Below are 125,351 nucleotides of genomic sequence, written 5' to 3' on the forward strand. Positions count from 1 at the left end.
ATCAGGAATGGGCGGGTTGTTTTACGAGGAAAGGTTGGGGAGGTTAGATTTGTATCCATGAGAGTTTAGAAGAATAAGATGAGAACTTGGGGCGAATGGGATTAAAGGTTATGGGGAGAAAGCAGGATTAGGCTATTGAGTTGGATGATCAGCCATGATCGTAATGACTGGCGGAGCAGGCTCGAAGGACCAATTGGCCTCCTCCTGCTCCTATCTTCTATGTTTCTATGTTAACTTGATCAAAACCTTTAAGAACTGGAGCGGTATTGATGTGGAGAGGATGTTCCCTTACATGGGAGAATCTAGAACAAGGGGTCACTGTTTAAAAATCGGATTTGCCCATTTAAGACAGAGATTTTTTCTCTGAGGGCCGGGAGTCTCTGGAACTGTCTTGCTCAAAAGGCAGTGGAGGCAGAGTCTCCGAATATTTTTAAGGCAGAGCTAGATAGATTCTTGATTAACAAGGGAGGTGAAAGGTTATGAGGGGCAGGCAGGAACGTGGGGTTGGGGTAACAATCAGATCAGCCGTGATTTTATTGAATGATGGAGCAGGCTCGAGGAGCCGAGAGGCCCACTCTTCCTGAATCATGTGTTCATCTGAATGTCGGGTCAATGAGAATTGAATCGAATTTATGAAAGTGTAACTTTATGTTCCTAATCATCACAGAGTGTTTCAGAATCGAGAAATCTGGGACCATGCTCGTAAGACAGTATCAATGAGAAAAATAATTCAGTGACTGTCGGATGAAAACACAAACTCTTAAAATGAATTGGTAAGATACCTACTGGGCTTGATGTGTTGGTGAATAGCTCAGCTGTGTCTATGAAGCAATAAGTTATCTGCTCACTAGATGGAGCCAACACAGCATATAAACTTTGCTGCACGATGTAGCAGGAATAAAGTCATTGGATTAGAACACAAATAATTAATCAGGCCTTGGGCTCTCACAAGCTGTTAATTAATTTTTAATTCAGGATTTGATGTTGCCTCTTTATACTAAACACAAGAACTTGTTTTTCAAGTGAATGATTTGTATGCTGATGACATCACCATCAGTCTACTCCTTCACTGTTGCTAAATTATTGGGTTGCTTCTTCAATATTCTGTTCTGGATGAAGAGAAATTTACCCCCAGCGATTATTGGGGAGATTGAAGCCATTGTGTTTGGTCCCTGCTCCAAACTATGTTCCCTGACTACTGACCCCATCACTCCCTGGTAACAAGGTCAAAATCCTGGAATTCAGCACTGTGGGTGCACCTTTCTCATTCTTGCTTTCAGACCCCTCCTTGGCCTTGCCCCTCCCTATCTCTGTACTCTTGACCAATCCCACAACCCTCCGAGATATCTGCCCTCTTCCAACTCTGAACTCTTTTAAAAATTAATTTCTGTTATGTGGGTGTGGCTGGCTAGAGCAACATTTATTGCCCAGTGGAGAGTTTCCCCTGATTCCATTGACTCCAGTTTTGCTCGGGTTTATTGATGCCACACTCAATTAAAAGCTGCTTTGATGTCAAGGGCAATCACTCTCACCTCCAGCATTCAGCTCTTTTGTCTATGTTTGTAATGAGGTCAGGAGCTGAGTGACCCTGGTGGAACCCAAGTTGAGCGTCACTGAGGAGGTTATTGCTGAGTAAGTGCTGCTTGATAGTGCTTTTGATGACACCTTCCATCACTTTATTGATGATCAAGAATAGACTAATGGGTTGGTAATTGGCCAGGTTCGATTTGTCCTACTTTTTGTGTATAGGACATCCCTGGGCAATTTTCCACATTGCCAGCTAGATGTCGTCATTGTATCTGTACTGGAAGAGCTTGGCTAGGAGCGCAGCATGTTCTGGAGCACAAGTCTTCAGTATTATTGTGGAATATTGTCAGGACCCATAACCATTGCAATATCCAGTGCCTTCAGCCATTTCTTGATTTTACATGAAGTAAATTGAATTGGCTCAAGACTGTGATGCTGGGGACTTCCGGAGGAGGCCGAGATGGGATATCCTCTTGGCATTTTTGGCTGAAGGTTGTTGTAAATATTTCAGCACCGTGCTGGCCTTCCCATCATTGAGGACGGGGATATTTGTGGAGCCTCCTCCTCCAGTGAGTTGTTTAATTGTCCACCACCATTCACAACTGGATGTGGCAGGACTGCAGATGCATTGGTTGTGGAATCACTTTGCTCTGTCAATCACATGCTGTTTCCACTGTTTGGCAAGTAAGTAGTCCTGGGTTGTAGCTTCAGCAGGTTGACGCTACATTTTTAGGTGTGCCAGGTGCTGTACCTGGCATGCCTTCCTGAACTCTTCATTGAACCAGGGTTGACCCCCTGCCTTGGTGCTAATGGTAGAGTGGGGGATATGCTGGGGAATATGAGGTTCCAGATTGTGGTCGAGTACAATTCTGCTGCTGCTGTGGCCCATAGCACCTCGTGGATGCCCAATCATGAGTTGCTAGGTCTGTTGGAAATCTATCCCATTCAGTACTGTGGAGGTGCCACACAACACGACGGAGAGTATCCTCAACGTGAAGAGTTTTGAATTCCCAGTTAGAATTGCTCCACTGCTGGTGGCCTTGCCTTGGCCCCAAGCTCTGGAAATTCATCTACAACTCTCTCCTTCTGAACCTTTCCTCCATTAAATGACTGTCAAAAACTTACGGGCAGCACGGTAGCACAGTGGTTAGCACTGCTGCTTCACAGCTCCAGGGACCTGGGTTCGATTCCCGGCTTGGGACACTGTCTGTGTGGAGTTTGCACATTCTCCTCGTGTCTGCGTGGGTTTCCTCCGGGTGCTCCGGTTTCCTCCCACAGTCCAAAGATGTGCAGGTTAGGTTGATTGGCCATGCTAAATTGCCCCTTAGTGTCCTGGGATGCGTAGATTAGAGGGATTAGCGGGTAAAATATGTAGGGATGTGGGGGTAGGGCCTGGGTGGGATTATGGTCGGTGCAGACTCGAATGGCCTCTTTCTGCATTGTAGGGTTTCTATGATTTACCCTTTTTGACCAAGCTTTTGGGCATCTGGCCTAATGTCTCCTTATGTAGCTCAATGTCATACTTGATTTTATAATGTTCTTGTGAATCATCTTTAGATGTTTCTTTACGTTAGAGGCATTGCAAATATAAGTTGCTGCTGAAATGTCTTATAGTCATTTACCAGCCCTCTCTACTCTACACTCCATTTACGTCACCTTCACTCCTCCATGCACCAACTGGGTCAAGTTCCATTATTGGGACCTCAGCACTTAAACCAGACTGGCACTCCCAGTGAGCCACTGAGGGAATGGGGCAACACGGTGGCAGTGGTTAGCATTGCTGCCTCACAGAGCAAGGGACCTGTGTTAGATTCCCGGCTTGGGTGACTGTGTGGAGTTTGCACATTTTCCCTGCATCTACGTGGGTTTCCTCCGGGTGCTCAGGTTTCCTCCTACAGTCCAAAGATGTGCAGGTTAGGTTGATTGCCTACGCTAAATTGACCCAAGTGTCAGGGGGATTAGCAGGATAAATGTGTAGGATTACGGGAATAGGGCCTGGGTGGGATTGTGGTTGGTGCAAACTCAATGGGCCAAATGGCCTCCTTCTGCACTGTAGGGATTATATGGATTCGGTGAATGGTGCATTGGTGCATTGCCAGCATTCAGAAACCTGAGGTCCTGTCCCCTCTGTCGGATGAATGTGAAAGATCCCACAGCCAGTGTCAAAGACACACAGGGGCGTTCTGCTCAGTCCTTGATCAATACTTATCCCTCAATCAACATCACAAAACAACATTAAATGCTGAAGGAGAGGGGGGGCAATCAAGCGGGGGCTGCTTTTCCTGGATGGTGTCGAGCATCTTCGGTGTTCTCAGAGCTTCACTCATCCAGGCAAGTAGAGAGTATTCCAGCATGCTCCCCTCCATCTTAATGGCTCAAATCAGGAGTGTGACGGAATACTCTCCAATTGCCTGGATGGGTACAGCTCCAACAACACTAAGCAGCTTGACACCATCCAGGACAAAGCAGCCTGTTTGATTGGCACCCTCTCCACCCACTTTCACTATTCACTTCCTCCACCACTGATGCATAGTGTACCATGCATTTCGCCAAAGCTCCTTTTGACAGCGTCTTCCAAATCTGCGATCACAACCACTTGGAAGGATGTGGGCAGCAAATGCATGGGAACAACACCAACTGCAAGTCACACACCATCCTGACTTGGGATGTCGCTGGGTCAAAATCCTGGAACTTCCTTCCGAACAGCACCATGGATGTTCCTATAACACATGGACTGCAGCAGTTTGAGAATGCAGCTCACCGTCACCTTCCTGAGGACAATAAGGGATGGGCAACAAATGTTGGCCGGGCCAATGACACACTCATGCTGTGAATGAATTTTTTAAAAAACAGGCAGAGATGATGACTTTGGGTCAGACAAATGTCTCCTAATAGTTTTAATTCATTTAAAAGTTGCGGATATTTACAAGTTTTTTATACAGAGGGTGGTGGGTGCCTTGAACTCGCTGCCGGGGAAGGTAGTGGAAGCAGATACGATAGTGAGTTTTAAGGGGTATCTGGACAAATTCATGAATACGATAGGAATAGAGGGATATGGTCCCCGGAAGGGTAGGGGGTTTTAGTTCAGTCGGGCAGCATGGTCGGTGCAGGCTTGGAGGGCCGAAGGGCCTGTTCCTGTGCTGTAATTTTCTTTGTTCTTATTAACTATATCAGAAACTGAACATAAGAAATGGGAGCAAGAATAGACAATTTGGCCATTCGAGTCTGCTCCCCGTTCAATAAGATCATGGTTGATCTGATTGTGACCTTAACTCTATTGTTTTCCTTGTCCCTTTGAGCCCTCAACTCCCTTTTCCATCAAAAATATGTCTAACTTGAAGATTCATTGATCCACTGTTCTCTGGGGGAAGAGAATAATGCAACCATCTCTGGTAAAAAAGAATAAAGTCCATGGGGGGAAGCCGGTGAACCTGAGACGGTTGACGAGTCTTCGGGGGGGGGGGGCGAGATTTGGGGTGGTGATGGGCCTTCAGGTGGTGAGGTGCTGCTGAATCTATGAGATGGGGGATGGGACAAGGCCCACACAACGCGGCCCGGTTCTTGCTGCCACCTGACGGATCCACAGCCTTGGAGATAGAACCCTATAGAATCTCTACTGTTCAGAAGGAGGCTATTCGGCCCATCGAGTCTGCACCGACTCTCCAACAGAGCATCCTACCCAGGCCCATCCTAACCCCATAACTCCACACATTTTCCATGGCCAATCTACCCAACCCACACATCTTTGGACTGTGGGAGGAAACCGGAGTACCCGGAGGAAACCCAAGCAGACACGGGGAGAATGTGTAAACTTCGCACAAACAGTCACCCGAAGTCGGAATCGAACCTGGGTCTGTGGCGTTGTGAGGTAGCAGTCCTAACCACTCGCAGGACATCTCTGGATCCGTAAACCGGGAGGGCAGCCCCAGGCACAAGCGGCAAACCTTCCATTTGAAAAATAAGACGTTCCACTGAAACACCAGAAATCCAGGACGAAATGTGGCTCAGGCAGGCCTAACATGGGAAAAATTGGGCAGCATAGTGACACAGTGGTCAGCACTGCTGCCTCACAGTGCCAGAGACCCAGGTTCAATTCCCGGCTTGAGAGACTGTCTGTGCAAATTCTGCATGTTCTCCCCCTGTCTGGGTGGGTTTCCTCCAGTTGCTCCGATTTCCTTCCACACTCCAAAGATGCGCTGGTTAGGTGGAATAGCCATGGTAAATGCATGAGGTTACAGGGATAGGATGGGAGGGCCTGGGTAAGATGCTCTTTTGGAGAGTTGGTGCAGATTTGATGGGCTGAAGGGCTTCCTTCTGCACTTTAAGGATCCTATCAGTTAATGACAGGGCTGCATGGTTACTCTGGTGTGGAGTTGCCAGCGTTGGACTGGGGTAGGCACAGTAAGTCGTCTCACAACCTGGTGTTGTGAGACCACTTACTGTGGTTACTCTGGAACAGAATTCCAAAGATTAACCACCCTTAGAGAATACATTTCTCCTCATCTCCATGTTAAATGGAGGAATCGCTTATTTTCAAACTGTGCCCCATTATTCTAGATAGCTCCAGGAGGGGAAATGAAGAGCAGTGTCTCGATAGGATTGCTTAATATGTTACTGAGAGAAGGAAGGAAAGTCTCTTATTGGCCAGCATGTTGATTTCCATCCTTGATAAGCACAGAGAAAGAAAGAATTTCTTTTTTTGATTTGTGTTACAATTAAAACTGACTCTTTCTCTTAACACATTTCCTTCATTGGCAGCATGGTGGCACTGTGGTTAGCACTGCTGCCTCACAGTGCCAGGGACCTGGGTTTGATTCCTTGCTTGGGTCATTGTCTGTGCAGAGTTTGCACATTCTCCCCGTGTCTGCATGGGTTTCCTCCGGGTGCTCCGGTTTCCTCTGAAAGACGTGCTGGTTAGGGTGCATTGGCCGTGCTAAATTCTCCCTCAGTGTACCCGAACAGGTGCCGGAGTGTGACGACTGGGGGATTTTCACAGTAACTTCATTGCAGTGTTAATGTAAGCCCACTTATGGCACTAATAAATAAATTAAAAAATAAATTCTGCACTTTAAGGATGCTATGGATTAATGAATGGTTACTCTGGAACAGAATTCCAAAGATTAACTACCCCTGAGCAATACATTCCTCCTCATTTCCACATTCAATGGGGTATTTCCTATCTGTGCCCCATATAGTTCCGAATAGCCCCAGGAGTGTCCTCTTAGCCTGTCTGGGCTGCCTCCGCCTCACCCAAGATGGCGGCCGGCCGGTGCCGCGGACGCGCGATGTGAGGTCGCCCCGCCCATGGGTGGCGTCACTTCCGGCGGCGGTGCACGCGCCGCTCTGTCCGTCCGGCACTTCCGGCCGCGGGACGTCACTGCCGGTTTGCGATGGCGCAGCTCGGCCTGCTCCGCCTGAAGGCGCCGAACAAGGAGCCGCGGGAGCGGGAGCCCGGAGCCGGGCCCGGACCCAGCGCCACCGCCAAGCGCCGCAAGACCCAGCACCACAGCCTCACCCTCCGGCCTCCCGCCGCACCGGGACCCCCCGCGCTCCGCTACCCGGCCCCCGCCGCCCCCCTCCACTCGGTGCGGCCGCCGCCGCCGCCCTCCTCAGCGCCGGGCCCCGGCTCCGGGCCTCCCCCTGGTCCCGCCGCCGCCCCTCCCCCCTCCAGCACCGCACTCCCCAAGACCAAGAGTCCCAAAGAGAAGCACCTGCACCGGGACAAGGAGAAGAAGCACCGGCCGCGGAAAGAGAACAGCGACTGTCGCCCGCTGCCGAAAGGTGAGGGGGGAGGAGGGGGGTGTGTCCAACCCCAGTGTGTTGGGGAGGGGGGGTGTGTCCAACCCCAGTGTGTTGGGGAGGGGGGGTGTGTCCCACCCCAGTGTGTTGGGGAAGGGGGGGGTGTGTCCAACCCCAGTGTGTTGGGGAGGGGGGGTGTGTCCAACCCCAGTGTGTTGGGGAAGGGGGGGGTGTGTCCAACCCCAGTGTGTTGGGGAAGGGGGGGGTGTGTCCAACCCCAGTGTGTTGGGGAGGGGGGGTGTGTGTCCAACCCCAGTGTGTTGGGGAAGGGGGGGGGGTGTGTCCAACCCCAGTGTGTTGGGGAAGGGGGGGATGTGTCCAACCCCAGTGTGTTGGGGAGGGGGGGGGGTGTGTCCAACCCCAGTGTGTTGGGGAGGGGGGGGGGGTGTGTCCAACCCCAGTGTGTTGGGGAAGGGGGGGGTGTGTCCAACCCCAGTGTGTTGGGGAGGGGGGGGGGTGTGTCCAACCCCAGTGTGTTGGGGAAGGGGGGGGGGTGTGTCCAACCCCAGTGTGTTGGGGAGGGGGGGGGGTGTGTCCGACCCCAGTGTGTTGGGGAGGGGGGGGTGTGTCCGACCCCAGTGTGTTGGGGAGGGGGGGGGTGTGTCCAACCCCAGTGTGTTGGGGAAGGGGGGGGGTGTGTCCAACCCCAGTGTGTTGGGGAAGGGGGGGGGTGTGTCCAACCCCAGTGTGCTGGGGAAGGGGGGGTGTGTCCAGCCCCAGTGTGTTGGGGAAGGGGGGGTGTGTCCAACCCCAGTGTGCTGGGGAAGGGGGGGTGTGTCCAACCCCAGTGTGTTGGGGAAGGGGGGGTGTGTCCAACCCCAGTGTGCTGGGGAAGGGGGGGTGTGTCCAGCCCCAGTGTGCTGGGGAAGGGGGGGGGGGGGGGGGGGTGTGTGTCCAACCCCAGTGTGTTGGGGAACAGGGGGGGGTGTGTCCAACCCCAGTGTGTTGGGGAAGGGGGGGTGTGTCCAACCCCAGTGTGTTGGGGAAGGGGGGGGTGTGTCCAGCCCCAGTGTGTTGGGGAAGGGGGGGGTGTGTCCAGCCCCAGTGTGTTGGGGAAGGGGGGGGTGTCCAACCCCAGTGCGTTGGGGAGGGGGGGGTGTGTCCAGCCCCAGTGTGTTGGGGGAGGGGGGGTGTGTCCAACGCCAGTGTGTTGGGGAAGGGGGGGTGTGTCCAACCCCAGTGTGTTGGGGAAGCGGGGGTGTGTCCAACCCCAGTGTGTTGTGGAAGGGGGGGTGTGTCCAGCCCCAGTGTGTTGGGGAAGGGGGGGTGTGTCCAACCCCAGTGTGCTGGGGAAGGGGGGGGGTGTGTCCAGCCCCAGTGTGCTGGGGAAGGGGGGGGTGTGTCCAGCCCCAGTGTGTTGGGGAAAGGGGGTGTGTGTCCAGCCCCAGTGTGTTGGGGAACGGGGGTGTGTGTCCAGCCCCAGTGTGTTGGGGAACGGGGGTGTGTGTCCAGCCCCAGTGTGTTGGGGAAGGGGGGGTGTGTCCAACCCCAGTGTGTTGGGGAAGGGGGGGGGTGTGTCCAGCCCCAGTGTGTTGGGGAAGGGGGGTGTGTCCAGCCCCAGTGTGCTGGGGAAGGGGGGGTATGTCCAGCCCCAGTGTGCTGGGGAAGGGGGGGGTGTGTCCAGCCCCAGTGTGTTGGGGAAGGGGGGGTGTGTCCAGCCCCAGTGTGTTGGGGAACGGGGGGGGGGGGGGGGGTGTCCGACCCCAGTGTGTTGGGGAGGGGGGGTGTGTCCAACCACAGTGCGTTGGGGAAGGGGGGGTGTGTCCAGCCCCAGTGTGTTGGGGAAGGGGGGGTGTGTCCAGCCCCAGTGTGCTGGGGAAGGGGGGGGTGTGTCCAGCCCCAGTGTGCTGGGGAAGGGGGGGGTGTGTCCAGCCCCAGTGTGTTGGGGAAGGGGGGGTGTGTCCAGCCCCAGTGTGTTGGGGAACGGGGGGGGGGGGTGTCCGACCCCAGTGTGTTGGGGAGGGGGGGTGTGTCCAACCACAGTGCGTTGGGGAAGGGGGGGTGTGTCCAGCCCCAGTGTGTTGGGGAACGGGGTGTGTGTCCAGCCCCAGTGTGTTGGGGAACGGGGGGGGTGTGTCCAACCCCAGTGTGTTGGGGAACGGGGGGGATGTGTCCAACCCCAGTGTGCTGGGGAAGGGGGGGTGTGTCCAGCTCCAGTGTGTTGGGGAACGGGGGGGTGTGTGTCCAGCCCCAGTGTGTTGGGGAACGGGGGGGGCGGGTGTTTCCAGCCCCAGTGTGTTGGGGAACGGGGGGGGGTGTGTCCAGCCCCAGTGTGTTGGGGAACGGGGGGGGTGTGTCCAACCCCAGTGTGCTGGGGAAGGGGGGGTGTGTCCAGCCCCAGTGTGTTGGGGAACGGGGGGGGCGGGTGTTTCCAGCCCCAGTGTGTTGGGGAACGGGGGGGGGGTGTGTCCAGCCCCAGTGTGTTGTGGAAGGGGGGGGGGTGTGTCCAACCCCAGTGTGTTGGGGAGGGGGGGGGTGTGTGTCCAGCCCCAGTGTGTTGGGGAGGGGGGGGGGGATGTGTCCAACCCCAGTGTGCTGGGGAAGGGGGGGTGTGTGTCCAACCCCAGTGTGTTGGGGAAGGGGGGGGGGTGTGTCCAACCCCAGTGTGTTGGGGAAGGGGGGGATGTGTCCAACCCCAGTGTGTTGGGGAGGGGGGGGGGTGTGTCCAACCCCAGTGTGTTGGGGAGGGGGGGGGGGTGTGTCCAACCCCAGTGTGTTGGGGAAGGGGGGGGTGTGTCCAACCCCAGTGTGTTGGGGAGGGGGGGGGGTGTGTCCAACCCCAGTGTGTTGGGGAAGGGGGGGGGGTGTGTCCAACCCCAGTGTGTTGGGGAGGGGGGGGGGTGTGTCCGACCCCAGTGTGTTGGGGAGGGGGGGGTGTGTCCGACCCCAGTGTGTTGGGGAGGGGGGGGTGTGTCCAACCCCAGTGTGTTGGGGAAGGGGGGGGGTGTGTCCAACCCCAGTGTGTTGGGGAAGGGGGGGGGTGTGTCCAACCCCAGTGTGCTGGGGAAGGGGGGGTGTGTCCAGCCCCAGTGTGTTGGGGAAGGGGGGGTGTGTCCAACCCCAGTGTGCTGGGGAAGGGGGGGTGTGTCCAACCCCAGTGTGTTGGGGAAGGGGGGGTGTGTCCAACCCCAGTGTGCTGGGGAAGGGGGGGTGTGTCCAGCCCCAGTGTGCTGGGGAAGGGGGGGGGGGGGGGGGGGTGTGTGTCCAACCCCAGTGTGTTGGGGAACAGGGGGGGGTGTGTCCAACCCCAGTGTGTTGGGGAAGGGGGGGTGTGTCCAACCCCAGTGTGTTGGGGAAGGGGGGGGTGTGTCCAGCCCCAGTGTGTTGGGGAAGGGGGGGGTGTGTCCAGCCCCAGTGTGTTGGGGAAGGGGGGGGTGTCCAACCCCAGTGCGTTGGGGAGGGGGGGGTGTGTCCAGCCCCAGTGTGTTGGGGGAGGGGGGGTGTGTCCAACGCCAGTGTGTTGGGGAAGGGGGGGTGTGTCCAACCCCAGTGTGTTGGGGAAGCGGGGGTGTGTCCAACCCCAGTGTGTTGTGGAAGGGGGGGTGTGTCCAGCCCCAGTGTGTTGGGGAAGGGGGGGTGTGTCCAACCCCAGTGTGCTGGGGAAGGGGGGGGGTGTGTCCAGCCCCAGTGTGCTGGGGAAGGGGGGGGTGTGTCCAGCCCCAGTGTGTTGGGGAAAGGGGGTGTGTGTCCAGCCCCAGTGTGTTGGGGAACGGGGGTGTGTGTCCAGCCCCAGTGTGTTGGGGAACGGGGGTGTGTGTCCAGCCCCAGTGTGTTGGGGAAGGGGGGGTGTGTCCAACCCCAGTGTGTTGGGGAAGGGGGGGGGTGTGTCCAGCCCCAGTGTGTTGGGGAAGGGGGGTGTGTCCAGCCCCAGTGTGCTGGGGAAGGGGGGGTATGTCCAGCCCCAGTGTGCTGGGGAAGGGGGGGGTGTGTCCAGCCCCAGTGTGTTGGGGAAGGGGGGGTGTGTCCAGCCCCAGTGTGTTGGGGAACGGGGGGGGGGGGGGGGGGTGTCCGACCCCAGTGTGTTGGGGAGGGGGGGTGTGTCCAACCACAGTGCGTTGGGGAAGGGGGGGTGTGTCCAGCCCCAGTGTGTTGGGGAAGGGGGGGTGTGTCCAGCCCCAGTGTGCTGGGGAAGGGGGGGGTGTGTCCAGCCCCAGTGTGCTGGGGAAGGGGGGGGTGTGTCCAGCCCCAGTGTGTTGGGGAAGGGGGGGTGTGTCCAGCCCCAGTGTGTTGGGGAACGGGGGGGGGGGGTGTCCGACCCCAGTGTGTTGGGGAGGGGGGGTGTGTCCAACCACAGTGCGTTGGGGAAGGGGGGGTGTGTCCAGCCCCAGTGTGTTGGGGAACGGGGTGTGTGTCCAGCCCCAGTGTGTTGGGGAACGGGGGGGGTGTGTCCAACCCCAGTGTGTTGGGGAACGGGGGGGATGTGTCCAACCCCAGTGTGCTGGGGAAGGGGGGGTGTGTCCAGCTCCAGTGTGTTGGGGAACGGGGGGGTGTGTGTCCAGCCCCAGTGTGTTGGGGAACGGGGGGGGCGGGTGTTTCCAGCCCCAGTGTGTTGGGGAACGGGGGGGGGTGTGTCCAGCCCCAGTGTGTTGGGGAACGGGGGGGGTGTGTCCAACCCCAGTGTGCTGGGGAAGGGGGGGTGTGTCCAGCCCCAGTGTGTTGGGGAACGGGGGGGGCGGGTGTTTCCAGCCCCAGTGTGTTGGGGAACGGGGGGGGGGTGTGTCCAGCCCCAGTGTGTTGTGGAAGGGGGGGGGGTGTGTCCAACCCCAGTGTGTTGGGGAGGGGGGGGGTGTGTGTCCAGCCCCAGTGTGTTGGGGAGGGGGGGGGGGATGTGTCCAACCCCAGTGTGCTGGGGAAGGGGGGGTGTGTGTCCAACCCCAGTGTGTTGGGGAGGGGGGGGGATGTGTCCAACCCCAGTGTGCTGGGGAAGGGGGGGGGTGTGTCCAACCCCAGTGTGTTGGGGAGGGGGGGGGGTGTGTCCAACCCCAGTGTGTTGGGGAGGGGGGGGGGGGGGTGTGTCCAACCCCAGTGTGTTGGGGAGGGGGGGGTGTGTCCAACCCCAGTGTGTTGGGGAGGGGGGGGGTGTGTCCAACCCCAGTGTGTTGGGGAGGGGGGGGGTGTGTCCAACCCCAGTGTGTTGGGGAGGGGGGGGGTGTGTGTCCAGCCCCAGTGTGTTGTGGAAGGGGGGTGTGTGTCCAACCCCAGTGTGTTGGGGAGGGGGGGGGATGTGTCCAACCCCAGTGTGCTGGGGAAGGGGGGGGGGGGTGTCCAACCCCAGTGTGCTGGGGAAGGGGGGGGGGGGGTGTCCAACCCCAGTGTGTTGGGGAGGGGGGGGGGATGTGTCCAACCCCAGTGTGCTGGGGAAGGGGGGGGGGTGTGTCCAACCCCAGTGTGTTGGGGAGGGGGGGGGGTGTGTCCAACCCCAGTGTGTTGGGGAGGGGGGGGGTGTGTCCAACCCCAGTGTGTTGGGGAGGGGGGGGGGGGGTGTGTCCAACCCCAGTGTGTTGGGGAGGGGGGGGGTGTGTGTCCAGCCCCAGTGTGTTGTGGAAGGGGGGGGTGTGTCCAACCCCAGTGTGTTGGGGAGGGGGGGGGGATGTGTCCAACCCCAGTGTGCTGGGGAAGGGGGGGGGTGTGTCCAACCCCAGTGTGTTGGGGAGGGGGGGGGGTGTGTCCAACCCCAGTGTGTTGGGGAGGGGGGTGGGGTGTGTCCAACCCCAGTGTGTTGGGGAGGGGGGGGGTGTGTGTCCAGCCCCAGTGTGTTGTGGAAGGGGGGGGTGTGTCCAACCCCAGTGTGTTGGGGAGGGGGGGGGGATGTGTCCAACCCCAGTGTGCTGGGGAAGGGGGGGGGTCTGTCCAACCCCAGTGTGTTGGGGAGGGGGGGGGGGGGGGATGTGTCCAACCCCAGTGTGTTGGGGAGGGGGGGGTGTGTCCAACCCCAGTGTGTTGGGGAGGGGGGGGGGTGTGTCCAACCCCAGTGTGTTGGGGAGGGGGGCGGGTGTCCAGCCCCAGTGTGTTGGGGAAGGGGGGGTGTGTCCAACCCCAGTGTGCTGGGGAAGGGGGTGGTGTGTCCGACCCCAGTGTGTTGTGGAAGGGGGGGTGTGTCCAACCCCAGTGTGCTGGGGAAGGGGGTCTTGTGTCCGACCCCAGTGTGTTGGGGAAGGGGGGGTGTGTCCAACCCCAGTGTGCTGGGGAGGGGGGGGATGTGTCCGACCCCAGTGTGTTGTGGAAGGGGGGGTGTGTCCAACCCCAGTGTGCTGGGGAAGGGGGGGGGTGTGTCCGACCCCAGTGTGTTGGGGAAGGGGGGGTATGTCTGACCCCAGTGTGTTGGGGAGGGGGGGATGTGTCCAACCCCAGTGTGTTGGGGAGGGGGGTGTGTCCATCCCCAGTGTGTTGGGGAAGGGGGGGTGTGTCCAGCCCCAGTGTGTTGGTGAGGGGGGGGGGGGGCGTGTCAGCCCCAGTGTGTTGGGGAGAGGGGGGTGTGTCCAGCCCCAGTGTGTTTGGGAAAGGGGGGGGGCGGGGGGAGGGTGTGTCCAGCCCCAGTGTGTTGGGGATTGGGGGGGAGGGTGTGTCCAGCCCCAGTGTGTTGGGGAGAAGGGGATGGGTGTGTCCAGCCCCAGTGTGATGAGGGGGGGGGGGCGGTGTCCAGCCCCAGTGTGATGAGGGGGGGGGGAGGGTGTGTCCAACCTCAGTGTGTTGGTGAGAGGGGTGGGGGGAGGTGTTTCCAGCCCCAATGTGTTGGGGAGGGTGTGTCTTGTCCCAATTTGTTTGGGGGAGGGTCGGTGTCCAGCCCCAGTGTGATGGGGCGAGGGTGGGGTATATCCAGCCCGGGAGCTTTGCGGGAGGGGAGTGTGTCCATCTCCAGAGCTTTGGGGGAGGGGTGTGTCTAATCTCAGAGCTTTCGGGTGGTGGGGGGGGGGGGGCGGGGGGCGATGGTGCGGGGATTCCAGTCCCAGAGCTTTGGGTGATGGGTTTGAATGCATGTTCTTGTGATCTAGAGGAGTGAATGCAGACACTAAAGGATCAAATCATGAATTTTGGGAAATTTCAGAAACTGAAACCCAAGATTGAACTTTGAGAAGTTTTAGTCCTAAACCAAGATTCTCAGAGTTGAAAGTTAGCCAATTGCTTTGTTTGCTGTGGGATCTTGTTGTGTAAAGTTGGCTGTCGTATTTGACTATTTAGCAGTGACTAAACATGTGAGACAATTCATTGGATGTTCAGCATTTTGAGATGTGGAAAGTAAATGAGTTGTTTCCTTCCCCTGTTACATCCATTGTATCAGGGCCTTGTCCTGTTTGGACTCAGTTTGTGTAGGTAGGAACTGTTGGTGATTCTGTTGCTTCATATCCAAAGAGGGCTTAACAGTTATGACTTTCAGTTTGTTGAAAAATAAAATCTGTCATTGTGTACAGTAAAATCCTGTGTATAGTGTGATTAATTATCTCACCTGAGTGGACTAAGAAATGTTTGATTGTATGTTTCGTTGAATGGGTTTATACCTGAAAACCATTTTGGTTGACTTTGTTTAAGGTTGGAGTTGGATTGTTGAATAGCGATTGTGGGTTGAAGATTTTTTGTATTCAGGTTAGGGCAGTGTTTGGATTAACTAAAATTTGGGAGATTGGTGGAGACACTAAAATCTATTTATTAATAATGACACTCTGGGATATTTACTATCTGATTTTGTTTGTTTTTCATTCTTTCTTCCATGGAATGGGAGTGTCGTTGGGTGAGGCCAACACTAGTTGCTCATCCCGAATTCTCCGAGAGAAGGTGGGGGCCGCCTTGAACCACTGCTGTCCTTGTGGTGCTGGGACTCGCACAGTGCTGTTAGGAAGGAAGTTCCAGGATTTTGACCCAGTGACAGGAAAGGAATGGTAATAGAGCTCCAAGTCAGGACGGCAGGTGACTCAGGGGGCAACTTTGCAGGTTGTGGTATTCCTTGCATCTACTGTTCTTGTCCTTCCAGGTGGTAGAGGTCACGAGTTTGGAAGGTGCTGTCAAAGGAACCTTGGTGAGTTCCTGCAAATACATCTTGTAGATGGTACACACTGCTGTCGCTGATTGCTGGTGGAGAAAGTGATGTTTGTGGATGTGGTGCCAATCCATCAGCGGCTTTGTCCTGGATGGTGTCAAGCATCTCGAGTGTTATTGGAGATGCACTCATCCAGACAAGGGGAGAGTATTCTATGGTGGAGAGGCTTTGAGAAGTCAGGAGGTGAATTACTCAGCTTGGAATTCTCTTGGAATTCCCAGCCTCTGACCTGCTGTTGTAGCCACAGTATTTCTGTGTCTGGTGCAGTTCAGTTTCTGGTCATTGGTCACCCCCTTGTAAAAGTGATGTGAAAACATTTTTCCTCACCCAGAGGGTGGTTGGAGACTGTAATGTACCTCCTGAGAGATATTCAAAAGGAAATTGAATTGCTATCTGAAAAGAGAGAATATGCAAGGTTACAGGGTTAAGGCAGGAGAGTGCGACTTGGTAGACTGCTCTTTCAAAGTGCCATTGCAGATTTAATGGGCCGAATGGCTCCTGGTCATATTTCTCACTGCCCCTCCACTGCCTCTTGAAGTTCTGTTAGCTTCAACTTTTTGCTTGACTGGATGTCGAGCAAATATGTGGCATCTCACCACAACCTTCAGACATCTCCAAGTGCTTAAACTATGACTTCCAAAAGTTGCAGTCGAGTTTAATATTAGGGGTTGATTTGATCTGGCTGTTGGGGTTGCCAGTGGCTGCAGAGTCATAATACAAATGGATTATCATCTGCTTGTCAAGTCTAGTCTCAGTGCTCGTGTTGTCTGTCAAATCTGCTAGAATCTAATTGCTCATGGTCTGAAAGTTACTAAAATACCAGCAGATACATTATGGTGATTATGGTACAGGATCTGTAAGTACAAGGTGACAAGCACTGAAATCACCAAACCCGGTCATTTGTGGACCGGCATCAGAAACTGGCAATGAAAGCTTCCGGATTATCATAATCCAACTTGTTTATTTGAGTCCTGCAGGGAAAGGAATGTGCTGCCACACCAGGTCCAGCATACTTGTGATTTCAGCTGAGTTCCACATGATTGACCAGTGCATAGCCTAATAAACCTGTCATTGATGGTTAAAGTGGAAGGTCTAATGCCACCATTCCAGGTCAATCAATGCCAACCTTATCGCCAGCAACTATTTTCCAAGAACTTCAAAAACAAACGACATTTGGCCCATCAAATCCATGACAGTACAGTATGAAGTCCAGTTGGTTTCTTTGTACCTTGAACCTGTGCTCATGTTAAAACTTGTATTACTGAGCTTGCTGTTTGATAGAACTCCCTGCTCCTCTTTGACCAACGTATTGGGATCTTTAGTTAAAGTTTATTTATTAGTCACAAGTAGGCCTTACATTAACACTGCAGTGACGTTACTGTGAAATTCCCCTAGCCGCCACACTCCGGCGCCTGTTCGGGTCAATGCACCCTAACCAGCACATCTTTCAGACTGTGGGAGGAAACCGGAGCACCCAGAGGAAACCCATGCAGACACGGTGAGAATGTGCAAACTCCACACAGTGACCCAAGCTGGGAATCGAACCCGGGTACCTGGCGCTGTGAGGCAGCAGCGCTAACCACTGTGCCATCATGCCGCCCATCTGTGCCTACCTGTGTGGGTATAGTCGAGGCATCGGTTTAACATTCAATCGCGTACCTGCTCCGTTACCAAGACTGCCTGCTTCCACCTCTAACATCACCCCTTAATGCCTTATCTCAGCTCACCTGCTGAAACCCTCATCCATGTTTTTGTTACTTCTAGATTTGACTATTTCAATGTTCTTCTGACCGGCCTCCCATTTTACACTCATAAACTTGAACTCATCCAAACCTTTGCTATAGCCTAACTCAAACCTGTTTTTCCCATCACTCCTGGCCTATATTCTGTCTCTATGTCAGTGCCTCAATTCAAGCATTCTGAAGCTTGTTTTAGAAGCCCACCACAATTTTGCCCTTCCCTATTTCTGCAATCTCCTCCAGTCCTACAACCCTTTTAAAATTATTTCACAAGATGTGAACATAATTGTTCATCCATAATTGCCTCGAGAAGGTGGTGGTGGTGAGCTATCTTCTTGAACTGCTGCAGTTCATGTGTTGTAGGTGTACCCATTGGGCTGTTCAGGAGGGAGTTCCAGGATTTTGACCCTGAAGCCCCCTTTGCTCCAATTATGACCTATGTGAACTGGTGCGGCAACAATAATCTCTCCCTCAATGTCAACAAAATGAAGGAGATTGTCATCGACTTCAGGAAGCGTAGAGGAGAACATACCCTTGTCTACATCAACAGGGACGAAGTGGAAAGGGTCGAGAGCTGTATCCTCAGACTGTGACCCCTGGTGCTGGACACTCCCATCATTGGGAACATCCTTCTTGCATCTACTCTGTCTAGTCCTGTTAGAATTTTATAAGTTTCTATGAGATCCCCCCCCTCATGCGTTTGAACTTCAGTGGATACAACACTAACTGAGTCAATCTCTCATACGTCAGTCCTGCCATCCCAGGAATCGGTCTGGTAAACCTTGTCTGCACTCCCGCTAGAGCAGGAACGTGCTTCCTCAGGTAAGGAGATCAAAACTGTGTGCAATATCCCAGGTGTGGCCTCGCCATGGCCCTGTATAATTACATCAGAACATCCCTGCTCCTGTACTTGAATCCCCCCACTGAGGGCCAACATACCATTTGCTTTTTTAACTGCCTGCTGTACCTACATGCTTACCTTCAGTGACTGATGTACAAGGTCTTGTTGCACATTCTTCTCTCCTAATTTATGGCCATTCAGATAGTAATCTATCTTCCCATTCTTGCTACCAAAGTAGATGCCCTCACATTTATCCAAATTATACTGCACCTTACAAGCAGTTGCCCAGTTTCCTCCCACAGTCTGAAAGGCGTGCTAATTAGGTGCGTTGACCCGAACAGGCGCCGGAGTGTGGCGAATAGGGGAATTTCACGGTAACTTCATTGCAGTGTTAATGTAAGCCTTACTTGTGACTGATAAATGAACTTTAACTTTAAAAACGTTACTCAACTTGTCCAAATTACACTGAATGATCTCTGCACCCTCTTCGCAGCTCACCCTCCCACCCAGTTTTGTACCATCTGAAAATTTGGAGATATTACATTTAAAACCTTACCTCTGACCAAACTTTTGGTTTCCTAATATAATACCTACTTATATAGCTTAAAGTTAAGTTTTGTTTAGTAACCCTCCTGTGGACCAGCTTGGGATGTTTCTCCATATTAAAAGTGCAAAAATACTGTAAATGAGAATTGTTGGCTCATTCGAAAGATGGTATCTCTAACAATGCAGCATGCCATCACTGGGAGTGCCCGGATTTTGTATGCAGTTCTCTGGACGGGACTTGACCCCACATTGTACAAATTCCCTGGCAGCTTGCATGAGAGGTCAGCATTGGAACATTTTTCCTTTTTAAGCTGTGGTTTCCATGAACGATATATCGGTGTCTCTTGAATCAGATCCTTGCAACCAAGCAAAGCTCTTCCTGAACTATTCAGAAAGTCCCAGTTTGTCAATGTTCTTTGTGTGACCCCTAAAGTGAGAAAGTAATTCTGCTTCCCGTAGACTCAGAGCAAAAGGCTGCAGAAAACTGTCAGTCTGGCATTACCGCTGACCACTTACTGCATCCTATAACTTGAGAATGAGGTAGTGGTGAGGGCAGGATAAAGGAGTATGGATGGGTATGTTATTGTGTCTTGGCCTGGCTTTCAATGGGATGGTGCCAACCAAATAAGAACCCAATGTTATAACTCAATTCCAGACTTGTTTTCCAAATCTGGGCTTTGTGGGGCGGCACGGTGACACGGTGGTTAGCACTGCTGCTTCACAGCTCCAGGGGCCTGGGTTCAATTCCCGGCTTGAGTCACTGTCTGTGTGGAGTTTGCACATTCTCCTTGTGTCTGCGTGGGTTTCCTCTGGGTGATCTGGTTTCCTCCCACAGTCCAAAGATGTGCAGGTTAGGTTGATTGGCCATTCTAAAATTTTGCCCTTAGTGTCCTGAGATACGTAGGTTAGAGGGATTAGTGGATAAATATGTAGGGATATGGGGGTAGGGCCTGGGTGGGATTGTGGTCGGTGCAGACTCGCTGGGCCGAATGGCCTCTTTCTGTACTGTAGGGATTCTATGATTTGCCTGGTGAGAGCATTTTGAATTGGTATGGTGGGCTCCAGTTTGTTATTGGTGGGGTAGCAATTTGAAGCAATGATTTAACCTGCACAAAAAATAAACTCGCATTTGTAGTGTTTCTTGATAGATGCACGTTCTTTTTTAAAATCTTTTTCCTGACTGTGTGAGAGAGTGGTAGTGTGTTACTCTGGCGCTACTGCATCTGCAAACAGGGATCTGACCAGATGCTTGTGTACAGATAACCTGAGTTCTACAGTGTATGTACCAGTATGAGCTAAGTCAAAACCTAACATCAGCCAACTCCTGCAGTATCCCATCTGCTGCTGAAACATCCAGGCACAGGTATTCCAAATCTCTCCTAGCCAGCCTCACATTCGCTGGCCTCCCTTAACTTCAGCTGATCCTGTCCTACTGACTGGTGCTCACTGAAATGCATAAACTAGAATATAGAATTTAAAGGGGGATTTGTTTGAGTGTTTTAGGATTTTGATAGAAATTGATAGGATGTAGGTAGCGAAACGTTTCTGCTGATGGGAGTCCATGACAAAGTGACAGAACCTGAAATTCAGACACAGACTGTTCAGGAGAGAAATCTGGAAACGCATCTTCACACATGGAGGTAGATATGTGGGACCTTCTCCCACAAAATTCATTAACTGCTGCAGCTCAGTTAATTTTAAATGAGATTGATGGAGCTATGCTAGGCAAGCATATTCAGGGATATGAAGCCAAGGTCAGTAGATGAGGTAAGGATATCAATCAGTCATGGTCCCAGTGAATAGCAGAATACACCCAAGGGGCTAAATGGCCTACTCCTGTTTCTATTTTGTTTCCTAATGCCATCCATAGCCTCACCCATGCGATCTCCGTAACCACCTCCATCCCTCTAAACCCTCTGAGATCTCTATATGTCATCGACCTTTTACAGCCCCCCACCCACCTCATCCCCACCATTGGAGACGGTGCCTTCAGCTGTCTAGGCTCTCAATGCTTGAAATTCCATACCTAAACTTCTTTGCTTCTCCCCCTTTAACATTCTGTTTAAAAACCAACTTTTCATTGCCCTTCCTATGGCTCGATGTTCAAATTTTATCTGATTTATGCTTCGGTGAGGTTGCCAGGGAGATTTTTCCATGATGAAGGTGCCAAATAAGTTTTTGTAGCATTGCTGTAGTTGGAACTTTGATCTGTCAACCAAATACGGTGAGTTTCACAAATGTGTGTACAAGTCCCACAAAACAACTTTGCCTCAAGCCTGTCTAAACTCTGATTGAAAACATTCTGTCATTTCATTGCTGCTATCAGAAGGCCTGGGGGAAACTCCTGTTCCAGTTTTAATTCCCTTTCATTCCTTTTTTCTAACTAGTCTCCACTGATTGCCTCTCCTTACTCGTTCTCTCTAACGTTTCCTTAGCTCTCTCTAACTTTGCAGTCGTGTCAATGGATTATCTGATTGTTAACACACTGGTGTTTGTGGGATTTTGCTGTACGCAAAATGGCTGCTGAGTTTCCTGCATTGCACTTCCTGAGGCTGTGAAGAACGCAACAGAAAAGTATTTTTTTTTTAGTTGTATGTGGGGAGTGAAGTGGAGAGAAAATTAAAAAGGAAAACTTTTTTATTGCAGTGATTTACCTAGTCTGGTTTCTTTTCTGGGTCTGTAATCACATCTGTCCTTGAGAAAGTGGAGGTTGTAGAGTCTTTGTGCGGCCGTGTGATATGTAATTTGTGGATTAGTATGTGGACATTGTCTATGCAGGTGGTGTAGTTGGATTGTGTGACGCACAAGTGATCTATGCACTGCTTAATGGGAAACAGTGAAGTTTGCAATGTTATCATGTGCAAGGCTCCTGGTAGCTGTAGGTCAGACAAGAATATTGCACTGCAATCAATAGTGTATAACTGAGTGCAGGGAGCAGAATAGGAAGTTGGAAAATGATTCCAACATCACAACTGAAACGGACGTGGAGAATTCTCCAGTTTTTGTAAAGTGATTTTTTAATGTAGATAGGTGTTGTTAACAAGGAGGCTTTGTTTATGCAGAGAGAGGTTTAACACTTTCTCGACAAACATCTCTGAATTCCGTGTTCACTTTGCTGGCATTTTTTTAGATTTCAGGTCTGGCACAATGTTTGAAATCCAGCTGATGTATTTGGAATAAATTCTGCCTGTGATTTTGTGCATTAATTTTTGAAACCAACTACTCTACCTCATGTCTTTGGTATTTTTGCTGGTATCTCAGTCTCTTATTCAGAATCATTTTTTATTTTCTGAAACCAAACTTGCCCTTCTCTCCCGTGTTTCCAACAAACTGTGTTATATTTACGTTCCAAAGTGCAAGGAACTATTTAAGTAGGTGCCAGCCACTTCATGGTAATGATCACAGAAATGATTCAGCGCTGTGAAACTCTGGTTATCTGGTCAAAGTTTACCATACTTGAAATTTGGCAATAGTGCACAAGTAACATAGATTTGTGCATTCAGCTGTGTTGAAGTAACAAGATTTCAGGGTGTTGTTAGTTATGGAAATAATTCTCCACTATCTGACTGGATGCTGAGGGGCAGCAAGTGCTGTTAAACCATCAACTTTCATTTGTAAAAAGAAAAAGATTTGCATTTATATGGTGCCTTTCACAACCTCAAGATGCCCCAATGCTCTCTGTAACCAAGATGTGGTGATGCCGGCGTTGGACTGGAATGGGCACAGTGAGGTTCTTTTGACATCTATCACTGATTTTGGAAGCACTGCAGCCAAACTGCATGCGGCAAGATCCCACAACATGCTTGGTTTCATTGGTCGGAACCTTGACTGCAGGAGTTGGGACGTCTTGTTGAAGACGTGGCCTCACCAATATACAAGACATTGGTGAGGCCACACTTGGAATACCGTGTACAGTTCTGCTCACCTTATAGAAAGGATATCATTAAATAGAAAGAGTGCAGAAAATATTAATTAAGATGCTCCGGAACTTGATGGTTTGAGTTATAAGGAGAGGCTGGATAGACTGGGACTTTTTTCCCTGGAGCGTAGGAGACTTGGGTGTGATCTTATAGAGGTCTATAAAATAATGAGGGGCACAGCTCAGCTAGAGAGTCAATAGCTTTTCCCAAAGGTAGGGGAGTCTAAAACTAGAGGGCATAGGTTTAAGGTGAGAGGAGAAAGGTACAAAAGGGTCCAGAAGGGCAATTTTTTTCAGAGGGTAGGTATGTGTCTGGAACAAGCTGCCAGAGGTAGCAGTAAGTTCACTACAATTTTGCCTTTTAAAAAGCATTTAAACAGTTACATGGGTAAGATGGGTATAGAAGGATATGGGCCAAATGCAGGGAATTGGGACTAGTTTAGTGGTTTTAAGAAAAAAAGGGCAGCATGGACAAGTTGGACCGAAGGGTCTGTTTCCATGCTGTAAACCTCTATGACTCTATAATATCAATGTGACTCAATCTTTTTCAGTAATGTTGATTGTGGATGCTTATTGGCATTGGACAACAGGGTGAATGAACCTTGCTTGTTCCTCTTTGGATATTGTCATGGGATCTTTTACTTCCACCTAACAGAGCAGATGGTACATAGATATAATGTCTTGAAAGACGGCAACTCTGACAGGGCAGTATTCATTCAGTACTGCATTGGTCTGTCAGCCTAGATTTTTTTTTTGCTCAAGTCTCTGCAGTGGGACTTTGTCTCAATCATAGTAAAATGTGCCAAGGCTTTTCATGGGAACATTATCAAACAAAATTTGACATTGGGACAGGTGACCAAAAGCCTCAAGGAGATAGATTTTGAGGAGGAAAGTTGCAGATGTTTGGGGAGGGGTGAGTTTTGGGTCTGGGGGTCATATTGAAAACTCATTTTGGAACAGTGAAAATCTGTGATCTGCTAAGTGCCAGAATTGGAGAATCGCAGAGATCTGCATTTTGGCTGACTGCTAGGGTATTAGTTGAGAGTTCTTCATGCTGCACTAACTATTGGATCAAAACCATAATATAGAACCATAGAATCCCTACAGTGCAGAAGGAAACCATTCGGCCCATTGAATCTGCACCAACCGGGCGGCATGGTGGTGCAGTGGTCAGCACTGCTGTCCCACAGCGCCAGGGACCCAGGTTCGATTCCTGACTTGGGTTAATGTCTATGTGGAGTTTGTATGTTCTCCGTGTCTGAGTGAGTTTCCTCCCACAGTCTGATTTCCTCCCACAGTCCAAAGATGTGCAGGTTAGGTGAATTGGCCATGTTAAATTCTCCCTCAGTGTAACAGAACAGGCGCCAGAGTGTGGCGACTAGGAGACTTTCACAGTAACTTCATTGCAGTGTCAATCTAAGCCTACTTGTGACTAATAAATAAACTTTTACTTTAACTCTCCGAAATAGCATCTTATCCAGGCCCCCATCCCCGTAACCCCGTGCATTAACCATGGCCAATACATCTAACTTACACATCTTTGGACACTACGGGGAAATTTACCATGGCCAAGCCACCTAACTTGCACATCTTTGGAGTGTGGGAGGAAAACGGAGCCCCCGGAGGAAACTCATGCAGACACTGGGGGAACATGCAAGCTCCACACAGTCACCCAAGGCCGGAATTGAACCCGGCTCCCTGGCGCAGTGAGGCAGCAGTGCTAGCCACTGTGCCAATGTTCCTGTGATAAGGACATTATCATATTTAACGCAGTGACAATGCAACCGTTGTGTTTCAGCCACTAACCCTTTTCAGGGTTGGGTATGCAATAGAAGTAGCTTTTTCTGTTTTTGCAGGCAGGTATTAAACCTTGGTCTTCCTCTATGTTGCAGTCCGCTAATTCTGTCTGTAAGAACTGAGTTAAAGGATGTTTTTGTATTGGGGCTGACATCTCTGCAACTCACTGACTTTACTTTAACCAGGATGTGACATCATCAATTTCTTTTTATTGTGAGATAATTGCTTCTGTTAGTGGATCAGAAGTGGTATGCAAAGTGTTTGGTCTTGTTGACTGTTGAGTTCTGTTCTGTGAGTGCATTTAAATAACTAAATCATCACTTACAGAAACTTCCAGCTCTAATAATTTCAATTGAAGCTAACATCTGAAAAATACAGTGTAGACTGTTTTCTGTAACATGTTAATTAGTGTGTCCCTGGTAATAAGGGAATTTTTAAAAAACCTTTCATCTGTTGAGGGACACAGCTGGATATCAATGTAGCTCCTTAAATAAAAGTGTTGTACTTTGTGAATCCCCTCCCTATCTAACAGCACTGTGGACTGTGCTTTGAGAAGGCAGCTCATGACTACCTTCTCGAGATTAATTAGGCGTGGACAATAAATGCTGGCCTAGCCAGTGATGATGTGGAGATGCCAACGTTGGACTGGGGTAAGCACAGTAAGAAGTCTCAACAGGTTAAAGTCCAACAGGTTTATTTGGTAGCACAAGCCACAAGCTTTCGGAGCGTCAGGTGAGTGGGAGTTCTGTTCACAAACAGGGCATATAAAGACACAAACTCCATTTACAAAATAATGGTTGGAATGCGAGTCTTTACAGGTAATCAAGTCTTAAAGGTACAGACAATGTGAGTGGAGGGAGGGTTAAGCACAGGTTAAAGAGATGTGTATTGTCTCCAGCCAGGACAGGTAGTGAGACTTTGCAAACCCAGGCAAGTCGTGGGGGTTACAGATAGTGTGACATGAACCCACGATCCCAGTTGAGGCCGTCCTCATGTATGCAGAACTTGGCTATCAGTTTCTGCTCAGCGATTCTTCATTGTCGTGTGTCGTGAAGGCCGCCTTGGAGAATGCTTACCTGAAGATCAGAGGCTGAATGCCAGTGACTGCTGAAGTGTTCCCCAACAGGAAGATAACACTCCTGTTGATTGTCGAGCGGTGTTCATTCATCCATTGTCGTAGCGTCTGCATGGTCTCCCCAATGTACCATGCCTCGGGACATCCTTTCCTGCAGCGTATCAGGTAGACAATGTTGGCCGAGTTGCAAGGGTATCTACTGTGTATCTGGTGGATGGTGTTCTCACGTGAGATGATGGCATCCGTGTCGATGATCCGGCACGTCTTGCAGAGATTGCTGTGGCAGGGTTGTGTGATATCATGGTCACTGTTCTCCTAAAGGCTGGGTAGTTTGCTGCGGACAATGGTCTGTTTGAGGTTGTGCGGTTGTTAGAACATAGAAAAGCTACAGCACAAACAGGCTCTTCGGCCCACAAGTTGCGCCAAACATGCCCCTACCTACTAGGCTTACCTATAACCCTCTATCTTACTAACTTCCATGAACTTATCCAAAAGTCTCTTAAAAGACCCTATCGAATCCGCCTCCACCACCACTACTGGCAGCCGATTCCACACGCCCACCGCCCTCTGAGTGAAACACTTACCCCTAATATCTCCTCTGTACCTACTCCCCAGCACCCTAAACCTGTGACCTCTTGTGGCAACTATTCCAGCCCTGGGTAAAAGCCTCTGAGAATCCACTCTATCAATACCTCTCAACATCTTATACCCTTCTAGTGAGGGTGTGGGGATGGCCTTGGCAAGATGTTTGTCTTCATCGATGACATGTTGAAGGCTCCGGAGGAGATGTCGTAGCTTCTCCGCTTCGGGGAAGTACTGGGCGACGAAGGGTACTCTGTCCGCCGTGTCCCGTGTTTGTCTTTTAAGGAGGTCGGTGCGGTTTTTCGCTGTGGCGTGTCGGAACTGTCGATCGATGAGTCGAGCGTCATATCCTGTCCTTATGAGGGCATCTTTCAGCGTCTGGAGGTGTCCGTTGCGATCCTCCTCATCTGAACAGATCCTGTGTATACGGAGGGCTTGTCCGTAAGGGATGGCTTCTTTAACGTGTTTTGGGTGGAAGCTGGAGAAGTGGAGCATCGTGAGGTTATCTGTGGGCTTGCGGTACGGTGAAGTGTTGATGGAGATGTGTGTCCAAGAATGCAACCGATTCCGGAGAGTGGTCCATGGTGAGTCTGATGGTGGGATGGAACTTGTTGGTGTCATCATAGAGTTGTTTCAGTGATTGTTCACCATGAGTCCAAAGGAAGAAAATGTCATCAATGTATCTAGTGTACAGCACCGGTTGAAGGTCCTGTGTGGTGAAGAGATCTTGTTCGAACCTGTGCATGAAGATGTTGGCATATTGAGGTGCGAATTTGGTCCCCATGGCTGTTCTGTGTGTCTGGATGAAGAACTGGTTGTTGAAGGTGAAGACATTGTGGTCCAGGATGAAGCGGATGAGTTGTAAAATTGCATCTGGAGATTGGCAGTTGTCAGCGTTGAGTACTGAGGCAGTTGCAGCAATGCCATTGTCGTGGGGGATGCTGATGTAGAGTGCCGAGACATCCATTGTGATGAGGAGTGCTCTTGGTTGAACTGCTCCATGTGTGTTGAGTTTCTGTAGGAAGTCCGTAGTGTCGTGACAAAAGCTGGGGGTTCTTTGTACAATGGGTTTCAGGATGCCCTCGACGTAGCTGAAGAGGTTCTCACACAGGGTCCCGTTGCCTGATATGATGGGATGGCCAGGTGTTTTGCCTTGTGTATCTTTGGGAGGCAGTAGAGATCTCCAACGCAGGGTGTACGTGGGACGAGAGCACAGGGTGCTCTGAAGGTCTGGATCAAAGATCTTGATCAGTCTGTTGAGTTGACGGGTGTGTTCTTTGGTCGGATCTGCGGTGTCTGTAGTGTTCCTCATTGTTCAGTTGTCTGTACACTTTGCAGTAATCCCTTCTGTTCAGTATGACGGTGGCCCCTCCTTTGTCTGCTGGTTTGACGACTATGTTGTAGTTGGTCTTGAGTTGCGTTGTGCTTGGGTGACGTTCGGGGCTGTCCTGTGAGTGCGGCTGATGAATCTGGCATTGACGCACCTCCTGACAGCTTGGGCATGCATGTCGAATCAAGGGCAGCAGCCTTCCAGAGGAGTCCAATTCGACTCTTTCCTCTTCGGTTGCCGCACTGTGGATCTCTCTGTTGACTGTTCCGGTTCATTGGCTGCCTCATTGTGTTCACTGTTGGCCTCTTGGGGTTTGTGGAACAACTCCTGCAGCCTCATTCGCTTGATGAATTCCTCTGTCTGCTGCGAGACTGATGGGGTCTATTTTGGTGGTGGCGCAGAAATTGAGCCCTCGGCTGAGAACTTCGATTTCATCTGGTTGAAGTGTGTAGTCCGACAAGTTGACAATGGACTTCCCTGTAGTGGTACTGTTTTCTACTGTGGGACTGGGGCAGGCTTGGTTGCTGCTGGTGGTGATGCCGAGTTTCTCAAGTTTCCTGTTCTTGTGTGCATGTAGGGCGGCACAGTAGCACAGTGGTTCGCACTGCTGCTTCACAGCTCCAGGGACCTGGGTTCGATTCCCAGCTCGGGTCACTGTCCGTGTGGAGTTTGCACATTCTCCCCGTGTCTGCGTGGGTTTCCTCCGGGTGCTCCGGTTTCCTCCCACAGTCCAAAGATGTGCAGGTTAGGTTGATTGGCCAAGCTAAATTGCCCCTTAGTGTCCCGGGATGCGTAGATTAGAGGGATTAGCAGGTAAATATGTAGGGATACGGGGATAGGGCCTGGGTGGGATTGTTGTCGGTGCAGACTCGATGGGCCGAATGGTCTCTTTCTGCACTATAGGGTTTCTATGGTTTCAATGGTAGATGTTCCTTTGTCTCGTCTGCTTGGCAGAGTTTCGCAAGTAGTCTGCGTCCTGAGCGCAAGTTGAGAACATGGACTCTATCTTGGTTTCTGGCATTTGCTGTAGAGCTGGTGTATGAGGTGGTTGAGGAGTGTGAGAGAGGTGCGACGGCAAAGTCTCTCCGCGTAGTCTGTGTTATAGGTTGACCTGAGTGGATTCGTGATCTGTAGTCCTTTCGGTATCTTGTCTGCTTTCTTGCATCTTTATAGAAACTTGATGTCTGTGTCGATATGCGCGATCTTCTTGGAGATCCTCTTGGAGATAGCCAGTGATGCTCACATAAAAACAAATCTGTTCAAATGAAAATGTATTTGTACCACAAATCTGTGACCATCAATTTTTGGGGGGTTTTTGAGGATGATGTAATCATGTCGGTTGGAGCCAAGTTTTAGGGCAAATACTTGCCACCAAACTTGTATACCTGTCCCCCTCAAAACATGAGATCGATACAGCATTGTTGCAAACTATTAAACATAACCATTAACTTGTTTCGAGGCACTGGAATTTGGCCATTTAGTTGGTGCTTTAGCTAAGATACAAACAAGGAGCAGGAATAGGTCTTTTCATAGAATAGAATCCCTACAGTGCAGAAGGAGGTCATTCGGCCCATCGAGTCTACACCGACCACAATCCCACCCAGGCCCTATTCCCGTAATACCACGTATTTAACCTCCTCGTCCCCTGACACTAGGGTCAATTTAGCATTGCCAATCGATCTAACCCGCACATCTTTGGACTGCGGGGGGAAACCGGAGCACCCGGAGGAAACCCACACTGACATGGGGAGAACGTGCAGACTCCACACAGACAGTGACCTGAGGCCAGAATTGAGCCCGAGTCCCTGGCGCTGTGAGAGGCAGCAGTGCTAACCACTGTGCCATCGTGCCACCTTTTTGGCCCTTTGAGCCTGCTCTACCATTTAATAAGATCATGACTGACCTGATTGTAACCTCAACCTCTGCATCCTGCCTTTCACCCCCTTGCTTGCCAAGAATAGATCCACCAATGCCTTAAAAATATTTAAAGACTCTGCTTCCACCACATTTTCCAAAGACAAACTCAGGGGAAAAAAATCACCTGTGTCTTAAATGGGCAACCCTTTATTTTTAAATAGTGATCAGGTGCAGTGCAGCAACTTGCTAAGGCTTTTTGATTTGATTTGAGTTTTTAATTGCCACATGTATTAGTATACAGTGAAAAGTATTACTTGAGTGCTATACAGACAAAGCATACCATTCATCGAGAAGGAAAGTAGAGGGTGCAGAATGTAGTGTTACAGTCATAACTAGGGTGTAGAGAAAGACCAACTTAATACGAGGTAGATCCATTCAAAAGTCTGGTGGCAACACCCCTCAAACCCATGACCTCTACCACCTCTACCACCTCGGTGCAGCCAAACCAGCTCCAGGTTCACCTGTGTGTGCCTCATTTCTGATTTGGAAAAGCATTGCAGTTCCTTCATAAATCCAGCCGAACTAATAGCACTGTGGGAGTGCCTTCAGCATTCAGACTGCAGCGGTAAAGCACACGGTCCTTCATCACCTCAAAGACAATCACAACTATAATTGGCCTTGCTAGTAAAGCCACATGCCATGAATGAATACAAAAAGATATTCAGACCTGGCTAACTGTCAAAACTGGAATCTACTGAATTTGCAAACCATATTGCAGATGTATTTTGTATATTGCGCCACGTGGTGGGGTGTGGTCTCAGGATATAGCAGGTACACTTGCCTTTTTCATAGAATCCCTACAGTGTAGGAGGCCATTTGGCCCATCAAGTCTGCACCGACTCTTATCCAGGCTTACCCAGTAACCCCCGTGTGTTTACCCTGCTAATTCACCTAAACTGCACACCTTGAGTCACTAAGGGTTCTGTGAAGCAGCAGTACTAACCACCGTGCTGTCTCGGGCCCGAGATCTGGCCAGAGACACCTGTCTGTCCCACCAACAATTCTCACGTTCTCCACCACCTCAGGAAGTTGGCCAAGGGACAGAATCTGCACTTAATACAAACCATGAAGAGATTCCTGGTGCCCAACACCTTATTCTGCCTGAGAAAGTTATCAGTAGCCAGCTGATGCTGGCAAGCACGTGCTGCTGTTTAAAATTCGGAGTGTTGAGTGTCAGTGAGCAGAATGCATATTTACTCTAGTGTCAGCTTTGTGTTTGATTATAGACTGCACTACATTAGCTCTGAGTAATCCTGCTTCTCCAGAAAAATCTTAAGAGTTAGATGTATCAGTGGTTTTCACTCGATCCTGAAAAAGGCTCAAGGCATTTAAACATCCTTTGTGTCAAAGGTTGATTGATATTTCAGGTTGAACATATTTTCCTTTGTTCAAACAAAATTTATTCTGCACGGTGCAGAAATTTAAAAATCAGTCTCACCAAGCCTTAATTCAAATGATGACTTTTGACAGGATTCGAGTGCAGTTGTGCTCCAAAGTAAAATCAACCAGAGATGTTGGTTGCGCTGGTGACAGCTACCCATTGCACAATATGTGATTATCCAGGCTTTGAAATGCATCCAAATTTCACTGACTCTGACCTTTCAGAAGCAGAAGTACTGGCTTGTGGTGTGAGAAGAATGGGCTGGCCTCCAAGATTCAAACTCTAAGTGCTGGTTTCTTTTGAGGCTATTAACTTTCGGTAACTGCAGTAATCTGGAAAGAATGTGAATCGTGCATTTTCTGTATCCTCTTGAAAGGAACACACATGTCACTTTTGCAGGCAAAGGAATTGAGGGCAGTAACTGAGACTGGGCGAGTTTATAGTATGCTGCAGGATTCAGTAATCGCAGTTCTCAAACGTGGCAGCCTTTGCAGTTATGTAAATGATCCGGGAGCCTGTATGAATGTAGTACACCATGTGTCCACAGTTAGAATATATATAAAGTCGCCCGTTTATTCTGATATTACAGTTACAGCCTGGAAACCCTGATGTCGCAGGCTTTTAAAAGATCTTTATACTATATTGCTGCCTTTTCCACTAGGGTCACGAAAACTGTAGCTTTTTTTTCAAGATTTCCTGACTGTTGTGTTAAGTTCTAAACAAAAATTGGAACATTGCAGGCAGCTTCAGTGTTCAACTAACAGAAATTTACTCAACTGCAGGATTTCTTGTGGCATTGCACAAGGGGATCCAAACTCAAATGTAGCCTTTGGGAGAAATGGGTTGGATAGAGGATCGGTGAATAATTGGAGTCAGGCACTCAGAATTGAAAACACAGGAATGTTAGTAAGCTATTTAGACACTCTGGTCTGTTTGGTATTTAGAGCACAGAAACAGGATGTTTTGTCTAACCGTTCGATGCCAGTGTTTATGCTCCAAGAAATTTACTCCCATCCTCCTTTTTCTAACCCCATCAACATATCCTTTGTTCTTTTTCCCCCTTATGTACTTACCTGCCTCATAATTACAGCTGTACTATTCACATCAACTAATCTTTGGTAGCAAGTTCCAAACTCTTACCATATCTGGGTAAGGACATTTTGCCTAAGTTTACTATTGGATTTATTAGTGACTCTTATCTTTATGGTTTCTAGTTCTGCAAGTGGAACCATTTTCTCTCTGCCTACCTTATTAAGCCCATTTCATAAGATCAGGTCATACCTCGGTCTTTTTCTTAGTCAAAAGAGCCACTGCCATTTCGATTTCGTTTTTCCTGATAGTTATAGCCTGTTATCCATTAAATTAGCTTGTGATTGATCTGTTGTGCCTCAACTTCATCTACCCACCTTCAGTTATGAATTTAGTTTCTATTTTGAAGTCTCACATTCAATCCTTGGGTTTCTATTATAAACCGCTGTGCCCACATTTATAATGGAAATGCCTGTGTAAAATTTTCAGTGCTGGAACTGGAACATCCCTGTGTAGAGTGCCAGCACGAGAATACAACTGCAACATGACAAGTTTACATGAGGTTTCCATGATAAATGTGGTGCAGGAAGTTATAATTGAAATGTAGCAGGGGATTAACATAAGTTTCCTCATGTGTTCAAACAGCTGCAAGCTCTGCATTTTATACATAAACTATAGTATCCCCTTTCAAATGCAAAAGGGTGTTTTAAACATTGGAATTTAAATATTGAAATGTCCTTGCTTGGTTTTAAACTTGATTGGATATGCCTGCTATATATCTCCATACATGTAGAAATTTGCCCAACTGGTAAATTCTGAATTGAAGCCGGGGGAAACAAATTTATATAAAAGAAGTCTTGTGTCTGTGTGTTCTTTTTGTCTTTTGTTGTTATTATCAATTGCTGCGTCCATATTTGTCAAGGAGACGGCCTATGTTGCTTCTTTCAGTGAACACAGTAAGAGTTTTAACAACACCAGGTTAAAGTCCAACAGGTTTGTTTGGTAGCAACTACCAAACAAACCTGTTGGACTTTAACCTGGTGTTGTTAAAACTCTTACTGTGTTCACCCCAGTCCAACGCCGGCATCTCCACATCATGTCTTTCAGTGAAGGCAGTGCAATTTAAGATTGTACAGTAATGCATTTTAAATGCCAACGTGAGAGTTCTGGATTCAGTCAATCACGTCATGTTTCGTCCAGTTGGGAGAGAAGTAGTCGATAACTTTGCTGTGGGACATCAGTAAATCGGATAAAGTTTTATGAAAAAAATGACATTTTCCTGCTGCCAGCCCATGAAATGCCAGACATTTGAGTTCAGTTCAAAAATCAGCCATGGTGCCATTTGAACGCTCGGCTTCTGGTTTGCTGGTCCAGTACTTCAATTGATGCACTAGTGTACTATAGCAAGATACTGTGGTTGCTGGAAATCTGAAATAATACCAAATAAAATGCTAGAAATACTCAGGAGGTCAGGCAGCATCTGGAACGAGGAACACAGTTAACATAAATAGAATTCTGATGAAAGATCATCAACCTGAAACATTCACCGGATATCGACCACCCCACCCGCCACGGAGTCGGAGCAGGTGAGGGGCGGACAACAGAAATTGTCCATTGACCTCGGGCAGGAATTTCTGGTCTTGCTCGAGCGTGGCTGTAAAATCCCGCCCATTAACTTTGTTTTACTCAGCAGAAATGCTACCTGACCTGTTGAGATTTTTGTGTTTTTACTACACTGTTTTACCCTTGTATCCTTGTACTTCATTGCAAAGTTGGTAGAGATCTAGAGGCGTTAATAGATTCTGGCGAGTAGAAGTCAACAGCCTTTATAAAATGTTGAATTATGTAGTCCAGTCACAGGAAGCCACATTATGATGGACCCAATAGCCTGCCTTGTCCAAACTCTTTTATGCGGTATCATGTCATGTTGAAATATCTCCTCCTGGGTTAATCTGCAGACTGAAGTCTTGAATATCAAGTCAATGTTACACCTATTCACATATGAGCACTTCAGGCAACCAAATATGCTCCGATCATTAGAAACTTGATTCCAATTTTCTAAGTTTGTAGTGTTAACAGCATACACTTACGAACGGAACTTGTATAGTCCTCTGTCTATTCAGTGTATAGCATCTCTTGATTAAAATATCTAAAGTTGTATGTTAAACTGATCAGGCATTTAATCCAAATGAAATGTATAACGAGACTTAATGCATCAAATTGTTTGGTTTGGTGCTTCACACAAGCACAGTATAAGCTAACTGAAGCTTAAAGGTTACCATTCTTTCATTTGCAAGCTGTATGCGTATTGACTGTGGGTCAGTCAGAAATATTAACCAAGCTTAATACTTCAACCACAAGCAAAATGTTCTTTTATCATAGTGAGCATTCCTGCTATGTAAAAAAAAAAGTTTAAATAATCTTAAAGTACTGAGTATTCCCAAATACGTGGAATATTTGTTTTAAAACATTATCCTTTGCAATTGAATTGTTCGTGTTGCACCATGATAGGTTAGATAGCACCTATAAGCAGGTGGACCCATTTCACAGGGCATGTTACCATCATCGGGTCGTTCCTATGTTATTGATTCTGCCTTTGCATAACCCTGAGAGAGAAACATGAGGTGTTGGATTTGAACGTGAGTTGCACAGTATGGATTTGATGCAATCTTGGAATTTATTCCCCTTCACAGGAGGCTCCGATGAAAATGGGAAAAGCCGGAGACCAGATGAGTACCTGGGCAAAAAAACAAAGAAAAAGAAGAAAAAGAAACATCGGGAAGGTGAGCGACCAAGGCGGCTAAAAATGTACAACAAGGAAGTGCAGACAACATGTGCGGGCATCACTCACATCGAGCTGGACACTTTGGGGCATGGTTCTTCTGACGAGTTGAGTGTAATCAACAAAGCCTCCATTGACCATTTTGAACAGCTTGGCAGGTTGGATCTAAAAATGAGCCATTGTACTTTCCCTTCAGGTGCCCAGTTACCATACTTATCACACAGAGACCACTGTGTACGGAAGGGACTCTTGCGGACAGGTTCCTCTAAATTTTCTCACTTCATTCATGTGGAGCATCAACCAAATGGTGGTGCGCCAGTGCTCCATGCCTACATGGACGAACTCTCTTTCTTGTCTCCTATGGAGATGGAGGGGTTTGCTGAAGAATTTCTTGCTTTGACTTTCAGTGAAAATGAGAAGAGTGCGGCGCACTATGTAATGGCCATTGTGCATGGAGCAGCGACTTACCTGCCAGACTTTTTAGATTACTTTGCTTTTAACTTCCCCAACACTCCAGTAAAAATGGAAATACTGGGGAAGAAGGATATAGAAACGACTACCATCTCGAACTTTCGTGCTCAGGTAAGAATTGATGCTTTGTCTTTTCTGCTATTTATAATCCGTTTTTGAAAAGAAAAGTGATTTGATTTATTATTGTCACATGAATTAGTATACAGTGAAAATAATTGTTTCCTGCACACTATACAGACGAGGCATACCGTTCATGGTGAAGGAAAGGAGAGAGTGCAGAATGTAGAGTTACACTCATAGCTAGGGTGTAGAGAAAGTGACATAAAAAGACTTGGGAACTGATGCTTGGGAATCCAGAATATGACCACATGCTAAAACAATGAGACAGAAATATCTTTTCACCAGCAATTAATTTTAAAACCCAGTTTGTCAGTTACAAATTTCAACCTCCTCGGACAGACTTTAGCTTGCTGGCCTGCATTCCTCTGTCTCAAGCAGTCGGCTGTTTCCTTTTAGCAAGGAATGTCAGTCAATACCTGCAGAATGGAAAGCACGCACCTAGTACACACTCTGAATGCTTGGTGTCTCCTACAGAGATGGAAGCACCAATACCTGTCTTGGTCATAGTTGAGCTTCAGGTACCTACCTGTGTGTGATAATGCAGACAGCCCAAAACACACCGTCTTGGACAAGCCTTCTCTCCCCACCTATCAGTGGGCAAGGCTATATATGCCTCAAAACATTCCTCAGAGAGGAGGAACCTTGTGTGATTGTGGATTGAATCCTCCTTCAAAGCTGAATGTGGCTTGTAGAGTCTGCAGCCCTTGCCAAATCCACGACAAGTATTTTTGATGAGCCATGAGTTAATGAAAGACCAACAACACCTGAGTATTATTAACCTTGGAAGACCCACAGTTTGCTGTAGCATTCTAATAACTATCTCAAAACAGGCTGAGGAGAGGTTGACTCCAAATAAATAGAAACAGATAGTGCTGGGAAGACTCAGCAGGCCTGGCAGCAGCTTGGAGTGAGAAACAGAGTTACCGCTTGGAGTCTGTAGTACCCTTCAGAGAGGCATATTCCTGGTAATCAGCGAAAGTCTTGTGTGGGGCAGGAATCCACCACCATCTGGGACACGAAGGACCCATAATATCTGACGTCCAGAGCAATGTAGCACTGCCCCAGAACGCCCAACTTGCACTTCACATTGCTGAGCGCCCAACCTGCTGCTGACTCTCTTTCCCCACCCCCAGCTGAGCAACTGCCCTACCCACTTACCTAATGTTGGAGTGTCTGGGCCCATCAAACGTACTTGCTGTACGGCAGCTAGTGGTGATTTTTTTTAAAAGTGGGGTGGCATGGCTTTTTTTTGCCTGATACTGCTGCATCCCACAGAGAGACTTGGGAGCCCACTGCACTATTCTCACCTGACCCCAAATCTGAAGGTCAGGCAGTAGATGTGTGGATGCATTTCAGTGCAAGTTAATAGTAGAGTGGCAATCCGACTGCTTGTTACTCCACGGTGTTGTGAGACTTCTTACTGTGTTCACCCCAGTCCAACGCCGGCATCTCCACATCATTACTGAGAATGTACAGGCCTAGAAAATATCACTGGGTTCCTTCTACAGTTTGCTGAATTTTAGTGTATCTTGAACAGAATTAATTAGTTTGTCCAGTGTCACCACTTCTCTGCCTCCTCTATCTCATTGGGCAGTATCCTTTGTTGCAATCTGGTTAGAGACTGTTAGCATTTCAAAAGAAATTCAAATGCCACATTTTAATCAATAGAACTGTGCCAAAAGGTTTCACTTGTATTTAACAAAACACAAACTTTGTTGTCTGTAAAATAATAAAACAAGCATCCACTGCTAGCTTAACAATATGGTTTGTAAATATGCATGATATGTGTTCGGATTTCCTCCTTCCCCAAGAATTCTCGGAAAAGATACAGCAGTCTTCATATTATTTACTTCTATAGGGACCACCTATAAGTCTGCCACAGTTGCTGGAAAATTCTCCTCAGCTCCAGCTATTCTTGGAGCAAAACTCCAATTTACCCGACTCTTGACTAGGGATGCCTCAGTCCCTTAGTTTGGTTACTTTCCCAATACTTCCAAGCTGATCCGTTTGCTTTTTGCCACGAGACTGTGCGAGAGACCATTGTAGATTCTTCCTCTAGTTTCAAACTAGCCAATTTTCCAACTTCTGTTTTCTCTCAAAATTCAAACCAAGATTAAACCTCACCTACTATCTACCTGTCATTTACTTAAAAATTTATTTATTACTCACAAGTAGGCTTACATTAACACTGCAATGAAATTACTGTGAAAATCCCCTAGTCGCCACACCGACAACTGTTCGGATACGCTGAGGGGGAATTTAGTATGGCCAATGCACCTCACCAGTATGTCTTTGGACTACGAGAGGAAACCGGAGCACCCGGAGGAAACCCACGCAGACACGGGGCGAACATGCAGACTCCACATAGACAGTGACCCAAGCCGGGAATTGAACTTGGGTCCCTGGCGCTGCGAGGCAGCAGTGCTAACTACTGCGCCACCGTGCTGCCCTACCTAGGCTATCTTCTCTGAACTGCAAACCACGCATGACCCAGACTGTAACTAACACTCAGCATAAGCACTCTGATAATTTGAAACCACAGAACTTCTCAAAGCTCCACCGATCTCCTTAATGGTGTAGTCTGCTCTGGACTATCCTCAAACCGACCTTTAGATTAATTGTCCCTCATTCACAATTTCTTCTTTGATCTGAGAATGGGTTTTGCTGCCTTTCAGGGTTCACTAAATGCTTTTAAGTTAACCCTAACTCCCTAAGCAAAAACATCCCTCATGACTGTCCTATCTGCAAGGATTGCAGACATTGTTGCTCCAGATCATTGACTAAACTATTTTATCACAGAGTCACAGAAATGAGAATGTTATTAACTGTGGCACGTTCAGCTACAGCTGGCACTTCCCAAATTAAAATATGCCACCTGTAGATTTTAAAAATGATGGGGTACCTGTAGTGAACAAGGACTGTAACGCGCAAGTAGCTTTACCTGTTTAACTGACCCAGAAGTGAAAATGGCGTGGAAGGAAAATTAGAACTCGATTCCTTATTGCAGGGGTCTGTTATGACGGAAGTTGCAAGAAATTTGAACTCCTGTGCACACTGGCCCTTTGTCAGAAACACTGATGGCTTGTTCTAATACAGTAGTGGCTTTTCAGAAGATTCAATAAAGCATTTGTGTTCATTTTAGAATTTAACCTAATGGGTTCCTTTGTAGAGGCTGCTTCTGGATTAGTACTGCTCCTGAATAAATGAGGAAGCTGGAAGAATGCCAGAGAGTCTGAGTAAGCGAGTGGTTATAAATATTTGCTGAGAGCCTCACATAGAGGCTGTAACTCAGCTGTCTGACTGTGTCCTCGGGTGACGCTGTTCCTGATTCAGGGCAGAAAATCTTGGCAGTATTTGGTTGTTATAAAAGGAAATCAGCTTACATTAGTTTGAAAATTCCTGCCTTATCCTTTAAACAAACTTGAGATGGTAAAGGGCGACACAGTGGTTCGCACTGCTGCCTCACAGCGCCAGGGACCCGGGTTCGATTCCCGGCTTGAGTCACTGTCTGTGCAGAGTCTGCACGTCCTCCCTGTGTCTGCGTGGGTTTCCTCCGGGAGCTCCGGTTTCCTCCCACATTCTGAAAGACGTGCTGGTTAGGTGCATTGACCCGAACAGGTGCCAGAGTGTGGCGACGAGGGGATTTTCACAGTAACTTCATTAGCAACAAAATGCTGGCCTTAAAAACGCGGCGAGTACATTTTGTGTATGTGGTCAACTTTTCTATCAGCAACATACTAAGTAATGGCATTGGAGGCATTGTGCATCGGCATTGGAGGCATTGTGCATCAGCAGAAGGGATGCTTCGCTGTCTTGAAACAGTTCTCTGTATCAACTCAACCATGACTGGTTGTTAGCAGATGGTTTTATTTATTATTGTGTGTGTTGGGATACAGTGAAAAGTATTGTTTCTTGTGCGCTATACAGACAAAGCATACCGTTCATAGAATACATAGGGGAGAAGGAAAGGAGAATTTCCGTTCGAATGGGTCTTGGCTCAACAATCTATCAGTAAAGTGTTCATAATGGGTTAAGTTTCAATCCGAGATGCAAATCTGTATGAACTTGGACTGTTTTTTGATACATAAAACCTTGAGTGCAAGTGCATCTGAAGATCCATCATAAAAGGATATTCTGTGACTGAAAATATGATCTGAGATGACTCTTTTTCATGCAGCACTTGATATATTGGTCATTATCCATTTTTAGAAGAATTGAAATAGCCTGTAAGGCCTTTACTGCTTTTACGATTTGGGATCATTTCACTACTTTGCTTCCATTTCAGGCTGTCAGAATAATACTAATTGTCTGCAACTGCCAATTCATAATTAATTGCATATCGTAAATGATTCCCTCAGACTGATGCTGTTCCGCGGCAGTTTTTCAAATTTATGCACCTGCTGCAGAATTTATTTATCTTCTGATTTCAAAGAATTTTTGAAGAAGAAAATAACGGTCTAAAGTAAAAGCTTAAACCAAAAAGGTTCCTGTATTAACAGCTCTGCCACTAATGAAGAGATCCGACTGTTACGCCCACATCTCGCTGTCTGCTGCAGGGACAGAATTACAACATTGTCTTTCAAACCACCTTTATAAAAATAACCCAGAATTTATTAAGCGGCAATCCCGTTTGACCTGCACCAGATCTCTATGCGGCATCACTAGTCTTTGTCACGGAAATTAGATTCTGCTTTCAGTGATGTGTTTTATTCCAAAGTAAGAAATGGTTCCAGGCAGGTGCTTTCTTTCTCTTGCTCCTTGAAACATTATTAAATGAGGTCAGGCACAAATGCACGTATTAGTAAATGTGTGACAAGCTGTATCTTTTGATGCATGACTTCTTCCACTGGTTTCTTTTAGCAACTTTGATTATGACCTGTGTCATAGTCTTATATAATGTCAGTAAATACAGAGAAATCAGCAACTCAGCTGCTACAGCCTTTTCTATTTTCCAGCCAGATCATGGCGCATTTATTTGTTCCTCTGCTCTGTTTGCCCATTTTTGCTACAGAGCTCTTGATATTCTTACCCAACACAAATCTGTCGACCTCTGTCTTGAAAATGTCAATAGTTGTGCTTCAGATGAGGGTTGACCAGAGCTCTGAACCTAAACTCTTCGATAAGATCACCCTTCATTCTTCTAAACAAACATCGTACAGTTAGCTCTCTATCTTATTGTCACTGTGCCATAACATTTCCTGGAGTGTTTTTAATTTCCTGAACTGATTGATCCTTTTTATCCTCAGTTCTGTCTTCTGTGCACATATGCTTTGGTTGGTTGTGTTTTCAGCTGGTGATATTTTGCATGCTGGAATTTGCATCAGTCATAGTGCTTCAGGAGCTGCTGTTGTGACTTGCTGTTATGTTGACGCTCCAGCCCAAAGGGAATTTTACTGCACTGTCTGAGGTGCCATCTTTAGGATGACATATTAAACCAGGGCACCATCTGCCGTTTTGGATGGATGTAAAAGATCCCACAGTACTGCAGTATTTTGATAAAGGTCAGCAATGTTCTGGCGATCCTGGCCAATAATCCCTCAATTCAGATCACCAAAGCAACATTATATGATTCAATACTGAAGGAGATTGTTTAAAAAGTATCTGGATTTGCACCTTGGGTGCTATAATCTATGGGGCTATGGGTCAGGTGCAGGAAGGTGGGATTAGAAAGGGCACCTGTGTGTCCTTGGGCTGGTATGGCCAAGATGGGCCAAATGGCTGCCTTCTGTGCTGCAACTTTTCAGTGGTTCAATGCAATTAGTCCCACAATCTTTCTTGCTTCCCATAACCTAGTAAATGTATTTTCAGACATTTCATTTATCAGTCACAAGTAGGCTTATATTAATCATAGAAACCCTACCGTGCAGGAGGAGGCCACTCGGCCCATCGAGTCTGCACCGACAACAATCCCAACCAGGCCTATCCCCGTAAACCCACATATTTGCCCACTAATCCCTCTAACCTACGCATCCTGGGACACGAAGGGGCAATTTAGCATGAACCTAACCCGGCACATCTTTCGAACTGTGGGAGGAAACCGGAGCACCCAGAGGAGAAACACGCAGACACGGGGAGAATGTGCAATCTCCGCACAGACAGTGACCCAAGCCGGCAATCGAACCCGTGTCCCTGGTGCTGTGAGGCAGCAGTGCTAACCACTGTGCTACCGTGCCACCTTGTCATTTCAGATTAAGATGTTGTGTGTGTCTGTGTGATTTTGAACACTGCATTTAAAACTGCTAGTTTTGCTACTAGGATAAGGCTCTTGAGGAATACAAAGATAGCAGGAAAAAGCTTAAACAGGGACTTGGGAGAGCAAAAAGGAGGCCATGAAATGTCCTTAGCAGGCAGGATTAAGGAGAATCCCAAGATTTTTTATGCATATATGAGGAGTAAGAGGATAGCTAAGGAAAGGGTAGATCCACTCAAGGACAGTAGAAAGAATTTGTGTGTGGAGCCAGATGAGGTAGGTGAGGTCCTTAATGTGTACTTTGCATCAGTATTCACAAAGGAGAGGTGAGTGTAGAAAGTAGAATGTTGACATTTTAGGACATGCTGCGATAAAAAGGGAGGAGGTATTGGAGGTTTTGAAAAACATTAAGGTGGACAAGTCCCCAGGGCCAGATCGGGTCTATCCCAGAACACCGGCGAGGGGAGAAATTGCTGAAGCTTTGGCCAAAATCTTTGTATCCTCTTTAGCCACGGGTGAGGTACCAGAGGATCGGAGAGTAGCTAACATTGTTCCTGTATTTAAGAAGGGCAGAAGAGACAATCTGGGAATTTACAGGCCTGTGAGCCTTACATCAGTGGTGGGGAATTTATTGGAGAATTTCTTTGGGACAGGATGTGCTCACATCTGGAAGAGAATAGGCTTGTTAGCGATAGGCAGCATGGTTTTGTGAAAGGGGGGACGGTTGTGTCTCTCAAACTTGATTGAATTCTTTGAGGAAGTGACAAGAAAAATTGACCAGGGCAGGGCAGTGGATGTTGTGTAGATGGGCTTTAGTAAAGCCTTCGATAAGGTTCCTCATGACAGGCTGAATCAGAAGGCGAAGTCATATGGGATCTGAGGTGAGCTGGTAAGGTGGATACAAAACTGGCTTGGACATAGAAAGCAGAGAGTAGCAGTGGAAGGGTGCTTTTCCAACTGGAGGTCAGTGACAAGGGGTGTTCCACAAGGATCTGTGCTGGGGCCTCTGTTGCTTGTAATACATATAAATGATTTGAAGAAAAATGTAGGTGGTCTGATTAGTTGCAGATGATACAAAAATTGGGGGAATAGCGGATAATGAGGAGGATTGTCAGAGAATACAGCAGGATATAAAACGGTTGGAGACCTGGGCCAAAAGATGGCAGATGGAATTTAACCCGGACAAAGGTGAGGTGATGAGATTTGGAAGGTCTACTGCAGAAGGAAAGTATGCAGCAAATGGTAGAGCCCTTAGAAATATTAGCATACAGCGGGATCTAGGCGTGCAGATCCACAGTTCCCTGAAGGTGGCAACTCAGGTGGTCAAGAAGGTGTATGGCATGCTGGCCTTCATCGGTCGGGGCGTTGAGTATAGGAATTGGAAAATCATGTTGCAGCTGCATAAGACTTTGGTTAGGCTGCATTTGGAGTATTGTGTACAATTCTGGTCGCCACACTACCGGAAGGATGTTGATGCATTGGAAAGGGTGCAGAAGAGATTTAACATGTTGCCTGGGTTGGAGGATATGGACTATGAAGAAAGGTTGAACCCACTTGGAGTGTTTTCACTGGAGCGTTGGAGGATGAGAGGGGACCTGATAGAGGTTTACAAGATTATGATCGGCTTGGATAGAGTGGATAGTCAGACTCATTTTCCCAGGGTCGAAGGGTCAGTTACTCGGGGACATAATGTGGAGTTGCCAGCGTTGGACTGGGGTAGGCACGGTAAGTAGTCTCCCAACACCAGGTTAAAGTCCAACAGTTTTATTTGATAGCACGAGCTTTCGGAGCGCTGTCCCTTCACTCACCTGATGAAGGGGCAGCGCTCCGAAAGCTCGTGCTACCAAATAAACCTGTTGGACTTTAACCTGGTGTTGGGAGACTCCTTACTCGGGGGCATAGGTTAAAAGTGAGAGAGGGAAAGTTTAAAAGAGATGTAAGGGGCAAGATTTTCATAGGGTGGTGAATGCCTGGAATGCGCTGCCGGAGGAGGTGGTGGAAGCAGATCCTACAACAATGTTCAAGAGGCATCTGGATAGATACATGAATAGACAGGGAATAGAGAGATGTAGACCATGTAGAGGCAAGAAAATATTAGATTAGAGAGGCAACTCTTCAACACAGACTTGGTGGGCTGAAGGGCCTGTTATACCGTTCTTTACTCTTAAATCCCTCATCTTTGGTGTCATTCTAGAAAATTCCTTCTGCATCCTCTCAAGTAGACCTTGATATCCTTCCTAAAGTGTTGTACCCAGAATTGGACCCACTATGCCAGATGAGGCCTAACCATTGATTGTAAAGGTTTTATATAATTTTGTTTTTGTACTCTGTGCCCCCATTAATACAGCCAAAGATCACATCTGCCTTTAACGTACACCTGAACTTATACTGCCGCTTTCAAAGATTTGTGCATGTATGTCCCAAAGGTTCTCTCTACTGAATCGCTGGTCATTTATCTCATTTCTGTTTGTGGGGCCTTGCTGTGTGTAAATTGGCTGCCGTGTTTCTCAGAGATTAGGAAGGGAATTTGAGGTTAGGGCGGAGGCAGCTGAAGGCAGAGCTACTACTGATGGAGCCAAGAGGCCATAGAGAGGGAGATGAGACTATGGAGAAATTCGGAAGCAAGGATGAGAAATTTTGAAATTATACCATTGCTGGACCAGAAGTTAAAGTAGCTCAGTGACTACAGGAGCGATGAGTATAACAGACTGGTAAAGCTGTACTGAGAGCGAGGAATTGACATTGATTGATGTTTACAGGCTGAAACTTACTTGCACTGCTGAGGAAGTTTGTGATGGACTAAATATAAACTGTATGGAAAGCAGATAATTGCCACATATGGTGATATCAGAGGACTGTAATGGTGATGGGATGTTGGCTCAGATTGGGGCCCTTTAAATGACTGGGTGGGGGTGTGTAACATGTGTTGCAGCAATTGGACCCAAGTCCTGTATATATTTTCCTGCGATTCGAGTCACTTGCTTTTTTTCTTGGGCTGAGTTTTTTTTTGTTGGATTTTTTCCATATCGAGTTGCTTTTCCCTTTTGAGGTTGATGAAAACCTGATTTCAATTCTTTCCCACCACGTATGTAACTGCTGGTAATTTTTTTCTGAGCAGTGTTACAGTTGGGTGTGTCCTGGACAGCTGTGTGTGTGGGAGTTTGTATCAAAGGAAATCCGGCTCCTCCATTCTATTGACTTTGACTGTCGTTTGAAAATGCCAAACTGTATTCTGCACATAGAACCATAGGACCCCTACAGTGCAGAAAGAGGCCATTCGGCCCATCGAGTCTGCACCGACAACAATCCCACCCTATCCCCATATCCCTACATCCCTACATATTTACCTGCTAATCCCTCTAATCTACGCATCCCGGGACACTAAGAGGCAATTTAGCTTGGCCAATCAACCTAACCTGCACATCTTTAGACTGTGGGAGGAAACCGGAGCACCCGGAGGAAACCCACGCAGACACGGGGAGAATGTGCAAACTCCGCACAGACAGTGACCCGAGCCGGGAATCGAACCCAGGTCCCTGGAGCTGTGAAGCAGCAGTGCTAACCACTGGTGGCCCTATGGGGAGCCGGACAAGATCTGTTGTAATAGGTTGAGGAGAAGCAGTGAAAATAAAAGAAAAATAGGAATATGCAACTAAACAAAATAGAGAATTGAACAAAGGGAGGGAAAGAGGTTCTATTTGTTCAGCATCTTTCTTAGGATTGTAGAGCCCATTAGAGGCTATTCAGCCCCTTGTGCCTGTGCTGGCTCTTTGGAAGAGCTATCAGTGTAGTTTGTCATGCTATAATCTTGAGTCAAGAAATCATAGAAATCATCATAGAAACCCTACAGTGCAGAAGGAGGCCATTCGGCCCATTGAGTCTGCACTGACCACAATCCCACCCAGGCCCTACCCCCACATATTTACCCGCTAATCCCTCTAACCTACGCATCTCAGGACTATAAGGGGCAATTTTTAACCTGGCCAATCAACCTAACCCGCACATCTTTGGACTGTGGGAGGAAACCAGAGCACCCGGAGGAAACCCACGCAGACACGAGGAGAATGTGCAAACTCCACACAGACAGTGACCCAAGCCGGGAATTGAACCCAGGTCCCTGGAGCTGTGAAGCAGCAGTGCTAACCACTGTGCTACCGTGCCGCCCTCAAGCTTTTTAAAAATTAATTCTTGGGATGTGGGTGTTACTGGCTAGACCAATATTTATTGCCCATCCCTAACTGCCCTTGAGAAGGTGCTGGTGAGCTGCTGCCTTGAACCACTGCAGTCCATGTAGTGTAGGCATGCTGTCAAGGAGGGAGTTCCAGGATTTTGACCCAGCGACAGTGAAAGAATAGTGATATAATTCCAATTCAGGATGGGAAACCTCCAGGTGCTGGAATTCCCATGTGTCTTCTGCCCTTGTTCTTCTAGATGGTCGTGGTCATGGGTGTTAACAGAAAGAAAGGAACGTCGTTTGCACGCGTGGATTCAAAGTAACAACAGATTTATTCTAAGAACTTTTGCCTGTACAGAGAAAGTGAAACAACAGCCTGTGGAAACACGAAGTACATCGCTATCAAATCATGTGATCAGCTCTTAAAGCAATCTGCAATCCTTTTAAATATATAACAGTGCCAATCAAACAGGCAGCTTTATCCTGGATGGTGCTGAGCATCTCGAGTGATGCTGGAGCTGCATTCATCCAGGGAGTATTCCATCACACTCCTGACTTGTGCCTTGTAAATGGTGGAAAGGCTTTGGGGAGTCAGAAGCTGGGTTACTCACTGCAAGACACTCAGCCTCCGATCTGATTTTGTAGCCGGTCCTGTTCCATTTCTGGCCAATGGTCACCCCCAGGATGTTGATTGCAGAGGTTGATTTGACAACTCTCAGGATTAATAGAAGTCATACCTTAGCTCAGTAACAGAATCTTGCTTTTCCATTCTTTATGATGTGAATAAGTAGATTAGATACTAAGGCACTGTAGTTTAAACTGGAAAGGCTTTTGTTGGTCTTCTATGAAATTTGTAGTCATTTTTCTACTCTTGTAATCATTTACAATGAGCAAAATGGAGAAGTGAGGTGGTATCAGAATTCCATATAAACAGCCAGTTCATGGCTTGATAATCAACTGCAAAGTATTCACTTGACCTGTGTTAATTGTGCTATATGTAATCCTGCCTGTGTAATCGCATATCCAAAGATGTGCGGGTTAGGTTGATTGGCCATGCTAAAAATTGCCCCTTAGTGTCCTGAGATGTGTAGATTAGAGGGATTAGCGGGTAAATATGTAGGGATATGGGGGTAGGGCCTGGGTGGGATTGTGGTCGGTGCAGACTCGATGGGCCAAATGGCCTCTTTCTGCACTGTAGGGTTTCTATGATTCTATGATATCAGTTGGCCATCTAAAAATAACGATAAGCTACCTACCATAATGGACGCCAGAAAACAATGGGCTGCCCTAGTTCTATAAGGTGTCTAATGCAGCATTCTTTCATTTATCACTGCTATAAACTGCAGCTGTCAGGCATACATGATATTTAACAGCTGGGTCCAGGGTTGCAGCATAATTGCCAGTATGTCATTTGTGTGTTAATCTGGTTTGTGCGATTTTAAAAATACAGGATGAAATGAGTGCTTAATATTCAGGGTCTATCATTAATGACTGAGTGTAACAATTGCTAAGCGATCCCATTGCCAAGTTGTAATGGATTGGAAAGGAAGTAGAATGCATTTGGATGGGCTTTTCATCAGAGCTCTTAAAGGGGCCTCACTTGAAATGCAAACCTCTTCCTCTTTAAATTCTGACTGACTTTCTGTGCATTCCCAGCACATCTGGTTCTGTTTTCCAGTTTAATTGCTTTGTTGAGATGAATTTACCCGTTTGTCCTCTGTCACATGTTCAAACCTTTCTAAAGATTTGAGCATATAATCCAGGCTGACACTTTATTACGGTACTAAGGGAGTTCTACACTGTCAGAGTCGCTCTGATCAGATGAATGCTGATGAATGGTATCTGTCTACCAATGGAAACTGCAGATATAATGCCAAGGACCAGCATTTTGAGATTGTGGAGGAGAGTGGGCAAGGTTGGATCTTGGGAACTTGCACATTGGGAAGGGGCGATATTGCTAGCAATACTCTGGCCATGATCAGATACAGTAAGAAGTCTCACAACACCAGGTTAAAGTCCAACAGGTTTATTTGGTAGCAAATACCATAAGCTTTCGGAGCAATGCTCCTTCGTCAAATGGAGTGGTCTCTGTTCTCTGAGAACAGAGACTACTCCATCTGACGAAGGAGCATTGCTCCGAAAGCTTATGGTATTTGCTACCAAATAAACCTGTTGGACTTTAACCTGGTGTTGTGAGACTTCTTACTGTGCTTACCCCAGTCCAACGCCGGCATCTCCACATCATGATCAGATAGACAAAGAATGAAACTGGGTGCGGGATATTCTCACTGCTTGACCTGGAAACCAGAAAGGAAGTATTGGAAGAGGACAGTGTAATTGTTATAAAAAGCTATGGAAATGTTGAGGGACAATGCTCCACAATCACAGGCTTTGTCATTTGGGACCTTGGTCAGGGCTGTTTTGCTGCCCTAACTGAAATGGCATTACATAAGAATACAAACAGGACTAGACCATGGGACCCCTTGAGCCTGCTGCACCCATTCTCTTCCTTCTCTGAGAGACCAAAAAACTCTATCTCGGCCTTGGATATACTCCCTGATGGAGCCTTTGGGGCAGAGAATTCCAGTTATTCACTACACTGATTTCTCCTCATCCAGGGACTTTATTCCCTGCATTCTGGGTTTCCAAGCCATGGGAATAACCCCTCTGTCTGCCCAGTTGAATGCCTTCAAAATCTTGTATGTTTCAATGAGATTTCTCATTCCTCTAAACTCCAGAGAGTAGAAGCCCAGTTGATTCAGCTCCTAAACCGAGGAGAACCCTCTAACTCCAGGAACCTAGTGAACCTTTGCTGCACTCTCAAGTATGCCCTTTCTTAGACATGAACACCAAAATCATCTTAACTCAGTACTTCTCCAAAGCCCTATAGGATTGTATTGAGCCTCCTTTATTCTTGTACTCCAGTCTCCAAGCAATAAAGGACAACCTACCATTTTTCTTCCTAATTGTAGATTGGACATGTTGGGCCTGTACCCATTGGAGTTTGGAAGATTGACAGATGATATTGCAGAGTTTTTGATTGATTTATTATTGTCACATTTATTAGCATACAGTGAAAAGTATTGTTTCTTGAGTCTATGCAGACAAAGCAAACCATTCATAGAAAAGGAAACGAGAGAGTGCAGAATGTAGTGTTACAGTCATAGCTAGGGTGTCGAGAAAGATCAACTTAATGCAAGGTAAGTCCATTCAAAAGTCTGACAGCAACAGGGAAGAAGCTGTTGAGTCGGTTGGTACATGAGCTCAGACTTTTGTATCTTTTCCCAACGGACGAAGGTTGAAGAGAGAATGTTCAGGGTGCGTGGGGTCCTTAATTATGCTGGCTGCTTTGCTGAGGCAACGGCAAGTGTAGACAGAGTTAATGGATGGGAGGCTGGTTTGCATGATAGATTGGGCTACATTCACAACCTTTTGTAGTTTCTTGCAATCTTGGGCAGAGCAGGCTACAACCAGAAAGAATGCTTTCTATGGTGCATCTGTAAAAGTAGCTGAGAGTTACAGCTGACATGCCAAATTTCCTTAATCTTCTGAGAAAGTAGAGGCGTTGGTGGGGCTTTCTTAACTATAGTGTCGGCATGGGGGGACTGGGACAGGTTGTTGGTGATCTGGACACCTAAAAACTTGAAGCTCTCGACCCTTTCTACTTCGTCCCCCTTGATGTAGACAGAAGCATGTTCTCCACTATGCTTCCTGAAGTCGGTGACTATCTCCTTTGTTTTGTTGACGTTGAGGGAGAGATTATTGTCGCTGCACCAGTTCACCAGATTCTCTATCTCATTCCTGTACTCCATCTCGTCATTGTTTGAGATCCGACCCACTACAGTAGTGTCGTCAGCAAACTTGAAAACCGAGTTGGAGGGAAATTTGGCCGCACAGTCATAGGTGTATAAGGAGTATAGTTTGGGAAGGAATAGCAGCTGTTTGGAAGAACCTCCTGCTTGTCAGTAATGCTGCTGTTTACGTCATGAAGTAGGGACGCAAGGAACAATCTTAATGTACTCTATGGACCAGGAGCAAAGGTGTTCAATCAAGAGCGATGCCTGGTGTGAGTGTCCAGTGTTTAGACAGAAGAGCCACAAACCTGCAGTCAGCACAGGATTACAGTAAAACGGTGATATGATCATTTTGCTTCATCTGCAGTTGAGTGGGCTGTGCTGCTTCAGTGTCCCTCATTTGCAAGTGGAAAATGTAACATGATTAAAATATTCATTTCCCCCCAGGGCAAAGCTTCCTCTTGTCAGCATCTTTGTTTCTCCAGCATGTTTCTACCTATTATGACTCCACACGGTTTTATATTCTTGTCTTTCCTGTTGTTGATCTGTTCCCATCTTCATTTGAAAGCATTTTTATTGGAACCTGTGAAGTTGTTGCTGGGGCAGTGTGCTAATGTAGCTACTGCAAAATGTCCAGGCTGATTTCCTGTGATGGTTCTTCCTCCATCCCAAGCCCCTGGTGACAGCCTATTCACTTGTATGTGAAGGTGACTTTCTGTAAAGAATGCATGATGAATCATATCAAAAGGAGGTCATTTAAAATTCTTTTTTTGAATGCTCTTCACTCTGTCCTTCGAGCTTGCCTCCCTGTACTTCTCCTCCCATCTGTTTTTCACGGTTGATCTTGTTCATTTGAGCCCTTGTTCCTTTATTGCATGGCAGTGTCTCCCAGTATCTGACAGGCAAGGAGGCATTCCATACTGAGGTTTCTGTCTGTAATGGTTACTTTGACAATATGCAGGACTCTTAATGGGACACTGTCCTGTGCTTTGCTCAGTTAGGTAGTAGATCTATATTTTGATGTATTATGGTGAATTAATCCTTTGGGAGGACTAAGTAAACAATAAGTCCAAGGACATTTCAGAATATTTTTAAAGTCCGATCAACTACGACTTTGCTATGCATAACTTGACTACCATGTTTCTTTTATTCATTCATGAGCTGTGAGCATCCCTGGCAAGGCCAATATTTATTGTCTATCCCTAAATGCCCTTGAGAAGCTGCCACCTTGAACTGCTGCAGTCCATTTGTTGAAAGTGATCCCACAGTGTTGTTAAGAAGGGCGTTCTTGGATTTTAACATGGTGATGAAGTAATGATGATGTATTTCCAAGGCGGGATAGTATGTAACTTTGGGGTGGTCTACTGCCCTTGTTCTTTCAATTGGTAAAAGTCATAGATTTGCTTTTCCTACATTCAGCAGTAATGTACATCAGAAGTAGTTCATTGATTATAAAGCACTTTGGGATTCCTGAGGACACAGTAATGCGCTGTATAAATGTATGTTCCTGGGATGGGATCTATATCTTGTTAATGAAATCTCAAAAAATGCAATTTATTCCCGGTAGATGGTCAAACCTAATCAAATGTTTGTTTCACCATGTCAGCAAACCTTTTGTGCATTGCAGTGGAGTTAATGAGAGGTGACCTGAACTTGATAGTTTGATCTCTGTTCCAATAACTGTTTGCTACTAATAATTTAGCTCAAAAGTGTCTACGTTTGACAGGATTTGTTGACCCTGCTCCAGAAGAGCAATTGTCTCATGCTAACTCTCTCTTTTTGCAGTCAGTGTTAGGGAGGCAGGGTCTGTAGTTTTTCAGGGGCTGCCGTTGATATGCAGACGCCGGGTTGGAGCATATGGGACCAGTCATCGGAACCCATCACATTCGCTCTTCCAGGTTTCTGGTACTGCTTGTTTCCTGACATTACAACCGGACACAGCTGATGGAGGTGCTTCTGCACTTGGGCACATGCCAATAAAGTAAATGCACCGTGAGATTGTCTGAAACCTGGAGTTAAACCAACTGGAAACACTAAGATAAAAGCAAATTACTGCAGATGCTGGAATCTGCAACAAAAAACAAAGTGCCGGAAAATCTCAGTCAGTCTGACAGCATCTGTGGAGAGAGAACAGAGCTAATGTTTTAAGTCTGGATGACCCCTTGTCAGAGCTTTTTGCTTTTTTTAAATGACCTGGAAATACTAATCCAGCTGTCCTTTCAGACTGCACACAACTACAACATTCATTGGAGCATTGCCGATTTTCTGTACAACCGCCTGCTTTACATTTTCTAGACATTAAAAAAAAAGTTCCAGTTTTATTTAAAATAGCTCTTCTCTATCCCTCTTGGGAAGGTTTCATATGTAGATTTAGAAATATGTTCCACCTATGCGAAGATTAAAAATGGGGCACTTGAGACTAGCATTGAATATTTCATTTGTCTAAATATTAACTTCTATTCAGAGTGTACACTTTAATATCTAGTGGCTGAACTCTCTCTTTAAAGTTGGTTTTCTATTGTTTATTGACATTGTCTCCATGGGAGAATGGTGAAGGTGCACCAATTTATAATGTTCACAGTGTGATCGTTGTCAGGAAACTAGACTTAGTAGTGTAAACATAAACCATTCTTTTGTGATCTGCCCTGAAGCTAGCAGAATTAGGTGTCAGCCATGACATGGCCTTAACACTCTTACCTTTGGCCCAGGGAGTAATGGATTCAAAACACACTCCGAGCACTGAAGCACATAATCTAGAATCTATACTGACACTCCGTGCAATATATTGGAGTGCTGTACTGTTTTAGGTGTTGTTTTCTTGACACAATGTTAAGCTCTGGCAGCATCTGTGGAGCAAAACAAAATTAATGACCCTTCTACTGAACTGAAGAAATGATGTGGAGATGCTGACGTTGGACTGGGGTGGCACGGTAAGAAGTCTCTCAACACTAGGTTCAAGTTCAACAAGTTTGTTTGGAAACGTGAGCTTTCGGAGTGCTGCTCCTCCATTAGGTGAGCTCCACTCAACTGATGATGGAGCAGCGCTCCGAAAGCCATGATTCCAAATAAACCTGTTGGGCTTTGACCTGGTGTTGAGACTTTGAACTGAAGAAAGGTAAATGTAGAGAACTAAATTATTGGAAAGGGGGTGGAGGAGTTGGAACAGAATAAAACAGGGATAGGTTGGGGCAAAGGAGATATTGACAACTTTGTCCTGGACATGAGACAAATGGGAGTGTTACTGGTGCCATTAAGGATGAAGAGTGCTAACAGTGGCAAAAGGTGAGATAGCAGAATGTGTTAATGGGCACAACTGGACAGCAAGGGACAGGTGGCCAAGTGAGGGAGGGGTGGGGTTGTGTTGGAGCAGGCCAAGGGAGCTGAAAAACAACTAACAAACAGAAGGGGAGGGGGGGTTTGCTGCCTAAAGTTGTTGAACTTAATGTTGAGTCCAGAAGGCTGTAATGTGCTTAATTGGACGATAAGGTGTTAGATAAGAAGTGAGTTAATCCAATGCCCTGGCCAACATTTGTCCCTCACCCGCTACCAAACAGAAATAGGGATTAGCCAGTCATTTTCCTCTGTTTGTGGGACTTGTGCGTAAATTAGCTGCTGCGATCCCCTACGTTACAAATGTTTGGTTAACTTGACTTATTTGAAATAAAGGAGAGGGATGATGAGAGTAGTGTGGTTGATGTGCATATGGACTTTGAAAGGGCATTTGACAAAGTACCACATAATAGACTTGTTACCAATTTAAAGACCAGAAGATTAAAAGGATATGGACAACTTGGATACAAAATTGGCTAAAGGGCTGAAAGCCAAGTGTAGTGATGAATGGTTTTATAGGCTGGAAGGAAGTATGCAGTGAGGCTCCTCAGGCTTTGGTTTTTGGACCATTGCTCTTTTTGATATATTAATGGCCTGGACTTAGTAAAATTTCAAAGTTTGCAGACAAAACAAAATTGAGATTTAATAAACAGTTAGGAGACTAGTATCAGGCTTCAGGAGGGCATAGATTAATGCTAAAATAAGCATAGCAGATGAAATTTAATAGTGATGTGAAATAGTGTATTTTATTAAGAAGAATGAGGAGAGGCCATATAAACTAAATGAGAGTCCAGTAGTTTGTGCATACAAATATTTGATGCTGTCTGAACATGTTGAGAAGGCTGTTGAATCATAGGGAATCCTTGCCTTTGTTAAGAGGCATCCAGTACAAAAGCAAGGAAATGAGGTGGAACCTTTTCAAAACAAAGGTTAGATCTCAGCTGGAATTGTGTTCAATTCTGGGCATCTCACTTTAGGAAGGATGTTAAGGCCTTGGCGAGGGTACAGAAGAGGTTTACTAGAATTGTCCAAGAGTTGAAGGAATAGAGTAATATGGAGAAACTGGACAAGCTGGGAATGTTCTCCCCAGAGCAGAGAGGGTTAAGAGGAGTTTTGATTGAGGTATTATGCAGGGTTTCGATGGAGTAAACAAAGAAACTTTCCACTAGCAGGAGTTTGTAACCATAGCCTTAAAGTGATTGTCTAAAGAACCAGAGACGGTGTGATGAAATGTTTTATTTATGCAGTTGTTGCAATTTGGAATCCACTGCTTGAAAGGTTGGCAGGAGCAGATTCAACAGTAACATTCAAAGTGGAATTGGATGAATATTTGAGAAAAATTTACAAGGTCATGGAGACGGGACAGTGGGTGGGTTCGGGGGGGGGGGGGGGGGGGGTGTTGGCGGTAGGGGTGGTGGAATCAATTTACAAGCTGTTTGCCTCACCACGATGGCTGAATTGATTTTATTTATTATTCTCATGTATTGGGATACAGTGAAAAGTATTGTTTCTTACACACTATACAGACAAAACATACTGTTCATAGAGTACATAAGGGAGAAGGAAAGGAGAGGGTGCAGAATGTAGTGTTATGGTCATAGCTAAGGCGCAGAGAAAGATCAACTTAATATATGGTAGGTCCATTCAAAAGTCTGATGGCAGCAGGGAAGAAGTTATTCTTGAGTCGGTTGGTTGTCCCCAGATTTCGTAACTTTATGGTTTCCTCCTGGATCAATTTCTGATTCTGTGATTAAGCTTCTAAATTACTCCGTTTTCTCTGAAGTGCTTTGGGACATGTTGAGATTTTGGAAAACTTTGAGATTCTTAATACTGGTCAGTAGTTGTCTGTTGTGCTATCTTGTCAGCTTCCTAGATAATGGAGCAAAAATACAGATATATATGCCACTATGGAGCCTAATTTCATGAGCTTTAAATGGTCTCTCGCTCTCTATCAGATGCTTTGTTCCTTTGGGAATATTCTCTTTGTACGGCATTTGAAGGGGCATTGTGTCATTTTCATTTCAAATCCAACTTTGTCTCTCTCATTCACTTTATGCACCCTGAGTTCCTTTTTAAAGGAGACCCGTGAGAGACTGAGTTCATTAAACTTGTACAAACACTGAGTGAGCTCGCGCCACTCCCATTAACATCTGGCTGAATTTTTACTGAACTTAGGGGGCTATCAGCCAGCACTGGGTTTGTTTAAATAGCTGACTGTTACTAATATATTAAAAGGTTTGACCGTTTGTGCCATACCAAGAATAATAATCTGGATTTCTAAACGCTTCTGTAAAATAGATTTTACTTTTAAAGATTAGCCAAGTTGACAATTAAAATTTATTTATTAGTCACAAGTAAGGCTTACATGAACACCAATGAAGTTACTGTGAAATTCCCCTAGTCGCCACACACCGGCGCCTGTTCGGGTCAATACACCTAACCAGCACATCTTTCAGAATGTGGGAGGAAACCGGAGCACCTGGAGGAAACCCACGCAGACATGGGGAGAACGTGCAGACTCCACACAGTCAGTGACCCAAGCTGGGAATCGAACCCAGGTCCCTAGCGCTGTGAGGCAGCAGTGCTAGCCACTGTGCCATTGTTGTATGTGTAGCAGTCATAATTCTGGACTAACAGTGGAGTTGATCTGAGTCGCAAAGTTATGGATTTAAGTTCCATGCAAATAACTTTAACAAATCCAACCTGGCACCTTAGAATTGGTACTAAGGAAGAACTGTATTGTTGGAAGTGTCATTTTTCAGAAGAGACATTAAACTAAAGTCCTGTCTGCGCCCGTGGGACGTTGTGAAAGATACCCATGGCACTACTTGAAGAAGGGAGATGTGGAGGGAGTGGGATAAGTTACTCCAAGTGTCTTGGACAGTATTAATATCTCAACTAATATCTAAAACAGATTGCTGGCCATTAGCACATTGTTGTTTGAGAGAGCTTGTGTATAATTTGGTTGCCATATTTTTTTCTGTATTGCAAGAATGACTACACTTCACAAAATACCTTGGCTCTAAAGCACTTTGGGACATCCTGAGGTTGTTGCTATATGAATGCAGGCCTTTTGAGTAAAAGTGTGATGACTACATTGTCCTTTCCCCATTCCCTTTCTGTTTTTTTTTGCTAATTGTGGTTTTTCAGTCTCGCATGGCGCATTTCTTCTTGTTTATCATTTTTCTCAGACCTCTAAATCTTGCTTCCTCCTCACTCCTCCAGTTTTTTGGAGGACAGTCGCTTTAATAAACGGCCTCTCCTAAACATTTGCTCTGAAGGAAGCTGTTATTAGCCAGTGCAACACAAAAGTAATGGTTAATGCATCCATATAAACTTTTCTATGGTGAACTGAATGAGTTAAAAATCCCTGCTGTTACTTATTACCGATTGCAATAACTCGGCTTGACGTTGAAGCCTGCGTGTCACTGAGATAAGTAGCCCCAAATCTTCTATTGGCCAAATCATAGGGCACATCCCTTCTTTGTGATAACTGCAACTTCAAGAACATTTCAATACACTCATTTCAAAAAGCTGCCTGGATAAATTCCCTCTCATTATGGTTACACCTAAATATACTTTTTTCCTGAGGGGTGGGAATCTTGAACTCCCTCCCAAAATGGCTGGCGGTGTGGGTACAGTTGGAGCTTTCAAGCCTCAGTTTGATAGGCTTTTGTAAATGATGTTGAAGTGCACATCAACAAATATATCCAAACATATGAATTGGGAGTAGGCCATTTGGCCCCTCAAGCCTGATCTGCGCCATTCAATAAAATCGTGGCTGATTTGATTGTGGCCTCAACTTCACATTCCATCCATCCCTGATATCCTTTGATCCACTTGTGAGTCAAGAATCTATCTGCTCAAGCCTTAAAAATATTCAATGAGCCGGCCTCCATCATTCTGGGGGCAGAGAGTTCCAAAGACCAACAACCCTCAGAAAAGATCTTTCCCTTGTCTCAGACATAAGGGAAGGAGAAATGTATTTTGAGAGGATGCAGATATTTATGCCAGTAAGCAGTAATAGACTCAAACCAATTTAGTGCTGAGCAGGTTGAAGGGGCTGAATGGCCCCTTGTTCCTCAGCACAAACTACGGTATAGTGTCATCTGGGGCTTAGTGAAATTGTCAGCTGGTAGCATAGTTTCAATTTTCTGACAGTGAAAATTTCCACCATCCCAAGCAAGGGTGGACCTCGGGGAAAAGAGTACTGCTCAGTGTGGAGGGTAAGGCTGTCTGAGAACTCGGGTGGGGCTTTCATCTCTATTACATGCTTGGGGCTATCTGCATATCTGCAACATTCAGCAGAGTTAGGTTTGTAAACTTTGAACATCAGCACCATGGGGAAAGTAGTTTCTCTGCCCTCCCAAACCTGTTTCCTGTTTTCCAGCATGGTTATAAACATTCCTCAGCTTGAAGGCCTGGTTCCATAGAACGGGTGAGTAAAAGGTTCATCTCAGGCATCCTGTCCAACTTCTAATGGCTTTCTGAAAGCGCGCACTATTTCAGAAATTTGCTTGCCAAGCTGCCTGGAGCCACACTGACTCACTGAGCCAAATCCCGGTTTTGTTCTGTGGGATTCCAGTATTTTGTGGTGAGGAACGCATTCCGTGATTCTGCATTTTTTTTTTCTGGAAAACCTGGTGACTAGCGATAAGAGAAAAATTATTGTCGTCTTTAGAAGCATTTCACAACCTTGTGCCCCCATGTGCCTTATCATTAAAATTTCTTAATTGTTTGCCTGACCTGGTGTGATTGAATTAATTTGCATGCCTGTGCCAAAGATAAATAATGGTTTGCTTTATATGAAATGTCCAGTTCATTCCGTGTCATGAATGTGTAGGCCCATTGTTTCCAATGGTCAGTAAATAAAACCATACATTTTTTGCTCTCAGGATTTTAGATGGTGCATTTGAGCCAGTGTTTATTGCCCATCCCTAATTACTTTTGAGAAGATGGTTGTGAGTTGCTAGCTTCTTGATAACTGAGTGTTTCCTAGGCCATTTCAGACAGCAGTTAGTCAATTACTGTTATGGATCTAAAGTTACATAGATCTAACAGCGTAAGGGAGCCAGTTTCCTTCCCTTAAAGACATTCGTGAACCAGATGGATTTTTATGACAATCTGGTAGTTTCATGGTTACCGTCATTGACACTGACCTTGTATTCCAGATTTGAATTTAAATTCACCAGCTGCCAATTTAAGATTTAAATTCCTGTCTCAGTATCATTAAGCCTGGCCTTTGAATATGATCCATCAAAATAAAGGGACGATTCTTGTAAAACAAGAGATGAGGAGGAATTTCTTCAGCCAGAGGGTGGTGAATCTGTGGAACTCATTGCCACAGAAGGCTGTGGAGGCCGGGTCATTGAGTGTCGTTAAGACAGAGATAGATAGGTTCTTGATTAATAAGGGGATCAGGGGTTATGGGGAAAAGGCAGGAGAATGGGGATGAGAAAAATATCAGCCATAATTGAATGGCGGAGCAGACTCGATGGGCCGAGTGGCCTAATTCTGCTCCTATGTCTTGTGGTCTAATATAACAGCCATGCTATCATAGTAGATGTAGTTATTGAAGATTGTCACCTCATAAAAGGGGAAGGTTAGGAAAAACTTTAAATACAGACGTTTGGATATGGGATTCTCCATCAGATGCTACATACTGACTTTAGGAAAACTGCAGTTCATTTCTGTGTCCCAATGCTCTTTTTGCCAATGAATTACTTTTAAAATATTATGTGGTCGACGGGTAGCAACTGGTTTGAGGTAAATGACCAGATAATCTGCTCCAGTGATGTTGGTTGAGGGGTAGCTACTGGCCAGGACATCAGGGAGAGCTGCTGTGCACATTAAATAGCACCATGGAAACTTTTTATGTCCTCCTGAGAGGGGAGCACACCAGATCTAGAGGTTTAACATCTGAACAGAAAGGTGGCACCTTTGACGATGAAGCATTCCCTTAGTACTGCACTGGGCAATTCAACATAGCCTACACCCACGACTTTCTGACTCAGTTCAGTGCTACCCACAGCTGGTGCCAGTTCTCAAAGAAAACAAAGACTTCAATTCTACATTATCTTTCACATTCAGGACATCCAAAAGCGCTTTACACCATTAGATGTACTTTTGGAGTTTAGGTACTGTTGTAAGTAACGCGGCAGCCAATTTGAGCATAGCAAGATCCCACAAATTGAGATAAAGAAGTTGGCTTGTTTCAATGATATTGGTTAAAGGATAAAAGTTGCCTTTTTGAATAAGTGACATGGGATTTCCATCTGAGTGGTTTGACCTGTGATCTGAAAGTTGCACTTCACGGTGCAGCACTCGCTCAGGAATAGGGACAACACCAGAAAAGACTGCAGTTTGTCTCACTGATCCTGAAATGCTAATAGCCTCAGTCGCTACTCCTTCAAGTACTAACCCAATGCTCTCTCGCCTGTTCAGGTAGTTGTTCAGTATTTGGTGATTCCTTACTTAACAAAAGTCATTTTAAACCAGGAACAGAAGGGGCGGCACAGTGGTTAGCACTGATGCCTCAAAGTGCCAGAGACCCGGGTTCAGTTCCAGCCTCGGGTGACTGTCTGTGTGGGGTTTACACGTTCTCCCCATGTCTGCATGGATTTCCTCTGGGTGCTCCAAGGATGTGCAGGTTAGGTGGATTGGCCATGTTAAATTGCCCCTTAGTATCCAAAAATGTGTAGGTTGGGGGATCGGTGGGGTAAATACATGGGGTTACAGGGATAAGGCCCAAGTAAGATGTTTTGTAGGAGAGTTGGTGTAGACTCAGTGGGCTGAATGGTCTCCTTCTGCACTGTAGGAATTCTATGATTCAGCCCTTTGAACCATTCAGTGAGATCTGTGTCCTAACTCGATCCACCTGCTTTTCCTTCGTATACCTTTGTTTCGCAAAATCTATTATTTTTTTATTTAAAGCTAGCAGCTGCTGGGTTTTTTTTGTGGGCGAGTTCTCCACACTTCTACCATCCTTCAGGTGAAGTGTTTCCTAACTTCTCCCAAAATATACTGGCTCTGATTGGCAGGTCATGTTGCCTTGTCCTGAAAAGTTTCTCCCATCAATTCCCCTCAAAAGATGTGCGGGGTAGGTTGATTGGCCATTCTAAATTGCCCCTTAGTGTCCTGGGATGCATAGGTTAGAGGGATTAGTGGGTAAAATATGTAGGGATGTGTGGATAGGGCCTGGGTGGGATTGTGGTTGGTGCAGACTCAATGGGCCGAATGGCCTCTTTCTGCACTGTCGGATTCTATGATTTTATGAAAACCCGGAACCCCTCAATCAGATCGTCCCTTAACTTGTCCATTGCAGGGAATACAAGTCTAGTCAATGTAATTCTCCTCATAATCCAATGCTTGGAGCTGCTGCTGTTTCTGGTTTTAAGTGAATGAGTGACTTATTACCAAGGAATTCACTGTAAACAACAGCACTTGGGCCAGATAACTGGCAGACTTCATACTGTACCATGACATGTTTTACAGCTGGCATCTTCCCACCTATTTTTAACCCTCCCAATAATACCAGGGGATTTGTTCAGACTTGCTGTGTTGTCCCCTGTCTGCAGTTTAGCTGATCCTTCTGCAGCACTTTAACAAAACACCCGTGATCTACTTTCAGAAATGTATTGTATCTCAGCCGTTCAGTTCTGGGTGTGGCTGTAAATCAGCCTGCCAATTCAAATCGTCCATTGAACCCACTCACCTTATGGCGCAGCCTGAGGCAGAGACAGTGGAATTTACTCCTGGTGTCCTGGCCAACACAGCTCCCTCACTGAATCTTAGAGAACAGAATAACCCGCTCTTTCCACCCACAGCTGTTTGTGGGAACTCGCTGAACACAAATTGACAGCACTTCATAAGCAATTCATTAGGCGTGAAATGATAATGGAATGTTTGTACGCAGTACTGGGAAGTTATGGAATCATCGAATCGTACAGCGCAAGAAAGCCTTTCGGCCCATCAAATCTGCACCAACAATAACTACCACTAAAGTCGAGCTAATTCCATTTTCCATGTCATTGTCCCATATCCTTGAATGTTATGATGTTTCACATGCTCATCCAAACATTTTTTAAAGGTTGTAAGGTTTCCAGCCTCCACTACCTTCCCAGGCAGCGCATTCCAGATTCCCACCACCCTCTTGAGTGAAAAAGTTTTTTCTCAAATCTCTGAATCTCCTGCCCTTAACTTAAAACTGTGCGACCTCGTGATTGACCCCTCAATCAAAGGAACAGCTGCTTCCTATTCACCCTGTCCATACCCCATATAATCTTATACACAATCATGTTCCGCCCCCCCCCCCCCCCCAACCTTCTCTCCTCTGAAGAATACAATCCAAGTCTATCCAGTCTCTCCTTATAGCCAATGCAATCACATCCCTCCTATAGTGAGGTGCCGAGAACTGCACACAGTTGTCTTAATACAACTCTCCTTATTTCTGAGATTGTTCTTTAAAGCAAAATTGTATTGGCTTTATCATCAATGCTTTTCTTCTGGCTCAATAAATCAGAGGACCAGCCATGATCTTAATGAGTGGTAGCTAAATAGCCTCCTGCTCTGTCTTCCTCCAGTGGCCCTATGAATTTAATGGATCTAGTTTGGGGGAAATGGTGGTAAGGTCACTGTAATAGTTCTCCAAAGGCCCAGGCTAATGCTCTACATAAGAACTAGGAATAGGAGTAGGCCACCTGGCCCCTCGAGCCTGCCCCACCATTCAATAAGATCATGGCTGATCTTTTCATGGACTCAGCTCCACTTACCCACCCGTTCACCATAACTCCTTTACTATTCAAAAGCCTATCTATCTTTGCCTTTAAAACATTCAACAAGATAGCCTCAACTGCTTCACTGGACAGGGAATGCCACAGATTCATAGCCCTTTGTATGAAAACGTTCCTCCTCAACTCAGTCCTAAATCTGCTCCCTCCCCTTATTTTGAGGCTATGCCCCCTAGTTCTAGTTTCACCCGCCAATGGATACCATAACCCTGCTTCTACCTTATCTATTCCCTTCATAATCTTTTATGTTTCTATAAGATCTCCCCTCATTCTTCTGAATTCCAATGAGTATAGTTCCAGTCTACTAAGTGTCTCCTCATAAGCCAACCCCCTCAACTCCGGAATCAACCCAGTGAATCTCCTGGGGACATTGGTTCAAATTCCACAATGAAAGCTGGTGCAATTTAAATTCAATTAATAGAATTGAAGACCATAGTTTCAGTAATGGTCACTGTTGTAAGCAAACCATCTGGTGTCATGGGAAGCACTCTGCCAGAATTGATGGGAGGATTTTCCAGTTTCTGAACACTAAATGTGAGTCTCCCAAGTGAAACCCTCAACAGATCAACTGGACTGTCTTGTACAGGTGCAGGCACAAAAAATGGCAATCTGAAGAGCTTCAGAAAAAGTGTACCAATTGTGCATTGAAGTTCCAATGAGTTATTGCTGGTGCGCCTCTTGCTGAGATTAGGATAAGAAAAATCAGAAGCCTGAGGTATGCAAAGCTCAAGGGGAACAAGTACTCAGGGCTGCCAAGGAGGCTAAGAAAACCGAAGTTGCAACAATTTTGATTTGATTTATTATTGTCACATGTATTAGCTTACAATGAAAAGTATTGTTTCTTGGGCGCTATGCAGACAAAGCATTCCATTCATAGAGAAGGAAAGGAGCGAGTGCAGAATGTAGTGTTACTGCCATAGCTAGAGTGTAGAGAAAGATCAACTTAATGCAAGGTAGGTCCATTCAAAAGTCTAACGGCAGCAGGGAAGAAGCTGTAAAACAGCTACAGCTAAGCCTACTCGGAAGGCAGCAACCAGACATGTTGTAGAATTCAAAATATCATAATTAACTGTTGGTGTAAAATAAAATCTAAATTGAAACTGATTTTTTTTTTAAAGTCCTTTTGGGAAGGAAATCTGCCATCCTTACCTGGTCTGGCCAACATAACGACTCTCCAGATCCACAGCAATGTAATTGACTCTGAGCTGTTCTGAAATGGCCTAAGCAAGCCACTCAACACAAGGGCCTTTTAGAGATAGGCAACAAATGCTGGCTTTGCCATGAAACAAAAATAAAATAAGTTGATAATGAGATTTCTGGCTATTACATTGGTGATCAAAAGGGACATCAAAAGTTTGATTTTCATTTCTCCAAACTCCTTCGGTATTTAATTTTAATAAATTGAGTATGTGGCTGTAAATAAACTGTTGTCCTCCCTTCCCCTTCCCGGGAGTGCCTGATCCCTCTTTCACCTCCCCAAACCCTGATTCCTGTCTAAATCGTACCTTCATTGTGTTTGGTGATGGCCTGTGACGTTGGAGGGAGGAGTGATCTGGTGTTGCGTGGGCGGCACTGTTTCACAGCTCCAGGGACTCTGGTTCAGTTCCCAGCTTGGGTCACTGTCTGTGCAGAGTTTGCACGTTCTCCCCGTGGCTGTGTGGGTTTCTTCCGGGTGCTCCGGTTTCCTCCCACAGTCCAAAGATGTGCAGGTTAGGTGGATTGCCCCTTAGTGTCAGAGGGACTAGCTAGGGTAAATGCATGGGTTTATGGGGATGGGGCCTGGGTGGGATTGTTGGCGGTACAGACTCAATGGGCCGAATGGTCTCCTTCTGCACTGTAGTAATTCTATGATTCTAACCAGACTTCCTGCACCCATTTTGTGCCAGAAGAGTTTTTTAAACAAGTGAAGTAAAACCATTGCACCTGTGGTCCCAGAGTCCAGTTGGTGGTCAGTGGACCACAGTAGACAGGTGATGTAGTCAACTTGCACACAGCCAGACTCCACAAATAGCAGTGGAAGTCATGACCAGATAATCTGTTTTTGGTAGCTGGATTAATATTGGCTAGGATACCAGGTGAAGACCTCTTCCTGTGCTGAGGCAAATGGAGATTCACTGCTGAAACTTGTACCCTTTGGAACCAGAATCCTGATCTGTGCATGTTCAAATGTTTCAACAACAGCAACTTTTATTTATCTATCACCCTGAATGTAAAATGGCCCCAGGTGCTTCACAGGAGGTGAAAATTGACACTGAGCAATATGAGGTGGTGTTAGGACAGATGATCAAAAGTTTAGAGTAGTAGGTTTTCGGGAACATTTTAAAAGAGGAATAGAGGGCTATGGGGAAACATCACAGAAAAGGAGCTGAGACTGGCATAGATCAGGCATGATTGTATTGAATGGCGGGTCAGGTTTGAAGAGCCTGGTGGCCGACTCCTACTGTTTCTTTTGCTCTTGTGAAGGAGGCTACACAGTTATTGAGAGATTTAAGCCCTGGAGAGAATTGAACATGAGAAGTTTAAAATCACAGATGTTGCCAGAATGGGTGCCAACGTCGGTCATCGAGCACAAGGATGATGTTTGGACAAATGAGTGAGTTCTCCCTGTGATGTGTGGGATCGATCAGGTGGATAGCGATGACTGTATCTGCTCACAGGCAGCTTTATGTAGACGGTTTGGTACCAAACCCAGCTTACTGCTGGTGAGCTGATAAGAATTGTAGCCAGCTTGTTTGTGTCTTACTGAGCTTCCTGCAGAGTTGAGAGTTTGTTTATTGATGATTTTTGTGCGTGTTTGTGTGAGAGAGAGAGAGAGAGATCGATCCATCGCCAGCTTGCAATTTGGTCACTGAGCAATCTGGACCGATGCCAGTTTAGGAGATACTATATTTAATGTTTAGCCAATAGTGGTTTCCAAACCAGACAATCCCACCATCATCGATCTGTGCCGCATGTGGGTAAAGATTGAAAGCTCAAAACTGATGGTAAGGTTCAGGCCTTGAGTATAATATCAGCCGACGTGAGAATCTGAGGAAAGCAGAGCAGTCGCTCCTGCTGTGCTGCTTTTAACAGTGATATGTGCCAGCTAAGTCTTGGTGTTCACTGACCTACATTAACAGTACGCTGCCAGAGAGCCTCTGCATAAAACTGGCGAGCCTAGTAAATTCTGACACATTCCCCTGAGACCCCCTTCAGTCAATACAGACCAGGCACCCCTTAAGAATGGCGTTGTCTGCTGGACACCCCAGTCAACGTGCTCCCTCACACACCCCAGTTAATGGTGACACACTCACAGGAAATCCTGTCTGAATTTTGGAACGGCAGTGGTAGCTATTTGAAGTCGTGCTGTTATTGCTGCAAGGGTTCAGTTATGTGCAGAACAGCCAGCTGAAGTAAATAGCGAAAATGTAGACTGGAATTGTTGAGACATTGCTCACAGCCTCAGACAGGATTCTAATGGCCTTATGAGCCCTAATTGGAACACTCATGGCACAAATTGGATAGTGTCTTGTTATTTCACCGAACTTTCCATTACCCTCAGTGCAGACTTATCACTTAACCCAAATTATTGCCCCTCTGTAATCTCATTACTTTGATGAGATTTCACTTAATTTATTCCTTTGTATAATACATTTGGTGTGCAGAGAAAATGAGGCTTGGAGACCAAACAATTGTAACTTTATTCCAGGGTTGGGTTGTGCATGGCAGGAATGTCAACATTGCTTTGAATCATACAGCCTTGGCGCACGCAGGGAGATCACTTGCCTTGCTCCTGTGCCAGCTCTTTGAAAGGGCGATTAATTTAGATCCAGGCCAGTCTTTTCCCCGCATAACTCTACAAATTAGAAGCATGTCCAATTGTCCTGCGAGTGAAAAGTTTGCTTTTCTTCATTTGTCATCCTCCCGCCTCGTTGTTCAGCAACCAATAATTGTGTTTATATAGCACCTTTAACCTTGTGAATGTCCCAAGGCACTTCTTCATTTCCAAATTTTGACACTGAGCCACATAGAGATTCACGGGTGGTGATCAGACACTTAGAGGTCAGCAAGTTTGACAAAGGCTACTGGTTAAATTTCCTTTGCATTCAGTCAGTGAGTGTGAGCATCATTGGCTAGGCCGACATTAATTGCCCGTCCCTAATTGCCTTTGAGACGATGATGGCAAACCATCCTCTTGGGCGACATAGTGGCACAGTGGCTTGCACTGCTGCTTCACAGCGCCAGGGACCCAGATTCAAATCCAGGCTTGGATCACTGTCTGTGTGGAGTTTGCACATTCTCCCCGTGTCTGCGTGGGTTTCCTCCGGGTGCTCCGGTTTCCTCCTACATTCTCAAAGACGTGCTGGTTAGGTGCATTGACCCGAACAGGTGCCGGACTGTGGCAACTAGGGGAATTTCACAGTAACTTCATTGCAGTGTTAATGTAAGCCTTACTTGTGACTACTAATAAATAACTTTAAACTGAACCATTGCATTCCATCTGGTGTGGGTACACCTATTATCCTGTTAGGGAGAGAGTTCCAAGAGTTTGACCCAGTGATGAGAAATAAATGGCAATATATTTCCATGTCAAGGTGATGTATGATCTGCAGATGCTGGTGTCCCCATCTGTCTGCTGGTCTTGTCCTTCTAGCAGATCGAGGTTGACCAGCTCTGTGGTGTCAGGAGGTGAGTCACTTGCAATAGAGTTGATCTTTAATTGGAATGTTCCTGTGTTGTAACTGGTGTTTGGGGGAATTCATTGCAAAGTGCAACCTTTTGTGGAACTGACATGTGGCCTTGGAAATGATCTGGATGTGTATCCAACATCGATGGTAGTCATGATGAGGAAATGCTGGTGTTGGACTGGGGTAAACACAGTAAGAGTTTTAACAACACCAGGTTAAAGCCCAACAGGTTTATTTGATAGTTTGCATTTGCTACCAAATAAACCTGTTGGACTTTAACCTGGTATTGTTAAAACTCTTACTGTGCATACAGCGCCAGCTGGTGGAGAGAGGGGGCATAGCAGAGCAGGTTCCTTGCTCCTCTGATGCAATTCTCAACTGAGTCCTCAATCGTTCACTCAGCTTTTGTTGTGAGCGGCGAAGCTATGGCTTTTGCCTTTCTTGAATATTGTTTGCCAGAGACTTTCTGCGGGCTTGTCCGTGGCGGTTTCAGGTATTCAGACCTCTGATTCAGCACAACTCCCTCCATGGGAGATATTTGATGTCTGAAAAAGCAGCAGGAAGTCCTTCAGCCAAGAATTCTTGCTGAGATGTGCGGAGTCCAAAGCAGGTAGGTTTACTTGAAATACATTAGAGTCACTGTGCACAAAGAGAAATAAAGAATGGGGCATGGAATTAAGGGAGCGACGTTAGAAAAACAAGAAAGCTTAAAGAAAGTTATTTAATTTTTTGAAAAGACCTCTGCAACATTAGATTTTGTCTGAGGGAATGAGATTCCACACTTATAAAATTATTTTTACCAAGGCCTTGAAAGTAATTTGGCAATAATTTTTACTTCCTGAACCACTGAAAACCACTAATTACACCAGTCCTAGGCTTTTCATCTGGTTTTAATACAAGACTAGTGGGTAATTACCCCAAATTCACACCAGTATAGTGATTCTGTGCAGATTCCAATGGAGCCTGTAAAGCAGACCGTTAAATGTCCTGATTTTTGCTTTTCATTGCCCACGCCCGTGAGCCAGAGGTTGCTAGGTCATTTCAGATAAAAGCAAATTACTGCGGAATCTGAAACAAAAACAGAAAATGATGGAAAATCTCATCAGGTCTGACAGCATCTGTGGAGAGAGAATAGAGCTAGCGAAGATTCATCCAGACGCGAAATGTTGGCTCTGTTCTCTCTCCACAGTTGCTGTCAGACCGGCTGAGATTTTCCAGCGTTTTCTTGTTTTGCTACAACCAGTGTCCTATTGTGTAGTAATGATGACAACCTCGCTGTAATTAGGGCAGCAAAACATGGGTCATTGTATTTTTCTTATGACTTTGTCAAGGGCTTACAACTTTATCTTGCCCATTTATTGACAAATCACAACAACCGACTCAAGAACAGCTTCTTCCCTGCTGCCATCAGACGTTTGAATGGACCTACCTCACACTAATTAATCTTTCTCTACACCCTAGCTATGACTGTAACACATTCTGCAGTCTCTCGTTTCCTTCTCTCTGAACAGTATGCTTTGTCTGAATAGTGCGCAAGAAATAATACTTTTCAGTGTATACTAATACATAGTCATAGAGGTGAACTGCATGGAAACAGGCCCTTCAGCCCAACTTGTCCATGCTGTCCTTTTTTAAACCCCTAAGCTAGACCCAATTGCCCGCATTTGGCCCATATCACTCTATACCCATTTTACCCATGTAACTGTCTAAATGCTTTTTAAAAGACAAAATTGCACCCACCTCTACTACTACCTCTGGCAGCTTGTTCCAGACACTCACCACCCTCTGTATGGAAAAAATTGCCCCTCTGGACACTTCTGTGTATTCCCCCTGTCACCTTAAACCTATGCCCTCTAGTTTTAGACTCCCCTTTCCCTTTGGGAAAATATATTAACTATACATGTGACAATAATAAATTAGTGGGTATTCTGAGGGAAGCAGCGAGCATGATTATAGCAGAGACCGAGAGTGAGGCAACTGCAAGGAAAAATTCAATGGAGTGAAAAGTAAGAATTTGTGGGATTTGAGGCTGGAGAGGTTTCTTGAGAGAGGATTTTTTTTCTAGCTGTTGGGCTGGCCAGATGGACTGCAGATGTCTCTCCCAGTTCTGCACAGCACCACATAATTGAGTGTGTCATCGCCAGTCCATGCTGGGAATGCCTATAGGTGTGATGAAAACTGGTTGAGTCCAACAGTTTGAGACAAGTGAAATATTTGAAGGTTTTATTTATTTATTCATGGACGTGGGCCTCACTGGCTATGCCAGCATTTATTGTCCACCTTTAATTGCCCTTAAGAAGGTGGTGCTGAGCCACCACCTTGAACTGTAGTCCATGTGGTGTAGGTACACCTACAGTGCAGCTCGGGAGGAAGTTCCAGGATTTTGGCCTGGCGACAGTGAAGGATCGGCGATTTATTTCCAAGTCAGGATGCTGAGTGATTTAAAGGGGAACTTGCAGGTGGCGTTTATGACATTTCTAACCTGGCACAGCTTGGCATAAATAAAACCCACTTGAGGGGCACATTTTTCTTAATTAGTTGGGCAGCACGGTAGCACAGTGGTTAGCACTGCTGCTTCACAGCTCCAGGGACCGGGGTTCGATTCCTGGCTTGGGTCACTGTCTGTGTGGAGTTTGCACATTCTCCTCGTGTCTGCGTGGGTTTCCTCCGGGTGCTCCGGTTTCCTCCCACAGACCAAAGATGCGCGAGTTAGGTTGATTGGCCATGCTAAATTGCCCTTAGTGTCCTGGGATGCGTAGGTTAGAGGGATTAGTGGGTAAATATGTAGGGATATGGGGGTAGGGCCTGGGTGGGATTGTGGTCGGTGCAGACTCGATGGGCCTAATGGCCTCTTTCTGTGCTGTAGGGTTTCTAAGATTTCTTTCTTCTAAGAGTTTTTGAAGCAGTTTAGCTTTGCACCAAAACTGTAGTTCCAGTCTTGATCCCGCTTGAATCTGGAATAAAGTGCGTCACCCGATTTCCAAAGGAAGCTGTGTTGGTAATCTCTGGAGAAGGCAGGCTCACTCCCCCGTCTCCCAGTTAGCGTTAGTGCACTCCTCAGTCTCTCAGTTTCTGCTTTTCTCCAATACTAATCTTGTGCTGTGTGTTTTGGCAAGCAGCCAGCCATTTAAACTTTGGGATTGAATCCCTTTCAGTTTAATTTAATTCCAATTTAAGGTAATTGGCAAAGGAAATCGGAAAAGAGAATTGTTTTTACGCAGTGAGTTATGACCGAAAGGGCATCGGAAACAGGTTAAATAATAACTTTGAAAAGGGAACTTGGTAAATACTTAGAGGGGAAAGAAGTTGTAGGGCTATGGGGAAAGTTCATGAGAGTGAGACTCATTGGATAGCTCTTTCTAAGAGTCAACACAGGCGCAATAGGCCACATGGTGACCTGCTGTGCTGAATGATTCTTTGATTCTTTTCTATACATCAGATTCCACAATTCCTCACCAAAATTCCTTAATTTATTATAATGCCAGAGTGATGTCAAACGTGATTCCGAATTGGCGGTGCAGGTACCTCAGTGTGTTTGAATTGGAAACCATACCGTCACTGGGATTTCAATTAAGTGTGTGAGTGAGTGTGCATAACTTTTGTGTACTCTGATTATATATAACTGTGCAGTTATAGATTGTGTCTGTTTAAACACAGGCTGTGACTTCAGAGTCAGAGAGATTCCTGAGCTGGGAAGCATGAGGGCACTGATGAGAGCACAATGGATTCAGCATCGCGTGGTCCTTGCATGGTGTGGGCCTCCAAGAGATTTTCAGTTATACATTGGTAGTGTGCCTAGTTACAACACTAACTAGCATTACTAATGGCAATCCTCTGTTTAATACTCGACTGAAGTAGCAGAAAAATTAGTTCAGTTCACACGTGCAGTCTCCACTCTGAGTAGTTTTATCGTTGCCACAAGCCTGTGATGCTGTCGGTACAGGGAATTAATTTGAGAGAGAAAGCAATCTAAATTTATCCACATGAAATCAACATGAAGGTAATTGACAAAGAAACCAGAAGAAAAACAGGATTGTTTAAAAAAATTAGAACAGCGAATTGTGATCTGGAGCAGCCTGAAAGGATGATGGAAGCAGATTCAATAGAACTTTCAAAGCTGAATTGGGTCTGTAGACTTGAAAAGGGAAAAAAAAGGCAATGCAATAGGGAAAAGGAAAGAGCAAGGCAAAGTGGGGATAATTGGACAGCTGTTTCAAATAGCTGACACAAGCATGGATCGTACAGCCTCCTGGGCTGTTTGATCCTGAGAAATGGGTAATTAGGATTGCTGATCTGGATTGACTGTTGGGAGAATGTCTTTTTAAAATGCGGTTTTTGCTTGTGGACAATCACCGTCTAATCCTAGGAATTGTTAACGGAACTCTCTTCTTGGACAGGTTTCACGGACTTACTGTTGTGGCACGTACAGAGCTGGTCCAATGAGACAGATCAGCTTGGTGGGAGCAGTGGATGAAGAGGTTGGAGATTACTTCCCCGAATTTCTTGACATGTTGGAAGACTCTCCGTTTTTGAAAGTAAGTGCGCAGACTTGGATCGGTCAGTGGCCAGGGGTTCACGCAATGTTTGTTCACGTTGTGAAGCAGGATGCTGCTGCGTCCCGACGTTGTTTGTGGAACACCCAGTTCTGGCGCTTTTGCCTGAACATTGTGGGGCCAATTCCCACTCCTGAGACATGAGCCCATGATCCAGGCTGATGTTCCCGGTGTAGTGCGGAATGAGTGCTGCCCTGTCAGAGTACCGTCTTTCAGGCAAGATTCTACAGAGGCCATCTGTATACCGTCAAGGGGCCGTGAAAAAATGAAAATCCTATTGCTTTATTTCAGTGATTTAGGAAGGGATCTAGCACAGATGATTTGGTATGGTGGAGCAGTAATGAAACAACAAAAGGCTTTCAATGAAGAGACAATTCAGACACGAACAGCATGTTCCTTTGAAGGGAATAAGTAGAGAACATCCATACCTAATGTTCCCTGGGTAACACAGGAAATAAAAGTTAAAATATAGCTGCAAAAGGAGGCTTATGACAAATGTCAGGAGCAAGATTCCTGCGATAACCAGGACGATTATGGAAGTACAGGAGGAAATTGAGAAGGTTCGTACAGGCAGTAAAGATGTTATGACACAATATTGGCAAATAACAATAAATTAACCCGATAGAGATGTATAAGATTGGGGGGCACGAAGGCAGGATTTCCATTAGTAGAGGGGTCAGTAACTGGGGGACGTACATTTAAGGTAAGATGTAGAAGACTAAGAGAGGAGTTAAGGAGAAACCTTTTCACCCAGACGGGTGGGGTGGAGGGGGGGGGGGGGGGGTGGATCTGGAACTCTCTGCTGGCTGAGTCAGAAACTCTCGTAATATTTAAGTATTTCGATATTCACGTGCACTGTCACAACCTCCAGGGCCATGGGCCAAGCACTAGAAAATGGGATTAGTGCAAGTCAGCTCTTTGTTGACCGGCATGGACAGGATAGGCCGAACGACCGCCTACTAACCTATGAAATCCTGAAATATTTATAAATCTATATTGTACAAGAGGTTTGCAAAGGAAAAAAGTGAGATCTACGAAGGACTCGAAGGGTAATCTCCATGTAGAGGCAGATGACATGAGTATTAAATGGGTGATTTGTCCAGTCTTCAAAAAGCAAGCGGATGATATGAAGATTACGTGGACAGGATACTAATAGGTAGAGAAGTCTGCTAAACTGATTAGCATCACTGAAAGTTGCTCGGTCAGCTGGTCCAGATGGAATACATCCAAGGCTGCTGGACGAAACAAAGGTAGAAATCACCAGAGGCATTGGTCAGAATTTTCAAATCCTCATGGATGCATTTGACAAAATGCCAAACAGGGACTCAGAATATCAAAGCCCATGAAATTAGAGAGAGATAGTATGGATACAAAGTTGGCTCCGTGGTAGGAAGCAAAGAGTGACGGTGGATCGATGTGTTCACAGTGAGGGGGTGATGGTGGATTGATGTGTTCACAGTGAGGGGGTGATGGTGGATTGATGTGTTCAGTGAGGGGGTGATGGTGGATTGATGTGTTCACAGTGAGGGGGTGATGGTGGATTGATGTGTTCAGTGAGGGGGTGACGGTGGATAGATGTGTTCAGTGAGGGGGTGATGGTGGATTGATGTGTTCACAGTGAGGGGGTGACGGTGGATAGATGTGTTCACAGTGAGGGGGTGATGGTGGATTGATGTGTTCAGTGAGGGGGTGACGGTAGATTGATGTGTTCACAGTGAGGGGGTGACGGTGGATAGATGTGTTCACAGTGAGGGGGTGACGGTGGATCGATGTGTTCAGTGAGGGGGTGACGGTAGATTGATGTGTTCACAGTGAGGGGGTGATGGTGGATAGATGTGTTCACAGTGAGGGGGTGACGGTGGATTGATGTGTTCACAGTGAGGGGGTGACGGTGGATCGATGTGTTCAGTGAGGGGGTAACGGTAGATTGATGTGTTCACAGTGAGGGGGTGACGGTGGATTGATGTGTTCAGTGAGGGGGTGATGGTGGATTGATGTGTTCAGTGAGGGGGTGACGGTGGATAGATGTGTTCAGTGAGGGGGTGATGGTGGATTGATGTGTTCACAGTGAGGGGGTGACGGTGGATAGATGTGTTCACAGTGAGGGGGTGATGGTGGATTGATGTGTTCAGTGAGGGGGTGACGGTAGATTGATGTGTTCACAGTGAGGGGGTGACGGTGGATAGATGTGTTCACAGTGAGGGGGTGACGGTGGATCGATGTGTTCAGTGAGGGGGTGACGGTAGATTGATGTGTTCACAGTGAGGGGGTGATGGTGGATAGATGTGTTCACAGTGAGGGGGTGACGGTGGATTGATGTGTTCACAGTGAGGGGGTGATGGTGGATAGATGTGTTCACAGTGAGGGGGTGACGGTGGATTGATGTGTTCACAGTGAGGGGGTGACGGTGGATCGATGTGTTCAGTGAGGGGGTAACGGTAGATTGATGTGTTCACAGTGAGGGGGTGACGGTGGATTGATGTGTTCAGTGAGGGGGTGATGGTGGATTGATGTGTTCAGTGAGGGGGTGATGGTGGATTGATGTGTTCAGTGAGGGGGTGATGGTGGATTGATGTGTTCACAGTGAGGGGGTGATGGTGGATTGATGTGTTCACAGTGAGGGGGTGACGGTGGATTGATGTGTTCACAGTGAGGGGGTGATGGTGGATTGATGTGTTCACAGTGAGGGGGTGATGGTGGATTGATGTGTTCAGTGAGGGGGTGACGGTGGATCGATGTGTTCACAGTGAGGGGGTGACGGTGGATCGATGTGTTCACAGTGAGGGGGTGACGGTGGATCGATGTGTTCACAGTGAGGGGGTGATGGTGGATCGATGTGTTCACAGTGAGGGGGTGATGGTGGATTGATGTGTTCAGTGAGGGGGTGATGGTGGATTGATGTGTTCACAGTGAGGGGGTGATGGTGGATTGATGTGTTCACAGTGAGGGGGTGACGGTGGATCGATGTGTTCACAGTGAGGGGGTGATGGTGGATCGATGTGTTCACAGTGAGGGGGTGACGGTGGATCGATGTGTTCACAGTGAGGGGGTGATGGTGGATCGATGTGTTCACAGTGAGGGGGTGATGGTGGATTGATGTGTTCAGTGAGGGGGTGATGGTGGATTGATGTGTTCACAGTGAGGGGGTGACGGTGGATTGATGTGTTCAGTGAGGGGGTGATGGTGGATCGATGTGTTCACAGTGAGGGGGTGATGGTGGATTGATGTGTTCACAGTGAGGGGGTGATGGTGGATCGATGTGTTCAGTGAGGGGGTAACGGTAGATTGAGGTGTTCACAGTGAGGGGGTGACGGTGGATTGATGTGTTCAGTGAGGGGGTGATGGTGGATTGATGTGTTCAGTGAGGGGGTGATGGTGGATTGATGTGTTCACAGTGAGGGGGTGATGGTGGATTGATGTGTTCACAGTGAGGGGGTGATGGTGGATTGATGTGTTCAGTGAGGGGGTGACGGTGGATCGATGTGTTCACAGTGAGGGGGTGACGGTGGATCGATGTGTTCACAGTGAGGGGGTGATGGTGGATTGATGTGTTCAGTGAGGGGGTGACGGTGGATCGATGTGTTCACAGTGAGGGGGTGACGGTGGATCGATGTGTTCACAGTGAGGGGGTGATGGTGGATTGATGTGTTCACAGTGAGGGGGTGACGGTGGATCGATGTGTTCACAGTGAGGGGGTGATGGTGGATTGATGTGTTCACAGTGAGGGGGTGATGGTGGATTGATGTGTTCACAGTGAGGGGGTGACGGTGGATTGATGTGTTCAGTGAGGGGGTGATGGTGGATCGATGTGTTCACAGTGAGGGGGTGACGGTGGATTGATGTGTTCAGTGAGGGGGTGATGGTGGATTGATGTGTTCACAGTGAGGGGGTGATGGTGGATTGATGTGTTCAGTGAGGGGGTGATGGTGGATCGATGTGTTCACAGTGAGGGGGTGACGGTGGATCGATGTGTTCACAGTGAGGGGGTGATGGTGGATTGATGTGTTCAGTGAGGGGGTGATGGTGGATTGATGTGTTCACAGTGAGGGGGTGACGGTGGATTGATGTGTTCACAGTGAGGGGGTGATGGTGGATTGATGTGTTCACAGTGAGGGGGTGATGGTGGATTGATGTGTTCAGTGAGGGGGTGACGGTGGATCGATGTGTTCACAGTGAGGGGGTGACGGTGGATCGATGTGTTCAGTGAGGGGGTGATGGTGGATTGATGTGTTCAGTGAGGGGGTGATGGTGGATTGATGTGTTCACAGTGAGGGGGTGACGGTGGATTGATGTGTTCACAGTGAGGGGGTGATGGTGGATTGATGTGTTCACAGTGAGGGGGTGATGGTGGATTGATGTGTTCACAGTGAGGGGGTGATGGTGGATTGATGTGTTCAGTGAGGGGGTGACGGTGGATCGATGTGTTCACAGTGAGGGGGTGACGGTGGATCGATGTGTTCACAGTGAGGGGGTGATGGTGGATCGATGTGTTCACAGTGAGGGGGTGACGGTGGATCGATGTGTTCACAGTGAGGGGGTGATGGTGGATTGATGTGTTCACAGTGAGGGGGTGACGGTGGATTGATGTGTTCAGTGAGGGGGTGACGGTGGATTGATGTGTTCAGTGAGGGGGTGATGGTGGATCGATGTGTTCAGTGAGGGGGTAACGGTAGATTGATGTGTTCACAGTGAGGGGGTGATGGTGGATTGATGTGTTCACAGTGAGGGGGTGACGGTGGATCGATGTGTTCAGTGAGGGGGTGATGGTAGATTGATGTGTTCAGTGAGGGGGTGATGGTGGATAAATGTGTTCAGTGAGGGGGTGATGGTGGATAAATGTGTTCAGTGAGGGGGTGATGGAGTGCTGTGACGTAGGGAAGTGTGAAGTGGTACACTTTGCCTTGAATATACTTAGTGACTGAGCATTCACAACACTTTGCGGGAGGAAATTCCAAAGATTCACAACCCTTTGAGTGAAGAAATTAGTCCTAATCTCAGTCCTAAATGATGACCCCTTGTCCTGAGACTGTGCACATGTTGGAGAGATTCTCCAGCCAGAGGAAACAGCTCCAGGCATCTACCCCGTCACACCCACTCAGTCTTGTATCCCAATGAGATCACCTCTCATTCTTCAAAACTCCAGAAAGTATGGACCCATTTTGCTCTGTTTCTCCTCATCCCAGGGATCGATCTAATGAAACCTTCATTGCACCAAGCGAAGTATATCCTTCATTTCTTGGATGCGGAGATGAAAACTACATGATGTAGGCAACAATTGCAGCAGGTGTTCCTTACTCTTGTACTCTAGCTGCTTTGCAATAAACACCAACATACCATTTGATTCCGAATTGCTTGTTGTACCTGCATATTAAATTTCTGTTGCTCTGAAGCCAGGAAGAGATTTAAAAACTTCATTGAGTGAGTTCTCATCATCGGGAATGTACTGCCTGAGTGGAAGGTCGAAGCAGCTTCACTCGCAACTTTCAAAAGGGAATTACAGCACAGACAGACCATTCAGCCCAACTGGTCCATGCTAGTGCTTATGTTCCCCATAAAGTTGATGAAGTTGCATGGTTATTGGAAGAGTGCAGAGGGGTGGGGCTAATTGGCTAGCTCCTTCAGAGAACTGACTTGCACGTGATGGGCCGAATGGTCTGCTCTGCTTTATGATTCTGTGAAATCAAGTCTTATTGGCCATCCCAAATTGTTTGGAGTAATTTTTGCTGTCTCCCTTTACCCAGATGACATTGCCATGGGGCACCCTGTCCAACCTTCAGCTGCACTGCCGATCGCAGAGTGATGATGGCCCCATAATGTGGGTGAGGCCTGGCGAGCAGATGATTCCGACTGCAGACATGCCAAAGTCCCCCTTCAAGAGACGACGGTAGGAAACGCCTTGAGATGTATCTACGTTGAGCGGCATTGGAATGAGTGATAAACTCAACCATGACCATTCCCATTCTTGTGCAGGTCGATGAATGAAATCAAGAATCTCCAGTATCTACCTCGGGCCAGCGAGCCTCGTGAAATACTCTTTGAAGACAGGACACGAGCCCATGCAGACCATGTGGGTCAAGGCTTCGACTGGAAGAGCACAGCAGCAGTCGGTGTGCTGAAGGCAGTCCAGTACGGAGAGTGGTGAGGAAATTGTAACATGCGTGTATGACTGACTTGGCATCCACACATATTTATACATGTGTTCACCAGCTTCCCTTAAACTCTGACTCAAGAACAGCTTCTTTCCTGCTGCTATCAAACTTTTGAATGGTCCCATCACATATTAAGCTGGTCTTTCTCTTCACCCTAACAGTAACTGCAACATTATATTTTGCACCCTATCCTTTCCTTCTCCCCTGTGTACTCTATGGTATGTTCTGTCTGTATAGCGCAAAAGAAACAATACTTCTCACTGTATCCTCATGCATGTGACAATAAATCGATTCGATTCCATTCATCTCCTACCAACCCCCATCCACTCAATCAGACCAGCTCCAGTGATCTGTATTCTCATCATCTCAATCCAAGTCAAATCTGTCTGATCATTTCCAACTACCCTCCACTCATCCTCCTTCCATCTTCCAGCACCACTTCTGTCCATTCATTCTTGCTGCTGCCCCCTCTGGCACCGTGGCACTCTGAGGAAACTGTTGTAGAATTATCTAACGCTAATTTTTCTTGGTGTCAGTGTCGTATTCTTAAATTCTTAATTATTGTGCTTTTTCTTAGTCCACTCCCTCCATGCACCGCGGCACAGTGGTTAGCACTGCTGCCTCACAGCGCCAAGGACCTGGGTTCGATTCCCGGCTTGGGTCACTGTCTGTGTAGAGTTTGTGCATTCTCCCCGTGTCTGCGTGGGTTTCCTCCGGCTGCTCCGGTTTCCAAAGATGTGCGAGTTAGTCCAAAGATGTACAGGTTAGGTGGGTTGGCCATGCTGAATTGCCCCTTAGTGTCCGGGGGACTCGCTAGGGTAAATGCATAGGGTTATGGGGATAGGGCCTGGGTGGACTTGGGGTCAGTGCAGACCCGATGGGCTGAATGGCCTCCTTCTGCACCATGATTCTCTTCCCAGTTGATCGTTTGTCCTGAAAGTAAACTGCTTTTATTGAATAGTGTTCGCTAATGCGGAGCAAACAAGTTCTCTCTCATCTCTCAAGACCCAAAGAGAGTCTTCAGCCAATCTGACCTGGTCATCACCTCAAGATTGGAATTTTGCTCAAATCTCACTGAACAAAACTTTTTATTTCTGTTGCCTTTTTGACAGGAGCGACCAGCTTCGGGTAACCAAAGACGTGATCTGTTTTCATGCAGAAGATTTCACTGATGTTGTACAGAGATTACAGTTGGATCTACATGAACCGCCAGTGTCTCAGGTATTGTATTCACTCCTTCCAAGGGTTTAGAATTAGTTTACGTGTAGAGTTGCATGATTGTTTTGGGTGTGGGGATTCTTCATGAATTGGAACCACGTTGAGTTTGCCGTGGTGGATTCTCATAGCTGTGCTTCTGTATTCAGTAGAATCATGACGGAACGACACGATGGCACAGTGGTTAGCACTGCTGCCTCACAGCGCCAGTCCCGACTTGGGTCACCGTCTGTGTGGAGTTTGTACATTCTCCCCATGTCTGCATGGGTTTCCTCCGGGTGCTCCGGTTTCCTCCCACAGTCCAAAGATGTGCCGGTTAGGTTGTGATTGGCCAGGCTAAATTGACCCCAGCAGGGTAAATATGTGGAGTTACGGGAATCCTGGGTGGGATTGTGGTCGGTACAGACTTGATGGGCCTAATGGCCTCCTTCTGCACTGTAGGGATTCTATGGTGTGTATATATGAGATTCTTGAGAGTCTCACACGAGAACGCAGACTACATGCCATTTTTCTGCTGGTTGGGTTGTTTTTTTGTTAACTTATTTGTTCACGGGATGTGGGCATTGCTGGTTGGGCCCAGCATTTATTGCCCATCCCTAACTGCCCTCCATTTCAGAGGGCGTTTGAGAGTCAACCACATTGCTGTGGATCTGAAGTCACATTTAGGCCAGACCAGGTAAGGACGGCAGATTTCCTTCCCTACAAGGCATTAGTGAACCAGATGGGTTTTTGTGATAATCGACAATGGTTTTATGGTCATCAGTAGACTTTTAATTCCAGATTTTTATTGAATTTAAATTTCACCATCTGTCTTGGTGGGATTTAGCCTGGGTCTCCAGAACATTACCCTGCATTTCTGGATTACCAGTCCAGTGACAATACCACTGGGCCACTGCCTCCCCATTGTGGCCAGACATCTCTTGGATTGGCATACATTGATGAAATGGGATACTCATTTATGGTACTGAGTGGGGGAACAGATGTGTTTTTGCCACGGGCACTGAGATGCAGAATTTTCCATGCCCATGAACTCTCTGTGGGAAGCTTAGACAGATATTGAAATGCGTAAGTACGTTTTTAAGGATGTGTTGAATATTCCTGCAATGCCATCCCATTTCCAGCTCAGAAAACAAACAAGTGAAATTGTGGAGTCTCATCTGCAGTGTCTGGGTAAATTGTTAGGAATTTAAAAATAATTTACATTTAATTTTATCTTATTATTTGTCTCTCTTTCTTCTTTTAATCCTGTCTTTCTTGCCCTCATTCATTGTTCCTCAATTTCTCTATCTTAAATCTCATTGATTGAGATTGACTGTTGTCCCTGTCATTCACTAAGATAAAGCGATGAAAGGAATCCACTCCCATCTGACGAAGGAGCAGCGCTCCGAAAGCTAATGACGTTTGCTACCAAATAAACCTGTTGGACTTTAACCTGGTGTTGTTAAAACTCTTACTGTGTTTACCCCAGTCCAACACCGGCATCTCCACATCATTCACTAAGATCCCAGACCCCGTTGCCTTCACTGTGCCTTCAGCAACTTACAAAAGCAAAAAATTGTCAAGCTGTAGATTGTAGGCCATAATCTAATTTAGCAGGGCATATCACGAGTTGCCTACTCCGACAGATCCTGCGCCAGTACCATTTATCGTGAGGGTAAAACGTCAGGTTAATTTCAATATTCCCATTTCTCTTTTTCACAGTGCGTGCAATGGGTGGATGAAGCGAAACTCAACCAATTGCGGCGAGAGGGCATCCGCTACTCGAGGATTCAACTCTCGGACAACGACATATACTTTATTCCTCGAAATGTCATACATCAGTTTAAAACTGTGTCTGCCGTTTGCAGCCTAGCCTGGCACATACGCCTGAAGAGATACCACCAGGAGGAGCCAGAACCACAACCAAACACTGACTCTGACCTTGCTTCTGAAGGGATTAAGACAGAAACTGATGCGAGTTGTTCAGGTGACACAGTAATAGAACCTGAGGTCCAGGCCCAGCTGCCAGTAATACAGGAAGATCACAGTCATCACCCCCAAGATCAGCACGATTTTCCACAATGACGTGTGTACATACTCGACTTTTTAAATAAATATTTTTTCTTTCTTTTTAAACAGGGATGTGAAGTTTTAGTTTTATAAGTTGGCCGGGATTCAAATTTTAGTGAAGAAATCGTGCCGTTCTTAAAGTGTGCTTCTTGCATTGCAGTGACGTTTTAAAGCACTTGGCAAGTGACTGCTGCCGCTGTTTACACAGATATTCGATTCGCTCGTGGGTAGGAATTGGGCTTTTTTTAACCTGACTCTTTAGCTGCAGTCTAATGGCCGTGCTGATCCCAACAGTCAGCTATAGAGAGAAATGGCTGCATAAAGTCGCAGGAGTGCAACCAGCTGTCAATGAAAGGGGTCGATTCCTTTCATCTCTTTATATACTATGTAAAATGATGAATGCCACACTGTTTACTGCCTTTTCACATTCTAATTGCTTGGAGTTATAACCAGAGAATTCACTCAGTGGCGAAACAAGTTGTTTGGAAAGCCCCAGGATATCTGCTGAGCTCTACACAGTAATCGCTTGCCCGTTTTTCCTTCAGGAAGGAAACTTGTCATCCTCGCCCTGTCTGGGGCCCATTTACAAGAATCCAGTCCCATGTCAAGGTGGTTAATTCTCAACGACCCACTGAATTAATCTAGCGTGCCACTCAGTTGCACACAGCTAAAGTAAGCCATGTTGGCCTGGCCACGTTCCACATCCTGAGAATAAATAACATTTATAAATACAAGAAAAATAACTAAACGATGGATGTTGCTGCTCGGAGGTTAGAAACATAGAAAATAGGAGCAGGAGGAGGCCATTCGGCCCTTCCAGCCTGCACCACCATTCAATATGATCATGGTTGATCATACACTTTCAATATCCCACTCCTACTTTCTCTCCATACCCCTTGATCCATTTAGCCGCAAGGGCCACATCCAACTCCCTCTTGAACATATCTAATGAACTGACCCCGACAGCTTCCTGTGGTAGAAAATTCCACAGGTTCACAACTCTGAGTGAAGAGGTTCTTCCTCATCTCAGTCCTGAATGGCTTACCCCTTATTCTTAGGCTGTGACCCCTAGTTCTGCACTTCCCCAACACCGGGAACATTCTTCCTGCATCTAGCCTGTCCAGTCTCATCAGGATTTTGTTTCTATGAGATCCCCCCCCTTCATTCTTCTAAATTCCAGTGAGTACGAGCGCAATTGATCCAGCCTCTCTTCATATGACAGTCCTGCCATTCCAGGAATCAGTCTGGTGAACCTTCACTGGACTCCCTCAATAGCAAGAATGTCCTTCCTCAGACTAGGAGACCAAAACTGCACACAATACTCAAGGTGTGACCTCACCAAGGTCCTGAGGTTATTGCTTTGTAATTATCCTTTTGGATATGCCCCAACAGAACCTATTTGCCAATGGGTTATAAAACATTGAAAGTACAGCGCAGAAAAGGGAGCATTGTCCCAGTTGCTCTGCCGGGTTTTATACTCCACATGAGATTCCTCCCACTCTTAACTATCTGTTCCAACCTTTACTTCAAATATAAATTATTCCTTTCTGCCTAAATTATGCATCAAGCTTTTCCATAAGTATGTTGTTGGTCTCTGCTTTAACACTCCATGTGGCAGTGACCTCCACATTTTCATCAGTGTGTGAAGAAATTCCTCCTAAATCCTTTGGTTGCAATGTCATTGATTATCATCCTAGTTCTTATGTTCTTATCATATATTTATGTCCCCTTGTTTTGGACTGTCCCTCAAGTTGGAACAGTTTCTCCATGTCTACTCGAGCGAATCCCCACTTCATTTTCAAAGCACCTATCGGGTCTTTACCAGGGAAAGGAACCCCTACGCTTACTCAATCTTTCCTAAGCGTCACTATAAACCCATTTTTTTTCCTCTTGATTAGACTTTCATGCAGCCACAATGTAAGATGGTGGGAAAGGACCAGCTTCTCCATCGAGTCTGCCTGATTAAGCCCTGGAGCCCTAACCATCATTACTTCCAACACCCACCAGCAGTCTTCCCTGTCAGGGAGCAGATTTAAAAAGAAAGGCCACGGTTAGTTTGGTGGAGGAGGCAGGTGGTGGGTGGAGCACCCACCCCTTTGTACAGTCTAAACTCATCAGGGAGAAGACATTCTATAATGTTTAAACGACTTATTCCACCTACTTTTTGTCTACTGTGATCTCTGCTCCAGCCAGGAATAAGTACAACTCTCTTTTGGAAGTATCCAGCTGGTGTCTTGTCCTGTAGATTCATGATCCTCTGCAAATCAAGAACGTGCTCACATATAACCTGACACTTATCTTGTATACCGTAAAATGCCTGCCTCCCCCAACCCTCCCCAGTCCTTTTAACCTAACATAGCCTATTGTTATGAATTTAATCTATTCCTTCATTCTTTAAACAGTCAGGTTTCTCCCAGTGTGTGTTTTAAGCTTGTCCAGGTAACGCAAGTGTTTTAGATGGTTTCAAATACCGTAAATGAAGAAGGAATGGGAGTAGGCCATTCAGCCCCTCAAGTCTGCTCTGCCAGATTGTGGCTGATCTGATGACCTCAAATCATATCTGACTATCCCTGATAACCTATCACCCCCTTGTATATCAAGCATCCATCCACTTCTGCCTTTAAAATATTCAAAGGCTCTGCTTCCACCACCTCTTGGAAGAGTTCCAAACACTCCATGGCCCTTTTTAAAAACAAGATTGCCTCATCCCAGTTTTAAATGGGAAACCCCGTATTTGTAATCAGTGACCCCCTAGTTATAGCTTCTTCCACAAGAGGAAATACCCTCTCCACATCCACCCTGTTAAAGATCCCTCAGGATCTTGTATCTTTCAATCAATTCACCTCTTGCTCTTCTAAACTCCAGTAGATACAAGCCTAGCCTGTCCAACTTTTCCTCATAAGACAATCCGCGCATTCCAGGTATTAGTCCAGTAAACTCTGCATTGCTAAACTGGCAGTGTTAGTCTAACCCGAGTTCCAGGGCGGCACGGTGGCACAGTGGTTAGAGCTGCTGCCTCAGTGTCAGGAATCCAGGTTCAATTCCCAGTTTGGGTCACTGTCTGTGCGGAGTTTGCACGTTCTCCCCGTGTCTGTGTGGGTTTCCTCCGGGTGCTCCAGTTTCCTCCCGCAGTCCGAAAGACATGCTGGTTAGGTGCATTGGCTTTGCTAAATTCTCCCTCAGTGTACCTGAACAGGCGCCCGAGTGTGGTGACTCGGGGATTTTCACAGTAACTTCCTTGCAGTGTTAATGTAAGCCTACTTGTGACACTAATAAATAAACTTTCACCTCTGCTATGTTTTAGGTGCTGTATGAGATAAAGTCTATCACTTGTCTCAATCCCTACCCATTGGAAATGAATCATTTGATGTTCTGCCAAGTTTCTGCAGTAAGATCAGCTGGGAAAGAGGCATTTTTGTTGGCAGTTTCTCTAGCCCTCTGTTTGAACATGCTGGTTAGGACTGAAATATGACCTTGCTATTTTTTAATTAACCACCGTGCAAATTTCTCCCTTCCCAGCTGTGTTTAGTAACCCATTATTTAACGACCTTGCGGTTGAGAGCTTTGCTGAAGGAAAAAATGTTTAAAACTGTGATAGGGGGCTTTTCAGGGGCCTTGCTGGATCAATGAATTAAGTGGGCAGAATGGCCTCCATCTTGTATGTGATTCTCTTAACAGTCTGCCATAGTGCGAAAACTGGTAAAAATCTTAATATGGCAGTGTGAACCACAGAATCGTACAGTGCAGAAAGTCCCCCGAGTGCTGGAGAGCTTTGGGAACTTTACAGCCGCCCATTGCTGATTTATGTTGTCATCTCTCTGCCCACCATAAGCATTTGGCCTATCGAGTCTGCACCGACACACAAGCAACACCTGACCTTCCACCTAATCCCATTTACCAACACTTGGCCCATAGCCTGGAGATGGAGAAAAATGCAGCGAATCAGCACTTCAGCAAATAGAAACCTGTGTCCATTCAATGCTTGAATACTGTTCCAATACTCTGGGGAGGACACATTCTCCAACTTTCTCATTCATGAGTCGGGTATCCGATGAGCGATCTCTCAAAGCCAGCTTCCGCTCTCGATCAATCCCTCTCTCGTTTTTCTTCTTGATTTATCTTTCACCAATGCTGCTATTTTCAGTTTCTCCAAACTTCCCCCCTCTGTAATTACACCATGCTGTGCCTTTCTCCTCCTCGTAGCTTATTGTGTTGAAACAGAGACTCAGTGCGCTATCTCTGGAACTGGTGAGGCTGATGTTAGGAAGTATTTCATCACACAAAAGGATAGTGGATATCTGGAACTTTCTCTCCCCACCCAACGCTGTTTGAGGCGAGGCACCGGTTGAAAGCTTCAAATTTTTAAAATTTTGGGCAAGGGTTCCGGCACCAAGGGGGATAATTGGAGTTAAGATTCAGATCTAATGAAGCAGCAGAGCAGCCTTGGGGATTGAATGATGACCTCTTATTCCAATATTTTTATCTCCTTTTCCAACTTGCTCTTCCTAGGACCTCAGAACATAGGAACCACGAGCCAGAAAGAAAAGACTAGCTCACTCCTTGGATTGATAAGATGATGGAGTTGTTGACTAGTCACAGTGATCAGTCTCTATAAATTGGTCTACAACAGACTCAGATGTATGAGGAAAGTCCCCCGGGTGCTGGAGAGCTTTGGGAACTTTACAGCCGCCCATTGCTGATTTATGGTGTCATATCTCTGCCCACCATAAGCATTGGCCATTTCTCCTTTGTTTCTTAAATCGTAATAAATGCAGCTTGAACCAGTCGCTGCAAAACCAAGTGGTCAAGTGGAAGGCACCATAATATCAATCGGTGTTGCCCACTGCCAAATTTCTTGCGTCTTTTTTATGCGTCAATTTAATATTGTGCAGAAAATAGCCTAAGGAGCGCAGGGACGCTGGTAATGAAAGCAGTGCCAGACTCAAGTGTGAAGTGTCCTTCCAGTGAGTAACAAACTCTAACTAACCTGATCCCGTGTCTGCTGCCACTGGCTCACTTCAACTAAAGAGGTGGCCACCTCGGAAATAGACTTTTAAAAAATATCTGACCTAGTGCTCATTCAAAATTCTGAGTGATTAAATCAGGAGAAGCTGTTCCCACCTGCTGGAGGGTTGGGTCATGGATTTAAGGTAATTGACAAAAGAGCCAGAGGGAAGATGAAAAAGAATTAAAGTTGTCCTCACATGGTGAGCTGTTGTGATCCGGAATGTGCTGCCTGAGAAGGTGGTGGAAACAAATTTAATAACTTTCAAAATGGAATTGGATGAATACTTGATGGGGAATAATTTCTGGCTCTGTGCTCGAGTTTACAAAGTTCATTTATTTATTGGTCACAAGTAAGGCTTACATTAACACTGCAATGAAGTTACTGTGAAATTCCCCTAATTGTGGGCATTAAGGAAATCAGCCGATATGGGGAAAGGTTAGAAAAGTGAAGTTGAGATGGAAGATCTTACTGAATGATGTAGCAGGGTCAAGAAACCATCTGACTTGCTCCTGTTCCTATTTCTTATGAAACAGCAAGGATGTGTGACTAATTGGATAGCTTTGCGCAAGATGGGCTGAATGGCCTTTTTTGGCTGTATAATTCTAATGAATTACAATTCTTAACTGATTACATTTCCAAAGTACTTCATTGGTTGTACAGCACTTTGAGAGTCCGGTAGTCATGCAAAATGCCTTGTAAATCAAGTCTTCCTTTTCTTATTTCTTTACAAGGTTTTCTTTTCAACCGCCTCGTAATTACTCCTCTTGATCCCCAAGTCATTGCGTACCATCAGGAGTATTAACCTCGGAACGATTGCATTGGAACCACGTGCTGTCTTAAAATGACAAATACCCAGGGAAAGCAGCTCAATGTACGATGTACACAAAGGTGCTTTTGATTTCAGTAATGTGCTTGATGTGAATTCAGTTGGAAACAGCACTCTCCAGCAATGACTTTAAGTCCTCAGAGCTGAATTACAGCTTGTGTAGAAAGCAGAGCTAGAAATCTTCAGACTGACCCCCCCAGCTGGTGAAATTACAACTGGAGGAAGAAACTTGTGTAACTTTTGGCCTAATTGTGGAGAATGGCTGCTTAAACATGGGCTAGTGTTCCCTTGAGGTTAGAAAGTTAAAGGTGATTTAATTGAAGTACTTAAAATAAAAACTATTATTTAGGGTAGAAAGCGAGAAACTGGTTCCTCTGGTGGGCAATCCAGTACAAAGGGATATGATCTTAATTAAAATTGAACCATTCAAGAGTGAAATCAGGAAGCGCTTTATCGGTAGAAACCTGAAACCATCTTCCCCACGAAAGCAAAGTTTTTTTTTTAAAGTTTAAAGTTTATTTATTAGTGTCACAAGTAAGGCTTGTATTAACGCTGCAATGAAGTTGCTGTGAAACTCCCCTAGTTGCCACACTCCAGCGCTTGTTCAGGTCAATGCACCTAACCAGTACGTCTTTCAGAATGTGGGAGGAAACAGGAGCACCTGGAGGAAACCCACACAGGGACGGGAAGAACGTGCAGACTCCAAACAGACAGTGACCCAAGGCGGGAATCCCTGGCGCTGAGAGGCAGCAATGCTAACCACTGTGCCACCATGCAACCCATATATAATATTTTAAGCAGCTGTGGATACTGGGAATCAGTTGACATTTAAGAATGAGATCAATAGATTTTTGTTGAGTAAAAATATCAAGGGTTTTGGGCTAAAGTTGGGTATGAACTGAAGTTTAGCTTTTGTTTCATTGAATGGCAGAACAGGCTTGAGGGGCTGAATGGCCCTTTGTTCCACTGACATCTGTTTGGCAGTAAAGGTAATTATATTGCTGGGAGAAGTTGAAAAGATTGGGACATCTAAAAAAAATCTTGCAGCATGTTAAAGGATTAGAAAACAATTTAGATTTAAATAGCACCTTTCACAGCGCCAGTATATCCTAAATACTTAACCAATTAAACATCCTTTAAATTTAGTCTTATGACGTGGAGAACTGGTAATAAAATGTTGCTTTAAATAGCCTGCAGGTGGAAGCCTTCCAGCTCCTTTGAAGCTGTGAAACCTGGTGTCAAAATAAATGGATCAACTCTGCACGAGAAATCCAATTGGCCCATCCTGGTTCATTCACTTCAGCTCATTCACTTTGACTCAACATTTCAGTATTCTGTCTTCTTATGGTGCCTTTATATTCAATGAAACTCTTACAAGTCCCACCAGCTCCCCCATGCACAGTTCTTGTGCAGTCTGTTCAAACCAACCCTGCTGAGGCCAGTCTTCAGTCGATCGCTTTTTACACTTGGCTTGCAAGTGGGCTGAAACTGCATATCCTTTAAACATTGAAAATAGAAGCATGAGTAGGCCATTCAGCCCTTTGAGTCTTAACTCTGCAGGGGCATAGGACAAGGAGTAGGTTAGTCAGCCCCTCATGTTTGTTCCACCTGTATGAGAAAAGACCCCCTAACATGAGGGCCTGCTGTATGCCTTTTGTCTCATCACTGTCTGCCAATTTTTAGGCTTTGCATATTGCTTTGGCTACTGCCTGAATCGCCTATAAATTTGACCTCTCTCTACATTCCCAAGTGGTCAAACGCAGTTGGAAACAGTGGGTGGTCGATCCCCGGGGGAACCACATTCCGCATCCGCTTTCCTCAGCATTGCTTCCCTGACGAGCAAACTATTCTTCATCTGATCCCATTCAATAAATCACTGATCCCATTGCAGCAAAACGGCCAATTAGCTTTTGTAGACCTAAATGAGAGCTGAGCAGATGGCAAAATCTGATTTTAAAACCTGATGAATTTAATCTAACAATCAAATGATGTAATCTGTGTAAACAGGGTTCCCGAGCAATGACCACTTGCCAACATGATGGACAGCCTTTATACTGAAGAATTATTTCGTCCTCTGGACACATAGGGAGGTAGGAATTCCACAGCCTCGTTCTCCAATTTTTAACGAGAGGAACTGTATACATTGTCTTGTCCCGAAGATGATTTTTAATGCTTAAATTTGGTTATTCAGAGTAAAAATTGCTTCCCAGGCACTTGTATTTTCTATTCACTTTACTGTATTTGTAATTTTTTATCCATTTATAATCGTAAGTTGTTTTAAAATGAAAGTATGGCTCCTTTAAGATATTGTAATATCGTTAGCTTGCAGGAGAATTCCTTCAGGTTTATCTTAATTTACCAATAGTCAGCATTATTGAAATGCTTCTGTGTATCTAGCAGTAATTTATGAAGACATCTACTTTATTTTTGAACATTTCTATCAGTGTAGCAGAGTTAATGCCCAGAAGGGTTTTGTATTTTTGTATTTCTGTTGAGTATATTTACATTAATGTAAACTTTTCAGCCAGTCTGCATGTGTTATTGACATCATTGATTTATAAATCTTCAGAATACTGTGACACACTGTCGCACTGCAAGTGTGCTTGTCTGTTCTTGGAGGGCGTCAATGCACTGTCAAGCTGCAAGTGTGCCTGTCTCTTCTTGGGGTCACTACACTGTCATTATTGTATGTACATCTTCCATTGTCTGGATCCAAGAAAGCTCAACAATGTCACGTTATGTGTGGAGCTTCCTATTTCAGTGAGGGAGATGGTTGGTTGTGGGTCACCTGTCCGTTTTGCACTCTACCCATTGAGTTGAATCCACTACTGTCAAGATGAAGGCCGCACACCCAAAGTGGAATGTTCTTTGTGAGTGTGCTCTTTCTGGGCTATGAGGATATTACCTAAAGACTAGGCATGAAGGGCTCGCTTGCGGGCGACCAGATTATGTTTAAGAACCTGTTGCGTATTGAATATTCACAGTCGGGACTGCAGGAATGTCAAAGTCACTGGATATCATTAGCAATTTGGGTCAACAGGGTTCATTTGAGTCGCTGAAACACAAAGATCATAAGAGTGCTCTGGGTGTGTCATTGGTCTGCTGATCTCAGCTAGGCCAATGGTAGCAATATTCCAATTGGCTTCAGAACCCATGGGATAGGTTGGGGAATAAATCTCTCAGGACTCCTTATCCAGTACCATCTGCTGGAAAGTGTACTCTCCACGGTCAACTCCACGGAAGACTTGCATCTCACCCACCCTGTACGAATCGAAATGAGAGGGAGCGTCTGTGCTCCATGCGAGCCAATCGACCTCGGACAGCTGCTTGTTGTTACCTCACTTTGTGGACGGACAACCACTTGTACTGACGATGCAAAGTACTGCTCAAAACACACACACAACTCTGTGCAAAGCCAGTGATCCATTGAGAAAACTATTCATGAGAAGCTTACCTGCAAATAAGATTTCAGAATGGCATTTGCTTGGGAAGTAAGCTTTGCTTTGCTTGGCCTTAGTTCTATTGCAAACCCTATAAATTCTTGTCTCAGTGAAGGGTGTAGTAAAGTTTTAATGACGCAGAGTGTGAGCAGATGGTACATTTTTAAGATAAATAAACCTCTACGTGATATTAACTCGTTGCTCAGTGAATTTCTTTAGCTCACCTATATGAAGCATGTTTTATCCTTTTAAAATGTTGCTTTGTAAGATTTTAAATTTGAGCGGGCAGATGGAATACATAGAACATTTCTTTGAAGTATTTTTTTAAATAAAGTGGAAAAAGTGCTGAAGTTGTCCTTTTTTATTGTGATTTTTCAAACATGGGGGAGCAGCATTTTACAAAGAATTGCATAGCATTTGCAGCAGGCCATTCGGCCCAACTGATCCATGCTGGTTTCAAGGAATCACACGAGACTCCTCCAATCCCTCTTGCCCTAAAAGCAAAGTGCTGGAAAAACTCAACTGATCTGGCAGCATCTGTGGAGAGAGAAACTGAGTTAACGTTTCGAGTCCGTTATGACACTTCTCAGGAACTGACCCTCACTCTAGCCACCCTAACTTCTCATGAATTCCCTATTGGAATTACAGCTTGTATTTATGGACCAGGTTTTGGATTGTTCCACAAGTTCAAACGTCTCTACATGTATTTGGGTTTCGGTGCATGCACTTCATGATGGTTTTATACCAGCTGTGAGGCAAGCCTGGTTAAATGTTCTGTTGGTGATGATTTGATGAACTGCATAGGCAGTGCAGGATATTGAGCATGTATTCCAATAAGACCATAAGACATAGGAGCAGAATTAGGCCACTCGGCCCATCGAGTCTGCTCCGTCATTCAATCATGGCTGATATTTATTCCTCATCCCCATTCTCCTGCCTCTTCTCCATAAACCCCTCATCCCCTTATTAATCAAGAACCTATCTTTCTCTGTCTTAAAGACACACAATGACCTGGCCTCCACATCCTTCTGCGGCAAAAAGTTCCACAGATTCACCACTCTCTGTGGAACTCTTTGCCGTAGAAGGCAGTGGAGGCCAGGTCATTGAGTGTCTTTAAGGCAGAGATAGATAGGTTCTTGATTAATAAGGGGATGAGGGGTTTATGGGGAAAAGGCAGGAGAATGGGGATGAGGAAAAAAAATCAGCCATGATTGAATGGCGGAGCAGACTCGATGGGTCGAGTGGCCTAATTCTGCTCCTTGGTCTTATGGGAATACATGCTCAATATCCTGCACTGCCAATGCAGGGTTTATAGGGAAGGATGGGAGTGAAGGGAGGTGGTTTACTTTCAGAGAACACCATATTACATTTCCAATATTTCAAAGCACTCAAATCCATTGGATGACTTTCAAATTTATTAAGTTTATTAAGGTAAATGTAGTAGCCAATTTGTAGACAGCAAGTTCCCGTAACACAGATAAAAGCAATTACTGCGGATGCTGGAATCTGAACCCAAAAGAGAAAATGCTGGAAAATCTCAGCAGGTTTGGCAGCATCTGTAAGAGAAAATAACTGAGATATCAAGTCCAGATGACCCTTTGTCAAAGCTGACAAAGGGTCATGTGGACCTGAAACATCAGCTCTTTTCTCTCCTTACAGATGCTGTCACCCCATAAACAGATTGCCAGGTGATCAACATATTTCTCTTCCCATTCCTTCCCCCTCTCTGTCTCTCTCTATCTCCCTGTTCCCCTTCCTCCCTGCCCATACCTCTCTGTAAGGAGAGAAAAGACCTGAAGTTTCGAGTCCAGATTACCCTAGCTAGCTTTGACAAAGGGTCGTCTGGACTCGAAACATCAGCTCTTTTCTCTCCTTACAGATGCTGCCAGACCTGCTGAGAGTTTCCAATGTTTTCTCTTTTGGTTTCTGATTCCAGCATCCGCAATAATTTGCTTTCATCCCCTCTGTCTTCCTTCCTCTTCTCTCTCCATCCCCCTCTCTCCCTTACCCCCTCTCTAGCTTCCTGTTTTTATCTTCCCACTCTTCCTGTCACCCCGCCTGAAATTTGCTGCCCCCTTAGCCCACCATCCCTCTTTCTTCCTGCTACCCAGTACTTCAACTTGGTTCTTTCAACCACGTGCTTTTTCCCAGTTGCATCAACGTTTGGTGACAGCAATAGTGAACAATTCAGTAAAATATCTTGCTCAACACAAACAGTGCCATTATTGACTGTTCCTTGATTTAATATAGAGAATACACAGAGAACTGTGGCTGGAGTTCTAAATGCAGATATTAAGATATCTGGGAGCACTGTTGTACTTGGCTATATTGATGCCTTGTGTACTAGGGCAATCTCAGCTAATTTCCAGAGCCTGCACCAGGTAACCCATTTGACTCAACATCTGCCATTGGACTATTGCACCCACCAGGAATCTAATTTAGATTTATAGTAGCCAATTGTCTGTAAATCCAATTACATCCTAGCCAGGAGATTTTGATCACATTTACATTTATATGCAACTCGATGCCAATTAGGAAATTGTCCAGTTTTTATTTCAGTTCTTAGGGAAGCTACGGAACGAGGTGGTAAATACTCTTGTCACAGAGTCCGAAGTTGAGGAGTTCAAGTCCCACTTCTCAATTTAAGCAGATAGGCATGAATGCAGATAGTGTATAAGGCGATCAGATCATTTGAATTATACAAAACAGCATCAGGAATTTGGGGTTAGAAAAATTGAGTTAATTAGGTTATTGGAATTAAGTAATGTTGCGTCTGAGGACGGCAGACTCAGCTGATGGAATGCTGCAGTTTTGGAGGCAAACTCTGAGCATCGTTGTGACATTAAAGGCACTATATAAATGCAAGTTCTTGTGCCATCCTTTGTGTGAGACTGTATGTAAGCTGAGAGACTCCCTTGTGGGCGTAAAGGATCCTATGGCACTACTCAAAGCAGGGGCATTTGTCCCAGTATCTTGGCCAATATTTATTCCTCAACCAACATCACTAACATAAATTGTCTTATCTCATTGCTGTTTGTGGGATCTTGCTGTGCGCCACTTGGCTGCCACATTTCCTACATTATAACAGTGACTACATTTCAATAGTACTTAATTGTTGTGAAGCGGTTTAAGACATCCTGAGTCTGAAAGATGCTACAGAAACACATTCTTACTGCTTTGTTTTCTCCTGATCCACATATGGACATGGACTGTGTGTAAAGGCGAGAGATGCTGCAGACAATCCTTGCAGGTGATGAGCCTCAAACCGCTTCCTCTTCCCCCTTCAGGAACTGCACCCTGAGAGAGCATTGGCGACCAGAGACTTCCATTGGATTGGTCATGATTATGTTTGGTAAAGTACTGCAGTGGTTTGCCATTGATTTGATTTATTATTGTCCCATTTATTGGGATACAAGTGAAAAGTATTATTTCTTGCATGCTATACAGACTAAACATACGGTTTATAGAGTACATATGGGAGAAGGAAAGGAGAGGGTGAAGAATATAATGTAACAGTCGTAGCTAGGGTGTAGAGAAAGATCAACTTAATATAAGCTAGGTGCATTCAAAAGTGATGGCAGCAGGGAAGAGGCAGTTCTTGAGTTGGTCAATAAGTGATCTCAGACTTTTGTAACTTTTTCCTGACGGGAGAAGGTGGAAGAGAGAATGTCCGGAATGCGTGGGAACCTTGATTATTCTGGCTGCTTTGCCGAGGCAGCGGGAAGTGTAGACAGAGACGGAGAGGGAGGCTGGTTTGCGTGATGGACTGGGCTACGTCCACTACCCTTTGTTGTTTCCATCTGCAGTGTGGCTGGCCAAGAATCTCTCCCACTCCCACTGCCTGTCATCACATATATTGGAAAGAATGACAGGCTCATAGTCAACCTGTTTGGTCACATGATGCAGACACCTTCCATGGCCATCGAGTCTTGAAGTGGAGTTTGAAGCTGGAGCTTCTGGCCCAGAGGTAGGGATACTCTCCACTGTCCCACAAGACTAAGATTGGTGGCATAGTGGACAGTGAAGAAGGTTATCGAGGACTGCAGCGGGATCTTGATCAATTGGGCAAGTGGGCTGAAGAATGGCAGATGGAGTTTAGAAAAATGCGAGGTGATGCATTTTGGTAGATCGAACCAGGGCATGACTTACTCACTTAATGGTAGGGCGTTGGGGAGAGTTATAGAACAAAGAGATCTAGGGGTACAGGTTCATAGTTCCTTGAAAGTGGAGTCACAAGTGGACAGAGTGGTGAAGAAGGCATTCGGCATGCTTGGTTTCATTGGTCAGAACATTGAATACAGGAGTTGTATAAGACATTGGTAAGGCCACTCTTGGAATACTGTGTATAGTTCTGGTCACCCCATTATTATAGAAAGGATATAATTAAACTGGAAAGAATGCAGAAAAGATTTACTCGGATGCTACAAGGACTTGATGGCTGGAGTTATAAGGAGAGGCTGGATAGACTAGGACTTTTTTCTCTGGAGCGTAGGAGACTGAGGGGTGATCTTATAGAGGTCTATAAAATAATGGGAGACATAGATCAGCTAGACAGTCAATATCTTTTCCCAAAAGTAGGGGAGTCTAAAACTAGATGGCATAGGTTTAAGGTGAGAGGAGAGAGATACAAAAGGGTCCAGAGGGGCAATTTTTTCACACAGAGGGTGGTGAGTGTCTGGAACAAGCTCCCAGAGACAGTAGTAGAGGCGGGTATAATTTTGTCTTTTAAAAAGCATTTAGACATTACATGGGTAAGATGGGTATAGAGGGATATGGGCCAAATGCGAGCAATTAGGACTAGCTAGTGGTTTTTAAAAAAAAGGGGCGGCATGGACAAGTTGGACCGAAGGGCCTGTTTGCATGCTCTAAACCTCGATGACTCTATGACCTTCCCTCAAACAGCTTACTAGTCAAAAATGATGAAAACGAGAACAAAGGACCTCTACACAGAACCATACTTGTCACTCCTATCTTGACTCGGGATTGAGAGATCAGAAAGCTGCGTACATCATTTAAATGTTGATCTTTATAAATCACAACAAAATTATAGGACATTTGTCCCATTGAGTCTGCTGCTTCTCTCTATGACACAATTCCAAATCATCCAACTCTCTTTTTCCCAACTCTTTTACTATCCTGCACACCAGGACAGGTACAGCACGGGGTTAGATACAGAGTAAAGCTCCCTCTACACTGTCCCCATCAAACACTCCCAGGACAGGTACAGCACGGGGTTAGATACAGAGTAAAGCTCCCTCTACACTCTCCCCATCAAACACTCCCAGGACAGGTACAGCACGGGGTTAGATACAGAGTAAAGCTCCCTCTACACTGTCCCCATCAAACACTCCCAGGACAGGTACAGCACAGGGTTAGATACAGAGTAAAGCTCCCTCTACACTGTCCCCATCAAACACTCCCAGGACAGGTACAGCACGGGGTTAGATACAGAGTAAAGCTCCCTCTACACTGTCCGCATCAAACACTCCCAGGACAGGTACAGCATGGGGTTAGATACAGAGTAAAGCTCCCTCTGCACTGTCCCCATCAAACACTCCCAGGACAGGTACAGCACAGGGTTAGATACAGAGTAACGCTCCCTCTACACTGTCCCCATCAAACACAGTAAGAAGTCTCACAACACCTGTTGGACTTTAACCTGGTGTTGTGAGACTTCTTACTGTGCTTTCCCCAGTCCAATGCCAGCATCTCCACATCATCAAACACTCCCAGGACAGATACAATACGGGGTTAGATACAGAGTAAAGCTCCCTCCACACTGTCCTCATCAAACACTCCCAGGGGCAGGTGCAGGATGGGGTTAGATACAGAGTAAAGCTCCCTCTACACTGTCCCCATCAAACACTCCCAGGACAGGTACAGCACGGGGTTAGATACAGAGTAAAGCTCCCTCTACACTGTCCCCATCAAACACTCCCAGGACAGGTACAGCACAGGGTTAGATACAGAGTAAAGCTCCCTCTACACTGTCCCCATCAAACACTCCCAGGACAGGTACAGCACGGGGTTAGATACAGAGTAAAGCTCCCTCTACACTGTCCGCATCAAACACTCCCAGGACAGGTACAGCATGGGGTTAGATACAGAGTAAAGCTCCCTCTGCACTGTCCCCATCAAACACTCCCAGGACAGGTACAGCACAGGGTTAGATACAGAGTAACGCTCCCTCTACACTGTCCCCATCAAACACAGTAAGAAGTCTCACAACACCTGTTGGACTTTAACCTGGTGTTGTGAGACTTCTTACTGTGCTTTCCCCAGTCCAATGCCAGCATCTCCACATCATCAAACACTCCCAGGACAGATACAATACGGGGTTAGATACAGAGTAAAGCTCCCTCCACACTGTCCTCATCAAACACTCCCAGGGGCAGGTGCAGGATGGGGTTAGATACAGAGTAAAGCTCCCTCTACACTGTCCCCATCAAACACTCCCAGGGGCAGGTGCAGGATGGGGTTAGATACAGAGTAAAGCTCCCTCTACACTGTCCCCATCAAACACTCCCAGGGGCAGGTGCAGGATGGGGTTAGATACAGAGTAAAGCTGAGCTGTCTCTTCCTCACTTTTCAGGGAGTTTAAGTTCTGGGGATGAGGCAATCTTGAATAGAAGGTTAGCTGATTTTTCCTATCTCATCTACTTATTTTCCAAAACAGGTCTATGATCTCTTTTCTCTCTAGCTAAACAGCACATCAATGACTAATTAATGAGTCTCACTCATTAATCTTTCAGTCCCAGTATCTGTGGCCCAGTGTCATTGTTTCCCAGGACTTGTCTTTTGTTGTTAATGCCTGTATTTGTAATTCTATCTTCTGTTAATTAAATTTGAGTTGCTGTGATGGTTTTTTTCCTCAAATTGTTTCTCTCCAGCCTCACATGAAAACCATTTTTGTTTAGTGATACTGCTGATTGCTTCAGCAGAGGACCAAGAATTGTCAGTAATTACAAGATATTGACATAGGAGGGCAGCAATGAGCACCATAAATGCTACTCCAATGAAATAATTGTATTTACAAAGCGCCTTTTACAACCTCAGAACATCCCAAGGTGCTTTGTAGCCAATGAATTGCTTTTATAGTGGTTTCACTGTTGTAGGAAATGCAGCAGCCAATTTGCTCACAGCAAGCTCTAAGCAACAGCAATGTGATCATTGACCAAATAACCTGTGGTGATGTTCTTTGACACATAAATATTGGTCAGGACACTGGGGCGGGACCTCCCTGCTCCTTTTTGAATGTTGCCGTGAAACATTTTACATTCACCTGAGGGCAGACTGGGCCTCAGTTTAATATTTTCATCCAATTGGTTTTGATCACAGCTGTAATTGGTGCCAACAGCTGGATTTTAAAGTTTGTACACACACCCCAAACATGTATCTAACACCTTCAACATCGTATATCACAACATTATCAAACAAAATATGACATTAGATTATTTAGCATGGAGTTTTACAGCATAAAAAGGCCCTTCGGTCCATCTTGTCTGCATTGGCCATCAAGCACCTATCTATTCTAACCCCATTTTCCAGCATTTGTTCCGCAGCCTTGTATTCTATGGTGTTTCAAGTGCTCATCTAAGTGCTTATTAAATGATGTGAGGATTCCTACCCCTACAACCCTTTCGGGCAGAGTGTTCCCACCACCCTCTGGGTGAAAAACCGTTTCCTCAAAGCCCCTCTAAATCTGATCTTAAATCCGTGCCCCCCCACCCCCCCCCCCCCCCCCTCCCCGGCTATTGACCCCTCTACTAAGAGGAAAAGTTCCTCCCTGTCTACCCTATCTATGTTCCTCATAATTTTGTACACCTGGATCAGGTCCCCCCCTCCGCCGCCTTTGCTCCAAGGAAAGTAACCCCAGCCCCTCTCCATCAAATGGAATCACAGAATCCCTACAGTGCAGAAGGAGGCCATTTGGCCCATTGGGTCTGCTGCGACAACAATCCCACCCCGGGCCCTATCCCCGTAACCCCACACATTCTCCTTATTAATCCCCCTGACACTAAGTCATAATTTAGCATAGCGAATCAACCTAACCCACACATCTCTCATAGCTGAAATAAAGTCTGAGAGATCGGTAGGGGGGAGGATTCCAGAATTTGGAGCCCAAGCACCACAATGCCACGGAGAGATGTGAAATCAAGAATTAGCATTTTAAAATCAATGTGTTTGGCCGGACCAGGAGTCGGTATAGGTCAGTAAGCACAGAGGTGACAGGTGAACAGGACTTGGTGTGAGTTAGAACATGAGGCAGCAGAGTTTTGGATGAACTCCAGTTTAGAGAGTGTGGAAGATGGGAGGCTGATCAGATGAGTGTTGGGTTTGTTGAGTCTCTGGATGTTGTAGTAGAAGATCCCAGTTAATCAGTAGGGACGAAGTAGAAAGGGTTGAGCGCTTCATGTTTTTAGGTGTCCAGATCACCGACAACCTGTCCTGGTCCCCCTCATGCTGACACTATAGTTAAAGCCCACCACGCCTCTACTAATGCTAAAGTGCAAAGGGACTTGGGAGTCCTAGTCCAGGATTCTCTAAAGGTAAACTTGCAGGTTGAGTCCGTAATTAAGAAGGCAAATGTAATGTTGTCATTTATCTCAAGAGGCTTGGAATACAAAAGCAGGGATGTACTTCTGAGGCTTTATAAAGCACTGGTTAGGCCCCATTTGGAGTACTGTGAGCAATTTTGGGCCCCACACCTCAGGAAGGACATACTGGCACTGGAGCGGGTCCAGCGGAGATTCACACGGATGATCCCAGGAATGGTAGGCCTGACATACGATGAACGTCTGAGGATCGTGGGATTATATTCATTGGAGTTTAGGAGGTTGAGGGGAGATCTGATAGAAACTTACAAGATAATGAACGGCTTAGATAGGATGGACGTAGGGAAGTTGTTTCCATTAACAGGGGAGACTAGGACGCGGGGGCACAGCCTTAGAATAAAAGGGAGTCACTTTAGAACAGAGATGAGGAGAAATTTCTTCAGCCAGAGAGTGGTAGGTCTGTGGAATTCATTGCCACAGAGGGCTGTGGAGGCCGAGACGTTGAGCGTCTTCAAGACAGAAATTGATAAATTCTTGATTTCTCGAGGAATTAAGGGCTATGGGGAGAGAGCGGGTAAATGGAGTTGAAATCAACCATGATTGAATGGTGGAGTGGACTCGATGGGCCGAATGGCCTTACTTCCGCTCCTATGTCTTATGGTCTTATGGTCTTACTATGTGGGGGTAGGGCCTGGGTGGGATTGTGGTCGGTGCAGACTCGATGGGCTGAATGGCCTCCTTCTGCACTGTAGGGTTTCTATTCTATTCTATTCTATACTTTCTCAGAAGACTAAGGAAATTTGGCATGTCAGCTATGACTCTCACCAACTTTTACAGATGCACCATAGAAAGTATTCTTTCTGGTTATATCACAGCTTGGTATGGCTCCTGCTCTGCCCAAGACCGCAAGGAACTACAAAAGGTCATGAATGTAGCCCAATCCATCACGCAAACCAGCCTCCCATCCATTGACTCTGTCTACACTTCCTGTGGCCTTGGCAAAGCAGCCAGCATAATTAAGGACCCCACGCACCCCGAACATTCTCTCTTCCACCTCCTTCCGTCGGGAAAAAGATACAAAAGTCTGAGGTCACGCACCAACCGACTCAAGAACAGCTTCTTCACTGCTGCTGTCAGACTTTTGAATGGACTTACCTCGCATTAAGTTGATCTTTCTCTCCACCCTAGCTTTGACTGTAACACTACATTCTGCACTCTCTTGTTTCCTTCTCTATGAACGGTATGCTTTGTCTGTGTAGTGTGCAAGAATCAATACTTTTCACTGTGAATACATGTGACAATAATAAATCAAATCAAATTAGTTTGTACAGAGTAAACACAGCTTCTGACTGCTCTTTTGTGTGATTCTTCCAGCTAAGATCTCCTGTTGCCTTTCAGATTTCTCTCTGCTTTTATTTGTTATTCTGACAAATGGAAATAGCTTCAGGTTGAACAACCAGTCTGAATTTTTTGAAAGGAGTCAATAAACTTGGTGGACGTGGGCAGTCGGCTTGAATATCATTCCCCATAAGAGCAGGCTTCATTCCTGTGTGATTACTGGCCAGTTTTTACTGGGATTGAATAAGGAACATGTTCATTCCATTATCTTGGGTGGAAAGCAGTTATGGGTGGTAGTGATTCTGTGTGGGCACTGGTCACTATTCTTGGGTGCAGATGATGTTGACAAAACTGGCATTCATTGTCCGTCACTTAATTGTCATTTCTACAACTGACTTGCTGATCCACCTCTGAGCAACATCTACATTGAGAGATTGGAGTCACGCATCGGGTGGGTTTGAGGTTTCGGGAATTCCTACAGTGCAGAAAGAGACTGTTTGGCCCATCGAGTCTGCTCTTGACTCTCTGAAGGGCATCTTACCCAGACCCCTCTGCCCTATCCCCATAGCCCCGCACATTTAGCATAGCCAAAACGCCTAACCAGCACGTCTTTCGGACTGAGGAAACTGGAGCACCCGGAGGAAACCCACACAGACACGGGGAGAACGTGCAGACTCCACACAGTCACCTAGGGCTGGAATTGAACCTGGGTTCCTGGCAGTGTGAGACAGCAGTGCTAGCCATTGTGCCGGCGTATTGGGGGGAGGGGGAGTGTTGGGGCGGTTTCGGGTTTTGAGGGGGTTTTGGGTTTTTGTAGTTTGGGGGTTTGGATGTTTGGAGGGTTTGGCAGTAGTTGGAATGTTTTGGGGGGATTTGGGGTTTCAGGATGTTTGGGGTTTGAGTTTTTGGGGTTGCGAAGGGTTGGGGTTTTGGAGGGGTTGGCAGTATTTGGGGTTTTTTCAGGGGGTTTTGGGATGTTCGGGGTTTGGATGTTTGGGGTTTTGGGGATTTCAGGGGTTTGGTACTATTTAGGTTGTTTTCCGGGTGGGATGGGTTGGCAGTATTTGGGGTATTTTGGGGGGGGGTTTGGGATTTGGGGTTTTGGGGGGTTGGCAATATAGAACATAGAAAAGTACAGCACAGAACAGGCCCTTCAGCCCACGATGTTCTGCCGAGCTTTATCTGAAATCAAGATCAAGCTATCCCACTCCCTATCATCCTGGTGTGCTCCATGTGCCTATCCAAGAACCGCTTAAATGTTCCTAAAATGTCTGACTCCACTATCACTGCAGGCAGTCCATTCCACACCCCAACTACTCTCTGCGTAAAGAACCTACCTCTGATATCCTTCCTATATCTCCTACCATGAACCCTATAGTTATGCCCCCTTGTAATAGCTCCATCCACCCGAGGAAATAGTCTTTGAACATTCACTCTATCTATCCCCTTCATCATTTTATAAACCTCTATTAAGTCTCCCCTCAGCCTCCTCTGCTCCAGGGAGAACAGCCCGAGCTCCCTCAACCTTTCCTCATAAGACCTACCCTCCAAACCAGGCAGCATCCTGGTAAATCTCCTCTGCACTCTTTCCAGCGCTTCCACATCCTTCTTATAGTGAGGTGACCAGAACTGCACACACTATTCCAATTGTGGTCCTGTACAGTTGCAGCATAACCCCACGGCTCTTAAACTCCAACCCCCTGTTAATAAAAGCTAACGCACTATAGGCCTTCTTCACAGCTCTATCCACTTGAGTGGCAACCTTTAGAGATCTGTGGATATGGACCCCAAGATCTCTCTGTTCCTCCACAGTCTTCAAAACCCTACCTTTGACCCTGTAATCCACATTTAAATTAGTCCTACCAAAATGAATCACCTCACATTTATCAGGGTTAAACTCCATTTGCCATTTTTCAGCCCAGCTTTGCATCCTATCTATGTCCCTTTGCAGCCTCCAACAGCCCTCCACCTCATCCACTACTCCACCAATCTTGGTGTCATCAGCAAATTTACTGATCCACCCTTCAGCCCCCTCCTCTAAGTCATTAATAAAAATCACAAAGAGCAGAGGACCAAGCACTGATCCCTGTGGCACTCCGCTAGCAACCTGCCTCCAGTCCGAAAATTTTCCATCCACCACCACCCTCTGTCTTCGATCAGACAGCTTTTGCTACCAAATAAACCTGTTGGACTTTAACCTGGTGTTGTTAAACTTCTTACTGTGTTTACCCCAGTCCAACGCCGGCATCTCCACATTCGATCAGACAGCCAGTTACCTATCCAATCTGCCAACTTTCCCTCTATCCCACACCTCCTTACTTTCATCATAATATTTGGGGTATTTTCGGCGGGGGTTGGAGTTTCGGGGAGTTGGCAGTATTTTGGGGTGTTTTCAGAGGAGGGTTGGAGTTTCGGGGGGGTTGGCAGTATTTGGGGTGTTTTCAGGGGCGATTGGGGTTTCAGGGGGGTTGGCCGTATTTGGGGTGTTTTCAAGGGGGTTGGAGTTTCGGGGGGGTTGGCAGTATTTGGGGTGTTTGGGGTTTCAGGGGGGTTGGCAGTATTTGGGGTGTTTTCAGGGGCGGTTGGGGTTTCAGGGGGGTTGGCAGTATTTGGGGTGTTTTCGGGGGGGTTGCAGTTTTGGAGGGGTTGGCAGTATTTGGGGTATTTTCAGAGGGGGTTGGGGTTTCGAGGGTTTGGCAGTATTTGGGGTGATTTCGGGGGTGTTGGGGTTTCAGGGGATTGGGGTTTCGGGGGGGTTGGCAGTATTTGTGGTGATTTCGGGGGGGTTGGGGTTTCGGGGGGGGTTGGCAGTATTTGTGGTGTTTTCAGGGGGTTGGGGGGGTTGGGGTTTCGGGGGGGTTGGCAGTATTTTGGGGTGTTTTCGGGGGGGTTGGGGTTTTGGGGGGGTTGGGGTTTCGGGAGGGATTGGCAGTATTTGGGGTGATTTCGGGGGGTTTGGGGGTTCGGGGGGGTTGGCAGTATTTGGGGTGATTTCGGGAGTGTTGGGGTTTCAGGGGATTGGGGTTTCGGGGGGGTTGGCAGTATTTGTGGTGATTTCGGGGGGGTTGGGGTTTCGGGGGGGTTGGCAGTATTTGTGGTGATTTCGGGGGGGTTGGGGTTTCGGGGGGGTTGGCAGTATTTGTGGGGATTTCGGGGGGGTTGGGGTTTCGGGGGGGTTGGCAGTATTTGTGGTGATTTCGGGGGGGTTGGGGTTTCGGGGGGGTTGGCAGTATTTGTGGTGTTTTCAGGGGGTTGGGGTTTTGGGGGGGTTGGGGTTTTGGGGGGGTTGGCAGTATTTTGGGGTGTTTTTGGGGGGGGTTGGGGTTTCGGGAGGGATTGGCAGTATTTGGGGTGTTTTCGGGGGGGTTGGGGTTTCGGGGGGTTGGCAGTATTTTGGGGTGTTTTCGGGGGGAGTTGGGGTTTTGGGGGATCTGAATCCACGAGGTGAACCTGAGTTGAGGCTGGGGAAGAAATGGTTAACTGGGATCTTGCTGTGCCTCAGTGACCTCTTTCCCCAGTCACTGGGAGGGGGCGTGACCACTATTAAATATTCACCAGCTGATGAATATTGATGAGTAGATGAATATTGATAAGCTGATGAATATTCATGAGCTGCCGCCGCTTCCGTCGCCGAGGCTTCAGTTTGAGGCCGAGGCCCAGCTCCAGGGCCCGGGCCGCGGCTGCAGGTGAAGGCGGGGCGGGGGAGAGGGGCTCCGAGCCCTGGGGGGAGAGGCGGGCCCGGGCTGGGGGTCGCGGGTTTGGGGGGCCTCAAGGGGAGGTGAGGGTCTCGGGGAGTGTTGGGGGGTCTCGGGGGAGGGGCTGCTAGGTTTGGCTCTGGGGCTGTTTCCTGGGGGCTGGAAGGGCCCCGGGGGCGGGGGGATGCAGAGGGTCCCATGGATAGAGGAGGGGGTCCCCGGTTAGTTGGGGACTGAGAGTTTGGGGGCGAATTGTGGGGGGTTTCTGAGGGGTTGGGGGGGTTCTCGGGACATGGGTGGGGATCGCAGAGGAGGGAGGTTCTGTGGGTTGGAGGGAGGACTTGTGGAGGTTGAGGGAGTTTCGGGAAGGTTGGGGGTCTCTGAAGGGTCGGGGGAGTCCTGGAGGGTTAGAGGGTGATTGGTCGGGGGAGTCCTGGGGGGGGGTTTGAGGGCGATCGGTCGGAGGAGTCCTGGGGGTTAGAGGGTGATTGGTCGGGGGAGTCCTGGGGGTTAGAGGGCGATCGGTCGGGGGAGTCCTGGGGGTTAGAGGGCGATCGGTCGGGGAGGGAGAACTGTGGGCTTTTCATATATTCAGGAAATGAGAGGTGAAGGTTGTGGGATTAGTGTCAGAGCTTGGAGGTAATGAGGAAATGTTAGTTATATGGTGTAAGCATGTTGTATAAAGGGTGTGTGGGTGTATAATGTGATTGTATAATGGGGGTGGGGGTGTAGGTTATGAGGGGCGATTTCCAATGATTTACCAAGTTCCTTGTTCGAAGCCTGTAGTTCTAATGTTGCTGCCATTGATCACGCCACTTTCTATGCAATGGGGGTGGGTTTGTTGACATTGACTTAAAAACAGCCTCCTTGCAACAGTCTTCGGTTCACCTACTGCTTAATTTCAATTTTATTTTCCAGATAAGATGAGCCGCTGGTGACTGAGAACCAAATGGCCTCGAAAACAACTGACACCATAACATGGTACCAAAGAAAGGTATGTACCCAGTACCTGGGGCACAAGGAGCTGTAACTGAGAATTCATACAACAATATCGTACTTGGAATCCCTACAGTGCAGAAAGAGGCCATTCAGACCATCAAGTCTGTACTAACCATCCAAAAGAGCATTCCACCCAGGCCCTGCACTCTGCCCTATCCCTGTAACCTTATGTATTTAGCATGGCTAATCCACCTAACCTGCACATCTTTGGACTGTGCGAGGAAACGGAGCACCCGGAGGAAACCCAGGAACCGCTCATTTGGCCCAACTGATTTAGGCGGGTATTTATGTTCCATATGATCCACATCCCAAACCTACCCCATCTCTGTATCTATGCTATTCAAATCAGCTATTTCTTGTGGGAGTGAGTTCACATTCTCAACACTCTATGGTAAGTAAGTTTCTCATGAATTCCCCAGTGGTTTTATTAGTCAGGACCTTAGTTTCCGATCTCCCCCAAAAATAGAAGCATTTCCTTTAAAATGATGAAAAGGTAAGTTCTATTAGGTCACCCCCTCAGCCTTCGCCTTTTCTGGAGAAAAGACTTTCCTTTTAGTATTAATTTCTGTAACTCTTCTGTAATTGCTGCCTCACAGCGCCACGGTCCCGGGTTCGATTCCCGGCTTGGGTCACTGTCTGTGTGGAGTTTACACGTTCTCCCCATGTCTGCATGGGTTTCCTCCGGGTGCTCCGGTTTCCTCCCACAGTCCAAAGACGTGCGGGTTAGGTTGATTGGCCGTGTTAAATTGCCCCTTAGTGTCAGGGGGACTAGCTAGGGTGAATGCATGGGGTTATGGAGATAGGGACTGGGTGGGATTGTGGTCGGTGCAGACTCAATGGGCCGAATGGCCTCCTTCTGCACTGTATGATTCTAATTCGGTCTATATATTAGTTTAAGACATTTTCAATGTTCTCTATTTCACAGTTCTTATTTGTTTTAAGTGACTAGTTTGATGAAATAACAGAGGCTGCGAAACAACCACATATGGTGTTCATCAAGTTGATCAGGAACAAATTGAGCAGGAATTCACTCTGTGATTCTACAGCAGTCAATGTGGTTATAAAGTTTTCTTTTTCCATTTTCAACTTCTTGCACTCTCTCTCGCGCGCACACATACTCACACACGTACAGACGCTGACACTTACCTCACTCATGTACATACACGCTCATGCCCCATATCACTCTCACACGCACCCTGACTCGCTCATACTCTTTCTCGGAGGTTAATTATGTTAGTTATGGCAATAGATTCACAATCCTAACATAATGTTGTTGCAACAAACAGAACTAGGAGATGTTTCCATCATTCTTTCATCGAGTGACTTATCTGATTGGAATTGTTCTGTTTCAGATTGGAGCGTATGATCAACAGATCTGGGAAAAGTCCATTGAGCAAACTGAGATTAAGGTGGGTTGTGCAAATGGAATAATAGCTCCCCGCCTCTTACTGTTCCCCTGTTGGAGAGTCTCTGTGAGCCTCACTGTATTTCAGTGGCGTCTGGGTCAGGTTGCATGGTGTGCACAGTGGTTCAGGTGTTGGGCTATTAACGCATTCATCACAGTGGTGGTTGCTACAAATCCTGCGATCTTTCACTTGAGGATCACGTGGATTTGTTTTTGCCAAGCTAGAAGAGTAAAAGAGACCCATGATAGTTCTTAATTCTGGAGTCTATTTTCAAATAAAGCCCTGAGATTTTAAAAAATAATCAAAATCCTTTCCAATAATTGTAATTTACTTAACAATTTACTACTTGCAATGGTTGGTGCGTGTGTGTGTGTGCAAAGGACATCAATTAATCTGTGTTTATCGAGTACAGACAGGTCAGTGTGAACAGACAGGTTAATGAGAGCCACTTGTATGACACATACAACAGAGAATGTTTACACACCCTTTTCTCAAAATAACCAAGCTAATCTAAATCCTGTAAATATTTAACTTCAGGGACTGCGAAGCAAACCAAAGAAGACTGGCCGAATAAAGTCTGATCTGATAGATGTTGACCTTGTAAGAGGTGAGAGCAGCGAGGAAGTTTTCACCGTTTATTAATCACCTTTATCTTTTTAACCTAGCTCAGTAGGGCAGCAAACAGCAACACGATCGCTTCATGCAGAGTATTTCTATATAGCATAATGCTAAGGAATATTAAGACCATTCAGCCCATGATCATTCAATTAGATTATGGCTGATCTGTGTCTTGACTCCATCTACCCCATACGTCAGTATTTATAATGCAAACTGCCAACGTAAACATGTCATGCTGTAATACTCTCCTGTTGGACAAAGTAGCCAACCTCTCAATTCTTGCACTTCAGAAGTAATTGATTGTTTGAAGCATTGACAGATAATTTGCTCCATAAACACTGATGTAGATCAGGTGGGCCAGATTCCTGTTTCTGTGCTTGACATTCTCTCAGCTTGGAGCACACGGGAGCTGGAAACATTGGAGGGGCTCTTCTGTTCTGAACACCCAAGGAACGTCCATTGGCTAACCTGCCCTTACATTGGCCTTGTCAACGAGGGCTCAGCCAGGTTTGAAGGCAGGACCTAATGCAAGGAGGCAAGAGACATCCTCTGGTGGAATAAAACAGTTGCATTTTGTTCACAACCTCAGCAGATTGAATAAACGCAGAGAATTTACAGAAACAGCCAATTTGGTCTAAATTGATCCATACTGGTGTTTATGCACCTTCCCACCCTGCTTCAACTCAGCCTGTCGCTATATCCTATTCCTTTCTCCCTCATGTGTTTATCCAGCTTCCACCTCAAACACTCCCTGTGGGAGCGAGTTCCAAATTCTCACCACTCTCTGGGTAAAGAGGTTTCTCCTGAATTCCGCACTGCATTTGGGAGTGACAATCTTACATTAATGAGCCCCTTAGTTCTGGACTCCAACCATAAACACAAACTTCAGGTCACCTCTCAGCCTTCCATTTTCTAGAAAGAAAAAGCCCCAGCCTGTTTAGTCTTTCCTGTAGTTCTAACTTGAGATGTAGCACAGCGATAATATCACTGAACTAGCAATCCAGATGTCCCGGCAACTCTTGTGGGAACATGGATTCAAATCCCACAGCAGTTGCTGGAATTTAAATTCAATTAATAAAATAAGTCTGGATTATAATGGTGATCATGAAACTATAATTGTAGTAAAAACACCATCTGGTTCAGTAAGGTTCTCCAGACCCACAACAATATGGTCGATTCACAAGTCGCTCAGTTCAAGAGAACTAGGGATAGAGTTAGCCATGAAAGTATAAAATTAACCCCTTAGTTTTGCTACCATTCTTGTAAAGATGTTTTGCACCTCATCCATTTCCTCTACGTCATTTTAACCAATTGTCTTCATTATCCAGGATCAACTTTTGTTAAAGCAAAACCTGAAAGTCCGTGGACTTCCTTAACCCGGAAAGGGATAGTTAGAGTGTTATTCTTTCCGTTTTTCTACCAATGGTGGATTCAGGTAACCTCGCTGGGGACCTTCACATGGCTGCTGCTTCTCTACCTCTTGGAAGGTACTTTGCAAAAACATTCAGCTGTTTGTTGTAACTTCAATTGCAGCCTTATTGTAACTGTTACAGTTGTAAAGTGATACTGATCCTGTTGTTGTGCTTTCAGTGGTGGCAGTGGGCCTGTATTTGTTGGTGCCAGTCTTGTACATCAGTGAACTCATCAGCCCCATGGTTCTGATGCTACTCCTGGGGACAGTTCACTGCCAGATAGTCTCAACCCAGCGACACACTGCTTCACCCTCAAATGGAGGCAGATGCAGGAGGTGAGCCATGTGATGGTAATAATTAAGACCCAGTGACACTAATCTAACGTACATGAATCCCTCTGTGATTCTCAAACTGAATGTAAACAATGTGAAATCAGCACAAACTTCATGCCAATTTTCTTTCCATTATTAAAACCTGTCAGCACTTAGTGCAAGGAGGGATGTGAAATTTAAATTTGAGGCATTAAAAGGTCGAGAGAGAGGTAGATCAGCCAGCACAGAGGTGGATGGGACTTTGAGTAGGAACCAGTCTTGCCCACAACTCTCCTCTGAAGACAGAAGTAGCCAAACTCCTTCAGACTTAACTGTTTGACGTCAGAATTGGCCTCATGGCCAAATTCTCCATGAGAATGTTCCACAGCACCAAGAGTCCTGGGGGAGGTGCTGCACGTTCCTGGGCGAGGTGCTGCGTGTTGAATGGTGTATTTTTCTTGTTTAGAGCAACACAGACAAGAAACCTGTCGAGGAAGGTTGGACGGTGCACCATAGGCCCTGGACCCATCTCTGGGAGAGTAAGTCTTCTCTTCATCTCTGTAAAGATTTGTTGCGCAAATCACAAAGAACATTGGGAACAACAGAAGGCCATTCAGCCCTTTGAGCCGGTTCTGCCATTCACTTAGATCATGACTGTTGTGTACCTGAACCCCATTGATCCTCCCTTTGCTTCCTATCCCCATGTAGTCTGACCTGTAGATTGGTTGATCTGGTTTGGTTAACGTTGCATCGATTAATCAAATTGGATAATTGCGCAGAATTAACTAGAAGATTGGCTACTGGTGCGTGAATGATCAGGTAGATTGGTTACTGGTAGTTGAATTAACTAGTAGATTGGTTACCAATGTGTGGATTTATTAGCACTGTGAGTACTTCTGTTGCAGTAACGTTTTTATTCAGTATAAACATTTTACCACATTTTATATGTGCAGAAATACCATATGGAAATTTTTGCCTCACTGATCACCTTTTAATTTGCATTTTTATTATACTAGTACCAGTGGAGCACTCTTCCGGCAATGGTGGCACAGGGGTTAATGCTGCTGCCTCACAGTGCCAGGGACCAGCGTTCAGTTCCTGGCTTGGGTCACTGTCTGTGCTGAGTCTGCACGTTCTCCCCGTGTCTGCATGGGTTTCCTCCCACAATTTAAAAGACATGTGGGTTAGGCGCTTTGGCCGTGTTAAATTCACTGCCACCTCACTCACTGTAATGTTTTACACGTTTCATAAACAGCGTAACAATTGTTGGGAGAAGTTTGTGTCATGTCCTGGGTTGTTTGCCTGTGTCTGAAGCTTGTGATGGGCTGCAACTGCTTCTGAGAATCTGTGCTGTGTTCCCAGGCTGCTGCAAACCGGGGCTCGGATGAGAATTCCAGCGAGGACACGGAGAATCAGTCGCGACGGTTGTTGCATCAGCAAAACGGTGAGGTGACTTTGAACGATTGCATGTTACGGCTCAGAAGGAGGTCACAGGGCAAACCTCGGGCAGCAGCAGCAGAGGTAACTCGGATTATTCTCACCACTTCGTGATTTCATTTCTGTCGTCACCTTTCTGCTGGAATCGGCCCTCTTGAATTGCAAACTGTGGAGTGATGCTTGATTCTCTCAGAAGAGAACTGGCTGCTTACGCAAAGTACTGCAGGGATTGTGGGGTTAGTGATCTCCTGGCGTAGTTTCCATCGCCTGATGGAGCCAGAGAGAAATTTCCCTGGTTATTTTCTCAAGTTGACTTGAATTTTTATTTCGTTTTCTGCCTCACCCAGGAGGTGATGTTTCTGGGGGAGCCAGAGAGGGAATATATTGCGGTGCATAATGTGTCACAATTGTTGGGGCAGGTTTACCCAGAGGGTCTTTACCTGTCTGTCACTGTTTGTATGTTAGATTTATGACTGAACACTGTGCAGTCCACACACTGAAAATCCAACAGAGTTCTGCCTTGCTTACCACAATCTCTTTCCCATGGAACTACAGGGCGCAGAAATAATGTCAAGATGGGAGATTCCAAAACGAGACTCTGACAGTTTACTGGACTCGGAGATCGAATCGACAGCCCCAACTCAGGTACAAAGAACCATGCTGGGATTATCAAAAAGCTCTACACAGGCTGGAGGCTCGGGAACCTGACATTGAATCCCCATCGAGTGTGGATGTTCACCTCCTCGCCGCCGCCCCCCCCTCCCCCACCCCTCGCCCCTCTGCCCTCCAACCTACCCCCCCAACCTGGTCATTGAAAGTGGGGAGGAAGAGATGAAGCTACTCTGGGGTCAGTGTGTGAAACCAGCTACCTGTACAGAGATATCTGCACAATGAACTTGCAGCCGAGAGAGTGCCTGGACAGAGCGCTGCCTACGATTTATAGGGATGATCCCAGAAACGAGAGCTTTTACTATCAGAGAAAAGACTGATTAGGCTGAGCGGGGTTGTCAGGGGGTGGGGGGGGTTGTTCAGATTCAGTCCGGATTCAATAGGGAAGCTGTAGTGAAAATGGTTCCGCTGGTGAGGGTGACCAGAACTCGGAGCCAATATTAGATAATCACTAAATGGGAGTGGCGAATTCAGGAGAAACCTCTTTACCCAGAGAGTGGACAGAATCTGGCTCGGTCTGGTATTTAATAAGACAAAGATAAATTGCATTTAGGTAGTGCCTACTACAACCTCAGGACATTTCAGTGTTTTACAGCTTCTGAAGTGTTGTTACTCTGTTAGGAAAGGAAACACAGCAGCCAATTTGCAAATTACAAACTCCATAAACAGCAAGGCGATAATGATCAGTTCTTTGCGATGTTGATTGTGGAATGAATAGTGTTCAGAACACCAGTGCCCGTCTACCCTCTCAGTTGGATTTTTCCAACATATTTTCACGGATAGGGAGCTCGGTCTTTTCTCCTTGGAGAGACGTAGGATGAGAGGAGACCTAATAGAGGTGTATAAGATGTTGAGAGGCATAGATCGGGTGAACTCTCGGAGGCTTTTTCCCAAGGTGGAAATTGCTGCTACGAGAGGACACAGGTTTAAGGTGCTGCGGGGTAGGTACAGGGGAAATGTTAGGGGGAAGTTTTTCACACAGAGGGTGGTGGGCGAGTGGAATCGGCTGCCGTCAGTGGTGGTGGAGGCAAACTCAATAGGGTCTTTTAAGAGACTCCTGGATGAGTACATGGGACTTAATAGGATGGAGGGTTATAGGTAGGGCTAAAAGGTAGGGATATGTTCGGCACAACTTGTGGGGCCGAAGGGCCTGTTTTGTGCTGTAGTTTTCTATGTTTCTATAAGCAGGGGAATTATCACTGGTGTTCTGAACACTATTCATTCCGCAATCAACATCGCAAAGATCTGATCATTATCGCCTTGCTGTTTATGGAGTTTGTAATTTGCAAATTGGCTGCTGTGTTTCCTTTCCTAACAGAGTAACAACACTTCAGAAGTACGTCATTGGCTGTAAAACACTGAAATGTCCTGAGGTTGTAGTAGGCACTACCTAAATGCAATTTATCTTTGTCTTATTAAATACCAGACCGAGCCAGATTGGGGCGGAATTTTCCGGTCCTACCCGCAGCGGAAATCGTAGCGGGCAGGACAGAAAATTCGGTGGACCATTTAAAGATCTGCCGACCTTGCGCTTGCACAGCCAGATGTTTGGACATCAGGTTTACAGAAATGGTTATAGGCAGCAAAGTGGTTAGCACTGCTGCCTCACAGACGTGCTGGTTAGGTGCATTGACCCGAACAGGCGCCGGAGTGTGGTGACTGGAGTTTGCTCGTTCTCCCTGTGTCTGTGTGGGTTTCCTCCGGATGCTCCAGTTTCCTCCCACAGTCCGAAGATGTGCTGGTTAGGTGGATTGGCCACACTCCAGCGCTGGCCCATGGCCAGAATTGAACCTGGGTCCCTGGTGCTGTGAGGCAGCAGTGCTAATAAATATAAGTCTTTTTAACAATCTGATTAGTATCAAAGGGAATCCAGGCAGTCACTAGTTCTAGTTTTGGTTCTTGTGCAGTGTGTGTGTGAACAGTGGAGGTCACCTTCACCGACGCAGACAGCCTTGTGTTTTGTAGATATATTCTTTTCTTCCATTTATTTCAGGGTGGTTCAAAGGCCTACGTGAACTTGAGCTCTTTGAGCTCCTCTCGGCAGGATTCGGACAGCAGCCAGCACGGCTCAGAGACTGAGGACATGCTGTGGGATGACCTGCTGAACGGGCCGCGGTGTCATTCCTCCTACACCAGTGAGAGTGAGTGTGAGGGTGTACAGAGAGTAACTCTGCCCAAGAAAACATCGATGGAAGAGCCATACCAGCAGGTGCGTTTACTGATTGATGATCGTCTGGTGGCTTTTCCAACAACTTTTATTTATATTGCACCTTTAGAGTATCCAAGCATCCAAAGACCAGGTAACAGAGCAATAGATTACAGCACAGAAAGAGGCCCTTCAGCCCTTCAGCCCAGTGTCTGCGCCGGCCATCAAGCACCTATCTACTCTAATCCCATTTTGCAGCACTTGGTCTGTAGCTTTGTATGCTTTACCATTTCAAGTGTTCATCTAAATGCTTCTTAAATGTTGAGGGTTCCCATTTCTACCACCCTTTCAGACTGTGAGTTCCAGATTCCCACCATCTTCTGGATGAATAAGTTTTTCCTCAAATTGCCTCTAAATCTCCTGCCCATTTCCTTATATCTGTGCCTCCTGGTTATTGAGCTGTAAATTTAGGAGAAAAGTTCATTCCTATCTATGTCCCTCATTATTTTGTACACTTCGATCAGGTTCCCCCTCGGCCTTCTCTGTTCCAGGGAGAACAACCCCAGCCTAACCAGCCTCTCCTCATAACTGAAACACTCCAGCCCAGGCAGGTGAATCTCCCCTGCACCCTCTCCAGTGCAATCACATCCTTCCTTTAGTGTGGCGTCCAGAACTGCACACAGTACTCTAGCTGTGTCTTAACAATAATCCTGCTTAATTTCAATAGCTTGTGTTTGGAACTAAATTTAATTTATTTTAATTTCAGAACAACTTGCACTGGCTGTACAGCACCAGCCCGAGCTCCCAGCGAGTCAGCGCTATCATCTGGGAAGGAAATGACTGTAAAAAATTCGACATGTCAGTTCTGGAGATTAGTGGAATGATTATGAAACGGGTGAGTCTGCAGACACGAGACAAAATCGACAGTGAGAAGAGTTCGAAAGGAATTTAGGGACCAAAATGCAGCAGAGGCTCATGGAGAGTGAGGGGAGGAGCTGGGGCAGGGTAGAGAGGAGCTGGGGCAGGGGAGGGAGCTGGGGCAGGGGAGGGAGCTGGGGCAGGGGAGGGAGCTGGGGCAGAGGAGGGAGCTGGGGCAGGGTAGAGAGGAGCTGGGGCAGGGTGGAGGGAGCTGGGGCAGGGGAGGGAGGAGCTGGGGACAGGGTAGAGAGGAGCTGGGGCAGGGTAGGGAGGAGCTGGGGCAGGGTAGAGAGGAGCTGGGGCAGGGTGGAGGGAGCTGGGGCAGGGGAGGGAGGAGCTGGGGCAGGGTGGAGGGAGCTGGGACAGGGTAGAGAGGAGCTGGGGCAGGGTAGAGAGGAGCTGGGTGGAGGGGTTAGGTGAGTTGTGATCTTCATAGAATCAGAATCTCTACAGTGCAAGAGGAGGCCATTTGGCCCATCGAGTCTGCACCCAGTTGCAGAATCCCACACAGGTCCTATCTCCATAACCAATGTATTCACCCTGATAATCCACATATTTACCTTGATAATCCCCCTGACACTAAGGGTTAATTTAGCATGGTCAATCCACTTAACCCACACATCTTTGGACTGTGGGAGGAAACCGGAGCACCCGGAGGAAACCCATGCAGATACGGGGAGAGAACATGTAAACTCCACACAGTCACCCAAGGTCGGAATTGAACCTGGGTCCCTGGCGCTGTGAGGCAGCAGTGCTAACCACTGTACCACCCCATCTTAAAGGATGGTGACCCAGGGGAGGTGATTTAATGTACTTTTTTCCCCCTTTATCGTTTCTGTTCCGAGTTTCCCAGCCTCTGTGGGATCCTCCCCCTCATTCACTTTTCTCTTGTTTGCGCAACAGGCCAGCACCTTTGAGCAGGAGAATGGTTACCGGATCCTGGGATACTTGGTGACTACAGTCCTCACTCTGCTACCCTTCGCGTTTCGCCTCTTCCAACAGAAGGACCTGGAGCAGCTGGCCACCTACTCCGTCACTGAGCTACTGACTGTAGCCTGCGGTGCAAAGCCTGATGGGTTGCTCATCACCTTGGTGCTGATTAATGTTTTGGAGCGGTTCTGTCTGATGTGGATGGTTTTCTTCATTCTGTGTGTGGCAGAGAAAACATACAAACAGGTGAGCAACAGCCATGTCTCGCTGAGCGTGTCAGTGGTGGAAAGTCCTGCAGTGGTGGAAAATCCTGCAGTGGTAGTGCCTTTCAACCTCAAAGGGAAATGGTTAGATTCTCTTCTGTTGGGGTCTGATGGTTTGCGTCTCTGAAGGAAGAGTAAAGTCTCAATCTGTTCACTGATGTCCACACAGCGATTCCTGTTTGCCAAGCTCTTCAGTCACCTGACATCGGCTAGGAAGGCTCGCAAGTCCGAGATCCCTCATTTTAGGCTGAAGAAGGTGCAGAACATCAAGATGTGGCTGTCACTGCGTTCCTACTTGAAGGTTAGTATGGGATTCAGTGAATGATACAGCACACAAGGTCAATTAAAGAAGGAAAAGCTGTTTTCAGGAGGGGGAATCGGCAGCCAGAGGTCACAGATTTATGCTGATTGGCAAAAGAACCAGATTTGACAAAGAACAAAGAAAATTACAGCACAGAAACAGGCCCTTCGGCCCTCCAAGCCTGCACCGACCATGCTGCCTGACTTAACTAAAAACCCCTACCCTTCCGGGGACCATATCCCTCTATTCCCATCCTATTCATGTATTTGTCAAAACGCCCCTTAAAAACCACTATCGTATCTGCTTCCACTACCTCCCCCTGCAGCGAGTTCCAGGCACCCACCACCCTCTGTGTAAAAAATCTGTCTCGTACATCTCCTTTAAACCTTGCCCCCCGCACCTTAAACCTGTGCCCCATGGTAATTGATTCTCCCACCCTGGGGAAAAGCTCCTGACTATCCACTTCCATGCCCCTCATAATCTTGTAGACTTCTATCAGGTCGCCCCTCAACCCCCGTTGTTCCAGTGAGAACAAACCAAGTTTCTCCAACCTCTCTTCATAGCTAATACCCTCCATACCAGACAACATCCTGGTAAATCTTTTCTGTATTCTCTCCAAAGGCTCCACATCCTTCTGGTAGTGTGGCGACCAGAATTGAACACGGTATTCCAAGTGCGGCCTAACTAAGGTTCTATAACATAACGATAACATGACATGAGGAACTATTTTTTATGCAGTGAATTTCTGTAATCTGGAAGGCACTGCCTGAAAGGGTTTGTGGAAACAGATTCAATAAAACTCAAGATAAATATTTGAAGGGAATAAATCTGCAGTGATATGCTACAAGACATATGTTACATGGGTGGCACAGTGGTTAGCACTGCTGCCTCACAGCACCAGGGAACCCTGGTTCAATTCTGGCCTTGGGTCACTGTCTGTGTGGAGTTTGCACGTTCTCCCCATGTCTGCGTGGGTTTCCTCCGGGTGCTCCGGTTTTCTCCCACACTCCAAAGATGTGCAGGTTAGGTGGATTGGTCATGGTAAATTGACTCTTTGTGTCCCAGAATGTGTAGGTTAGGAGGATTAGTGGGATGAATGTGTGGCGTTAAGGGAATAAAGTGGGCCTGGGTAAGATGTTCTATCAGAGAGTCGGTGGGCCAAATGGCCTCCTTCTGCACGGAGGTGATTCTATGATTCTAAGGGCTAAGGCAGAGTTAATTGAACGGCTCTACCATAAGATGTAGGTGTAGAAGGAGGCCATTCGGCCCATCGAGTCTGCTCCGCCATTTAATGAGATCATGACATGGCGGCACGGTAGCACAGTGGTTAGCACTGCTGCTTCACAGCTCCAGGGTCCCGGGTTCGATTCCCGGCTCGGGTCACTGTCTGTGTGGAGTTTGCACATTCTCCTCGTGTCTGCGTGGGTTTCCTCCGGGTGCTCCGGTTTCCTCCCACAGTCCAAAGATGTGCGGGTTAGGTTGATTGGCCAGGTTAAAAATTGCCCCTTAGAGTCCTGGGATGCGTAGGTTAGAGAGATTAGTGGGTAAAATATGTGGGGGTAGGGCCTGGGTGGGATTGTGGTCGGTGCAGACTCGATGGGCCGAATGGCCTCCTTCTGCACTGTAGGGTTTCTATGTTTCTATGTTTCTATGACTGATCTGATATAATCTTCAACTCCACTTTTCTGCTTTATCCCCATAACCTTCGATTCCCTTACTGATTAAAAATCTGTCTCTCTCAGCCTTGACAATACTAAACAACCCAGCCTCTACAGCCCTCTGCGGTAAAGAATTCCACAGATTCACTCCCCTCTGAGAGAAGAAATTCCTCCACATCTCTGTTTTAAATGGGTGACCCCCTGACTCTGAGATTCTGCTGTCTGATCCTACATTCTCCCACAGGGGAAAACAATCTCTCAGCATCTAACTTGTCAAGCCTTGCGAGAATCCTATGTCTCAATAAGGTCGCCTCTCATTCTTCTAACCAGAGATAGCATAGGCACGATGGGCTGAATGGCCTCCTGTGCTATTTCATTCTGTGAGGAGGAGGCCATTGGTGCACTGTGTCTGTGCTACACTTATTACTATCATTCTCTTGGTGTGATGAGTGCGCCTATTAGCACAGGAGTCTGCGATTAAGTTTTCTTTTAAATGTCTTGGATCACAGACAACACTGACAAGTCCAGCATTTATTACCCATCACTGCTAGTTATTCCTCAAGAAGGTAGTAATGGTGGTGAGCCTTCTCTTTGAATTGCTACGGTCCATGTGGTGTAGGCACAGCCATAGTGCAGTTAGTTAGCAGTGTATGTAGCAAGAAGGGTTGGAGCTGAGGATCTGGGAGAGACTGAGCTTCAGAAGATGCAGCCGGTTCATTGGTGAAAGGTTGTGCGTGGGGACAAGTTTATTTATTAGTGTCACAAGTGGGTTAACACTGTAATGAAGTTACTGTGAAAATCCCCTAGTCGCCACACTCCAACGTCTGCAGGTACACTGAGGGAGAATTTAACACGGCCAATGCACCTAACCAGCACGTCTTTCAGACTGTGGGAGGAAACCGGAGCACCCAGAGGAAACCCACGCAGACACGGGGAGAACGTGCAAACTCCACACAGACAGTGACCCAAACTGGGAATCGAACCCAGGTCCCTGGTGCTGTGAGGCAGCAGTGCTAATCACTGTGCCACCATGTCACCCCAGAAGAGACTGGGAGGAAGTTCTCTGATAACTGGGAGGCCTGGTGAGGGGAGAGCCTGCGGCAGGTGGATATGAAGGGGGCCCTAGGAGTTGCCAGCTCTGGATTAGAGAGAAGCTTGGGACTGCTCCCCATTGAGTGACCAGTGGCAGCTAAAGTTCACAAACTCTCAGGACGAGAAATGCAGACAGTGTGGTGAAGCTGATCGGTGGATTTAATCTCAATAATCAATCATTTCCGATGGGCAAGTGTATAATGTATGTGGAACGCTGCCAAAGCACCAATGCCTTTAGCATTGACTGAGTCACATACACCAGCGTGGAATGGCAGCTTAATTGAAGCTGCCTGAATTAATGGATAATAGATGAGAGAGCAGATTATGTGAGCTTCCTTTCAGTGTTTGGCAAGGTGAATGTATTTTTACAGTTCTTTATAATGTAAGCAGCGCGCCCCCCTCACCCCAACCTCCACACATCACATCTATCTAACTGACAATGCAAACTCTTGTGTTGGGGAAGGCAAACTAACAGGTCAGGTGTGGGAGAAAGGAGGTGAGAGAGATGGAATGGAACCTCACCAGAGAGGGAGAATGAGGACAAGTGGGAGGAGAGCAGTGGTACACAGGAGCAAAGCTGCAGAGCAATAAAACATATCACTGATTGAAGTGAACAGGCTGCTCACAACTCAGTCCACTTAGTGTAAGCTGCTCCTGAACAAGAGATAACGGTCAGAGGAGTTTGAAAGCCACCCGATATAAAGAGAATTTGAGGAAACATTGTTTGGTTGCCTCTGTCCTTCTAGATAAGGTTGTGGGTTTGGAAGGAGACTTGGTGAGTTGCTGCAGTGCATCTTGTAGATGGTAGACATGGCTGGCTGCCTGTGTGTGTCGGGGGTATTAATCAAGCAGCTGCTTTGTCTCTGATGGAGCAGATCTGCTCAGAGGAAAATCTGAAGACATCCTCCAGCAAAGTGTGGATATTCAGCAAACCTTTGAGGAATTATCTGATGTTTATTCTTGTTCCTAGACTTGCCAAGCGACCCAGCAGACTGAGAACAAGATTAATCTACTTCAGCTGAAACATCAGCTTCCCCCTCCATCCAGATTCCAACATTTCTGGGTTTAAAAATACCTCAGAAACATGTCTTTAGTGTGAGAGTCTAATCCTGAGGAATATCTGGGTGGTGATTGCATAAACCTTAACCATTGCCTTTCAAATGGAAATGGAATTCCTGCTAATTAATTGATTGATCTCTCTCCCTCTCTGCCATTCTGTTTTTGCTCACTCTGCCTCTCTGATACCATCTCTCCATCCACGGGACTCTGCTTTGCTGTTTTTACACTTTTTATCTCTTTCCCACTATCACAGAGGCGGGGCCCGCAGCGCTCGGTTGATGTCATTGTTTCATCGGCATTCTTACTCACTCTGTCCATCGCTTTCGTCTGCTGTGCTCAGGTAAGACTCCGATCCCGTTTGGTTATTGAGGAAAGTTGGTGATGCGCGGTTATCTCCTGTCTCTCGGGGAATTTATGATTCTTGTTCAGTGTCAGCTCTGCATTGCAACCTCTGATGTCACTTGTCATTAGGAGATGCAATGGCCGAGTGGTGTTATCACTAGACTATCCAGAAACTCAGCTAATGTTCTGGGGACCCGGGTTCGAATCCCACCACGGCAGATGGTGGAATTTTGAATTCAATAAAAAGTATCTGGAATTAAGAATTTACTGATGATGATCTAATGATGAAACTATTGTCGATTGTTGGAAAAACCTTTCTGGTTCACTAATAAAGAACATCTGCCATCCTTACCTGGTCTGGTCAACATGTGACTCCAGAGCCACAGCAATGTGGCTGCCTCTCAGCTGCCCTCCAGCTACCAAAGATGGGCAATAAATGCTGGCCAGCCAGTGACGCCCATGTCCCATGAATGAATTTTTTAAAATGTCCTTAATCCCTAACCCAAGTGTTACTCCCACTTCCTTCACGCAGGCAGCTGCCAGCCAAGTTACCAGGAACACGCGAACATCACCTTAATGAAAATTAGAGCTGTATGTATTGAAAGAAAGAACTTGCATTTATAGAGTTCAAGTTTCACTCCAGATATTTAGGACCACAATCCAGGCTGACACTCCAGTGTGGTACTGACGCCCCGTCGCAATGTGCAGTCTTTCAGATGAAACGTTAACATGAAATCCCACCTGCCCCTCGTGGGTGTGTAAGATCCCATGGCCATTATTCCTAATAGATCAGGGACTTATCCACCATGTCCTGCCCAATATTTATTCCTCAAACAATGGTCTGGTCGTTTTCACATTACTGCTTGTGGGAACTTGCTGTGTACAAATTGGCTGTTGTGTTTCCTACAACAGTTACTACACTTCAAAAAGTACTTAATTGACTATAAAATCCTTTGGGACATCCTGAAGTCATGAAAGGTGCTAGGAAGTGCTGGAGGTAATGATTACTCCAGGGGACTGGGTTCGGTAATGTTACGAGTGAAGATTTTGATTTATTGTTGTCCATTTATTGGGATACAGTGAAAAGTATTGTTTCTTGCACGCTATAGACAAAACATACCATTCATAGGAAAGGAATGTAGTGTTACAGTCATAGCTAGGGTGTAGAGAAAGGTCAACTTAATGCAAGGTAGGTCCATTCAAAAGTCTGATGGCAGCAGGGAAGAAGCTGTTCTTGAGTCGGTTGGTACGTGACCTCAGACTTGATGGGGTGGGGGTTATATAGTAGCTATATCTCAGAGACTCCTTTCCATAATGTGTGAACAAATTATTTTTCTCAATCCCCAGTTTCTTCATGGCCACATGAGCTTCCTGGATTCTCTGTATAACTGGGAACTGTTGATCTGGGGAGCTGCTCTGGCTGTTTTCTTACTGCGGTTGGTTACACTGGGATCAGAGGTCAGCAGGAAATACAATAATGTCTCCATCTTGCTCACTGAACAGGTAAATCTTTAGTCAGTAGAACAGTTAATTGGGTAGCTGGGATCTTAATAAATGATAGTCCAATTTACACCAGCCTTCAACATGTGTAGCTTATCCACCAATCAGGCAGCAATGGTTAGCACTGCTGCCTCAACTTCAATTCCCAACTTGGGTGACACTGTCCTCCCCGTGTCTGCGTGGTTGTGCTCTGGTTTCCTCCCACAATCCAAAAAACATGCTGGTTAGGTGCATTGGCTATGCTAAATTCTTCCGCAGTGTACCCAAACAGGTGTTGGAGTGTACCTTCATTGCAGTGTTAATGTAAGCCTACTTGTGACACTAATAAACTTTAAACTTATTATTAGTACAAATTTGCAGGAAACAAAGAACAAAATCTATTCTGCCTCAGATGGGTTGGTTTGGCAGTTCATACTGAAACCTTAGTGATTTTTTTTTTGCCAATAGATCAACTTGTACCTTAAGATGGAGACAAAACCCAACAAGAAGGAACAGCTGTCCATTGTTAATAATGTGCTAAAACTTGCCACAAAGTTACTGAAGGTGAGAAACTCTCCCACTGTTTTTCTACTTAAAGAACAAAGAAAATTACAGCACAGGAACAGGCCCTACAGCCCTCCAAGCCTGCACCGACTGAACTAAAACTCCCTACCCTTCCGGGGACCATATCCCTCTATTCCAATCCTATTCATGGTTTTTGTCCAGATGCCCTTTAAAACTCACTATTGTATCTGCTTCCACTACCTCCCCTGGCAGCAAGTTCCAAGCACCCACCACCCTCTGTGTAAAAAAAAAACTTGCCTCGTACGTCTCCATTACTCTTTCCATGTCCTCTCCCTGTCTCTCACACATGACAGCACCTCACTGGCAGAGGGATGGAGAGTGCTGCGTTATTCAAGGTGCTTTTGGGTGAGATGACTGCGGCACTCGTGACACTGTACTTACTGGTGTTTAAGGATTCTATTCCTCGCCAAGAAAGAGTTTGGGGAAGGGAGAGAAAACAGCCCTACCCTCTTGCAGGAGTTGTCTGCAAGTGATGAGTAACTGGAAATGGGAACAGTGTTTTCAGAGTTATTGCTGACCTTTTCCCCCAACAGGAGCTGGACTCTCCTTTCCGAGTGTACGGACTGACGATGAACCCACTGCTATACAATATTACACGGGTCGTCATTCTGTCTGCAGTATCTGGCGTGATTAGTGACCTGCTGGGCTTCAACCTCAGGGTGAGTTACTCAGCCATTAATTCAACTAATCAGAGTCTCTGTTCCTACAAAGCAAAATTAATTATCTACTTTCCCTCTGCCCAGCTATGGAAGATTAAGTGACTGGTGGAGTCGAGTGCAGGAAGAGGAGACATTTTGAAGAACTGGCTGGGAATCGCTGTAGAAACTTAAGTCAGACAGCATCTGTGGAGAGAGACAGTTCTGTAATGGGATGCGGGACAGGACCTTTCCCCGACGTTCTTCCTTCTCTCCCCAATCCTGTCACTTGTGCAAAATCTATTTACATCTCTATTGTTCCTCAGCAGAATCACTGACCTGAGCCATTTACTGAGTTTCTGTCCACAGATGCTGAGCATTTTCAGCGAATTCTTTCACCAACTTGTATCTCCTGCAGGTAGAAGCCTGAGCGAACTGCCTCATCCCCAAGCTGGAACTTGAGGCTGACCGAGTGTAAATATTATATCCAAGTTGCTGCTATAATGTTATTTTTATTGGGAGTTGGCCATTGTGTAATCTTAAATTTATTGCTGTGTATATGACTGTGTATATTTCTTTCCAAGTAAAGTTAAAATATCTATAGCAACAACCAGCTTGTTTTTTTTTCAAAACCCAAATCCTCATGAAGGACTTGCATTTACGTAGCATCTTTCACCAACCACCCCTCTTAGGGATGAACATTGAGCACCAGGGAGACTCCTGCCACTAATCCAAAAACAGCACTCCCACAATTCAGGCTGAATATCATGCTAGTACCACACATATTAACACTTCAAACCAATATTTAACTTAAGCACCCAACTGTAGGAGTAACAGAAGGCACAGTGAAGTCTCTCGTTTATAGATAGGTTGTTGATGTTAAAGGCACTATGTTGTGTTATGCTGCCTAAGAAGCAACTCAGACAACAGAGAGATTGATCTGTGATTTGACAAAGTTTGGTAACACTGATATTGAGATTGAAAGTTAAGGTTTATTTTACAGTGCAACACCATGACAAAGGATTTGCAGTTCTCATGTCATACATAAAAAAATATGAGGGTTTACAGATCTCGCCCTAATGAGTATTTATAGAGACTGTACAGTATAAAAATTTACAACCAACACACGCATGGCTTGTTCAGCTTTACTCAGGCTGCACCAATGCCATGAGTACTGTACAGTCTACAAGATGCTGTGGATGCTACGGATGGGGTGGAATGTTAGTCTACTGTACCAATAAGGAAGTAACAAAATCAGACAACAGTGTGGGGTGAAAACTGGAGCTGACCTGTGTCTGAACCACTCAATTTCAAACCATCTTTTATATGGACTCCACTGTTCAACTTTTGGCATAACAGGAAATGAAAATACAGCAGTATAGTGGTCACAAGACACTGCCTGCACCACACTCACAGTCCAGGGTCTCCTACAGGCTCTGAGCAGAAACGGTTTACAGTATAGAGGGCAATGGGTTACAGGAACAGTTATAGGAAATGCATCAATCAGGAGGTCAGACCAGGTGACACAGTGAAGATATAAAAAAATTCAACAACATGATTTAAGTTGGAGAATGCACCTTGCTTCACATCAAGTCTCCAGGGAGAGGGGGAGAAAAATGATCGACAGGCAACAACACAATTCGCCCATTCCTGTTCCTTTCCAGAACATTGCCAGTTCAATCTCTGCGATGCAAAGTGTTTCCCACAGCTCTATCCTGGAGCTTAACTGAGGTGAACTGAACAGAAATGAAGCAGGGACTGGCTGAGTCTCCAACACATATTGGCACAGGAGGTGTCAAATTTAAAAAAAATAAAAACAATCTGTCACAAATACTGACCATGTTTACAAACTGCATTGGAATCACAAAAAAAAACCAAAATCAATATTCTACACTGATTGGTCAGCCTGGTAAGCGGTGACACAAAACCCCATCAATAGCAATTTCTAAATCAACTCGAAGAGGAGCCGAGTGACAATACAAAACTTGCAGGGAAGAGAGGAATTCTAAACCCTCCTACTACGCCAACCAGCAGCAAGAGGATTCTGGTGAACAATATCAGAAAACATCCGCAGCGTGGTCCCAAGATGAGGCAGATGTTTGAATACAAAAGGGGTTTATGAACAATAACAGTTAACGGGTCAAAATAAAAAAAAAAATAGCTGCCCTGGTCAGCATACGAGGTGTTTAGTTCATTAAACTGTGTTGATTTCAGCTCTGCACAGAAATACGGTGCAACACAGAATATTACAGCACAGGAACCGGCCCTTCGGCCCTCCAAGCCTGCACCGACCGTGCTGCCCGACTCACTGCTCAATGGTCTCAAACCCTACTCGAGATGGTTGATGTCAAAGGCAGAGACTTGATGATGGTAAATTCTGTAGCTCTCGCATCAAATCACCTACTCTACTTTTGGTTCCGATGTTCTGGCTGGTGACCGAAGGGACTCTGGACTGAAACCACTGCTGGGATGGGATGGGACGCATGCTGGAATGTGAGGAACAGATTGCTCTTGTACAAAGTGAAAATCTCTCACACAGATACTATCAACAATGTCTATTTGTAAAAGCAAGAGTCGCATAGCCCCGAGTTTCCTTCAAGAGGCAGACAAGCGTGTCCAACAGCAGAGTAAACGGGGCAATCCTTCACTTAGACCAAAACCTTTTAATGCAGAAAACCTCAACTGAAATACACAACTTTAAATAAGATGCAACTGACACTTAACAGAAACCAAAAGTCTATAAAAATAATTTAAGATTTATAACTTGAGTTTGCTTTCGGTTACACGGATCTCTGAGCATCTGGTTTCTTCCAGGGTCCGGGGGTTATCTGTGTTTTTCTGGGAGCAGATACAGCTCTGGCTCCTGGGTTGTGGTGTTGTGTTGAGGTGTCTCCTTCTCCGTGTCTCTCCCCATTGTGTTCTGCTTTGCTTTGTTCCTGGCTTTTTGATCGATCGACATTCTTGCTGACAGTATGGAGTTGTTCGAGTGCTGAAGAGTGGGAGCTGTCTTGCATGGTCCTGCCTGTTCCTTGGCCCATCTCAGAAGGGGTGAATGTTTCCTGCACCGCCACGGGTGACATGTGTCTCTTTTTTTGGGACGTGTGACTGGTCTTTCCCAGTGCCTCACTGCCCTGGGGCGAAGTACCAGCCAAATGCGCCGCATTGCTAGCTGGACCACAGGAGGATTCAGCATTTCTCCTATTGCAATGTCTGTGCCTTGGGCTCCCGATTTGCTCAGCTGCTCCTTTAGAATGAGTCTCTTTAACTGGCTTTGACCCAAGGTCTCTGCTCTCAGCCACCTCTCCCTGAGCCACACCCTCCAACTCCTCCTCTACTTCCTTCCCTATCCTTCCGGCTCACTTTCCTTGGACTGAGTGACCTGTCCAGGTCCTCGGTCGGCTTTCCCTTTGCATCGACACTCCGGGAGCTGCCCTTGTTGCTGTCCAATCGTTTCTTGAATTCACCCCTCCTTGGGCTTCTCGATTCCTCCAGCTTCTCGCTCCTTTTCTTCTCGGCCTTCCTGGGGCTGGCTGATCGTTCCCGGAGATCAGCCGCTTGCTTTCTACCACCTCGGCGTGGACTCAGTGCCCGGCTTTCACAGCCAGCACCCGGCGTCTTGTCACTTCCAGCCGGTTGCTCTCTCCTTGGGCTGCGCACGCTCTCTCCGCCTTGTCTGGCCGTCCCGCCCGTCACAATTCCAGTCTCACCTTCCTCGGCATTCCGACAGCCCGCCAAGCTCGCAGTTCCAGCACTGGCCCAGTGCTGAGCACCGCCAGGTGACTCCAGCCCCTGCTGGGCACTGGCAGGTGACTCCCGTTCTCTCCATGACTTCTCATTGTCGAAAGTCTCTTCAGGGTCAGTGAGGTGGGGGGTGGGAGTGGGATGTGAAAGGGATGGTGATGGCTGATTTTCTGCAGCTGTGTTTAGTTCCTGGAGGCTAGAATATGGAGTGTTCTGGGTATCCACATTGTCTGGAAAAAGCGAAGCAAAGCAGTCAATAAATACACTGACCACAAAGAGTTAAAACCATAAACACATTTCCCATTTGCACGATGCATAATTCCAAACCCTCCCAACCTCTGCATGCACATCAAGCCCATCCCAGCCCACGCATAATGCAGAGAAAGAAAGAGGACAGAGACTGCAGTCAACATGGGTGAAATAGTGAGAGGCCCTGAGAATTCCACCAGTTTTCAAATTCTACCACTGCAAGGTAACGGAAATTAATCTGATTAATTATGTTTCTAGATATAGGACTTGTGGGCAGGAAAGTTGCCACAAAAAGCTGCCAGATTGTCAGCAAAGCCCTCCTGCCTCACGGGCATCTTTCAGCGAAAGGAAACCTTGTTGCCTGAGGCAGCGTTCCACAATATATGAGTCTATTAAACTGTCCTCCAAAGCGGCCCTGTCGGGCATTGCGGAGAGACTGATC

The 125,351-nt window shown here is 46.5% G+C and overlaps 3 protein-coding genes across 11 annotated transcripts in view; 2 read left to right on the top strand and 1 right to left on the bottom strand.

Annotated features, from left to right (window-relative positions):
- Window positions 1–6,900: 6,900 nt before the first annotated feature.
- On the top strand, window positions 6,901–92,418 carry LOC144511752 (lysine-specific demethylase 9-like). 4 transcript variants are annotated; one of them, XR_013500903.1, is made up of 9 exons: window positions 6,901–7,308; window positions 34,208–34,878; window positions 70,229–70,366; window positions 76,126–76,268; window positions 76,355–76,522; window positions 77,646–77,754; window positions 79,450–79,813; window positions 85,537–85,693; window positions 87,639–88,216. XR_013500903.1 is itself a non-coding variant. In XM_078241989.1 (8 exons), exons 1-7 carry the CDS (start codon window positions 6,918–6,920, stop codon window positions 79,810–79,812), a joined length of 1,983 nt encoding a protein of 660 aa, XP_078098115.1. In that variant the 5' UTR covers window positions 6,901–6,917; the 3' UTR covers window position 79,813; window positions 92,359–92,418. The 4 variants fall into 4 exon arrangements, 3 of the variants coding, with proteins under 3 accessions (XP_078098115.1, XP_078098113.1, XP_078098114.1); XM_078241989.1 differs by lacking the exons at window positions 85,537–85,693; window positions 87,639–88,216 and adding an exon at window positions 92,359–92,418; XM_078241987.1 differs by having other exon boundaries at window positions 85,537–88,209.
- Window positions 92,419–102,577: 10,159 nt separating this feature from the next.
- On the top strand, window positions 102,578–121,529 carry LOC144511753 (protein PHTF1-like). Its single transcript, XM_078241990.1, has 18 exons — window positions 102,578–102,650; window positions 103,578–103,653; window positions 105,011–105,067; window positions 105,602–105,671; window positions 107,011–107,169; window positions 107,273–107,429; window positions 107,872–107,944; window positions 108,768–108,926; window positions 109,398–109,487; window positions 111,505–111,720; window positions 112,424–112,552; window positions 113,479–113,751; window positions 113,938–114,069; window positions 118,132–118,218; window positions 119,568–119,723; window positions 120,168–120,263; window positions 120,818–120,943; window positions 121,028–121,529. The coding sequence occupies exons 2-18, from the start codon at window positions 103,609–103,611 to the stop codon at window positions 121,043–121,045; spliced, it is 2,043 nt and encodes a 680-aa protein (XP_078098116.1). The 5' UTR covers window positions 102,578–102,650; window positions 103,578–103,608; the 3' UTR covers window positions 121,046–121,529.
- Window positions 121,530–121,891: 362 nt separating this feature from the next.
- Window positions 121,892–125,351, bottom strand: part of LOC144511754 (membrane-associated guanylate kinase, WW and PDZ domain-containing protein 3-like) — a 123,566-nt gene continuing 120,106 nt past the window's right edge. For 4 of the 6 annotated variants that reach the window (XM_078241996.1, XM_078241997.1, XM_078241994.1 and 1 more), the window contains one exon: window positions 121,892–124,925. Coding sequence is in view for 4 of the 6 variants with exons in the window: in XM_078241997.1 (XP_078098123.1) it covers window positions 124,843–124,925 (83 nt within the window). In the remaining 2 variants the exon portion in view is untranslated. The remainder of the gene's footprint in view (window positions 124,926–125,351) is intronic. The other 2 variants (XM_078241993.1, XM_078241991.1) reach the window with 1 other exon arrangement.

Source organism: Mustelus asterias, chromosome 25 (assembly GCF_964213995.1).
Source record: "Mustelus asterias chromosome 25, sMusAst1.hap1.1, whole genome shotgun sequence".
NCBI classification, from domain to species: Eukaryota; Metazoa; Chordata; class Chondrichthyes; order Carcharhiniformes; family Triakidae; genus Mustelus; species Mustelus asterias.

Bases quoted from the DNA above. Each gene is read 5' to 3' on its own strand.
- LOC144511753 (XM_078241990.1), top strand. From the start codon at position 103,609: ATGGCCTCGAAAACAACTGACACCATAACATGGTACCAAAGAAAG. The intron at 103,654-105,010 runs GTATGTACCCAG...GTTCTGTTTCAG, and splicing joins TAACATGGTACCAAAGAAAG to ATTGGAGCGTATGATCAACA. The intron at 114,070-118,131 runs GTTAGTATGGGA...CCACTATCACAG, and splicing joins CACTGCGTTCCTACTTGAAG to AGGCGGGGCCCGCAGCGCTC.
- LOC144511752 (XM_078241989.1), top strand. From the start codon at position 6,918: ATGGCGCAGCTCGGCCTGCTCCGCCTGAAGGCGCCGAACAAGGAGCCG. The intron at 7,309-34,207 runs GTGAGGGGGGAG...TCCCCTTCACAG, and splicing joins CTGTCGCCCGCTGCCGAAAG to GAGGCTCCGATGAAAATGGG. The intron at 34,879-70,228 runs GTAAGAATTGAT...CTTCTTGGACAG, and splicing joins TCTCGAACTTTCGTGCTCAG to GTTTCACGGACTTACTGTTG.